This window comes from Vipera berus (assembly GCF_964194415.1).
Source record: "Vipera berus genome assembly, chromosome: 1".
Classification (NCBI taxonomy): Eukaryota; Metazoa; Chordata; class Lepidosauria; order Squamata; family Viperidae; genus Vipera; species Vipera berus.
Genome location: NC_138202.1, coordinates 12,937,683 through 13,041,906, shown reverse-complemented (window position 1 = coordinate 13,041,906; position 104,224 = coordinate 12,937,683). Strand labels below are relative to the sequence as shown.

The following is a 104,224-nucleotide window of genomic DNA, read 5'->3' as shown; positions in this document are numbered from 1 at the left end:
CCATAATCATCACAATTATGACAAATCACGGCTTGAACTATCTTGGTTTGCATGTAATGAGTCTATCTCATATATTAGTTTCCCCTTTTAAGTTGCATTACTGAAATAAATGAACTTTTGCATGATATTCTAATTTTTCGAGTTTCACCTGTATGTCATAATGTGATTTCTTTAATCTTAGCTTATATTTATTTATATCCCACCTTTATTACCTTTAATGTGTGAACTTGCCCAGTAAGGTTTGCAAATCTTGCTTTTTGTCATAAACTATAGGCCAAAAGTTTTGCGCAAGCAATTTATGACTTTTCATATGTGAGCCTAACCAACTGTAGTTTATCAAAAAAAAACATGGTGAAATGAATAATGGCTTAGGATAATACATTAATCCAGTTGAAAATGACTTGATGGCATATAAGATTATGTTTTCAAACCTTGGGAAGGAACTTAACATTATATTACATAACATACATGCTGGATTGCTTATCCAGCAATCAAGGTTCTTTTATGTGTGCCTTTGTATGTAAAGGTAAACATTTCTTTGAGTCAAGCTCAACAACTGGTGAATGCATGAAAACTGGATGTCAATTTAATTGTGTTAACACTAGTATATGAAGTCATCAATCATTCGTTTAGTCATTAATCAAACTTACAATGATACTGGAAAAAAGAGACGACTGGTTTTGCACTTGCGACCATCATAGCATCCCCATAGTCAAGTGGTCAGAATTTGGATGCTTGGCAACTGGCATGTATTTATCATGGTTGCAGCATCCCAGGGTCGCGTGATTGGCTTTTGCAACTTTCCTTGCTGGCATCCAACAAGCAAAGTCAATGGGGGAAGTTGGAATTACTTAATGATGTGATTCACTTAACCATGGCAAAAAAGGTCATAAAATTAGATGTGACTTCTTAACAACCACCTTGCTTAGCAATGGAAATTCTGGTTCCGATTGTGGTCATAAGTCGAGGACTACTGTATGGGATTGGTTTTCCATTGCCTTGTTCCAGAATCTTTTTTCAATTTTCACTCTGGTGATCTCTTTTTTTATTACTATTTTGTTTTACTACTTCTATTGATATTTAATACTCCTTGCCTTGGCTGTAATAAGATATGCCTAAGATTATGAATATATCATTTTGAGATAGAAACAAAACTAAATGATCCATTACTTGGATAAGTGATGAGGAAATAATTTGCCTTAGTAAATTTAACAATTGATGATATTGTGTACATATTTCCTCAATATTTGCTGTTCTTTAAGAAGATAGAACTGAATTTAAAGTAACTCAGATATACTTAACACCATTGGGATTTGTTTGTTTTGACAGCCTTTCCTGTTGAAACTGGAATTGCAATAATAACTAGTATGATGCAATTCTTTGTCTCTAATTCCCACAGTAGATTAATATAACAACACTGAAATTATATGAGAGTATTATATTATGTTGTTACTATAACAAAAACAGAAATTAAATGAGCTTAATATTTATCTTTCCAGGCAAAAGGCATGTTTATCTTAATGTTCACACATGCCACATTACTGCAACCAATTCTATAGGGTGGGAACAACTAAGATTTAGGCACATCAGAGCTGATGAATGGTTGGATGAATAAAAAAGATCAATATGGTGGAAGCATCCAGAAAAGAAAAAGTAGACTACAAAAAAGGAAAAATGTTTTGATCCAAAATGGAACATGGAAAAAATCCAACTATCTACTTTTCATCACAATGATGCTTCTTTTTGATGGAAAATTACACATTTTGTGTAAACTGGACCTAATCAAGCATTTACTGTATCACCTAAGGACTAAATAGAGTATATTTTTATTATTTACATTCTTATTTATAGGCCTACAGAATTCCTAAGGACTTTTGACAATGTACAGATAAGATACATACAACCAAATTGAATAAAATATAAATCGTAAGACCTATTGAATAGTTCAAAATGTATAAACTTGAACTACGCTTTCTCACACTATGTCTCTGTGGACTAGGAACACAGAACGTCTTTAGCATCTCAGAAAGATCCCCCCACCACCCTTATCCTGCTATCTGAAACAGTTTTAACTAGGGAGAAATCAATCACTTGTACGATGTTTTCCTGCCACTAGGTCCACATTTTCCTGTTAGGAAAGAAAGAATAAAACATTAGCAAATTGCCTGAAGCTGTCTCACAGTAGGGTTCTTTACATTTGATAAATTCACATTTGATGGTTTTGACACTCTATTTCTGCTGATGCATCCTAGGATTGCATTTGTGCATTTTTTACGGTTGCATCACATTGTTTGCTCGCATTCAGCTTGTTATTGACCAAGACTTTTTCATATATTAGTAATGAGTATGGTTTACTGGGGACGCGGTGGCTCAGTGGGTTAGGACACTGAGCTTGTCGATCGGAAGGTCGGCAGTTTGGCGGGTCGAATCCCGAGTGCCGCGTAACAGAGTGAGCGCCTGTTACTCGTCCCAGCTTCTGCCAACCTAGCAGTTCGAAAGCACGTAAAAATGCAAGTAGAAAAATAGGGACCACTACGGTGGGAAGGTAACAGCGTTCCGTGCGCCTTTGGCGTCTAGTCATGCCGGCCACATGACCACGGAGACGTCCTCGGACAAACGCTGGCTCTTCGGCTTTGAAACGGAGATGAGCACCGGCCCCTAGAGTCGGAAACGACTAGCACGCATGTGCGGGGGAACCTTTACCTTTACCTTATGGTTTACTAATGCATTTGATATTTCCTATTCAGATACAACCATTGGATTTTAGCTTTTGGAAATTCATTTTGTTTGACAAAACAGATTCCTATGAGAGCTTTGCAACAATTTCATTTATAAAAATATACTTTCCTTTTTTCTATATTATTCATTAGTATTAATTATATTCAATGGAACAGGAAGAAACTTGAAATAGATGGCTTTTTCTGTTTATTTTCACCTTATAAATTATGAATTGAGAAAGGAGATCCTGCTTCTTGAGGATTTTAAAAAATGAACTGTTTCTTTAAAAAAATAACTAAAATAATTTAAAATAAATTTAAATATTTTAAATTAAAAATAATGTAAATATAATTATGATTATCAGTTTTGGCTACCATGGTATATGTAAGGGCTTACAATGAGAACTGTGTCCTGGCTCCTGGGGACACTGAAGATTGGAAGGTTAGAGAATTTATATCTAAATTATTCCTTCAGGGGCTCAAGGCAGTATACACAGTGGACTGTTGAATGGGTCAGAGGGGGCAAATAGAAGAAAGGTGAGTTTTTATTGCATTCTATATTGCAAGTATTTTGTTCTCTGCCTTTTCTGCCACGGCGTCTGTCTTGCGTAACATTCTCCCCCACCCTTAAGTGAGGTCAGCTCCATCCCTTATTTTCCAGAAGTCCCTCAAAATCTGGCTTTCTCATCAGGCCTGGGCGACCAGTGGGATGTTGAGGGGCTCTGTTTATCGAATCTCGTGTGTGCTTTTTAAAAAAATAATTTTAATATAACTGTGTAAGACATTTTTATTGCTTTATACTTTTTTGGTGGGGGGGCTGTACTCCATGCAGGGTCACGTTTTGTGAGGTGGACGGCCATATAGATTTGATAAATATTTTTTTGCCATTTCGGGGGGGGAATTGAGAATAAACGGCCCCCTGAGGTTGCCCTGTTTTTAAGCTTCCGCCATTAAAGCCTTGACCGTGCGCAAATTCCTCAGTTAGCTTCTGTCCTCGCTTGTCGTCGTCTCCTTCGAGAAAGGCACCTTCCACAACCAATTGAATGCTAAACTCTACGTTCCTTAAGCCAATGAGAAAAGAAGACAACTTTCCAGTTGGACCCGCCTACTGTAGACTAACGAATACTGTACTACGGTGTGCGCCATTTTAACCAATGCTCTCCTCCCTTTTCTTCGTCTCGGCCCATCAGCCAATCAGAAACGCTTTCTTCCCCACTTGCACCGCCTCAAGGCGAGGAGGTCGGAAGAGAAAATACTGTTTACCTCAGAGAGACCGCACGACCGAACGGTGAAGCAGAGGGAGGGAGGGAAGGAAGGAGGCGTGGTCTTCTTCTTTTACGAAGCATTGGCGAGGGAGCGGATTCGAAGTGGGAGGGTGCAGCTCTCAACACCGGAAGTAGGCTGGGCTTTCGTTAAATACAAGTGGGCCGCGCTTACGCAAATCCACGCCACGGATGGGCGGGACTATCTCCGCCCACTGCCATATAAAGGCAGTTGGCCGTCCTCTGCCGCCCGCCATTTTGTGCTGCCGAAGAGAGGAGAAAGAAGGTAGTCGTTGCCAAGAGGTAGCCCAGAAGGAGGGGGCTGGAAGGAGGAGGAGAAAAGGGCAAAGACCCGACCGGGGGTTCGGCGACCAGGGGGCGGCCCGGATGGTGAAATCCTCCCTGCAGCGGATCCTCAACAGTCATTGCTTTGCCCGCGAGAAGGAAGGAAATAAAAAGACCAGTATCGCCACCATGCCCACCCTGCCCACCAACGCCGCTTTGAGGAGGTGAGGAGAGAAGAGAAAACGGCCCAAAGGAACGAGCCCGCTTTGCCTCACGCTCCGCGGCCTAGTCCCGCGGCCTCGCCCTACGAGCCCCGCCCAGGCACGCGGGAGGAGGGGCGGAGCCAGCGGGACCACGCCCCCTTTCTCCTAGCAACCTGGGGTAGGGGGAGAGGCTCGGAAATCGATGTCTCTCGCGTTGCGGGGCAGATGGTGTCGCTTCGAACTTCCGCCACTAGGAATCGATTTTCCCAACTCAGGCTCGGGAGGAGGAGGAGGGATGCGTGTCTCCTGCAAACCCCTTCCATATATATATATATTTCATTTAGTTTACAGGGCGCGGCTAATTGGGATTGCCGTCCCGACCCCTAGTTGTAAGAGCTTCCAGAACAGCTTGTGGGAACAGGGCAGGCCGAAAGCCTTCCGTCTTAGCAGCCGAAACTCTGACATATATAAAAAAGGGAAGAAAGAGTGCGCTTCTTAAGGTTCTCTATAGCAGCGTTTCCCAACCTTAGGAACTTGAAGATGCGTGGACTTCAACTCCCAGAATTCCCCAGCCAGCATAGCTGGCTGGGGAATTCTGGGAGTTGAAGTCCACGCATCTTCAAGTTCCTAAGGTTGGGAAACACTGCTCTATAGGAACTCCGTACTTCCTGCTAGCTGTATGCTTTTATTGGGTACTTTCCGACCAGAACGCTGCAGTAGTAAAAAAGGGGAAATGATTTTTTTTTTAAACACGTATCTTCTCCCTAGATACGGCCTAAGCTGGTGGATGCCTTATTACTGTACGTGTGCGGCTTCCAGTCCAGTCCCCTGTAAACTGCCTGGGCTAAGTCCCCGCAGTTTTCTTGGGAAGGTTTTTCAGAAGTGGTTTGCTATTGCTTCCTAAGGCTGAGAGAGAACTAGCCTTAGATCACCCTAAGTGGTTTTGTACTTAAGGTGAGACTAAAGTTCCTCATTTCTATCTTGGTTGCTACCTTACCCAGTACAGTAGATCAAACTGGCGCTCTGCCTAATTACTACTTGGGTTCAAAGGAGAAACGAAAATGAAAAATTCTGATTAGTCTCTAAATGAAAAGAATTATTCATTTCACCCCATTAAAAAGTACGTGTAATTCCATCAATACAGGGAGGATGAAGTAAAATTGTATTGAAGCCATAAGGCTTCATTCATTTTTGGGTTAACTTCTTTTTCCTCCACTTGCATAAAGTAGAGAAATTTTAGTTATATATTTCAGGAGAGAATTGGAAGATAGCAGGCCTTTATTGATAAAATTAGTTGCTTACTGGCTACTGCCTTATTCACAGTGTGTAGGAAAGATCCCCTGTAACCTATTCATACAATATCCATTGCAGGAAAAATTAGGTCCTATTTGAGGTGATGTCTATTAAATGAAAACCTGTGTGTTTACGTAAGATGTTACTGTTTTCTCAGTTCCAAGGTCTATCGGGTGCTGAGGACTAACATCTATGTTAGTGTAAAGTCCAACAATCAAGTAGTTATAGGAAAAGTATATTTTTTCAGGCAGGAAAGAACAAAGTTTAGTGTATGTGTGAGTGACAGAATCCACCTTATACATGAAATAAAAACTATTTTCATAGAAGGAAAAATCTCTCCCAGCTAATATGGTTTAATACTTATTTAGATATGCAGCACTAAGATGAAATGAAGGTATTCCTAAGTATACATTATAGACTAGCTTGTTTTCATATGGGTGTTTCCTGTTTCAGCTCTTGCCTTAAAAAAAATTTAGTTGATCCATTAGAAAGGGAGTTTTCTTTTTCTATATGAAAATCTGAACCTTCCCCTCCCCCAAAGGTGGGATTGTATGTCCTTCTATGCGTGCATCCAATCTGTTCCCCTCTGATGTGATAATGCCCCCCCCAATTAAGTGAATTGTGGGCACCATGATAGAACTGCTGAGGATTAACAGCTGAAAACAGTTGATTGGCAGACTTTTCTTACATTCAGATTTTCACATAGCAAATTTATGCTATAGAATAAAGTTTATTTAAAAGATACTGTGATTGGATGAGGGAGAAGTGTATAAGTTTTATTGTATGCTTTCCAAATCTGTCCACGCTTCCTTGGTAATAAGAATTGTAGATCAACTCAGAGGGTATCTGTGTAAGAGAAGCTGTTTGAATTTATAGCTAAAAGTATCCTGAAATGTTATAAGCAAGCAGTTTGTTTAAATTTAATTTTATCCTTAGCAGATGTTACTTAGCTTACAAAATGGTAATCATTAGGGCAATTTTGCAGTTACAAACTGAAACTAACAGTGGCCCCTGTCATAATCATGATTACAGGGAAAATGCTTTGGTTCCCCACCATTTTGAGGAAGGAAACAACACATCTTTGCTGTAATATGGACTATTTTTTAAAAAAAATCACTCTCCAGAAACACTCAAAGTAATTCCCACCCATCCCTGTATGCATATATGATGTGGCTTCACTTAGTTTACATCAGTTCTCCTGTGAAAAAAAAATTTGAGTTTGGCTTTGTGACACAGAATTTTTTCTTCAGTAATTGATCTGCTCTACAAGCTAAGAACTAATTCCCCCAGTTGTAGCTGAAATCTTTTTTTCTCCTGAATTTGGATTCATATATTCTAAGCAATCTTTATGGCTTGGTATGAACAGTGAACTCAGTTGGGATCACAATATTTCATTAGTGCCATGCAGTCTGAGGGGAAAAAAGCTGCTTCAGGGAAAACCCAGTGATTTGGAAATAGGGATCTCTCCTAATCAAGACAAAAGGTCGCTTGTGGTGGAGCTGAACCAGACCAGCTCTGAGACTGTAATCATTGGTTGAGATAATCTTAGATTTTTGCTTCGCACACCCTTTTTTTCCTGATACGAAGATCTTCATTGTAATAAAGAAATTCCTTTGATGAGCCAAGAAAGTTTTTGCATGAGGTGTAAAAAGGGATAGGCCTCTTGGCGTAATATCATGTGCAGACTTTTTCACCTTGGCCCCCAGAGAATTATGTATAATCCTCAGCCATCATGATCAATAATTGTGAATAATGGGAGATTATAGGCCATCATCCAGAGCTTCCTGTGGTTGGGAAATTGTTATATTAAGATAGAGCCCATTTCAACTTGATGCAGTTCATAAAATAATTTCCTTTCTGTTTTACTGTTATCATCTCAGTTGTATACTATGGAATAAGGGAAACATTGTGAAGGAAAGTTGTTTTCTTCCTTGGGGATGCTATGTAAGATGTGCTTTCCTGACCTAACGGGACAATTCTAACGTGAATTGTCTTTAGCAGATAGTTGAATTATACACTGTGATAAAAGTAAATAATTGAATTCCCGTCCCCAGTAGCTAGATCTGAATTGGTCTTTTTAAATTTGATCAAATCCCATTTAGTGTAGTTTCTGCCTGTTAGAGATGCAGTAGATGAATGATGCTGAGATTTCCCAAGAACTACCATACCTGGACCTTTATACTCTAGACCAGGCACTGGCAGCATTAATTAATACTGCTACACCTAAAATGATGGTGCCAACAGGCAGACTGAAATGAATGGCCAGTATAAGATTTCAGAGTGTCAGATTTTAGGGATTTGTTTAGCAAGCTTTAAAAGGGAAAAAAGTGTCTTATATGCTTCAGCAAGAACTGCCTGCCATTTCTCTATGTCCACTCTTGGTTAGATTTAAAGCAGGAGAGAACCATTTTTAAAAGTATGCAAAATAGGCTTTTTTACCCATAAACATTTCCCACATACATAAAGGAGAATGGGGCTGGAATACTTCATACCTTAGTTGAACAATGGTGTTGATGAGCAGTCCATTCAGCTTAGTTTTTGTGGAGTATAATGTCAATATCAGATGAAATGCCTAATGAAAGCATAACGTATGCCAGAAAAAGCTTTGATTCAGAGCTACTGGAGTGGCACAATACAGCTTTTGAGTAAGGAAGATAATGATTAGAAAACAGGATTGGACTGAATTTATCTTGCATAACAGCTCCCTTACCTGAATGTTTGCTTCACCCATGTACGTTAACACTTTGGAAACGAAAGAGTGAATTCAGGGTTTTTGAGAAATTAAGCCCTAATTTAACTGACATATAGCTGACATATTGAACAGCAATATTCAGCTAGTTCAGTGTGGGTATATGTACTACCCTTCAAAATAAATTCACAATTTAAAATTTAAAAGCAGTAGTCAAATACATACAAAGTAGGAAACCTTAAAGTATTATGAGTGAACCCTAAATCTTTTAATATTTACTCAAAATTTGCTTCCCAGTGTCATATAGCACATTAATCAAAAAATCTTGCACATAGCGCAAAGCTCAATTGTGTGTAAGAAAAGGGTTCTTGAATGGAAGATGAACCTGTCTGAAGAAGCAACGTAGTATTTTTAGGGGGAAATAATTATTTTGCATTTTCTTTGAAAAAAAAGCACCACATATGGCAGAAAAATCAGTCTGTTAAAGCATTCATTTTAGGAATGCTAATTTGATGCCTAGTGCTAAAAGATTTAAGGATTTTTAAAGGGTGTTCAAAATGGTGGATTTCTCCCCCCCCTCTGTTTTGCAAATGGCTGCTGGCAGGATGGTTGTGAGAATTTCCCCCAGGGGGACCTTGATCTGCTGCATCTGCTGTTATGACGCAACCCCAGTGAGCTTGCAGAATAAAGGATGGTGCAGAGGGAGGGGCTAGCAGGAACAGCAGTAGCTGTGGTTGGTGTTAAAGGAAAATAATTGCTTTCAGTTAAGTTGGGTGCTGGTGACACAAAATCACCTCTCTGCAAACAAATGCTGTAAGGGATTTGTTTCAACCTGACAAAACATTTTAAGTTGCATAATCGAATTACCATAACAAAATTCTTACAGAATATAATTGCAGCAGACCCACAGATTTTTTAAAATAACTTCATATATCTATTTAATTGAAAATTATGGGGACATCTAATAGGTGGCCAACCTATCTAAGAAAGAATGGAAGTTTTGTGTACTGTAGTAGCAATCAGGGTCCTAAAGGAAACGTCTGACTTTTCTAACTTCAGAGCTTCTGTATAAGTTTCTAAGAGTGTTTTGCTTCCTAGTAGCAGCGTTTCACCTACAACCTAAGAACAGCAGGCAAAAACTACTAGATGAAACCACTGGACGGGCTGTTACACATATTGTAACCATTCAGATGGGACTACATCTGGAATTATCTGCAGGAGGGTGTTCTTTTTAAAAATTTGGCATAGATGGATTGTGATCTGATTTTAATGCAAAATATATTTGCTAACAATATATATACTGGCCAGCTCAGATCATTTCAGGTTGTTTAAAATAATAAAATAGGGAACCAATTCAACAATAAAAACGACATAACATTTAAAAAAAAACCAGAACACGGTCACTAAGAAATCAGGACAGCACTGACCGTTTTCCAAAAAGCTTCATTAAATAGTACGGTCTTTATCCCTTGTGAAACGCCCCTAAGCACTGATACTTTCCATAATGGGGCAGCCTTAACAGGACCTATCTTTAGGTTCATGCCCGCTTGTTGCAAAATGGAACCCTGAACTCCTCCCTCTATATAAGCACTTAGTTTAGATAGATTCGACTTACATTCACTGGTCCCTGAAGTATCCTGGAGCCAAGCCACATGGAATGTTACAGCTCAAGCCCAGCATTTTGAATTGGATTCAGACTTGTCAGTAATCAACTGGAGAATAGATGTTGCATTGCAATGCTACTATTCCTGCTTGCCAGCGTCCCGGCTGCTACATTTCTACCAGTTGTGGTTTCTAGATCATTTCCAAAGGCAGGCTGTTAGAATGTGTTACTGTAATCTGTATGTAGGTTTACAGTTCTTTTTATCACAAGTCTCTGAATACAAAGCTTATGTAATGTAAAGGTTGCATTGCAACACACAAAGGTTCTGTGTTTGCTTATCAGATCTACCAAAGCTAAGAAGAGAAGTCTGCCCCATTCAGCGTGTGATTCTGGGGGCAGCTGTGCAATTCCTGGGAGTTACACGTTCCATGTAACTACTAGAAACACAGAGGTGGAATGATAGTGAGATAATCTCATCTCCCCATTTGCTGATGGGATTATCTAGACATCTCCCACCTCAGGCTTTCTAAATGCTGGTTTATAACTTTTTGCTGGCTGGGTGTAATGGTTATTTTTCACTATATTTGATTATGTGAAAATTTTTAGTCTGCCCTTGAATTTTGACCTCAATAAAAAGTCTTGCTTTCCGCTCAGTTCCAGGGTGTCCTTCAGTTGCTGTAGTAACCTGGGTCCAGGGCCTCGGTGGTGCTCCTGATGTCCCTCACCCACCCCTGAAGATCCCAGGTGGGCGAGGGAATAGTCGGAGGGATCACAATCTTTCAGCTAACTTATTTTATTCTGTAAGTACACGTCTTCTTTATAAATTGAGTTTGATACTGTTTGAATTGGGGGGGCTTGAGAAGCGTAAAGGAATTGGAAGAGGGTGGTTTCTGGATTAGCTATTAAGAGTACCTGATTTGTACCTAACTGAATATTGGGCCTGGCAAGTAAACCAGCACAGGAACTAATCTTGCGCTGTTGGAAAATTTGGGGTACAAGTCCATGCATTGTTTGGTCAATATGCTTATAGTTCAGGGGATCTATAAATAATCTAAATTCCGCCTTGCTTTCCTAGGATAATCGGCTGAATGTAACAGAGGAAATAACATCAAGTAACAGGACAAGAATCCTGAATATCCAATCCAGGCTGACGGATGCCAAACAAATCAGTTGGAGAACTGTGTTGAATAGCAGCAATTTGTATATCGAACTTCCCAATGGCTCTTTGCCGGAGGGGAGCAAAGACAGGTAGAGCAAAATAGTTGATTTTGAAATACGTTATGAAATAGTTCTTATTATCAGGTCAACAGCAAATTTCATAATCTCAAGTAATCATTGGTCCACAGCTGCAAACTATTTTCTCGTTTTATGCTTGCAGCTATTTTTCTTGACCTCTGTCACATGGTCTCTGTTTTCTTGTATTCAGTTCATACCTTTCCATGATTACTTTTCATGACTAGAAGATATTTGTGGAGGAGGTCAAACTCTAGATCTTGATAGATTTGAAAGTTAATTAGTGAAACTCACTGTTGGGTGATACTGTTATGTTGTATTTAGCTGAAACAGTATCAAGTAATTAGAGAGAAAATTATCAGTGCCCTGCAGTGTTCAGGAGCATGAGAAAATGATGGATTTTAATCCTTTAAACTATTTTTCACCAACTACATTGAAAGTGTGTTCTGCTGTTTTGGTATTTGAGCACGTGCTTTTTGGTTTGTAATCATGTGTGAAGCTAAAAGAGCATGAAGTTTAAAATGGCCACAAGATTATAGAGCGGAAAGCACATATACTTACGCATCAGTGGATAAGACAGCTCTCAAAAATTCAAGCAAACTACCGTGAGAAATGCATCACCCACATATAAGCCTACCCTCCCCTTTTAACTACAGCGACAGGCAGGAAACTGCAAACTGTTATTTATACAACTGCCCAATATTAAGGATATGATCTGAGCTCTGATTCACAGGTGAGCCAATGTTTTTTTCAGCTGTATTTTTGGAGCTTAAAATTCTTGGCTTATCTGTGAGTTTGTACAGTAGGTGGATAGTAGATTTCCTAATTGTGTTCTTTTTATCTTTGAACCTTTCTCCTATCGTGGATCTCCCGCTAAATCAAAATCATAGTTTTGAAATACCTCTGAGGGGGCGAGAAAGGGTCTCACTCTCTTCCTGTCTTTAGTTTTGCAGTTCTTCTTGAGTTTGCGGAAGAGCAGCTTCAAGTAGAGCATGTGTTCATTTGTTTCCACAAGAACAGAGATGACAGAGGTAAGGAAGCTGGGATGATACCATGTGAGCAGACTGCGTTTCTAAGGGGGTTGTGGAATGGGTGGTGCCTTTGCTTGTGTTAAGCCTTGTGTCCTTATATCTCAATGAATTGGTATTAAATCTCTGGTTTTCTCGTAGCTTCGCTGCTCCGTACCTTCAGCTTCTTGGGCTTTGAGATTGTGAGACCAGGGCATCCCCTTGTCCCCAAGAGACCTGACGCTTGCTTTATGGCGTACACATTTGAACGAGACTCTTCTGAAGAAGACTAGATTGCAGTGTTTGCCTTTTAGAGCTTGTTCCTTGTCAAAGATGAATCTGTAGGAATTTTGTCAACATCTTATGCATCAGCATACATGCACACACATAAAATGACTTGCTCTTTGTACGAATTATTGTGACAGCTGCTCTGGTGGTGGGAAAGATGTTGAAAATTTCCAACTTTTGTCATCTTTTTTTTTCCCTGGACTTGTCCGCATGTTGTAATTGTGCAAAAATAAATGCTCACTCCAAATTAGCAGTATATTTCTTGGAAGTTTAATATTGTGTGTTTGTGATACTGAAGTATTCGCTTTAATTCTAAATAAAAGTTTATATTTTACTTTACTGCTGGTTTTACTGTTTCAAAACCTTTTCTTTTTAGAAAGGTATTGGCACAAATTGCTCTGTAGAGTTATCCTTGGATTGTCTTTCATTTATACTAGAATCTAGTTACAGTACTCCTAACTTGCCTGGTCCATGGCCATGCTTAATATATCAGGAACCGTAAAACATACCTTTCTACCTACCAGCTTGGAGGATGATGCTATAGAGCAGGGGTGTCAAACTCAATTTCATTGAGGGCCGCATCAGCATTGCGGTTGCCCTCGGGGCCAGGTGGGTATGGACTGGGTGGGCGTGGCCTACTGGGTGGGTGTGGCTAGAGTGCGTATGGCCTACTGGGTGGGCATGGCCAACTCTACATCGTTTGCATCAAGGGTGCCTATGGGGGCCTGGGCAGGAGTGGGACAGATCTGAGGGTCTCTGGCAGAAGGAGGGTCTCAGCCAGGGCCAAGGCAGTGGGGGCTGTTCCCTCACTGTTTCCAGGATGGCTTCGCGGGCCACATGAAACCACTTTGCCCCCGGGCCTTGTGTTTGACATGTCTGCTATAGAGACAGGGAAGTTAGATGCACAGTTTTGGATGCAACAGTCCTCCCTCATTGGTTGAGTTCTTCCAATTAGACATTGCATTACTATTTTAAAATATATTAAACTTTTATTAGTCCACCATCTAAAAATACAAGGCTTGTGGAAGTGAAAAGCTTATACTTGTCTTTGAGCTCTGATCATATGAGTTACTTAACCTGGAAAAACCAGGCAATGGGAAAATAATTTTGTAAGGAAGTTAAGATGGGTTCATAGTCCCTCATCTTTATGCCTTTCTGCTGTCAAGGTCTCCCATCTCTCCCCTTTGCTGCCTTCCCATGTGAAAATAACGGGGCAATTTCAGATTTTGGCAGTAAATCTGTCACCGCTTCTGCCTTGGATCAATTATCCTAAAACAATGAGCAACTTGATCCTATAGTTATTTTTGTCAATTGCCTCTACTGCATTGCAAGAATAATATTTTGATGACTGGACTTCCAAAGCATTGAATGAATGAGCCCATGAAAGTAACTCCAGATTTCTATACATTGGTATTTTAAGTTGGGATGCAAAAATAATCTTGTCTCAAGCTGGATCTGGTGTTCGGGAAAAAATGAATAGATTACCGGTACTTTGTCTATCTCATCTGAATCAGGATTCATATGCCTTATCCTCTGCTTACTGATGTCTTCCTTCTTCAATATGAAGGAGTGCAGTTGTTTGCCTAGGCCAGTGATGGCGAACCTTTTAGAGACCGAGGGCCCAAACCGCAACCCAAAACCCACTTATGTATCGTCAGGTGCTGGGTGGGTGTGGCCCATTGGGTGGGCGTGGCTGCGGTGTAATGGCAGAGGGACTAAAAAGTTCGATCAACTCCAACTTTACGAGATCTTTTTTTTCCCCCACGAGAAGTTGAAATTGATTGAACCTTTTTTTTTTGCACACGGCAGTGGAGGCCTAAAGCGAAAAGGTTTTATAAAACCCAGCTGAAGGCCTAGGACTGGGGCAATGGGGCACGTGCCCACCTGTGGCATGTGTGCCATAGGTTCGCCACCACAGGCCTAGGCCCTAGAATCGTGTTCTAATAGAAAATTTAATCAAATACGCACATACTGAATTTCCAATGCTTTTTGTGAATTGTTCTCACACAACTACTAGGACCACCAGTTTTCATAATCAGGTCATCCTTTCAAGATAACCATAGATTCAGTCCCCAATATTTGTATTGTTTAGGATGAGGCTATCATGCCTCTTGTAGCTCAGGATTATGTTCCTGAGTTACATTTCAATGTAGCCGATAACCAACATGGTCCACGGTGAGGTATGCTGGGAGCTGCAACTTAACAGCTGAAGGGTGGTAGAACTTTTGTCCTTACCTGGAGGTAAAACAAGCAAGATAACCTACAAGTTTCTAGAAGTCCACCTCATGTTTTGCTAGTCCCTCTGGGTTTTCCTAACAAATGTGATGGCTAGTATTGGACAAAGGAGATTAAGGAACTTCAGGTTAAAGTCCTTCATCTAGAACTTCACAAGATGATTAGTAGGTTAGTCACTGTCAGCCCAAATTATTATACATGATTAGGGAATGTACACGGCTTCCCATTTCTGAAGGAAAAGCAGGATATAAATCTAACCATAACTAGACTGTTTTGATGCATCTCTGAAGTGGAATGAAGTATGACTGGTATTCATAGGGCTTTTTAGCTGTTAAGTTACTGATTTCAGTAAGGGTGGGGTTTTTTTTGCAAACAAGTCAGAAATGAATAGTTTCAGGTTTCCTGAGTTTATTGATTGCAGTTAAAATGGGGGGGCACTTTTTACTTGGGCCTGGAAGATCCCAAGTTCAATATTTTGGAACCATCCCCTTTTAGTTCACTGTGGGACCAAGATTTAAGAGAGATCCTTCTGCATGTATACCACCATAAGAAATATGGGCTACAAATCCAGTATTCTATACATACACATTGAATTTATTCTTCCAAGAGGCAACTTTTGAAAAAAACTACTAAATTCATGTGATGAAATTATGGAAAAGAAAGGCATTTAATAGAATTGCTTCAATTTTTAATACCAGTCCTATCAGTGACATTAAGCCAAATTATTCAATTCATCTTGATACCCTTTCATAAAACTAATTTTACCTGCCATCGTAATAAACAAGCTGTAACATTTAATAAGTGCCATATTGGGAAACCAAAGAAGACAAGTGAAATCCTTGTGTTTCAAAATTTGATATTTAATTATATATAATGCCCCCAACAAGATTGCATCAGGTGTCGAGCTCCACACGCAGACAGTACTGCTCGGCTAGTTGTTTAAAACATTTCTACATTCTCCAACACTTCTTAAATAGCATCTGAGCACCTTAAAAGATCGTACAAGTGGAGTAAAGTACTAGGGCGAGCTTTACGTCTTCTCTCTTGACCAAGTGAGGTTCTTAAACAAAAAGGTTGCTGTTTTGAAAAAAGCCATTGAGAAATATATCCAGGTAAGAGTATCTTTGTGCTTAGCACAATTTGCCTCCATGAAATGGCTAATTTACCCATTCTGATCTTGCCTCTTACTTCTGGTTCAGGCTGGTATATCTGTTCAGATCTTCTCTACATAATTCCCAGGAAAAAGTCCTTCTCGGCCATGGAAACGACCCTTCCACCATCCAGAGGGATCTATAAAATAATGACAACAAAAAGGTCGTAAAATGGGTCCCAACTCATTTAACAACCTCACTGCTTAATAACAGAAAATCTAGTCTCAATTGTGGTCGTAAGTCGAGGACTATCTGTACTTATAAAGTGCTTTCTATCAATGCCTGTGTACCTGTACAGAGAAATTGCGGCGTGCAAGCAGACATGAATCTGACAAAAGTATGTTGTGTCTCCGCATAATTTTTATCCTCCACAAATCTATGCACACATATTCACCCCACTAACTTTGCAAATAAAAGGTAATGGTAAAGGTTTCCCCAGTCGTGTCTTGACTCTAGGGCGCAAGGCTCATCTCCTTTTCTTAGCTGAGGGACCCAGCATTGTCCGAAGACCCTTTCCGTGGCCGTGTGGCCAGCATGTCTGTATGCACACAGAACACTGTTACCTTCCCACCAAAGTGGTACCTGTTTATCTATTTATTTATTTTTTTTATTTTAATCCCATTTATATCCCGCTCTTCTCCGAAGACTCAGAGCGGCTTACAAGCTTAGCAGTAGCCTTCATTCTATGTATATGCCTGCTTATTAGGGCTTTCACACACACCCCAAGCGGCATTATTACAAAGTCAGCTTAATTGCCCCCAACAATCTTGCGTTTGCCTGCTTCGGAACTGCTAGGTGAGCAGGAGCTGGGGCATGTAACAGGAGCTCAGCCCGTCGTGCAGTGGTTGGGTCTTAAACCTGGGCCGTCAGCTTTCCAGCTGACAAGTTCAGCATCTTTAACCACTGGGCCATCGCGCCCCACTAACTTTGCAAATACCCACCACACCTTAAATTATTCTCATTTTAAGCTTAAAGGCATGTTTACATCAGTCCTGGATTCCCACTTACAATAACTCCCCACAGCAAATCTGGGGATTTTCCATTTCCCAGCTCACAAAAAATGATGGGTAAGCTACAACAGCTGGGCCAGAGCCAAGTCCCCTTACCTTCCATCAAGAGATCTATGACATCGCCCACATTGAAGCTCAGCTCGTCCACATCCTGACTAAGATACCGGTACAAAGCCCGACAACGTGGTCCAGAAACCTTGGGTTGTGGCTTGGGTCTTCCTGCAGCAGGAGGTGGCCTTTGGCTAATGCTTCTTTTCCTTTGTGTCCTGATACATAGGAGAGAAAAGGGAGTAAGTTACCCACAGCTCATCCAAGCTTAGTTGGTGTATTGCTCTGTCTCAGACCAGCAAGGTTGGATCACAAGGTGGAACAACAACAACAACCGTGTGATTATTTTAAGGCTTTGTGGAGTCCTTGATGATCTCTCAGCTTGGTTGTTTGCTTGCAGACATTTCGCTACCTGACTAGCGAATATCATCAGTACAGTGATGGTATCACCTAATTGGGTAATGAAACATCTGCAAGCAAGCACCCAAGCTCAGAGCACCAATTACTCCCTAGTTCAGGGGTAGGCAACCTTGGCTCTTTTATGACTCGTGGACTTCAGCTCCCAGAATTCCTGAGCCATAGCTGGCTCAGGAATTCTGGGACCTGAAGTCCACGAGTCATAAAAGCCAAGGTTGCCTACCCCTGCCCTGGTTCAACTCTGAGCTAGCTATATTCTATTGGTATTTTAAGGTTTCCCCCCCCCCCCAAGGCAATATGAGAAAACAATATAATAAAATAACCTAAGACAGCAATAAAAGGATATTCAAGGACACTGGGAGCACTTTGGTGGGAAGGTAACAGTGTTCTGTGTGTCTCAGCATACAGTCATGTTGGCCATATGACCATGGAAGTGTCTTTGGACGATGCTGTTTCCTTCGGCCAGGAAACAGAGATGAGCAATGCCCCCTAGAGCCAGACACCACTAGACAGGGGAATTCTTTAGCTTTTTTAAAAAATAAAGCAGTACATACCCTGCCATGCCCTGGTCGGGGACACTGAGGAACTCCATGTTGTGATCTGGGGGTAACCTGGCCTTTGGCCGCCGTGCCATGCTTTGTTTCGGAAGTGCCGTGGCCGGCGGTCCTGGTCCAGGCCTTTGGGGACTGCAATAAGTCTGTTCTTGTTGCCTGGTGTTGTAAGGAAGTTGAGCAGCTCCATTCCTACAGATAACCGATTGATTTCCTCCTAGAAGTGGTGCAAACAGCAGTCTTACTAAACCATCCACTTTTTGCATACTAGTTGTTTGGCAGATACGCCCCCTTGCTCCTCGCTTGGACTCTGCAGTGTAGGAGATCTGAGACTTTTTTTTGTGAAATGTGCTTTTATAGGGGAGTTTATTCTTAAAAGTTTTAGAGGTCCCTCAAATTCTTAGAGAGCCTAAGGCCATGCAGGCTTAAAATTGTGAAAATATAGTTCAACGTATCTGGTGGATTCTAGATGCTAAACTCTCTAAATTAGCGTTTCTCAAACTTGGCAACTTTAAAATGTGTGACCTGCAATTTCCAGAATTCCCCAGCCAAGAAGAGAATTCTGGGAGTTGAAATCCACATATCCTAAAGTTGCCAAATTTAAAATCTGCAAGCTTCAATGTCAGGGGTCCCCAACCCTCGGGCTGTGGACCAGTACTGGGCTGCGGCATGCCAGCAACTGGTCCGCACAAAAAAGCAAGGCCCCATCCGCGAGATACTGGCAGCACACAAAACCACCCACTCTATAGTCTGCGGAAAAACCTCTCTTCACAGAACCAGTCTCTGATGCCCAAAAGGTTGGGGACCTCTGTTCTATGTGATGTATATCCCTAGAAGGAGATGATACTATTCTTTATATTTATTTTTTTAAAAAAAAATTCATAGAGGCTAATCACAAGCAAAAAAATCACACATCAGGTCTTTTCCCCCTTCAGACTTACTACCCATTCCAAAGGGGACATTGTCAACAGATTTATAGTGCCTTGGTACACTTAGGATAGTGCTGACTTTTCAACCCTGCCTTATCTACATTTCCTGGTAAAATACATGAGAATGTTTCATTAGGGAGCAAGGGTTAGGGTTAGATGTCCATGAATTTGGATAGCAAAATGGACTTGGCCAATGGATTTGTAGTGCATTGGTACACTTAGGAGGGCACTGATTTTTCGATCCCACCTTATCTATGTTTCCTGGTAAAACCCATGGAGAAAAACACCCATTTGGGGGCAAATCCACTTAGGGTTAGGCTCTCTATGAGTTCAGAGAGCAAAATGGAAATCTCCAACGGATTTTACCTTTTTTTGTGGCGCTTGTTATGCAAATCACCATGGTATTTTAGTGAGCCTGCAGTCATTAAATGAACACCAGGGTCTTTAAGTGGTGTTTTTGCAAAAAAAATTGGAAGTAAATGCTGTCTTTTGGCAAAAGCATTGTAAATCACAGTCATATGACTGCAGGACACTGCAAACAGGCATAAATGCAAGCCAGCTGCTAGTTGCCGAGTACCTGAAATGCAGTCATGTCATTGTGTGTGGGGTGGGTGTGGGTGGGGAAACAGCTGTCAGAACATCAGAACCGGGTTGAAAGTATCTTTTGAGGGGGAGTCTACCATAACTTGGGTTACCAAATAGCTGGCAGTAAATTGAAGATTACTGTATTATCTCTTGATTCTGCTAGCATATATTATATTTTATATATTCCTTTGTCAATACTCTCTGCATTCCTCTATCCCCAGCTGCTCGCTAAAATTTAGGATAAAGGGGAACACCCCCCCAATCAATCAATCAATCAATCAATCAATCAATAAAGTAATTTCAGTTGTGTGTATACCTCCACCATTTTTCCAGTTCTGAAGGGGGCTGAGAGCATAGCCATGACATCACAAAAAAAGAGACCAAGGCTGCATATTTTAGCTTCTATTATCTGTTCTTGGTATAGCCTGGTAGCTTGTTTGGTTTGCTTGTTTTCCTACTTAAATAATAGCTGTAGCAGATGAACCAGGCTGAGCCCGAGGGAGGAGTCAAACACGTGGTTGGCCACGAGTCCCTATGAACCCCCAAGAGATCTAAGTCCAGTCCATCTTGAATTCCTTCTATTCTTATCTCCTGCTAATTTCCCTGGGCCACTGGTAGTTCAGATTCTTGTAGGGAGCTTAAGCTCACAATAAGTCGTTATATACTTTTGAACTGGATCTGCTGATTTTTCTGGCACTTGACAGTAGATTCAAACACCTTTTTTTTTAAAAAAAATTATTTTCAACAACAGCAAAAAAGGAAGCCTACTACCATAAGTCAGTGATTTGCTTCTGTATATTAGTGAGGCCGCGTTCGGGACTTTGCAGGGGTCACTGCAAAGAGGCTGGGAGGCTGGATCCGTGGCCTGCGGCCACAGGTTTTCCATTCCTAGCTAGATCACATTTTCATTCGTTCCACAGCCAGGCCCTCAAAACATTCCCCTTTCTTCTCTCATTTCTAAGGCTCTCAGAATAGTCTTAGAAGCTGAGCACAGACTTCCTACCTCTTGAAATCCGTGGGGCAGCCCGGGAGGGTGGTGGATGCTTGGGAGGACGGCCTCTGCTTTGCTGGATCCCTTTCTTGGTGGGCTCTGTAGGATGAGAAAAAGCAGGAAGGAAGGGTTGAAGGTGGAAGTTCTCTGAGGGCACTTTTTTTTAAAAAAAACCTGGAGTTTATTTATTTTATTTATTTTATTTTTATTTTAATTCCATTTATATCCCGCCCTTCTCCGAAGACTCAGGGCGGCTTACAAGCTTAGCAGTAGCCTTCATTCTATGTATATGCCTGCTTATTAGGGCTTTCACACACACCCCCCAAGCGGCATTATTACAAAGTCAGCTTAATTGCCCCCAACAATCTGGGTCCCCATTTTACCTACCTCGGAAGGATGGAAGGCTGAGTCAACCTTGAGCCTGGTGGGATGCGAACCTGCACTAATTGCAGGCAGCTGGTGTTACTTAAGGAGGCATTAGCCCACTGCGCCACCAAGGCTCTATATTAACCTTTGAGTGCCCAGACAAATGCTGTCTCTGCAGAAGCACAGATTTCTTCTCCATGGGCCACCAGAGATTTGAGGCCAGCAGCGAAAAAACTTTTTCAAGTACGGGTAGTCCTCGATTTACAACAGTTCACTTAGTGACTGTTCAAAGTTACGATGTGGCTGGGAAAAGTGGCTTAGGACCATTTCTCACACTCACAATCGCTGCAGCCTCCCTGTGATCACGTGATCAAAATTCAAATGCCTGGCAACTGGTTCATATTTATGACGGCTGCAGTGTCCCGGGGCCACATGATTCCCTCTTGCAAACTTCTGACAAGCAGAGTCAATGGGGAAGCCAGATTCACTTAAGGGCCATGTTACTAACTTAACAATTTCGGAGCTTCACTTCCCAACTGTGGCAAGAAAAGTCGTAAAATGGGGCAAAACTCACTTAGGAAGTGTTTCACTTAGCGACGTTGGGCTCCATTGTGGTTGTAAGCCGAGGACTATCTGTTCTTTAGGTATCCAGACAATCCTCAACTGACAACCACAATTGGCAGCAGAATTTCCGCTGCTGAGCAAGGTGGTGTTTAAGCGAGTTGCACCGGATTTTAAGATCTTTTTTTTTTGCCATGGTTGTTAAGAGAATCCCTGCAACGACTAAGTAAAATCACACGTGGTTGTTAAGCAAATCTGGATTTTCCCCCACTGACTTTGCTTGTTGGAAGCTGGCTGGGATGGTCATGGCCCCCCACATGGCCTCGGGGGGGGGGCACTGCAACTGTCACAAATACATGTAAGCATATAATTTTGATCATGTGACCATGGGGAAGCTGCGACGGTTGTACAACGTGAAGACTGGTCGTAAGTCACTTTTTCAGTGCTGTTGTAACTTCGAATGGTCGCCAAATGACTGGTTGTAAGTTGAGTACTACCAGTATCTCTAAAGACATATGTAACCATAAGACCAGTCTATTTATGAGACCATCAGTCTGCAATTATTTCTGCTCACAACAAAACTGACAAGGACTGCACACTCTCTCCCCTTCATTACTCAGTTTCACCTTTTTGGATTTAATGTACAATAGTTAGCTGGATTGTTGGTTTAATTGTATTGTTTGAATAGTTGTACACTTCCCAGAAGCATTGTTTGAGGACGAGTGGTCACATAAGCCAACTACAGATAGTCCTCAACTTACGACCACAATTTAGTCCAACATTTCTGTTGTTAAGTGAGACATTTAAGTTGCCCCATTTGACGACCTTTCTTGCCACAATTGTTAAGTGAATCACTGCAGTTGTTAGTAACACAAGTTGTCAAGTGAATCTGGCTTCCCCATTGATTTTCCTTGTCACAAAAGGGGATCACATGACCCTGGGACACCGTCATAACTATGAACCACTTGCCAAGCATCTGAGTTTTGATTACGTGACCACAGGGATGCTTCAACGGTCGTAAGTGTGAAAAACGGTCATAAGTCTCTTTTTTCACTGTAACTTTGAACGGTCACTAAATGAATGGTTGTAAGTCGAGGACTGCCTGTACTCCAGTGAATTGATGACTTTGCTTGTCAGAAGTTTGCAAAAGGGACCTCCCCCACGGTCACCGCCACCATCATAAATGTGAGTCAGTTGCCAAGTGTCTAAATTTTGATCAGGCGACCATGGGGATGCTGCAATGGTCATGTGTAAAAAAACAGCCGTAAGTGCCCTTGCAACTTCGCATCATCACTAAATGAACTGTTGTAAGTCGAGGATAAATAAAAAATAAATATCAAAGGAGAGAAACCTCCTTTCTGCCTGGCAAAACAGAACAGAAGGAAGAAATGCTGCCCACTCTGAAGTCTGGCTAACATGAACACTGCCGTTGTTTTAATGCCAACTTAGAAAGCATTTATATATTTACCTTATACATAGGCATTTTAATGAGTAGATTTTCCCTGTGTAAAGCCTAAACTAGGATGGGAGAGATGTTATCAAAGCTAAATCAATATTTATCTATTTGCCCTTTTTGGACACATTTATGAGCCAAAACTAACTTATGCTTGTTTAGTTTTTATTTTGCAGGGTCTTTTCCCAACACAAAGAGCAACGTCCTTTCGAAAACTCTCTGCACAAAAGTGCCTTCCAACAATGTACCTAAAGAGAATTGATGACGGAAAAATCACTTGCCCAGATGGGCAAAGAAGGCAAAACCAAAATACATAACTCTGGTCTTTAGCTTCATGTAACCCTCTCCCTTCGGCACTTCAGCGCAAACCCTGTTCTTCTGTACTGCCAGTTTTATACAAAACCTTGAAATGCTCCAATTACCCAACTCCCGACTAGCAAAACAGGATCAACAGTATAAGCAATTTCTATTTCCCGACATCAAGCCTGAAATAACATAGAAGGTTGCCAGGATTTGTGTAGCGGCATGCAAAATCGGGCAAAGAATAATTAAGAGCAACTGAATCTGCCTGGCTGTGGACAGCCGGAAAAATCTGCAGCTTTGAAACCTCAGCCTCTCTTGCCTCACCTTCTCCTAGTCACCAGCAAGTCAAACCTAGACCTTATTGATGCTGGAAGAGTGCCAGAAAGGATTCAGCTGACCAGGTTCCTTCAACCTTTGACTTGGCCCCCTCCTGTTGGCCACTCAGACAAGACCCATAAGCCTGACACTTACTGGAATTCCTAGGCAACCCATTCCCGATGCTGACACAAAGATTTTTTCCGGACGATTTGAGAACAGCCACATTGCCTGGACCATTCATAAAAGTCACCGTCCGGGTGCCGCCTCCGCCCCAGCCTTCCTTCTTCACACGGAATTGTAGTCTGAAATGAAGAAAGAGGAAGACAATCCAGGTTATGACACTTAAGGTTTGCCTCGGTCTTAAAATGGGGTGGGGCCACCTCTAGCCTCAAACCCTTCAAATCCTATACTTGACTGAGATGCCTCTGGTGATTCATCCAGGGGAGCCAAAATGGACCAAAGCGCCATTGTGCCCATCGATAGGATGGACTTCAAGGCCAGCAAAAAAAAAAGACTTTATTATGCAAATCAGAATTAAGCCACTGTCACTAGAGATGGCGAGGGACACAAAAACACAGCTTTAAAAGGAGATTACAGACATTTATGGACGAGTTGGCCATAAGTGGTCAGCAGTCAAGATTATTTCTATACTATTGTTATATACTACAATTCCTATACCATTATTTATATATTATTTATTTAAGTCCTCAGCTTACAACCATTCATTTAAAGACCCTTTGAAGTTACAACCGTATTGAAAAAAGGGACTCATGACCATTGTTCACACTTATGACCACTGCAGCATCCCCTGTGTGCACATGATCAAAATCTGGAGGCTTGGCAGTTAGCCTATATTTATGATGGTTGCAGCGTCCCGGGGTCATCTTTTGTGACCTTCTGACAAACAAAGTCAGTGGGGAAGCCAGATTCACATAACAACTGGATCACTAACTTAACAACTGCAGTGATCTGCTTAACAAATGTAGCAAGGAAGGTCATAAAATGGGGGGAAACTCACTTAACAGCTCTCTTGTTTAATAATGGAAATTTTGGGCTAAATTGTGATTGTAGGTCAAAGACTACCCGTAATAATAATAATAATAATAATAATAATAATAATAATAATAATAATAATAATAATAATAATAATAATAATAATAATAATAATAATAATAATAATAATAATAGATTGGGATTGACCTTGGAGGTCTTCTAGTCCAACCCCCTGCTCAGGCAGGAAACTCTATAACATTTCAGACAAATGATTGTCCAGTCTCTTCTTAATAATCCAGTGTTGGAATATTCAGAAGTTCTACAGACACCTGTACTATTCTTCACAATCTGGATATTATATAGGTAAGTCCTTGACTTACAACCACAACTGACCTAAAAATTTCTACTCTTAAACAAGACAGTTGTCAACTGTGTTTCACCCCATTTTATGACCTTTCTTGCCACCATTGTTAAGTGAATCACTGCAGCTGTCAAGTTAGTAACTTGGTTGTTAAGTGAACCTGATTTCCCCATTGACTTTGCTTGTCAGTTGGTTGCCAAAGGTGATCAGGTGCCCCCTGGACCCTGCACCTGTCATAAGTACATGCCAGTTGCCAAGCCTCCAGATTTTGAACATGTGACCACGGGGTTGCTCCAATGGGCGTAAGCAGTGCTGGGATTCAGCCGGTTTGCACCAGTACAGCAGAACCGCTAGCTAATTTTTTGTTGCCCAGCCCCAGAATGGACTTCCGGAACTGGCATCCACACATATTTGAATCCCGCCACTGGGCGTAAGTGTGGAAAAATAAATCACATGTCTCTTTTTTCAATGCCATTGCAACTTTGAATGGTCACTGAACACCATAAATTGAGGACTACCTGTATGTGTGAGAGAAAGACGGTGAAGACAGCCCTTCCCTTAATAAGTCACAAAGTAAACTGCAGATGCAGATAAGTGGCCTCCGCAGTCTGGCAAGATTTTGTCTATAAGGCGTAAAAATAATGATGAATAAACACGTGTCGTTCTTGGTTTGGGGCCTGATACTCGGGGGTGGGGGGTTGGCTTTTTACTTCCAATCCAATTGCTATGATTTCTACGCATACAATTGTTGTTGTTGTTAGTTGCAAAGTCGTGTCCGACCCATCGCGACCCTATGGACAACATTCCTCCAGGCCTTCCTGTCCTCTACTATCTTCTGGAGTCCATTTAAGCTCACGCCTACTGCTTCAGTGACTCCATCCAGCCACCTCATTCTCTGTCGTCCCCTTCTTCTATTGCCCTCAACCTTTCCCAGCATTAGGCTCTTCTCCAGTGAGTCCTTCCTTCTCATTAGATGGCCAAAGTATTTGAGTTTTAGCTTCAGGATCTGGCCTTCTAAAGAGCAGTCAGGGATGATCTCCTCTAGGACTGACCGGTTTGATCGCCTTGCAGTCCAAGGGACTCGCAGGAGTCTTCTCCAGCACCATAGTTCAAAGGCTTCAATTCTTTGGCGCTCAGCCTTTCTTATGGTCCAGCTTTCACTGCCATACATTGCAACTGGGAAGACCATAGCCTTGACTATACGTACTTTTGTTGACAGGGTGATGTCTCTGCTTTTTAGTGTGCTGTCTAGATTTGCCATGGCTTTCCTCCCCAGGAGCAAGCGTCTTTTAATTTCTTGGCTACAGTCCCCATCTGCAGTGATCTTGGAGCCCAGGAAAATAAAATCTGTCAGTACCTCCATTTCTTCCCCATCTATTTGCCAGGAATTGAGAGGGCCAGATGCCATGATCTTGGTTTTCTTAATGTTTAGTTTCAACCCACATTTTGCACTCTCCTTCTTCACTCGCAACAAGAGGCTCTTTAGTTCCTCTTCACTTTCTGCCATTAGAGTGGTATCATCTGCATATCTTAGGTTGTTGATGTTTCTTCCGGCAATCTTAATTCCAACTTTTGATTCATCTAGCCCTGCCTTTCTCATGATGTGCTCTGCATATAAGTTAAATAGGCAAGGCGACAGTATGCAGCCTTGCCGGACTCCTTTCCCAATTTTGAACCAATCAGTGGTTCCGTGTCCAGTTCTAACTGTTGCTTCTTGGCCTACATATAGGTTTCTCAAGAGACAAATAAGATGGTCTGGTATGCCCATCTCTTTAAGAACTTGCCAGAGTTTGTTATGATCCACACAATCAAAGGCTTTAGCATAGTCAATGAAGCAGAAGTAGATGTTTTTCTGGAACTCTCTAGCTTTCTCCATGATCCAGCGTATGTTAGCAATTTGATCTCTAGTTCCTCTGCCTCTTCGAAATCCTGCCTGTACTTCTGGTAGTTCTCGATCCACATACTGCTGGAGTCTAGCTTGTAGAATTTTAAGCATAACTTTACTAGCATGAGAAATGAGTGCAATGGTGCGATAGTTTGAACATTCTTTGGCACTGCCTTTCTTTGGAATTGGAATGTAAACTGATCTTTTCCAATCCTGTGGCCACTGTTGAGTTTTCCAAATTTGCTGGCAAATTGAGTGTAGCACTTTTACTGCATCGTCTTTTAAGATTTTGAATAGCTCAGCTGGAATACTGTCACCTCCACTAGCTTTGTTGTTGCTCAGCTTTTCTAAGGCCCACTTCACTTCACATTCTAGGATGTCTGGCTCGAGGTCAGTGACCACCTCATTGTGATTATCAGGGACATTAAGCTCATTCTTGTATAGTTCTTCTGTGTAATTTTGCCACCTCTTCTTAATCTCTTCTGCCTCTGTTAGGTCCCTGCCATTTTGGTCCTTTATCATGCCCATTTTTGCATGGAACGTTCCCTTCATCTCTCCAATTTTCTTGAAAAGCTCTCTGGTCCTCCCTATTCTATTGTTTTTTTCTATTTCTTTGCATTGTTCATTTAAGAAGGCATTCTTATCTCTTCTAGCTATTCTTTGGAATTCTGCATTTAATTGGGCATATCTTTCTTTTTCTCCCTTGCCTTTCGCTTCCCTCCTTTCCTCAGCTATTTGCAAAGCTTCCTCAGACAGCCATTTTGCTTTCTTGCATTTCTTTTTCTTTGGGATGGTTTTGGTTGCTACCTCTTGTACAATGTTGCGAACCTCTGTCCATAGTTCTTCAGGCACTCTGTCTATCAGATCTAATTCCTTAAATCTATTTGTCACCTCTACTGTATATTCAACAGGGATATGATTTAATTCATACCTGACTGGCCTAGCGCTTTTCCCTACTTTCTTTAATTTAAGCCTAAACTTTGCAACAAGAAGCTCATGGTCTGAGCCACAGTCAGCTCCTGGTCTTGTTTTTACTGACTGTATAGAGCTTCTCCATCTTTGGCTGCAGAGCATATAGTCAATCTGATTTCTGTGTTGACCGTCTGGTGATGTCCATGTGTAAAGCCGTCTCTTGGGTTGTTGGAAAAGAGTGTTTGCTATGACCATCGTATTCTCTTGACAAAATTCTATCAGCCTGTGCCCTGCTTCATTTTGTACTCCAAGGCCAAACTTGCCTGTTATTCCAGTTATCTTTTGGCTTCCTACTTTAGCATTCCAATCTCCCATGATGATAAGGACATCATTTTTGGGTGTTAGTTCTATAAGGTGCTGTAAGGCTTCATAGAACCGGTCAATTTCATCCTCTTCAGCACTGGTGGTTGGGGCATAGACCTGGACTACTGTGATATTGAATGGTTTGCCTTGGATTCGAACTGAGATCATTCTGTCATTTTGAGGGTTGTATCCCAGTATTGCTTTTCCTACTTTTTTATTGACTATGAAGGCTACTCCATTTCTTCTGAGGGATTCTTGCCCGCAGTAGTATACCTGATGGTCATCTGAATTAAATTCACCCATTCCTGTCCATTTTAGTTCGCTGATACCTAAGATGTCGATGTTTAGTCTTGTCATCTCTTGTTTGACCACGTCCAGCTTTCCTTGATTCATGGATCTTACATTCCAGGTTCCTATGGAGAAAGAATCTTTACAGCATCGGACTTTCCTTTCACCACCAGACATATCCACAGCTGAGCGTCCTTTCGGCTTTGGCCCAGTCGCTTCATGCTTTCTGGCGCTACTAGTACTAGCCCTCTGCTCTTCCCCAGTAGCATATTGGACGCCTTCCGACCTGAGGGGCTCATCTTCCAGCGTCATATCGTTTTGCCTTTTGGTACTGTCCATAGGGTTTTCATGGCAAGATACTGGAGTGGGTTGCCATTTCCTTCTCCAGTGGATCACGTTTTGTCAGAACTCTCTGCTATGACCTGTCCGTCTTGGGTGGCCCTGCACGGCATAGCTCATAGCTTCATTGAATTACGCAAGCCCCTTCGCCACGACAAGGCAGTAATCCATGAAGGGGACGCATACAATGGTCTTCAGCAAAACCCCAAGTCCGATGAATCCGTAGCTAAGACAATGGCAGGGGGGAAAAAAAAGAAGGGGGTGGAGGGGACTACCAAGCACACTTCCGTGTCACGGTTGCTGTGGGAAACAGCGGCGACTGAGAAGCTGCGGGAGGTTTTAAATTGTTTCCCATTGTCAAGGCAGGGAACTGGTTTTGCTCTGAGCGGCCAATAAATGAGGTTTCCAACCAACTCCCTCACCCCACCCACCCTTGGTCTGCTCACGTGTCACTGAAGTGGAGTTGGAGTTTGCCTCGGGTGGCTTCCTCGAAGCGTTTGCACAGCAGGCTAATGACTTCTGTCTTGAAGATGGATTCCAGGAATGTATCTGCCTCAGCTTCGTGCAAGATGAAAAAATCGTCCTGTTTCGTGCTGGGGAGACCCAGAAAATAAAGAGCCAGGAGAAAGCGGGGCGGGGGGGGAGGGGAGGAGAAGGAAGGCATGTCAGTTCTCTGTAAAATAGGACCCATTCCTTCAGGAGCCCCAAATAACGCTTGTGCCAAAGAGGGACTTCAGCCAGAGTTTGTTTGGCTTGCAAGGACCAACAACAGCAAAAATCCCTTTTCTTCAAGCTCTTAAAACAAAGGTGTTTTTTTTTTAGTCTTCTGTCCCAATTGTGCATCGCTGTCAGCGGTGGGATTCAAATACGTGAACAACCGGTTCTCTGTGTGGATGCGGCTTGCGGAAGTCCATTCTGGGCCTGGGCAACAAAAATTAGCTACCGGTTCTGCCAAACTGGTGCGAACCGGCTGAATCCCACCACTGATGGCCGCTCTTAAGAGTCTCTGGAAGAAGCAGTCGAGCCTGTGAACTTGGCCGTAAGGAGGGGAAAACAACAACAAAAGAGCTGCAACAGGAAAGAAATTCCAATTTTGACCTTGCATGGGGGTGGCATTTCCCCATTCAAGGGTGAATGCAAGATGGTTTGTGTGTGTGTGTGTGTGTGTGTGTGTGTGTGATGTCTTCCTGCACTCAAGGCTCCTGTTCAATGAGCAGGGGACAGCTATGACCAGAAACAATTTTGTCCTGTTGTGCCAGTTGTGTCCTTACCTTCCCTACAGTATCCACAATTCCTTCACAGTTTAGGACCGTGCTTGTCAACCATGAGAGCTTGGAGATGTTTGGACTTCAACTCCCAGAATTCCCCAGCCCGCCAAGCTTGGCGGGCTGGGGAATTCTGGGAGTTGAAGTCCACACATCTTCAAGTTTTCAAGCTTGAGAAATACTGGTTTGGGAGATGAAGAAGAGGCTGGAGGGTTAGATGGATAGCTGTTTCTCCAACATAAGAATGGCGGGAACCTAGGGATGTCCATAGGGGCATTGTAAAAATCTAAATAGTGGCTGTGAACACATGACTCAAGCTTTTCCATATGTGTTACATGCAGGATTTCAACCACATGGCCTTTTTAAACATACCTGCTGGGGCTTCTTCAATCAATCAGAATAAAGCTGGAAGGGACTTTGGAGGTCTTCTAGTCCAACCCCCCCCCCCGCTCAAGCAGGAGACCCTATACCAGGGTGTCAAACTGCCAGCCCACAGGCTGGATGCGTAACACAAAAGCCACACCCACCCCAGCTCCAGCAAGGGAAAAAAAGTTGCGATAAGATGTGATGCAGTGAGTTTGACACCCCTGCCCGATACCATTTCAGACAAATGGTTGTCCTTCTCTTAAAAACCTCCAGTGATGAAGCACCTACAACTTCTGAAGGCAAGCTGTTCCACTGTTTAATTGTCCTCACTGTTAGGAAGTTTCTCCTTAATTGCTTCTCTCCTTGATTAGTTTCCATCCATTACTTCTTGTCTTGCCTTCTGGTGCTTTGGAAAATAAGTTGACCCCCCCTCTTCTTTGTGGCAGTTCCTCAAATACTGAAATACTGCTATCATGTCACCCCTAGTCCTTCTTTTCTGTAGACTGTTGTTGTTGTTGTTAGCTGCGAAGTCGTGTCCCACTCATCGCGACCCTATGGACAATGTTCCTCCAGGCCTTCCTGTCCTCTACCATCTTCTGGAGTCCATTTAAGCTCACGCCTGCTGCTTCAGTGACTCCATCCAGCCACCTCATTCTCTGTCGTCCCCTTCTTCTATTGCCCTCAATCTTTCCCAGCATGAGGCTCTTCTCCAGTGAGTCCTTCCTTCTCATTAGGTGGCCAAAGTATTTGAGTTTTAGCTTCAGGATCTGGCCTTCTAAAGAGCAGTCAGGGTTGATCTCCTCTAGGACTGACCGGTTTGATCGCCATGCAGTCCAAGGAACTCGCAGGAGTCTTCTCCAGCACCATAGTTCAAAGGCTTCAATTCTTTGGCGCTCAGCCTTTCTTATGGTCCAGCTTTCACTGCCATACATTGCAACTGGGAAGACCATAGCCTTGACTATACGCACTTTTGTTGGCAGGGTGATGTCTCTGCTTTTTAGTGCGCTGTCTAGATTTGCCATGGCTTTCCTCCCAAGGAGCAAGCGTCTTTTAATTTCTTGGCTACAGTCCCCATCTGCAGTGATCTTGGAGCCCAGGAAAATAAAATCTGTCACTACCTCCATTTCTTCCCCATCTATTTGCCAGGAATTGAGAGGGCCGGATGCCATGATCTTGGTTTTCTTAATGTTTAGTTTCAACCCAAGTTTTGCACTCTCCTTCTTCACCCGCAACAAGAGGCTCTTTAGTTCTTCTTCACTTTCTGCCATTAGAGTGGTATCATCTGCATATCTTAGGTTGTTGATGTTTCTTCCGGCAATCTTAATTCCAACTTTTGATTCATCTAGCCCTGCCTTTCTCATGATGTGCTCTGCATATAAGTTAATAGGCAAGGCGACAGTATACAGCCTTGCCGGACTCCTTTCCCAATTTTGAACCAATCAGTGGTTCCGTGTCCAGTTCTCACTGTTGCTTCTTGGCCCGCATATAGATTTCTCAAGAGACAAATAAGATGGTCTGGTATGCCCATCTCTTTAAGGACTTGCCAGAGTTTGTTATGATCCACACAATCAAAGGCTTTAGCATAGTCAATGAAGCAGAAGTAGATGTTTTTCTGGAACTCTCTAGCTTTCTCCATGATCCAGCGTATGTTAGCAATTTGATCTCTAGTTCCTCTGCCTCTTCGAAATCCTGCCTGTACTTCTGGTAGTTCTCGATCCACATACTGCTGGAGTTTAGCTTTCTGTAGACTGGTCATATCCAATTCCTGCAACCGTTCTTCATGTGTTTTTGTTTCCAGGCCCCTAATCATCTTAGTTGTTCTTCTTAGCACTTTTTCCGAAGTCTCAACTTCGTTTTTGTAATGTGGTGGCCAAAACTGGATGCTGCATTCCAGGTGGGGTCTTCCTAATGATTTATAAAGTGGTACTAATACTTCACGTGATTTTGATTCTATGCCTCTGTTTATGCAACCAAGCATTGTATTAACTTTTTTGGCTGCTGCAGCATACGGCTGGCTCATGCTTAAATGATCGTCCACTAGCACACTCCAAGGCCTTTCTCACAGTTACTGTTTTTGAGCCAGGTTTTGCCTCATCTGTACCTCGTACCTTTGGTTTTTTCTGCCTAAGTGTAAGACTTTGCTTTTCTCCACATTGGACTGCAAGGCTATCAAACCGGTCAGTCCTAGAGGAGATCAACCCTGACTGCTCTTTAGAAGGCCAGATCCTGAAGCTAAAACTCAAATACTTTGGCCACCTAATGAGAAGGAAGGACTCACTGGAGAAGAGCCTAATGCTGGGAAAGATTGAGGGCAAGAGAAGAAGGGGACGACAGAGAATGAGGTGGCTGGATGGAGTCACTGAAGCAGTAGGTGTGAGTTTAAATGGACTCCAGAAGATGGTAGAGGACAGGAAGGCCTGGAGGAACATTGTCCATGGGGTCGCGATGGGTCGGACACAACTTTCCAACTAACAACAAGTGTAAGACTTTGCTTTTTTCCACATTGAAACTCATTTTGTTGGATAGGGCCCATTGTTCAAGTCTGTTAAGATCTTTTTGGATCCTGAGCTTGTCTTTTAACAAAACCCACTTGATGCTGTGGCCTTGTTGCTTTTTACAGGATGGGAACACAGCTTACCTGAGAGACACTTGACTCACTCTTTGGACCTCCAGTTTCTTCTTCAGCACCTCCTGGATCTGCCCTTTCTCAGGACCCTTTTTCACCTTCTCTCGGCCAATCAGATACAGGTGTTTGGGTGTTAAGATTAAGTCCCGCTTGATGGGCTGAGCAGATGGAAAAATAAGAGGCAGATAGAAAGATGTGTGAACTCTTTACAAGTTGGCAATCTGCTGAAAAAAATCCCTTTCGTTTTTTGACGACTACCAAATTTCAGAAAAATATAAAATACAACAAACCAGAGAAAATGGTGTCAAGGGAAAAAGAGGGAAAGGAGGGAAAAAGCAAAGTTAGGGGGTACAGACAAGAAGGAAAAAGACAGTACAGGTAATCCTCAACTTACAACCATTCGTTTAGTGACAGTTCGAAGTTACAATGGCACTAAAGAAATTTGACTTATGACGGGTTTTCACACTTATGACCGTTGCAGCATCCCCAAGGTCATGATCAAAATTTGAACATTTGGCAACTGGCATGTATCTGTGACAGTTGCAGTGTCCTGAGGTCATGTGATCTGGCTTCCGACAAGCAAAGTCAATGGGGGAAGCCAGATTCCCTTAATGACTGCAGGATTCAGTCAACAACTGTAGTGATTTACTTAACTGTGGCAAAAAAGGTCATTAAAATGGGGGGGGGGGGAAACTCAACAAATAGCTTGCTTAAATGGAAATTTGAGGCTCAGTTGTGCTCATAAGCTGAGAACTGCCAGTATAGAAACAACATAGCTTCAGACTTTCTTCAGTACTAAGACAAGCATAAAATATAACAAGTAACCACTTGAACTTGAGTAAACCATACTGTCAGCCTGGCCCTCTTCGCTTCCCTTCAAGCTTGCTGCCAGCTGCCATGGAAACGGAGGGGGTGGGGAAGCAATGGCAGTAGTGGGATTCAGTCGGTTCGTGCCACTTCGGCAAAACCGGTAGCTAATTTTTTGTTGCCCAGGCCCAGAATGGACTTCTGGAAATGACATCCATACAGAGAACCGGTTGTTCACATATTTGAATCCCACCACTGATATTTGTGTGTGTGTGTGGGGGGGGGGAAGCATGCAGGAGGTGTGAGACTGGAATTTCTGAGAAGCGATGGGGAGGCCTGGGCTCAGCTTGGGTTGTTTAACATCTTCAAGGCCAACCATCCTGGGAAAGGCATGAACGAAGGAGGACCGGTGCACCTGGATTGGAGACGTTCCCAAAACATCTTCCTGCCCAACGATTGGACTCTGGTTGCCTGGCTATAGTGGGGTGGGCTCTGGGATTATTTTCAATTTGTCTTTTCGCTTGTGTTTACTTCGGACCTTGCCTGGTTTTTGCTGCAATCAGTTCTTTCCTAGTAAAAGTACCTTTTCTCTGACTCTATGGAGTCAAGGGTTTTCTTTCCTAGGGGCCAGCCCTGACACACACTCTCCAAAAAGTCTGTGAAGTGGTTTCAACATTTTAATAATAATAATAATAATAATAATAATAATAAGTTGGAAAGGACCTTGGAGGTCGTCTAGTCCAACCCCCTGCTCAGGCAGGAAACCCTATACCATTTCAGGCAAATGGCTGGCCAGTCTCTTCTTAAAAACTTCCAGTGTTGGAGCATTCACTGCTTCTGGAGGCAGGTTGTTCCACTGGTTAATTGTTCTAACTGTCAGGAAATTTCTCCTTAGTTCTAGATTGCTTCTCTCCTTGACTAGTTTCCATCCGTTGCTTCTTGTCCTGCTTTCAGGTGCTTTGGAGAATAGCTTGACTCCCTCTTCTTTGAGGCAGCCCCTGAGATGTTGGAACACTGCTATCATGTCACCCCTCGCCTTCTCTTCATTAAACTAGACATACCCAATTCCAGCAACCGTTCCCTATATGTTTTAGCCTCCAGTCCCCCAATCATCTTTGTTGCTCTTCTCTGTACCCTTTCTAGAGTTTCAACATCTTTTTTACATCATGTGACCAAAACTGGATGCAGTATTCCAGGTGTGGCCTTACCAAGGCATTGTAAAGTGGTATTAGTACTTCACGTGATCTTGATTCTATCCCTCTGTTAATGCAGCCTAGCACTGTGTTGGCTTTTTTGGCAGCTGCAGCACACTGCTGGCTCATATTTAAGTGATTGTCCACTAGGACTCCAAGATCTCTCTCACAGTTACTACTATTGAGCAAGGTACCACCTATACTATACCTGTGCATTTGATTTTAAAACTCTTTGGCAAACGGCAAGAATTCTTCCAGGTTTTGGAAAAAAAAGAGGTCACAGTTTTTGGTTCTTCACCTCATGGCGGAAGCTAAGCTCCATCTTACCTTAAACCGCCTGTCGTACTTGGTGACTGAGTCGGCAAAATCGATTCTCTCCCTTTTGCCCAAAAACTGGCGTAGTTCTGGTTTGTCTTCTATGCCCAGATAATCACCCACGAAATTCCGGTTGATGCTGTTCCGTCGTCTCTCTTTGAAGTTGTACAGGATATGGGATGCTTAATGAAGAAGGGATAACAGGGGAAGAGCAAAGAGTGAAGTGTAGTAGGCTTTGATAAGTCCTGTATATATCGTTATGACTGATAATAATATTGTTGATTATAAACATGAGGGATGTCAATGCTGCTAACAGTGGGTGTTATTGCTTTGACAAGAGATGGAAATGCATTCATTTTTCTCTTTCGCTTTTAGAGCTGATTGATGCTGGGAGTGGGGGGGGGGCGGGATGTGGACGAGAGTCCAGTTAGTCATAACAACAATTTCAAGTCGTGGGAATTCAAGGTTACTGAGCCTAGAGCTGATAACGATTTGGCAGGCTGGAGAGCCGTGGAGAGAGCCCGCGTTTCAAGCTAATTGGGGAATGTGACTTATGACTGTTAGTTGGAGGAGGGAATTGTGCTTTGATACTAGGTGCCCAGGGGAGGGGAATTCAGTTTTTGGCTTCAACTATGTAAGTGCCGATATTATGCTACTCGAATAAAAGATTTTTTGAGGTAAACAATGCCTCAAAGTTCTTTTGAAGAGTTTCATCTGTCAGAACCATGCAGTTCAAAAATGTGAAAAAGAAATAAATATTCGTTTTAAGCCGCTTTGGATCTCACTTGCAGTTACTATCCAACATAGAATCATAGGGCCGGAAGGGACTTGGAGGTCTTCTAGTCCAACCCCCTTACTCAAGGCAGGAGACCTTATACCAGTGATGGCGAACCTTTTAGAGACCGAGTGCCCAAACTGCAACCCAAAACCCACTTATGTATCATTGGGTGCTGGGTGGGTGTGGCCCATTGGGTGGGTATGGCCAATTGGGTGGATGTGGCCAAATGTGTGCATGTGGCCCATTGGGCGGGCATGTCTGTGGTGATAACGGCAGATTGGATGGGACTAAAAAGTTCAGTCAATTCCAACTTTGCGAGATCTTTTTTTTTCCCGCGAGAAGTTGAAATTGATTAATTGATTGAACCTTTTTTTTTGCACATGGCAGCGGAGGCCTAAAGCGAAAAGGTTTTATAAAACCCAGCTGAAGGCCTAGGACTGGGGTGAGGGTGCGCGTGCCCACAGAGAGGGCTGTGCGTGCCACCTGTGGCACGTGTGCCATAGGTTCGCCACCACAGCCTTATACCATCTTGGTCAAATGGTTGTCCAGTCTGTTTCTGAAAATCTCCAATGATGGAACACTGTCGGAAATTTCTGTTTACTTCTAGGTTGGATCTCAATTTTACAAGCTTCCACTCACTTCTTCTTATCCTGCCCTCTGGTACCTTAGAGAATAAGTCAATCCCCTCCTCTCTGTGATAGCCCCTCAAGTCTTGGAGACAGTTACCATGTCCCTGTAACCCTTATCTTCAATAGGCTGGACATGCCTAGCTCTCTCAACCGTTCATCGTACTATTTAACCTCCAGACTCTTCTTCATCTTTGTTGCTCTTCTCTGCACACTTCTAGGGATTCAGCATCTTTTTTTTGTAACACGGTCACCAGAATGGGATGCAGCATTCCAAGTGTGGCCTCACCAGTGGGGTACCATCGTGTCCTGAGAACAAGGGCCCTTCCTACCTTCTTCTCGCATCTGCTCATACTTCCTGACAGCGATGTGACGACGCCACGCTTTCTGGATGACCCGGGCGTAGCCATCAAACTTTCGTTCCCGTATTTCTTCAAGGAGGAAGAGCTGGCAGCAGAAAGAAAAATATCACGTGAAGGCGAGCGGAAGAGAAGGAGGGAACACACACACACACCCTGCACATTTAGGCTTTTAAAAAACTCCTATCAGCCCCACCGGGTAGGCCAGTCCAAGAGCACAACCCCACAGGAAGGCTAAAACTACTTTTACTGAAATGGCCATAATAATAGAATCTTACACCTTGAATTGTGCTACCCCGCTCCCCTTCACATGAGAGTTAGCGATCCCTTTCAAAATATTATCTGGTCTGTTGTGGACTTAGGATATGAGGGGGTCCTTGGTGCTCTCTGAGATTGGTTGTTTTCTTGAATATGTTTCATTACCTAAACTAGGTAACATCATCAGTGCCGAGCTACAAATACAGAGAGTCCTCGCGTTACAACACTTCATTTGGTGACCATTTGAAGTTACAACATCATTGAAAAAAGTGACTTAGGATCATTTTTCACACGACCGTTGTGAAATTCAGATGCTTGGCAGCTGCTTCATATTTATGACGGCTGCAGTGTCCTGGAGTCATGTGATCCCCTTTGGCGTCCTTCTGACAGGCAAAGTCAATGGGGAAGCCAGATTCACTTGACAACCGTGTTACTAACTCAACAACTGCAGTGATTCACTTAACAATTGTGGCAAGGAAGGTCATAAAATGGGGCAAGAGTCACTTAACAGCTATCTCACTTAGCAACATAAATGTTGGGCTCAACTGTGGTCATAAGTCGAGGACCACCTGTATTCCTCAACCCTGAATACAAATATTCTCCTTTATCGCTACTTAGGCTTTACCATTTGCCACTTTATTAATGAATCTTGCCAGTGGTGGAATTCAAATACCTGAACAACTGGTTCTCTTATTCAATAGAGGCCTGGGCCTCCGAGGCTTAGAACGGACTTCCGGAAGTGGCATCCATGCACTTCTGGCGGGCCGTTCTAGGCCTGGGAGGCCTAGCCTGGACTTCTGGAAGCCAGCCAGTTCTCCGAATGCAGCAAAATTTAGCTAACGGTTCTGCGGAACTGGCTGAATCCCACCACTGAATCTTGTGTATCTCCATCAAGGTCGCTTTCTTTACCCTCAGTCTTGTAATTCAGTTTTTAGATTATATTTTTTTACATGACATCAACAACATCATCAAAAGGACCTCGTTTTTTGACTTCCGCTGGCGGCGCGGCGCCGAAGACAGCCTCCCCTGGCTGCCCGCGGCTCAGCTGTTTGTTTTTTCGCCCGAAACAGCGCCGATCAGCTGTTCGGGCGAAATTGAAGCCCCCTCCTCGGGAGAAGAGGAGGGGGTGAGGCCCCAGGTAGGGGTAGAGTTCTCCGAGGCCGCCTGAGCTTTGAGCTTGGGCGGCTGAAGGATCGAACTCCCCCGAAGCCTGGGTTGCTCCCAGCTGGCCGTCGTCTCTGCTCCGAACTTCCTGGAGCAGAGCCAGGCGTCTGCGAACCATCCCTGCCTGAAGAAAGGACTATGATTTAAAGGAGCAGGCAGAGCGGTACAAGAGGAAAAGGTGAAGAGATGAAGAGGATTATTTTATTTTACTCTCAAGCTTGATGGACTATGCTTAAAACTTAAAGTGAAAGTGCGTCACAATTGTAAGTAAAAGATGGCGGCTAAACCTCCCCCTAGAACTTTTCGGAGTGCTGGAAATTCTCCGGTGCAACAACAATCATTACTGCAGGCGTTGCATTCTCCTGATGTATTGACATCGAAGGATCTTGAAAAACATACCCAGTTAATTTTGGAGTCAATGGGTGTTAAATTTGCACAGATGGAGGAGAAATTGGAGAAATTGGAGCAGAGAATGGAAGAAAGGATGGAGCAGAAACTTAGAGAGATGAAGGTAGACATTTTGTCCTCAGTGCATAAAGTAGCTAAATGTGTGGAGGTGCTGGATGATCAAGTGGAAGACTTGACTCAAAAGAATGCTATATTAGAAGCAAAAGTATTGGAAATTGAAGATTTAAAAGACAAAATGGATAGCGAACAGAGTTTGGCTCAATTTTACCAGATGCAGTTTGCTGTTAGAATTAGAGGCCTAAAAGAGAATATTAAGGAAGATTTAAAGCAGCTGGTTTCTGAGGCTTTTGAGGGGGTATTGAACCATCCAGCATCTGAAATAAAACAAGGCATGGACAAAGTGTTTCGTGTGAATTCCTGGATTGCTAAGCAGAGAAAGTTGCCTAGAGATGTGGTGGTTTATTTTGTAAAAAGGGAAATTAGAGATGAAGTTATACAAGCTGCCTATGATACTAAAGTTGTGATTGCTGGTCAAGAAGTTTTGGTTCTAAAAGAAATTCCTCCAAAGATTTTAAAGAGAAGGAAGGACTTTATATTTCTTGTGCAAGAGCTCAAGCAAAGAGATATAAGGTTCAGATGGGAGATCCCAGCTGGGTTGAGCTTCATGTATGATGGCAAAAGGTACTGTTTGGGTACTGTGAAGCAAGCGCATGATTTTTACAACAATGTTTTAAAAGCAACCCCATCAACACTTCTGGAAGCTGCAGAGGGATCTGGAGAAGGAGAACATCAAGAGGATGAAGATGGACAGATAGACGAGAAGGGTACAGGAGGAGATCAAGCTGCAACTCTTTTGGATGATCCTAGAGAACAGAGGGTGACGCGTGCTGCCTTAAAACGCTCAAAAAAGATTAAAAAATAAGACCAGTAGAAATCTATGGAACTTCCACAATATACTTATAGTCAAGTGGTAGCTGTGTTTTTAAGAGTTTTGGGATGATATCTATGGTAACAGAATGTTCAATTTGGAATTAATGGACAATTTACTACAGAGGAAGAGGAAGAAAATTTTGTGGGTTAATGCGGGTTAATTTGTGTAAGAACCATCTATTATAGCCTATTTTGGCTAGAGAGGTTAATAGGGATAGGTGCTTGTGATGTGTAAGTGAGAATATGTCTAGGTAATAGTGAATTGTGGAAGAACATAGATGGGAATGATGCTAGTTTTCTTTTATTTTAGTTCTTTATACATATTTAGTATTGTTAAGGATTGGTTTACTCTATATAAGCTAGAGAGTGATGGATTTTAGAGTTTATAATTGTTAGTATATGATTGTTTATGATTGCTTTTTAGATATATACCTTGTATTTTGCTCTGGGAAGTCGGGGGGGGGGGGGGAGGGGGGGAGGAGGGGAAGTAGAGGGGTGGGAGGCAGGGGAGGGAGGAGGGAGAGGGGGAGGGGGGGAGATAGGGGGGAGGTAGGGAGGGGAGGAGGGAGGGGGAAGGGGGGTTTTTCAAAGGAAAATTGTATTTTAAAACTTTTTAATAAAAAAAAAAAAAAAAAAAAAAAAAAGGACCTCGTTTTTCAAAAGAGGTAAGCTAAGGTGGCCTAGCTTACCGACTCTGGATTCTTGACAAAAACCTTTGTGCGGCCCATCTGGTACTGATCCACATCCATGTTGACAGTCCTTAACAAGTGCTGGACTCCTTGGCGTTCATCTCCTCGCCACCTTGGCCAAGTTTCTGGGGTCAGGATGGCATACCTTAAGAAAAGAAGCACACGCACATGCTCAGATAATAACTCCAAAGTGATGCTAACATCCAAGGAGTCCATGACTATAAACATAATCAGTTTTCTTGAGGGTCAGCAGGGCCCATTTCATTTTAGTGTGTGGGATCTGTGCAGATATGATGCTGAAAAAATGCTATTCCTTCCCCCATTCCACTTCCTCTCTTTCAGAAAATAATCTGGTTTTCTTCTCTTGTTTTCCCCCCAACCCAAGGATTTAAGTATCTCAGAAAAAGTGGAAACCTCCATTCCTGGCTATTGACAACAGTCAATTCTACATTATCCATTCCTGGCCATTGACCAAAATCCAAATTCCATAATCCATTCCTGCCATTCACAGAAATAATGATCTGGAGGGAAGGTGGGAATGGATTAGTTGCAGGAGGGTGTCCCCGCGGTTCCCCTGGGACAGGTGAAGAATTTGAGTTGATGAATGAGTCTCTTTTTCCTCCCAGCTAAGCCTGGCCAAAAGGTCGACTGTCAACACACACTATCCTAGAGGGATTAGCTCAAACATAGTAAGACTGTGTAACTCTTGGTTTTAGGGCTGCCTGCATCCAGTTATTTTCCCTCTTTAGTTCTGGATAGGGTTGTGCTATTACAGACAAAACTGGTGCATAATTCAGGGGTCCTCCTAGACTCACAGCTCCTGTTGAAGGAGCAGGTGGCAGCTGTGGCCAGGAGAACTTCTGCCCAACTTCATGTTGTGTGCCAGTTGTGTCTTATCTTAAACTAGGAGGCACTAAACATGGTGACTCATCCTTTGATCACCTCCCAAGTGGATTACTGCAATATTCTCTACATAGACCTACCCTTGGAGAATACACCCTGTTGTTACAATTATTTCAGAATGTAACAAACAATTATGGACATATGCTGACATACCCATGTTACATCTTTGCTATGTCAGCTGCACTGGCTCCTACTATGTTTCAGAGTGGAATTCATGGTGCTGGTCGTCACCTATAAAGACCTTCATGGCATTGAGCTAGGTTATTTGAGGAACTGCCTCTCTTCAATGATGTCTACCTGTCCCATCAGGTCCAGCAGAAGGGAGATGTTCTGGGCCCCACTGATTAGAGACTATAATCTTTTCCTTTCCACCCCGAACCAACTCAGTGATGCCCTCAACGTGATGTCCCATTGCCTGGAGGCGGTCCGGGTTTGGATGGGGAGAAACAGGCTTCGTCTTTACCCTGCCAAGACTGAGTGGCTGTACGTACCGGCATCTCGGGTTAACCAGTTTGTTCCATCATTAAGGATGGGGGGTGAGGTGTTACCCCCCCCCCATTGATAGGGCTCGCAACTTGGGCGTCCTCCTGGACTCACGGCTCAGCTTTGAAGATCATATAGGAGCCGTGACCAGGGGGGCTTTTGCCCAGGTTCGCCTGGTGCGCCAGTTGCAGCCCTATCTGGATCGAGATGCCCTACGCACAGTCACCCATGCGCTCATGACCTCCCGGTTAGACTACTGCAACGCTCTCTACATGGGGCTGTCCTTGAGGACCACTCGGAGGCTTCAACTGGTGCAGAATGCAGCCGTGCGAGTTGTGATGGGAGTTCCCCGATACTCCCGTGTAACACCTCTTCTCTGCGAGCTGCATTGGCTTCCGGTTACCTTCCGAGTGAGATTCAAGGTGCTGGTGATGACCTATAAAGCCCTAAATGGCTTGGGTCCGGGATATCTGAGGGAACACCTGCTGCTGGCATCAACTTCCCATCGTCCTGTGCGCTCCCACAGGGAGGGCCTTCTTAGGGTACCGCCGGTGAAGGATTGCCGACGGGTGACTCCCAGAGAGAGGGCCTTCTCTGTGGGTGCACCTGCCCTCTGGAACCAACTTCCGATGGAACTTAGGACTGCCTCCGACCTCCGCTCATTCCACTGGGACCTGAAAACTTGGCTCTCGGGCCTAGACTGAGTGGTTTTAATTGGGTTTTAATGTTTTAACTTTTTAAATTTGGGGCTCTAAATTTAATTAACTGTTTTAATTAACTGTTTTAATTTTTTTAACTTTTGTATGGTATGATTTTAATTGCCCTGTAAACCGCCCTGAGTCCTACGGGAATAGGGCGGTATATAAGTTAAAATAATAAATAATAAAAATAATAAATCTTGTGGGACCCAGGAAATGTGTGGCTGCATTAGCCCTTTGGAAGACCATTCTACCCAAGATTAAGTTGGTGCTTTGGAAAAGCCCTCAAGACCTGGCTGTTTTCTGAGCACGGGTAGTTAGTTGAATGCATGAAGTATTGGTTGGTTGATATTTTTTTTCAGGTATCATTTTATGCTTCTAGTTTTTGGTTGCTATATTTATTTTATTGATATTTTAAATTTGGTTAGCTGCCAAAGTCATATTGTGAAACGGAGGGGGGTGGGTGTATAAATCATCTCATCTCGTCATCATCATCATACTTGGAAGGGATCTTGGAGGTTGCTTTTCTCTTTGGTTAGTTTCCATCTATTGTTTCTTGTCTTGCCTTCTGGTGCTTCGGAGAATATGTTGACCCCCATCTTCTTTATGGAAGCCTCTTAAATATTGGAATCTCATCTCATTTCTAGCCACCTAGCCTAGCCTATCTATTCATCGTATCGTATCATATCATAGCATATTGTATCGTATCATATCTTCTCTCTCTCTCATCTATCTATCTATCTATCTATCTATCTATCTATCTATCTATCTATCTATCTATCTATCTATCTATCTATCTATCTATCTATCTATCTATCTATTTTTTTCTCTCTCAGTCTTTCAGGCAAGGAGCTACAGCACCAGAGTCATGATAACAGCAATCTAGCTTCTTACCTTTGCAGGAATTTATGAAAGACTCTGCGATATGCAAATCCAGCTCGACGGATTCGGATATTCTCCTTCAGTCCCAGGTACTCCACTTGGTGCTTCACCCTGCAAGATGTATGTGTAACGTAGGAGGGAGATGTACCTCTCAAGGACATTAGTCTTATGAAAATTGATAATGAGGAAAGTACAGGTAATCCTCAACTTATAACTTTTGTTTAGTGACTGTTCAAAGTTACAAAAGCACTGAAAAAACCAGTGGTGGGATTCTGCCGGTCGGCACCAGTTCGGCAGAACCGGTAGTAAATTTTTTGTTACCCAGGACCAGAATGGACTTCCGGAAGCAGCAGCCACACAGACAACCAGTTGTTCACATATTTGAATCCCACCACTGGAAAAAAACCTGATTTACAATTGAGCCTCATCCTATGGCCACTGCACTATCCCTATGGTCACGTGATCAAAATCTGGATGCTGGGCAAACCGCATGAATTTACAACGATTGCAGCATCCCAGGGTTATGTGATCACCATTTGTGATCTTCTCATCTGGCTTCTGACAAGCAAAGTAAATGGGAGAAGTCAGATTCACTTAACGACTACATGATTTACTTAACATCTGTAGTGATTTGTTTAACAACAGTTGCAAAATAAGGTTGTAAAATTAGGTGTGGCTCTCTTAACTACTATCTTGCTCAGCAATAGAAATTCTGGCCCCAGTAAGGCCATAAGTCAAAGATTACCTGTAACAGGATTGGTTAATATCTTAAATGCACTTTAAGAAGACTAACTTTTGCTTTTGGTTCATGGTTTTGATGGAGATTTTTGCACCATTGGTAATTCCTTCTCTCTTACCTACTCTCTTCCCAGTCTCGCGGCCTCTTCGTCTCATTGGGTTTAATGCAACGGATGTAATGAGGTGTACACTTCATCAGCGTGTTCACAAGATCATTGGCCTGTCTCTGGGGAGATTAAAGATTCTTGGTGTTGCCCAATCTGTTACTTAAAATTCCACCACGTTCTGTTCCAGAGCACCAAAAATAAAAACACTTTCCAAAGAAAAAAAGAGGCTTCCAGAATTCTCCCTGTCAAATCTTTGCACTGAAGTTTGAAATGTTGTTGTGACCTGATCTTTCCTTGAGCTGTAATGATAGTATTAGGACTCCCTTCTATTATTTATTTATTTACATACTTAAGTTTATCCTGCCTTTTTATTTTTGTAAATTAGTCAGGGCAGTGAACATACTCCTTCCTCTTCCTATTTTCCCATGACAACAAGCCTGCAAGGTGGGTTGGGTTAAGGAGGAATGATTCCCCCAAAGACACCCAGCTGGCTTTCAGACCTAAGGTGGGACTAGAACTCAGTCTCCCAGTTCCTAGCTTGATGATTTAACCCCTGATGCTTTAACGCTGGCTGAGGAATTCTGGAAGTTGAAGTCCACAAGTCATAAAAGGGCCAAGTTTGAAGACCCCTGCTTTAGCCACTAAACCTGATCATTGAAAAACTACAGAGACTGCTTTTATTGCCTGTAGCTGCTTCCTAATATCAGCTGTTGAGGAACAATTTTTTTTAAAAAAAGCTCTAACCCAATGGAAATGTACCTTAATTTTGGAGCCAGCTGTAGTGGGCCGTCCTTTTTTATCTGAATCAAGTTTTTCTGGGAAAAGCATCCGGATGAAAGCACTAAGAAAGGGAAAAGAAAGTAAGAAAAAACTAGAATTTTGGAAATGGACCTGTAAAAACCACTGATGCAGACTATAATTGTATTTATTTATTTATTTTATTTTATTTTATTTTATTAGTTTTATATACCGCCCTATTCCCGAAGGACTCAGGGCGGTTTACAGGGCAAAGTTAAAAGAGAAAATAAGAGTTAAAATAGAATTAAAACAGGGGTGTCAAACTCAATTTCATTGAGGGCCACATCAGCATTGCGGTTGCCCTCAGGGGGCCGGGTGGGCGTGGCCTGGGTGGGCATGGCCTACTGGGTGGGCGTGGCTAGAGTGCGTATGGCCTACTGGGTGGGCGTGGCCAGCTCTACATCGTTCGCATCAAGGGTGCCTATGGGGGCCTGGGCAGGAGTGGGACAGATCTGGGGGTCCCTGGCAGAAGGAGGGTCTCTGGGCCAGGGCCAAGGCAGTGGGGGCCGTTCTCTCACTGTTTCCAGGATGGCTTCGCGGGCCACATGAAACCACTTTGCGGGCCGGATCCGGCCCCCGGGCCTTGTGTTTGAAATGTCTGAATTAAAATAAGATTAAATAACAATTAGTAGCCCAAAGTTTAAAAATTTAAAAGTTTAAAAATTAAAAGCCCTCAGTCCAGGCCAGATAAATCAAATAACCAAGTTTTTAGGTCCCTGCGAAACAAAAGAAGGTCGGGGGCGGTCCGGAGTTCCACAGGCAGATCATTCCACAGGGAAGGCGTGCCCACAGAGAACGCCCTTCCCCTGGGGATCACCTGCCGGCACTCACTGACCGGCGGTACCCTAAGGAGCCCTCCCCGTGGGAGTGCACAGGACGATGGGAAATTGATGCTGGCAGCAGGTGCTCCCTAAGATAATCCGGACCCATGCCATTTAGGGCTTTATAGGTCATCACCAGCACCTTGAATCTCACAGAGGTATTCCCCTGTATCAAAGGGGCACAAAGGGATAAATTCTCCCCTGCTTTATATTCAGACTGACTCTGAATAAGTTAGTTTACTATTGATAGCCATACATTTATCTAAGATCTCTTGGTAAGAACAAAAAAGGTCTTGTTGCATAAGAACTCTTGTTGCTTCTGAAGGCTGAAAGAACATTGTACCACAAACTCCATCACCTCAGGGTTATGCATGATACACTTTGTTTTTAATTGATAGCTGTTCAGAGTCATGTATATGAGGTGGGCAGCCATATACATTTACTGAATAAATAAATAAATTGTGATACCCTAATACAGAGGTTCCCAACCTTCTGGCCACCAGGGACCGATTACATGGAGAGAGCTATTTCTGTGGACCAGAGGAGGCGTGGTTTGGTGCGCTGCCTGCATTCCGTGGACGGGGCTTTGCTTGTTTGTGTGGCCCGGTTGCTGGCTTGCCGCGGCCCAGTACCGGTCCACGGACCGGGGGTTGGGGACCCCTGCCCTAATAGACTGCTTTTGACAGTCTGACCAACACCACCTCTCCCCAGAAACACTGCTATTTGTCTATCTAGCCCAAATTTGGGGATTTTTTGCCTCTTTAAATCAGGATCACAAATTTGATTTGTGTCAGAACTACAGTTCCCAGAATTCCAAGCTAGCATGTCCTGCACACATCTCATGGCACCAGTTTAAGCAAGTCTGCTTTGAAAGTTGTTGGAATACAGTTCCATTCCTGACTCTTGGGCATATTATCTGATAGGAGCTGTAGTCCAAGTACACTCCAAACCCTTCCGTTTTCCTTCACTGTGCTTTTTTGGGTGGGTAACAAGATGCCTCCGTGAAGCTTATAACTCAGTACAAAAAATGAAAAATATGGCCAAGTGAGGTTTGGGGGAAGGAAAGCAGGGGAAACAGACTCACAATTCACTGCTTTGCATTAGTTCTATCAGGTCGGTGAAAAGCACATCCCGATTTCGTTCACAAAAGCTGTTTACGTCATAGGAGACCTGTGGTTAGGATAGGCCGATGGTTAGCATTTCTGCCATGTGTAATTCCTGTTACGTCCGGTAAGTGGGATCTGTGATCTCTCACTGCTTTCTTCAAATAAATCTATCCACTCCCAGTCAAGTACAGGGGTCCCCAACCTTGGCAACTTTAAGACTTGTGGACTTCAACTCCCAGAATTTCTCAGCCAGCTTGGCTGGCTGAGGAATTCTGGGAGTTGAAGTCCACAAGTCTTAAAGTTGCCAAGGTTGGGGACCTCTGGTCTAGTACCTTCTCTACCATACAGTGTCATCAGAATGTAGAAAGTGACTTACAACTGGTCCTCATACCGATGATCACCATAGCATCCTCACGGTCATGTGATCAAAATTTGATCTCCTGGCAACCAGCAGGTGGCAAAAAAGGCCATAAAACCAGGTGTGACAACAACCTCCTTGCTTAGCAATGGAAATGCTTGACCCAATTATGATTGTAGGTCAAGGAGTACTGCCTTTGCTCTTCTGGTGCATGTGTGCATGTGTATACACGCACACAGATAATCCTCCCTTAAGGGTCACTCCTTCAGTGACCATTCAAAGTCACAATGACTCCGAAAGATGAGAGTTATAACTAGTCCTCATTGCTGCAGCCGTTGCAGCATCCCATGGCTGCGTGGTCACTATTTGGGTGCTTTGCAACTGGGTCATAATCACTGGTGGGATTCAGCCAGTTTGCACCAGTTCGACAGAACCAGTAGCTAATTTTTTGTTGCCCAGGCTCAGAAAACTGGTTGGTCACATATTTGGATCCCACCACAGGTCATATTTGCAATGATTGCAGCATCCCACAATCACCATTTGTGGCCTTCCCTGCCAGCTTCTGCCAAGCACAGTCAATGGGGAAGCCTGCAGGAGATTGCAAATGCTGATCTCCCAACTGGGATTCACTTAGTGACAGCAGCTGGAACTGCTGCAGCTACGAAGTTGTCACACTTTATGATCATGTTGCTCAGCGATTAAGTTCCCAAATCCAATTAGCAAGCACTACCTGTATATACATACACATGCGTACGATCAATTTAAACATAATGTTAACTATTCTGAGTTCAGTTTATACACAAACACACATACAAAGAGTTGGAAGGAACCTTGGAGGTCTTCTAGTCCAACCCCCGTTCAAGCAGGAAACTTGATACCATTTCAGACAAATGGTTGTCCAATTGATTCTTAAAAGCCTCCAGTGATGGAGTACCCATGACTTCTGGAGGCAGGTTGTTCCACTTATTAATTGTTCTGTCAGGAAATTTCTCCTTAGTTCTAGGTTGCTTCTCTCCCTGATTAGTTTCCATCCATTGCTTCATGCCCTGTCTTCAAGTGTTTTGGAGAATAGCTTGACTCCCTCTTCTTTGTGGCAGCCCCTGAGATATTGGAACACTGTTATCATGTCACCCCTAGTCCTTCTTTTCATTCCTGCAACCATTCTTTATATGTTTTAGCCTCCAGTCCCCTAATCATCTTTGTTGCTCTTCTCTGCACTCTTCCTAGATTAGTCTCAACATCTTTTTTATATCATTGGTGACCAAAACTGGATGCAATATGAGTATGGGCAACTCACAGCACATCAGTAGATCAGAGTTAGCATTTTCAGCCTAGAAACCGGAGAAGCCAAACTGAAAGGAGTAAGGAAGGGAGGGCTAGGAAGAAAAGCGGGGAGTTCGGGAGACCTTGCCAGCATAGTGGTGGATGATGAATCCTGAACTGGAGCCGTTGAAATGCTCATGGGTCCCCACTCCGGATTGGAGCTTCTGCAGCAAGGTCTGGTCGGCCCCCTCGCCCTTTGCATACACAGTAGCGCAAACGTCATCTAAGATGCTCATAATTCCAGGAGGATTCTGGAAGACAAAGAGTGAAAGAGTGAAAATCTGGTCTCTCCATCCTGTTCAAGAGGGCAAAGCTGCTTGGGTCCAAACACGGCAAATTCAAACTGCCTTTAAACTGGTTGCAAAATGTGTTTTTAAGAAAAGGCCGAAATGGGCTTCTGTGTTGTCCCAAAGGTGCTTTTTTCAAGAAGTAACTGGATGTTCTTTGTTTTTCCTTGAAGACATTTCATTTCTCATCCAAGAAGCTTCTTCAGTTCTGACTGGATGGTAAGGAATGGAGGGATTTATATTCCTTGCAGTCATCTGGTTGTTAGCACTCTCTCTGAGAGTCATTGAGGCCAACTGGAGGCTTATCTGTGCCCTCTGGGTCACCTGAATAATGGAATTGCTGAAAGGACTGTTGTAAATAGGAGATAGGAGATGTCATATCTCTCCCTCTCTGTTGAGGGAGGCTGCATAATTTTAATGTAGATGGCCTCTTTCACCCCTCTTTCAAATGTCTTCAAGGCAAAAGAAGAAAGTCCAGTTGCCTTTTGAAAAAGCATTTTTGGGACAACCATGACCTGGATGACAGAATCTCCATAGTCATTTACCTGCGGGCTTCTGTTTTATAATGTTGTTTGTATGTATTTGTTGATCATTTTCAGATAGAGATGGCTTTATTTTCCCCAGCTGGTAGCAAAAATCTTCAAAGACTCCTTTTGGCAATTGTAATTTATTGGTCTTCTGTATCATTTAAAACCCCTTCATGGATTACTGCCTTGTCGTGGCGAAGGGGCTTGCGTAATTCAATGAAGCTATGAGCTATGCCGTGCAGGGCCACCCAGGACGGAAAGGTCATAGCAGAGAGTTCTGACAAAACGTGATCCACTGGAGAAGGAAATGGCAAACCACTCCAGTATCTTTGCCATGAAAACCCTATGGACAGTACTAAAAGGCAAAACGATATGACGCTGGAAGATGAGCCCCTCAGGTCGGAAGGCGTCCAATATGCTACTGGGGAAGAGCAGAGGGCTAGTACTAGTAGCGCCAGAAAGAATGAAGCGACTGGGCCAAAGCCGAAAGGACGCTCAGCTGTGGATATGTCTGGTGGTGAAAGGAAAGTCCGATGCTGTAAAGATTTTTTCTCCATAGGAACCTGGAATGTAAGATCCATGAATCAAGGAAAGCTGGACGTGGTCAAACAAGAGATGACAAGACTAAACATTGACATCTTAGGTATCAGCGAACTAAAATGGACAGGAATGGGTGAATTTAATTCAGATGACCATCAGGTATACTACTGCGGGCAAGAATCCCTCAGAAGAAATGGAGTAGCCTTCATAGTCAATAAAAAAATAGGAAAAGCAATACTGGGATACAATCCTCAAAATGACAGAATGATCTCAGTTCGAATCCAAGGCAAACCATTCAATATCACAGTAGTCCAAGTCTATGCCCCAACCACCAGTGCTGAAGAGGATGAAATTGACCGGTTCTATGAAGCCCTACAGCACCTTATAGAACTAACACCCAAAAATGATGTCCTTATCATCATGGGGGATTGGAATGCTAAAGTAGGAAGCCAAAAGATAACGGGAATAACAGGCAAGTTTGGCCTTGGAGTACAAAATGAAGCAGGGCACAGGCTGATAGAATTTTGTCAAGAGAATACGATGGTCATAGCAAACACTCTTTTCCAACAACCCAAGAGACGGCTTTACACATGGACATCACCAGACGGTCAACACAGAAATCAGATTGACTATATGCTCTGCAGCCAAAGATGGAGAAGCTCTATACAGTCAGTAAAAACAAGACCAGGAGCTGACTGTGGCTCAGACCATCAGCTTCTTGTTGCAAAGTTTAGGCTTAAATTAAAGAAAGTAGGGAAAAGCGCTAGGCCAGTCAGGTATGAATTAAATCATATCCCTGTTGAATATACAGTTGAGGTGACAAATAGATTTAAGGAATTGGATCTGATAGACAGAGTGCCTGAAGAACTATGGACAGAGGTTCGCAACATTGTACAACAGGTAGCAACCAAAACCATCCCAAAGAAAAAGAAATGCAAGAAAGCAAAATGGCTGTCTGAGGAAGCTTTGCAAATAGCTGAGGAAAGGAGGAAAGCGAAAGGCAAGGGAGAAAAAGAAAGATATGCCCAATTAAATGCAGAATTCCAAAGAATAGCTAGAAGAGATAAGAATGCCTTCTTAAATGAACAGTGCAAAGAAATAGAAGAAAACAATAGAATAGGGAGGACCAGAGATCTTTTCAAGAAAATTGGAGAGATGAAAGGAACGTTTCATGCAAAAATGGGCATGATAAAGGACCAAAATGGCAGGGACCTAACAGAGGCAGAAGAGATTAAGAAGAGGTGGCAAAATTACACAGAAGAACTATACAAGAACGAGCTTAACGTCCCTGATAATCACAATGAGGTGGTCACTGACCTCGAGCCAGACATCCTAGAATGTGAAGTGAAGTGGGCCTTAGAAAAGCTGAGCAACAACAAAGCTAGTGGAGGTGACAGTATTCCAGCTGAGCTATTCAAAATCTTAAAAGACGATGCAGTAAAAGTGCTACACTCAATTTGCCAGCAAATTTGGAAAACTCAACAGTGGCCACAGGATTGGAAAAGATCAGTTTACATTCCAATTCCAAAGAAAGGCAGTGCCAAAGAATGTTCAAACTATCGCACCATTGCACTCATTTCTCATGCTAGTAAAGTTATGCTTAAAATTCTACAAGCTAGACTCCAGCAGTATGTGGATCGAGAACTACCAGAAGTACAGGCAGGATTTCGAAGAGGAAGAGGAACTAGAGATCAAATTGCTAACTTACGCTGGATCATGGAGAAAGCTAGAGAGTTCCAGAAAAACATCTACTTCTGCTTCATTGACTATGCTAAAGCCTTTGATTGTGTGGATCATAACAAACTCTGGCAAGTCCTTAAAGAGATGGGCATACCAGACCATCTTATTTGTCTCTTGAGAAATCTATATGCGGGCCAAGAAGCAACAGTGAGAACTGGACACGGAACCACTGATTGGTTCAAAATTGGGAAAGGAGTCCGGCAAGGCTGTATACTGTCGCCTTGCCTGTTTAATTTATATGCAGAGCACATCATGAGAAAGGCAGGGCTAGATGAATCAAAAGTTGGAATTAAGATTGCCGGAAGAAACATCAACAACCTAAGATATGCAGATGATACCACTCTAATGGCAGAAAGTGAAGAAGAACTAAAGAGCCTCTTGTTGCGGGTGAAGAAGGAGAGTGCAAAACTTGGATTGAAATTAAACATTAAGAAAACCAAGATCATGGCATCTGGCCCTCTCAATTCCTGGCAAATAGATGGGGAAGAAATGGAGGTAGTGACAGATTTTATTTTCCTGGGCTCCAAGATCACTGCAGATGGGGACTGTAGCCAAGAAATTAAAAGACGCTTGCTCCTGGGGAGGAAAGCCATGGCAAATCTAGACAGCACACTAAAAAGCAGAGACATCACCCTGTCAACAAAAGTGCGTATAGTCAAGGCTATGGTCTTCCCAGTTGCAATGTATGGCACTGAAAGCTGGACCATAAGAAAGGCTGAGTGCCAAAGAATTGAAGCCTTTGAACTATGGTGCTGGAGAAGACTCCTGCGAGTTCCTTGGACTGCAAGGCGATCAAACCGGTCAGTCCTAGAGGAGATCAACCCTGACTGCTCTTTAGAAGGCCAGATCCTGAAGCTAAAACTCAAATTCTTTGGCCACCTAATGAGAAGGAAGGACTCACTGGAGAAGAGCCTAATGCTGGGAAAGATTGAGGGCAATAGAAGAAGGGGACGACAGAGAATGAGGTGGCTGGATGGAGTCACTGAAGCAGTAGGCGTGAGCTTAAATGGACTCCAGAAGATAGTAGAGGACAGGAAGGCCTGGAGGAACATTGTCCATAGGGTCGCGATGGGTCGGACACGACTTCGCAACTAACAACAACAACAACAATCATTTAAAATCATTCTGGGAGTTGAAGTCCAGGCAGCTTAAAGTTACTGAGGTTGAGATATGAAGGTCTGTCTGTCTATCTATCTATCTATCTATCTATCTATCTATCTATCTATCTATCTATCTATCTATCTATCTATCTATCTATCTATCTATCTATCTATCTATCTATCTATTGTATAGGTTGTCCATCTTACCTCAAGATAACTCAGAGATAAGAAATGTAATTCCAGCCAGGAAACAAAGCTAAATTTATGGTAAGGCCACCCAGAGTCAATTTGGATAGTGCAATAGATAGCATATAAATTTAATTAATAAATACAGTCTCCAAGGTTTATTTTTTTTACAGAATAATGGCTGCCATCTTCTTTCTAGAATGCTCCAGAACAACGTACCCATTTTAGGCGCAATTCTAATCAACAAAGTTTTAAATGAATTTTAGGGAAGAAAAAGGCATGGATGTTTCGTATTTTTATGTAAAAAAACAAGGCCTTTTAAGAATTTAATTCAACTGGAATGAAGTATTAATGCCATCCCCAGCTCAACCACCCACACCTCAGTGAATCTTTTCACATGATCTCCCCCTCAGCCCTTCTCTTACCACTTTGTTTTCAATGAGATCACACACAATTTTGTTGTTGAAATATTCAATTGGGGTCCACTTGATGCCTTCCTGGACATACTCTTCCTAGGGCAAGGGGAGAGATTGCTTTTAAAAAACAAAGAAGCCATTAATGCACATTCAAAGGACAGCTAAAACTGAGGACCTGCTTGAGAATACTATTTGTTATGTACTGGGCTTTTGGAATAGCACCACGTGCATTGCTTCTCCAGCAACCCAGACAGGATGTCTCCGGTCCTGCAATTGGTCAACTTTGGGCGGCAAGCATGGGTTCAATCTGATTGATTGCTACCAGAGGGTCTGGCTATATATTGTGGCAGGGTGACTCCAAATCCTCAGTACAGTTTCAGCTTAAATAAAGAATGAGTTTCTCTGTACTCAACTGCGTGTCTTCATTCCTGCTCATCAGAGCCCATGACATAATACTATTAGTTCTATCTGATCTGATCATCTGCAGCTCACAAATCAGAACAGAATAACAGAGTTGGAAGGGAATTTGGAGGCCTTCTAGTCCAACCCCCTGCTCAATTTCTTCTTAAAAACCTCCAGGGTTGGACCACTCTGGAGGCAAGTCGTTCTACTAATCAGGAAATTTCTCCTTACTTCTAGGTTGGTTTCCTCCTTGGTTAGTTTCCATCCGTTGCTTCTTGTTTTGCCTTCATGTATGTTAGAGGACAGGTTGACCCCCCCCCCTTCTTAGTGGCAGATATTGGAACACTGCTATCATGGCCTTCTCCAATTTGAAGAGACACTTGTGCGGCAGGCTGAGGCAAAGAGGCAGGGCCAGAACCAGCGAAATCTGGGGGCTGGACAGGGGACAGGTTGTATCTGCCCTCAGTGTGGAAGGGACTGCCACTGTCGAAATGGCCTTTTTAGCCACACCAGATGCTGCTTTAGGACCTCTTTCCAGAGCACGATACCATAGTCTCTTGAGACTGAAGGATGCCAATGATATCATGTCACCTTCTCTTCATTAAAGTAGACATACCCAATTCCTGCAACCGTTCTTCATGTGTTTTAACCTCCAGTCCCCTAATCATCTTTGTTGCTCTTCTCTGGACTCTTTCTAGAGTCTCAACATCTCTTTTTATGTCGCGGAGAGCAAAACTGAACCCAATATTTCAAGTGTGGCCTTACCAAAGCATTATAAAGTGATACTAACATTTCTCATGATCTTGATTCTGACCATCTGTTAATGCAGCCTAGGACTTTAGGGCAATTTTTCCGAACCTGATGCCTTCCTGATATGGTGGAATTAAAACTCCTGGAATTCCCAGTCAGCCTTCTGCTTAGGAATTCAAGGAGATGCCAAACATCCTAACCTGGAGATACAGTCCTATGTCCAGATTAGGATAGGTGGTCTCACAGTTGGAGACTGATCCACAGAATCCACAGTCTACCCTCAAAAGAATTTGTATCTTCTCCCACACTGGACTCACCTGCTCTGCTTTAAGTGTCAATTCAATGAAGATCTGTTGAAGTTTTTCATTCACAAAGTTAATGCAGAATTGTTCAAAGCCATTTCTCTGAAGATTGGGAAAACATGAGGCAAGGAAAGGAGAACAGTTTTGGAAAGGAGGTGGTTAGTTGACATTCCCATCAAATTCCAGACTTGGAGAAAAGAAATGGAGAACTGAGTGGAACTGGAAAGGATCACAGATTCCAAATCAGCATGACTCAAGCCAGCAAATTACATGGGAAGCTTCCCAGTGCTAAGAAATTATTCCTTCATAAGATAGAGCCAGCATGGCCTAGTGGTTAAGGCACCAGGCTAGAAAGCAGGAGACCTGAGTTCAAGTCCAGCCTTAGCCATGAAAGCCAGCTGGGTGACTTTGGTCAGTTATTCTTTCAGCCTAGCCCACCTCACAGGATTGTTGTTGTGGGGAAAATATGAGGAGGAAGGTTACTGGATATGTTCACCGCCTTTGGTTGTTTCTAAAAACAATAAACGTGGGATACAAATAAATAAATAAAAAATAAATGACCAACCATTGAAAATAACCAACAACCAAATTAAGGTGGTCCCAAAATTTTCAGAGCTTTTCTTTGTTTCTGCTTAAATATAACAAATGATTAATATTCTGTCAGAACCTCCTAGTTGAGGGATGTGTATAATATGCGGATTACACAAAATAGAATTTTGATTGGACTTGTGAGATGCTGAACAAAATGGGCCAAAACTTACCAATTATGTCCTTATTTTTATCAGAGAAATCTGTCATATATATGTGACTTGAGGCTAGTAAGGTCACCCAAACCCTTTTTACTGTATTAAAATCTATTGCTGATAGTCCTAGCTTAAAAATATTACTGGTAGTCCTCATTTAACGATCTTTCATTTAGTGACTGTTAAGAGTTATGATGGCACTGGGAAAAGTGACATATGACAGGTCCTCACAGCACTGTCTTGATCACATGATTATGATCCAGGTGCTTGGAAACTGACCTGGATTTCCAGCCATTGCAATGTCCTGTTGTCATTTATTTATGGCTCCTTAGATATTAAAATTAACAATGAATATTGTTGTCTTTTACTTTTGTTTACTAAACTGTTAAATAATATGACCAACTGGACAATGGTGTTTTTATGGTACAAAAACATTTCTGAGTTCAGAATTTTCTCAAAAGCCAAGATCACTGGTTTCTCTAAGACGGAGGTCCCCACGGCCCACTACTGGTCCGTGGCCTGGTGGCCAACAGGCTGTGTGAATGACTAGCCAGTGTGTGTGTGTGTGTGTGTGTGTGCGTGCACGCACTCAACTCCCTACGCTAGGATCACTCCGAGGATTGCGCAGGTGCTAGCATAGCCATGAGAGTTGCGGGTGCTAGCATCGCTGTCGGCATCGTGCATGCGCTCGAGGCCCCGTTTGCGTCACATGCTGCTTGTGGACCCATTTGAGTCACACACGTACTTGCAGCCACGTTTATGGTGCGTGCGTGTGGTCATGCGCATGTAGAGGCGCCCCTCCCTTTCCTTCTGGGCCACCAACCAAGAAAGATTGTGGATTTCTGCTCTAAGACACAGACCTACCTGGAATATTTCAAAACCATAAATGTCTAGGACACCAACACTGTATTCTTCATTTGGTTTCTGCACGGCTCTGTTGATGGACTGGAAGTGAAGAGAAAGGGATTACTAGCTGCAAAAAAGATAGAACTTTTATTATCAGAGGCCACATAACTTCAGTGTTGGCAACTGAGTGACAAAAAATATTGCCATCTGGTAGAGAAGACCCCAAATTCCCAATATAAGATACCTCTTTCTCAAACAAAACAAAGCAAAAAAAGCATATTTCCCTCAATTTCTAGCATTCAAAGAAATTTGGAGTGTTAAGCAGGCCACTGTTTTTCTGAGAAAATTTTAGTTCTTCTCCATCTGAGATTTTTAGTCTTTCTCATGTTAGGTAGCATTGTAATAAGTCCATCTTTCTGATTTGGTGTTCAACCCCCCCGCCCCACCCCACATAGAGTTGGAAATGACAAACCAGACACCATTGCATTCACCATTTTCCAGTTATTCCAGTTCTGTTTTGTGGCTGAAAATACCATAGAGTTGGAAGTGATAAACCGGGCACTATTCTTGTTCCACCCACTGCAGAAAGTCCATCCCTCTCAGTCATCAAAAACAGAAATGGAATGAGCCAACCAGTCATCAGTTTGTTCCCCTCCCCATCCCAAAGGTCCCCCCCACAGCACAGAACAAGGTTGCATACCTCAACGAGGAAGTCAAAGACCCGGGCATAAAGGCCTTTGGCTAGGGCATCACGAGTATAGGACGCTTGTTCTACATTAAGGGTTACGTTAATGGACTCTGACTGGCCACCCCATTTGCTGTCCATTTTCCGACTGGTGAGCTTCTCATCTAGGCGGTCCTTGTCAATTCCCAAAAGGTAGGCAGGAAAAGCTAGCACTGCAATGGGAAAATGGAAAAAAGACTCTTTTGGCATGTCTGGATAACAGGCTATGTCAGGGGTAGGCAATCTCAGCTCCTTTATGACTCATGGACTTCAACTCCCAGAATTCCTGAGTCAGCTATGCTATGCTGACTCAGGAATTCTGGGAGTTGAAGTCCATGAGTCATAAAAGAGCCGAGGTTGCCTACCTCTGGACTATGTCATAATATATGAACATTTGCTCATGTTCTGATGCCTTGAATTAGGGAGGTGCATAGGGAGGAAAGAAAATTACCTTGATGGAGATATACAGGATTTGCTGAAAGTCCAGAAGAGATAACATTTGGAAGTGGCTCAGGCAGCTATCTCCCCAATTCACTGGAGTACAGGTAATCCTTGACTTACAACCATTCATTTAGTAACCATTCAAAGTTGCAATGAAAAAAGAGACTTATGACTGTTTTTTACACACTTACAACCATTGCAGCATCCCCATGGTCATGTGATCAACATTTGGATGCTTGGCAATTGGCTCATATTTATGATGGTTGCAGTGTTCCAGGGTCACTGTCCCAGTTGCAGTGTCCCAGGGTCCCCTTTTGCGACCTTCTGACAAGCAAAGATAATGGGGAAGCCAGATCCACTTAACAAACAAACGTGCTACTAACTTAACAACGGCGGTAATGCAACTTAAGAACGGCGGCAAGAATGGCCGTAAAATGGGGCAAAACTCACTTAACGCTTGTCTCGCTTAGCAGCAGAAACTTTTGAGCTCAGCTGAGGCGGTAAATTGAGGATTACATACATGTATAAAAAGGGAGAAGAGGTCCTGCACAATCAGACTTGTATTTTGATTCTGTTTTTATAGCCAGCTTCAATGAAAGGAGTTTTAACATTCCTGTGGTCTGGGTCTTCCTAGTAGGGATGAAAGGCATCTGCTTGAGGCACTTCCAAATACTATCTTTTTCTTTTTTTAGGGCTTAAGTAACATTTCAACCTTTTCCCCCTAGATAATGGTTCTGCCAAGATTACCGGTATCTTCCTTACTCTGAGAAGAACAGATTAGGAGATTTTGTTTTCCTTATAGCAATCTTACAGAGGTGAACTTATTGTTGTTTTTTTGTATCCTATTCTTGGAGAATGCCTGGGAAAGGCCCTGCAGTTTCTTGGCAAGGCTTTTCAGAAATGGTTTGCCAATGCCTCCTTCCTAGGGCTGAGAGAAAGTGACTGGCCCAAGGGCACCCAGCTGGCTCTGTGCCTAATATGGGAGTAGATGGTTTTTGGGTTTCTAGACCGATGCCTTAACCACTTCCCCAAATTGGGTCTCCTAGGCTACGCTTTATAAGTGAGTGGGCTAAGGTGTATATTCCATTACACTCTGAACCGACTAGGTCAAGGTTTTTCAAACTGGGTTCAGCAGAATCCTAGTGTTCTATAAGATGCTGTTAGGATTTTCTAAGAGACTAAGGAGAAATAATAGTTCAATCATATGTAGCCTATCTTCTTTCTTGGTCTCTTGATCATGATTTCTTGATAATAGACATCATGAGAAATACTAGAACTCTACTTTATTGATGAAAACTCTAATAACACAATCAAAAAGCAGGGGCTGGACTAGAAGACCTCCAAGGTCCCTTCCAGCTCTATTCTATTCTATTCTATTCTATTCTATTCTATTCTATTCTATTCTATTCTATTCTATTCTATTCTATTCTATTCTATTCTATTCTATTCTATTCTATTCTATTCTATTCTATTCTATTCTATTCTATTCTATTCTATTCTATTCTATTCTATTCTAAAAAGCTGTATTCCTTCTTCCCTTCCTCTTATATTCTGGGAAGTTAAAGTTAAAGCAGAGCCTTTGAGGTTTTTTCCCTAAAGTTTTCTTCTTTTCCCAGTCTTAAAACATGTTTTTGTAACCATCAGCACATATTTTTTCCAGGGTAATCTTTATGGCTCTTCATATTACCAGTGACCATGTGAGAATTAATATTAACAGATTAATGAATATATCCCCATTAACTGGTAGCTACTCACAGTCTGAATTCTCCACTTGAGCATAATTCCCTTTCTCCTCGAAACTGATGTTCCCTAGATGGAGAATACCAGCTACAATCTGCAGGACAAGTTGCTTATCTTGGCCTGTGATGCCAATCACATCCATGGCATTCTGGAGAGGGGGGAGGGGAGAGGAGAGAGAGAGACAGAGAGAGAGAAAGGGATGTAGAGGAGAAAGAAGAAGAGGAGGAAGAAGGGAAGGGATAGGAAGGAAGGAAAAGAAAAACAAGGGAGAGAGGGAAGGGAAGAGAGATGTAAAAGAAAGAAAGAAATAATGAAAGAAAGAAAGAAAGAAAGAAAGAAAGAAAGAAAGAAAGAAAGAAAGAAAGAAAGAAAAAGAGTAAGGATGGAAGGAGGGAGGGAGGGAATGAAAGAAAGAAAGAAAGAAAGAAAGAAAGAAAGAAAGAAAGAAAGATTTATTTATTTATTATTTATTTATTTAATTAAATTTTTATACCGCCCTTCTCCCGAAGGACTCAGGGCGGTGAACAGGGCATATCTTAAAACTACAAAAGTACAAAAGTTAAAAAAGAATTAAATTATTGCCCACAATAAAAACAATAAAATATATATATAAATATTAAAACCCTAAGTAATTCCCCATCAGGCCAGGCCAGCTTGTTCAAATAAATGGGTCTTTAACCCGCGCCGGAAGGAGCGGAGATCCGGTGCCATCCGGAGCTCAACCGGCAGCTGATTCCACAAAGCCGGAGCGCCCACAGAGAAGGCCCTCCCCCTGGGGGCCACCAGTCGACATTCTCTGACTGGAGGCACCCTGAGGAGGCCCTCTCTGTGGGAACGCACGGGGCGGAGGGGAGTCGACGCCGGCAGCAGGTGGTCCCCGAGGTATTCCGGACCCATGCCATGTAAGGACTTGAAAACCATCACTAAGACCTTGAACCTCACCCGGAAGACAAGATTATTTGTGGGTTTCAAGTACAATGTTTAACATGACTGAAAATATTAGGATTTATTTAAATTTATTGGCTAAATGGACTCTGGGTGGCATTCAAAACTTGAAAAAACCTAATGTTGAGTCTTGTAAAATAATGGTCCCTTACCATGGTCTCATGGAATTCACACCGATCATCTGTGCCATCCACTTTGTAGGTCTCTGACTGGTTTAAATAACAATAATAATCTGGGCTCATAATGCCCAGGTTGTGTTTCTGATCTTGGGAAGCACCCTCGATAAGCTAAAGAAAGAAGTAGATAAAGACATGAGACTGATAGATTACCATTTTAAATTCTTTACCACCAGGGGACAAGATCAACAACTTTTCTTAAAGACTGCAATCTCTCCAAGGTCATTTCAGAGAGATTAGTGGGTTCAGAAACAAAAATGAATGGGATCCTTGTTCTACCTAGCCTGTCTTTTCCTTCCTCTTTCTGATTTTCTCCCTCTCCCCCCCACCCCAACCCCTTGCAGGAATGCACAGACAGTTCCCATTGGAAGTTTATCTAATGCAGAACATTTTGGAAACTGAGCAGATGGTCATCTCAAGTGATCTAAAAAAATCACATAGTGTGTGTCGACCCATAGCAATGTTTCAACAATTCAAGAGATGTTGTTCGGGCCAACTTTTTAATCTACTGGTAAGACCTCGACTTATGACCACAGTTGGGATCAGTTGCTAAGCAAAGCAGTTTTTAAGCGAGTCACATCCAATTTTGCAACCTTTCACCACAGCTGTAAAATGAACCATGAGGTTATTAAGTGAATCCAGCTTCTCTCATTAACTTTGCCTGTCAGAAGCAAAGTCACTAATGCTGCAACCATCAAAAATACATAATACATAGATGATTGGATAGTGTCATTGAACATGAATTTGGGCAGACTATGGGAGACAGTGGAGGACAGGGGGGTCTGGCGTGCTAAGGTCCACGTAGTCCCGAAGAGTCGGACACAACTTAAGTGACTGAACAACAGCAAGAAAAGGAAAGGAAGAGAGAAATAATTTCACTCTTGCTAGCTTGTTAATATAACCTTATAATAAAGATAAAGCCAGGACACCTGGTTGTGTTTCTTCTCTGGACTAACTTGAAGGGTTAACAAATCAATCAGAAGCCCAACATCATTTTTCTCCAAAATTTTACTTTACTAATTATAAGGGAAAAAATGGACAAAGCACTGAAATACATAAAAAATATACCGTGAACAATCTTTAAAATAAATAAACAACTCCCAAATGTATTGCTGGTCTTAAATCAGTAATACCAGCATAGGTCACCCCCCCCAACATACAGATTGGGTTGCACAAGTATTTTGTGCCAATGGCCATATATATCTATCTGTGATTTTTCCAATTACCTGATAATAAATGTGGAAGTTCCTTTCGCTCTCATTTTGGCTCACCACCCGGGATTTTTCCAGCAAGAAATTGGAGATCTTTCCTCCATCGGGCTCACCACCACGACTGAACTGGATCTCAAAGTATTTCCCCTGGTATGAGACAGTGGAGGTTGCAAATCCAATGGTGTTCTTCAGCATCTCATGACCTGCTGACCACAAGGGGGCAGCAGGATGTAGGTTCAAAGTTAAGGATTTCCTTGCTTTACCTGCTCTTTGTTTAAGACAGTGTTTCTCAAACTTGGCAACATGCTGGCTTGGGAATTCTGGGAGTTGAAGTCCAGATATCTTAAAGTTGCCATGGCTGAAAAACACTGGTCTAAGAGACTGGAAATCTGAAACCACTTCCTTTTACTTATTTTCTCCTGACACAGAGCACATCTAGTTACTAGGTATAGCCTAGCAGGGGTAGGCAACCTCTGCTTTTTTATGACTCATGGACTTCAACTCCCAGAATTCCTGAGTCAGCATAGCTGGGTCAGGAATTCTGGGAGTTGAAGTCCATGAGTCATAAAAGAGCCGAGGTTGCCTGCCCCTGGCCTATCCGTATTACATATTTCCTGTAAATAAATGTCCTCACTACTAGAGTTATACAACTTGTTTCTTGTCTTTGCTCAGGTCCGATTCCCACTCTCAAGAGTGTGCATGTGCATATAGAAAACATTTCAACCTCCACTGTGAGAGAGGGTATATTAGACAAACCCTAAACGGGAGGATCTAAAAATAAGCACCCCAAGATTTTTTAACAGAATAACAGAATTGCAAGGGGCCTAGAAGGCCTTCTAGTCCAACCCCCTGCTAAGGTAGGAAACTTTATATTGATATATTTGTTAATGAGATATTTTTTTTTAAAATCCGATTTATATCCCGCCCTTCTCCGAAGACTCAGGGCGGCTTACAATTTAAAGCACAAATCAATGTGCTTAGCAATAGCCTTCATTCTATGTATATGCCTGCTTATTAGGGCTTTCGCCCCCCCCCAGCGGCATTATTACAAAGTCAGCTTATTACCCCCAACAATCTGGGGGCAATGTTGGGGGTGAGCTATTTTGTTGGGGGTGAGCTATTTTGTCCCATTTTATGACCTTTCTTGTCACAGCTGTTAACTAATCACTGCAGTTATTAAGTTAGCAACACAGTTGTAAAGTGAACCTAACTTCCCTAATGACTTTGTCAGAAGGTCACAAAAGGTGATTACGTGGCCTTGGGACACTGTAACCGTCATAAGTATGAACCAGTTGCCAAATGTCTGAATTTTGATCACACAGCAGGAGGTTGGACTAGATCAGAGGTCTCCAACTTTTTGGGCACCAGGAACTGGTTCTGTGGCCTGGTTTTGTGTGCTGCCTGCATCCCATGGATGCGGCTTTGCTTGTTTGTGTGGGCCGGTTGCTGGTATGCCGTGGCCTGGTACTGGTCCACGGACTGGGGGTTGGGGACCTCTGGACTAGATGACCTCCAAGGTCCCTTCCAACTATTATTATTGTTGTTGTTGTTGTTGTTGTTAGGATGCTGCAACAGTTGTAAGTGTAAAAAACAGTCCTAAGTCACTTTTTTCAGGACTGTTTGTAACTTAGAATGAAGTTAGGTGAAGACTACCTGTATTGAAGAATATCACGTCGTGGGCACAATGATTGGGTATGCAGCATGCCCAATCTGCTGGATCGATGTGTGTTTTTATCCTGTAACCTGCCCAGTGTCACTTGTATGAAATGAGCAGTTATATATATCCCATAAATAAATAAATTTCCATTTGATAAAAACCCTGCATCCTCTTTCACCCTCTTTTTGAACACTATAAAGCAGCGTTTCTCAACCTCGGCAACTTTAAGATATGTGGACTTCAACTTCCAGAATTCTGTTGAATTATGTATTCTATACATAATTCATATGTATATATGTATTCTATACATATATACATTTTCTTTTGTTTTCTTTTTTGCCGTTTTTGCCTCAGCAACATACGTCACTCCCCATACACCAGCCTGCTATTTCCTATATCGATATCAGGAACGTCTCTTCGGCTCAAATAACTTGCTTCAAAGACTTACAAATCGACTGGAGTTATTATTTCTCACGGTCTTGGCGTTGCCAAAAGCTTCAAGTAATGGATTGGACTGGAGAATGATGTCTTTGACATGCTAAAAAAAGGCAAAGAAACATTGTGTGGAGGTCAGATAGAACCAGTAGGAACAGAATCATGGTTATCTAAAAGGGGGTTGGCCTCAGTGGTTGGTGCTGCAATGGTGCAATTGAAGCTCTCCCTGGGTGTTTTTTTTACGTGAGACATCTATGCTTTGATTGCATTGCCACAGTTGCTGTCTTTTTAATTGAAGGGTCCTGTAACTGGAACAAAAAGAAATTGGCCTAACCAGGACTTTTTTTCTCATAGAACGCTCAGAACAGAGTTCCGGCACCTGTTTTGGATGGAACCTTGTAAGGTAGGCAAGGCGGGTTGTATGACATGTGTGAGTTCCGGCACCTTTTTCTTTTACAAAAAAAGCACTGGGCCTAACTATTGCTATCTCGCTTTTGTAATCCGCGTTTGCATCAGGGATAAAATTCATGCAAGTGTGGGAAAACATGTACATGGATGGGATGTACTGAAGGAGGGAAAAAGGGAGTGTACAGGAATGATTGATGCCTTCCTTATAATGGCTCTGTTGTCTGATTTTCATTGGCTAACAAAGTTTATAAAGTAATGCTACTAATTTTCCAAGGTGTGGCACTTCTGGACATAACTCTGCCAGCGTTCCAGATTGTTTGTCACCCAGCTGTTTTACTTGATCAAATAAAGCACTCTTTCCTCAAGAAGCCTCCGTTTGAGTTGCCTGATTAGACTTTTAATGGTATCTCAAGTTTAATAAGGGCCATTTCAATACAGGTAGTCCTCGACTTATGACCGGTTACTTAATGACCATTCAAAATTACAAAAAAGTGATTCACAATCTGTCCTTGAAGTTGTGATTGCCATGCCATTCCACCACCTTTAAATGTCTGTGGAGTTTCTCAGTCACAACAGGTCACAGTTGTCCCAAAGGTGCTTTTTCAAGAGGCAACTGGACTTTCTTGTTTCTTTTTGAAGACATTTCGCTTCTCATCCAAGAAAATTCTTCAGCTCCGACTTGGATGGTGGGGAATGGAAGGAAAGTCTGCAAGGAATATAAATCCTTCCATTCCCCACCGTCCAGTCAGAGCTGAACAAGCTTCTTGGATGAGGAGCGAAACGTTTATGAACATTTATGAACAATTGCAGTACCCTGCTGGATCGTGGTTTGCAAAAAAAACAACAACTGGATGAGTCTGATCTGGACTTATGACAGCACGATTTGCTTCATGATTGTTATAAAACAGTAATAAAATTGAGTCCAGTGGCATGATGACTTGAATTACAAGAAAAATTGTGAGTTCAGTTGTGGTTGTAAGTCAAGGATTACCTGTATTTTGTGGACAGCCCAGTCTGAAAAGCACTACTGCAAAACTTTATGTAATAAAGAAATGTATAATAATAATAATAATAATAATAATAATAATAATAATAATAATAATAATAATAATAATAATAATAATAATAATAGTAAAGTTGGAAAGGACCTTGAAGGTCATCTAGCCCAACCCCTTGCTCAGGCAGGAAACCCTATACCATTTTGGACAAATGGCTGTCCAGTCTTTTTTTAAAAAACTTCCAGTGTTGAATAATAATAGAGCCAGTTTGATGTACTCAGTGCTTAAGGTAGTAGGCTAGAAAGCGGAAGATCGTAAGTTCAAGTCCTGCTTTAGTCATGAAAACCAGCTGGGTGACTTTGTGCCAGTCCCTCTCTCTCTGCCCAACCCACCTCACAGGGTTGTTGTTGTGGGGAAAATAGGAGGAAGAAGGTGTGTAGGATATGTTAGTCACCTTTGGTCCTTTGTAGCCCTTTATTATTTATAAAGGGATATAAATAGCGATAAACGATAAAATAAATATATATATATAAAGCATTTAAAAAACTGGCATAAACTTGCAGGGTTATAGGAAATTAATATCTACCAACAAAGCAAGACTATCTGAATCTGCAGGATGGTAGGTATGGCAACTGAAGGGACACAGTTTCAGTTGTGATGCCGTACCTGCCATCTTGTACATTTTCACCTCCCCTCCAGGTGGTCCTGCAAGGATGGAGGGACTCATTATCCTAAGACCCTTGTCCAGATCACCCCTCAGTCTTCCAGTCCTGGTCTTCCAAGTTCAATTGTTATGTTTCTAGGTTTGGAATTATAAATGTCCAATGGCTTGCCCTATACCAGCCTGATGTCTTTCCGATCTGTCGGTGACTCCCAGAATTCCTGGGTAGACTAGGAATTCTGGGAGTAACAGATCCAACCAGGGCTTTTTTTTCTCATAGAACACTCAGAACGGAGTTCCGGCACCTTTTTTGGATGGAACCTTGTAGGGTAGGCAAGGCGGGTTGTATGACATGTGTGAGTTCCGGCACCTTTTTCTTTTACAAAAAAAGCACTGGATCCAACACATCAGAGAGATTGGCGGCACTTGCAAATCTTGTTGTACATACGTGACTTCTGAAATAAAAAGAATCAGATTTTGTTCTTCCTGCACAATGAAGTGAAAGTGAAAAGTAAGATAACAACAACACAGAATTGGAAGAAGGAAGGGAGGAGAATGCAAGTCCATTGTTCTTGACACTTACCTGCACCTTTTTGCCTCCTCCCGACACCTTGGAAATGTATCCCATGATGTATTTTGCAGCCACTGTTTTCCCAGCGCCACTTTCACCACTAAAAATACACACACACATGCTGTAAAATGGTGAAACAGGATGAATTTAGAAAGCAGAGAGAACAGGAGCCTAAATGCCCCATTAGGTCTGGCAGAGAAGGGATGCTATGGGTACCCATCAGCTAGGGACCTTCCTTTGGTGCCTTCTCTGCTGTTGCTCCCACTTATGGAACATCCTTCTGCCTGAAATTAGATTAGCTCCACCTCTTTTGACATCCTGAAAGGTCCTCAAGACTCTGTTGCTTCCAAGAACATCTTTAGATCCTGCTGCTAAAATCCAAATAGCTGGTGGGACCTCCACCGTTTTTTGCATTAAAAGACCTCCAAAATAGACCTATTTGTGCTTAACCCACAACCTTTTCACACAAAATGAATGAAACACTCAACTGCATCATCAGGCATACCGCGGTGGCTTTGTAGATGGATGGTTGGAAGGAAGGAAGGAAGGAAGGAAGGAAGGAAGGAAGGAAGGAAGGAAGGAAGGAAGGAAGGAAGGAAGGAAGGAAGGAAGGAGTGGATAGGCAGGCAGGCAAGCTGCTTAACAGCAAGAAGAAATAATGGAATACAGGTAGTCCTCACCTTACAACTATTCATTTAACAACAGTTCAAAGTTACAACAGTCCTGAAAAAAGTGACATAACCTTTCCTCAGAGTTATGACTGTTGCACCCCTCCACTTAATCACATGACCACGATTTGGGCACTTGGCAACTACCTTGTCTTTGCAAGAGTTGCAGTGTCCTGCAGCCACATGACTGTGTTTTGTGACCTTCCCAATTTGTTTCTGCCAAGCCAAGTCAATGGGAAAAACTGGATTCGTTTAATGACTGTGTGCTTCATTTAATGATCACATGATTTGCTTAACAACCACGGTAAAAATGGTCATAAAATCAGATCCGGTCACGTGATGACTTGCTTTATAACTGTATCACTTAATGACCAAAATTCCTGTCCCAATTGTGGTCGTTAATCAAGGGCTGCCTGTATTTGGATCAATTTATTCAAGAAAACTTAAATAGTTTCTGATGCCTTCAGCACTGATTCAGATGGCTTTGTCGTTAAGCAGAACAAAACCCCTGCTTTAGGCAATGGGCTCCCTGCAATCCTAACCCACTGCTTGTCAAGTTTTCCAGAGCACTTGCTGCCCACCGGGACCCCATTTTGCTTAGAGGGAAGCCGGGGTGAAGCATTGGAAAGACAGTGGAGCCCACCTGGTTGGCCAAAAGGATGATGATAGATGCAGATGGGTGCAGGAAAAGTTTGCATTGAAGATACCAGTAGAGAGAGCACTTTTTTTTACTCCTGAATTTCCAAGAAAGGCTTCGCTTTGGGGCTCTTATTGCTAAGGACAATGCAAGGCTTATTTACAGAGCTTTGCAGTCTGCAGAGAGAGGAGAATTGCCCCATATCCTGCAATCACTCTTTTGCAATGATCTCATCATAATTGCAGTGGGGAAGATTACCGTAACTAAACAAAGGAGACAAGAGTTTGCACCCTGTGCTAAGGACAGCTTTTCTTTCACTGTCTAAAATCCAAAGCTTTATTTGTTTATCCAGTTTATTAGGTAATTTTTAATGGGCTAAAAGGTCCAGCATTTTTTTTTCTTTTTTGCATTTCCACCCGTAAAGCTTGTTTGGCATGTAATGAAACTACAGAATTTTGAATAGAGGGAAAAGCCCATCTAGATGACATTCATGCTGCTTCTGCTTAGTATTGTAATTGAATCTTTTAATCGTCTACCATGTTTTTTTAATTATATATATTTATAACTGAGAGAAAAGTCTCACAAAATCACAATAGATATCACTGCAATATTTTTCATGAAAAAAGGAGGGGGAAAAAAAGCCCCTTGCTTTCTGTAAAGTAAGTTAACCACAAAAAAGCACAAATTCCTGCAGGGTTTTGAGGTGGTTGTTTTAAAAAAAATTCTGAAGGACATTCTACTTATTGTGTAGTGGGTCCGACGCAAGGAAGAGACGCCAGCCGGAGTACGAGATCAGCTCTTTATTGGAAGGGGGGTAGCGTACTGAGGGATGAGGGTTACCTGGCCTCCTTAAACACCTAGCCAGGTAAGCGGACAGCCAATGGGGTTGGCCCTAGGTTTCCCGCCAAAATTGGGTTTCCCGCCAAAACCGTTCAGGCCAACGCCCCCTGGTGGCTGTTGCTATGCAGGTGCCTGCACACATAACACTACTGATTTTTTCCCCAATGTTGAGCAATATACACCCTTTTGCTGCTACTAATAAACTTCAGCTGGAGATCCTTGCAGCAGCAACCCTTGTAGACAGAGGATGTGGGGGAGCTGATTTGCAAGTAGCAGAAAGCAAACACTGAATTCTCCTAGTTCTTTTTTTTCCATTTTTATACAGTACAATGAAATTAAAGGGAAAGGATGGAAATTTCAGAGGCCTTGATCTCCTTTTGTTCAAAAGGCATTGCCAAACATTGTACTTATGACCACAACTGAGTCCAGAATTTCTGTTGCTAAGCAAGGCACTTGTTAAGCGAGTCACGTCCTACTTTGTGACCTTTTTGCCACAGTTCTTAAGCAAATCATGCGGTTTGTTAAGCAAATCTGGCTTCCTCCACTCACTTTTGCTTGTCAGAAGCCAGCTGGAAAGGGCACAAATGGAGATCACATGATCCTGGGACACTGCAACTATCACAAATGCATTCCAGTTGTGCCCAAATTTTGACCATGTGATCTTGGGGATGCTGCGAAGGTCATAAGTGCAAGGATTGCTTGCAAGACACTTTTTCAGTGCCATTGTCCCTTTGAACAGTCACTAATCAAAAGGTTGTAAGTTGAGGACTACCTGTATTCCTCCCTGAGTCACTTTTAGTGAGATGGACAGCTGTACCTACTACTAGATAAGATAGAAAAATGTGGGTTAGATAGCAGCACCACCAGATGGATTCATAACTGGCTGACAGGCCATACTCTGCATGTTGTTCTCAATGGAACTGCATCTACATGGAAGGAAGTGTGTAGTGGGGTGCCCCAGGGCTCTGTTCTGGGCCCAGTGCTCTTCAACATCTTCATCAACAATTTGGATGAGGGGATAGATGGGGAACTCATCAAATTTGCAGATGACACCAAGCTGGCAGGAATAGCCAATACTCCAGAAGGTAGGCTTAAGATACAGGAGGATCTGGACAGACTTGAACACTGGGTGCTATCTAACAAGATGAAATTCAATAGTGAAAAAAGTAAGGTTCTACATTTAGACAGGAAAAATCAAATGCACAGGTATAGTATAGGTCAGGGGTCGGCAACCTAAAAAAGGAAAAGAGCCACTGGGAACCGGTTCCATTACAAATTAAAAAAAGTGGGAGCCGCGTGCGTGTGTCCATGCACGCGCATGCGCAAAAAAAGTTTGCGCATGCGCAAAATGTTTTTTTGCGCATGCGCGGACGCACGCGGTTGCCATTTTTTTTAAAAAGTGAGATGGAACCGGTTCCTGGTTGCCCGACGGCGACGGCCCCTCTGCAAAGCTGCCGCTTTCAGCAGCTTTGCAGACGGGCCGCGGCAGCTTCCTCAAAGAGCAGCGCCCCTGCCCATTCTGAGAGGTGCGCGCGCACCTCTCCGAACGACCGGAGGTGCGCGCGCACCTCCCCAAACCTTTGGAGAGGTGCGCGCGTACCTCCGCGCGAACGGGCAGAGATGCCGCTCGTTGAGGAAGCTGTAGCGGCCCGTCTCCGAAGCTGCCGAAAGCAGCGCCCCTCTCAGAATGGGCAGGGGCGCTGCTCTTTGAGGAAGCTGTAGCGGCCCGTCTCCGAAGCTGCCGCTTTCGGCAGCTTCGGAGACGGGCCGCTACAGCTTCCTCAAAGAGCGGCATCTCTGCCCATTTGCGTGGAGGTATGCGCGCACCTCTCCAAAGGTTTGGGGAGGTGCGCGCGCACCTCCGGTCGTTCGGGGAGGTGTGCGCGCACCTCTCCAAACGGGCGGTGGCACTCTCCATTTGGAGAGGTGCGCGCGCACCACTGCCCGTTCAAAGAGGTCCGCGCGCACCGGGCGGCTGGGAGCCGCAGGGGACGGCTCAAAGAGCCGCATGTGGCTCCGGAGCCGCGGGTTGCCGACCCGTGGTATAAGTGGTACCTTGCTCAATAGTAGTAACTGTGAGAGGGATCTCGGAGTCCTAGTAGACAATCACTTCAATATGAGCCAGCAGTGTGCTGCAGCTGCCAAAAAAGCCAACACAGTGCTAGGCTGCATTAACAGAGGGATAGAATCCAGATCACGTGAAGTACTAATATCACTTGACAATGCCTTGGTAAGGCCACACCTGGAATACTGCATCCAGTTTTGGTCACCACAATGTAAAAAAGATGTGGAGACTCTAGAAAGAGTCCAGAGAAGAGCAACAAAGATGATTGGGGGACTGGAGGCTAAAACATATAGGGAACGGTTACTGGAATTGGGTATGTCTAGTTTAATGAAGAGAAGGGTGAGGGGTGACATGATAACAGTGTTCCAATATCTCAGGGGCTGCCACAAAGAAGAGGGAGTCAACCTATTCTCCAAAGCACCTGAAAGCAGGACAAGAAGCAACGGATGGAAACTAGTCAAAGAGAGAAGCAACCTAGAACTAAGGAGAAACTTCCTGACAATTAGAACAAACCAGTGGAACAACCTGCCTCCAGAAGCTGTGAATGCTTGAACACTGGAGGTTTTTAAGAAGAGACTGGACAGCCATTTGTCTGAAATGGTATAGGGTTTCCTGCCTGAGCAGGGGGTTGGACTAGATGACCTCCAAGGTCCCTTCCAACAACTTCTTCTTCTTCTTCTTCTTCTTCTTCTTCTTCTTCTTCTTCTTCTTCTTCTTCTTCTTCTTCTTCTTCTTCTTCTTCTTCTTCTTCTTCTTCTTCTTCTTCTTCTTCTTCTTCTTTTTTCTTCTTCTTCTTCTTCTTCTTCTTCTTCTTCTTCTTCTTCTTCTTTTTCTTCTTCTTCTTCTTCTTCTTCTTATTATTATTATTATTATTACTATCATCATCATCATCATCATCATCATCATCATCATCATCATCATCATTATTATTGTATAAATTTAATACATAAATAAAATAAAACTGGTTCCTTTAGCCAGCAATTTTCAGTGACAGCAGGGGTGGCGGCGGCTGTGTATTAAAGCAGGGCTTTTCAACCTTTTCACCTACTGTACCACTTTTAGGATATGGCAACATCCGAGTACCACCAGTCACCTAGCAAGGTGTCAAAAAACTGATGACCAAAAAAAAAAAAGGAAAAAAGTGATGTAGTACAGGTAGTCCTCAACTTACAACAGTTCGCTTAGTGACTGTTCGAAGTTACAGTGGCACTGAAAAAGTGCCCCCCCAAGCCACAGCCGAGCAAGATATCTGCCTGCCTGCCTGCCTGGCGGCGCTCTTCCTCCTGTCTGAGGTTTTCATTGTTGTGAGCATTTCTGTTGAGGATTGGCAGTGGGGTTGGGGTGGGGGTGTTTGGTTTTTATTTCCCCCCCCCCCTTTGCTGGGTGGTTGCAGCAGGTTTTGGTCACTTCACATGACCCTGGGACACTGTGACCATCATAAATATGAATCAGTTGCCAAGCATCTGAATGTAAATCACAAGACCCTGGAGATGCTGCAACATTCCATCTGATCGGTGCTTCTTCTGGGCTCAGCAGAAGTGCCAGGATCAGTGCCAAGCTCCAGCTGGAGCCTGGCGCTGATCCTGGTGCTTCCACTGAGCCCTGACAGCCCTGCAGCTCCAGCCATCTCTCGCTCAGGCTTGTGCGGTGCTGCCACCGGTTCAGCTCATTCCCCTCCCCCACTACCACTTTTCTAGGATTGTCGTGTACCACCTGCCAGGTGCCAATTTACCACAGGTGGTACCCGTACCACTGGTTGAAAAGCCCTGCCTTTAGCATCCTGATCTGCTGGTCAAGCAGACTGAGGTTCTTGCTTATAGATTCAAAAGTTTCAGGATCTTTCTACTTTAAGTGCAAAGATGGGATTGTCCAGGGGCATTTGCAGAGTGCAGTTCAAGAAGACCCACCATAGGGGCTTCAGTTGCACAGTTCTGATTGCCCTCTTGACTTTTTTGACCCCCAGTCATAGATGTGTCTGTTCCCCAGTCTAGACCTTCCTGGACACAGCATCCATCTTCCTAGCTGCTGGTCCCTGCAGTCTGAAGTTTGTGGGGTCCTTGGGGCTCTTTGAGTAGTGTGGGAACAATCCAGAGAAAAGAAATATTTTGGGGAATATTAAAAAAGGCAGAATATATTTCCCCAAAGGAATAAGGAAGAAGATCTTTTAAAAAAGCAGAAACTTCTCCACACTGTCCCTCCAGCCAGACAACTCAGGAGAAACTAGCTTTTAGAAATGCAGATGTAATAATCCATTCAGGAAGGTTGGAGCCCTCCAGCTAAAAGCTGAAGAGATCAGGAAGACAAAGACCCTTTAAATCTACATACCCCCACCCAAACTCTAAGACAGGACATAATATGATTAACCCACCACCATTAGAATACCAGAAAAGCACACTCAGACTCAAGTGAAAGTCATGACACAGGAACAACTCCAAACAAAAGGCCAGGAAGGTATAAAAACCCACTCCCTACTACAGGTGCTCTTTATTTTTTCTTCCAGAGCCATCTTTCTGCCTGGCTCTCTTCTTCAATAAACTACAACCTTCTTCCTAAAGCAGTTGCCATGTTATTTATTCCCGGCTTGGACTGGACCCTGATGAAGACTTTTCCTTCAACAGTAAGGTAAAAGTAAAGGTTCCCATGCACATGTGTGCTAGTCGTTTCCGACTCTAGGGGCCGGTGCTCATCTCCGTTTCAAAGCCGAAGAGCCAGCGCTTGTCCGAGGACGGCTCCGTGGTCATGTGGCTGGCATGACTAGACGCCAAAGGCGCATGGAACGCTGTTACCTTCCCACCGTAGTGGTCCCTATTTTTCTACTTGCATTTTTACGTGCTTTAGAACTGCTAGGTTGGCAGAAGCTGGGACGAGTAACAGGCGCTCACTCTGTTACGCAGCACTCAGGATTCGACCTGCCAAACTGCCGACCTTCTGATCGACAGGCTCAGCATCCTAACCCACTGAGCCACCGCGTCACTATTCCTTCAACAGTAGTGTTAGGCATATGGTGATAGCCTATCTAGTTGGGTTGAAAATATATAAACTATGATGTTGTGTCTTTAAGATGTTAATTGGCTGATGGGTGTGTAAGTGTTCTCATGGCCATAAGAGGGAGCTAGGAACGTAGCTTCTCTCTCTCTGCTCTCACTGTTTTTTCACTGTTAGTTACTCTGATACTGCTATTGTTGGTTTACTACTGTGTTAAACCTGAACAACTGTGTTTTTGACCTCTGGACAGGGAAGAAGACTTTGTATTTGGATTACTACTTGGACTGTTACTATTGTAACAGTTTATTTTTGACCATGCTTTGTTTTTCAACCTAAAAGTAAAATATTTTTCTGTTTATCACAACTCAGTGTCTCTTGTGGTTACTGTGTGACTATTACTGCTCTCAGTACCCTTCATTGTCTGTGCAACTTCTTGAACTACACACCTCTGCACACTTACTGACAAGTAGTATGCAGATATTGTTTATATCTCTCTTTATAGAGATAAACAACATCTACCTACCACTCAAAAGAGACAGTCAAAAATCCCAAGAGGAAACAAAAAGATCAATACACCTCTTCACCAGCAACCAACACCCACCCACGTGAGCAGAGATTAACATCGAGATTAAGATCAGACCAACAATCCAGAAGAAACAATATCCCAGTTCAAGGAATTACCAATGCAGATAAACAAGCTAACAGTAAATAACACCCTATTTAAGAAACCACCAAGAACATTCCCACCAACACTGACAGGGAAAGCCACCCTGCTGCCTTTGAGCACTGATGATGTTACCTAGTTTGGTAATGAAATGTCTGCAAGAAAACCACCAAGCTCAGATAGCGCTAAGGACCCCACATGAGCTCAACCATGAGCTACAAATATTCTCTTCTATCAGTTCGAAGTTTACCTGATGATGACACACTGGTTCTCTCCATCAATGAGCATATTGCGGTACATGTTGTCTGTGAGTGCATAAATGTGAGGTGGATTCTCATACTGAGCCTAGAATATAAGTCAGAGGTCCACAGTCAGGACTTAATATTTTCACCCATGGTCTTAGTTTTACTCTTCTAACATGTAAAAAAGGGGGCTTTACGCTTACAGTGTAGTCCATGATTTTTACTTTTTGACTCCTGCCTAATAACAAACAAAGGAGAAAATTCCTACCACACCACATGAACAATGGGTTTAATTAAACAGATTGTATGGTAATAAATAAACAGATTACATACATGGATTTGTACTGGTCTGTGATTGCAGTAATTTAATTTTAATTTTATTAGATTTATATACCGCCCTTTCCCGAAGGACTCAGGGCGGTTTACAGGGCATTTTAAAATCACACCAATACAAAATACAAAAGTTAAAAGACAATTAAAAAGATTAAATTATCCCTGAAAATAAAACCCCAGTTAAAATTCTCAGCCTGGGCCAGAGAGCTCAAAGAGCCAAGTCTTCAGGTCCCGGCAGAATGAACGCAGGTCAGGGGCAGTCCTGAGCTGAACTGATTGATTGATACATGAATTAATCTGAGCTCATGGATTTAAGGGGTCATAAAATAAAATAATAATAATAAAAAAGTCTGGGGTCAATTTAATATATCATCCTGATTTGCTAGATACTAGCTGGAACCTGATATAATGCAATAGTTTTTCTACATTTCTTGCTTCAGTGTGCAAAATCTTAGATTAGATCATTATTTTTACCAGCCTTCTTCAAAGGTTTTGGTAGAAAGAGTGATATCTTTATATAATCCATTTTATTGGGTGGATTAAAAATGTAACTGGATAACAAAATAGATTGTAAGAAATTCAAGGAATGGGATCGTTCAGATTCCTTGGCTCTTATATTGTTTTTTCTCATCAAATGGACTCACCGCTCCTTGGTAGAGTTCAATTTCTCGATCTGTAAAGTAGGGCATCTGCTTAAAGGGGTTGACAGATATAAGGACTGGTCCAATATAGGTCTGAGCAATTCTTATTAAGGTCCAGAAAGAGGGAAAAAATGGCCTATGATTTCTTGAGTAAGGGCTCATAAACCTGAAAAGATTTGCAGCCATCTTGGCTGATGTCTTGCAGGCCATATAATCTACACCTAAAAAGTGGAAATGCTTTCCCCCCCCACCACAAGAGTGGCTTCGTATGCTTTTTAAAACTGTGATAAAAATGCAAAGGATTATGAAATTTAACACATGCAATGATGCCTGCCTTGGAACCCTCTGGAGCAGGGGTCTTCAAACTTGGCCCTTTTATGGCTTGTGGACTTCAACTCCCAGAATTCCTCAGCCAGGCACACTGGCTGAGGAATTCTGGGAGTTGAAGTCCACAAGTCATAAAAGGGCCAAGTTTGAAGACCCCTGCTCTGGAGTGTCATTCTTCTTCCTCCTATGGTATCAACGCTAAGTCTGCAAGAAATCCACAGACTCTTTCCTAAATATAGACTTATATGTGGATATAAATTTACGTATGCTGGTAGTTTCTGTCACAGAGCAAAAAACCTAGCCCACATCTGTACAGGTAGTCCTTGACTTATGACCGGTTGCTTAGTGACTGTTTGAAGTTATGATGCCCCCCCCCAAAAAAAATTACTGAGTTCTGAAGTTCTAACAGCTGCCCCATCCCATGGTCTTATGATTGCATTTCAGTTGCTTGGCAACCAGCCCACATTTATGGCTGTTTACAGTGTTCCACAGTCATGTGCCCATTAATTATGAGGTTTTTGCTGAAAACTGACATTTACTTCCACTTTATAGCAAAAACGGCCACATTGAACAATGGTTTCACTTAACAACCATGGCATTTGCTTAGCAATAGTCATAAAAAAGGCAGGCTCCATTACAGTTGTAAATGGAGGACTATCTGTACTGGTCTAGCAATAGTTTAATTTGCAAAAAGGCTTTTTCTGATCAAAATATACTCAAGGTCCTTTCAATATCCCCCTTGTCATTGCCTCCCTTTTAAAATAAGGCTAAAAGGATACGAAAATATAATCATCCATGTAACGTTTCTTCAGATTTTCAACGATGGCATCTTCATTAATTTTGGAGAGCAAGACCATGTCATCCACCCCGCTCTGTTTGACATTGTGGCTTTGCCAATGAAAGCGTTCCTTGCTGCCCTTTAAGAGAGAAGACAAAAAAAGAAAGATTTTATCCATGAGAAAGTAACCCTGGATTAAACTAGTGATCAGTCACTTTTCTTTGCTCTGGCTAGAGTTGATGGAGTTATAGCCAACACACCTGGAGGGCACCTGGTTGAAGAAGAATTAGGTACAGGTAATCCACAATTTACAACCATTCGTTAAATGACCATTGAAATTACAACAGCACTAAAAAGTGACGTATGACCAGTTCTCACACTTATGACTGTTGCAGCATCCCCCACAGTCATGTGTTCAAATTTCAGGGGCTTGGCAAATGGTTACGATGGTTGCAGCATCCTGGGGTCCTGGGACTGTCACTTGGAACCTTCCTAGATAGCTTCTGTACAAGTAAAGTCAATGACTGCCTGATTCACTTAGCAACTGCAGTGATGCGCTTAACAACAATGCCAAAAAAGTCATAACGTGTGGCATGACTCACTGAGCAACTGCCTTGCTTAGCAATGGCAATTTTGGTCTCAATTGTGGTCATAAGGTGAGGATTACCTGTAAAATTTATCCCTTAGAGATTTTTTTTTCTTTTTAACCAAAATTGCATTTGTAGTAAAATTTCTCCACTTTTAACCACTAGCTGGAGACCTTTGTGAATCCTCAGACTTTGGAAATAGAGTTTTTATTTTGCATTTCCTGCATCAGATGAGGAGAGCACATATTTCTCCTTCTGTCCTGTCCACTTTTTATAGAGGCATGATTGAGAGCATTTTAACAAACTGCATCATTGTCTGGTTTTGTGGCAGCCGTGCCTCAGATAGAAAGTCCATAAAGAGATCGGTAAGGACAGCCGAGAAGATCATAGGAAGCTCACTTCCTGGTATTCAGGATGCTGCTTATGTGCTATGTGCTTAAAGCTCAAAGCATTGTTAGAGACCCCATGCACCCACTTTACGGTCTGTTTCTGTTGCTTCCCTCTGGGAGGAGGTTTTGAAGTATTTCTAGCAGGACTACCCGATTCTGTAATAGCTTTATTCCCTATGCCATCCGACTAGTAAATTCTCAAGATTCGCTTTTCTCGCCATGCACATGTATACATAACCCGAACTAGATTGTGTTGTTTCTCTGTGTCATATAATGTATGTGGGTATATGCATAATTCTGTATTTATTTATTTATTTATATTTATTTATTTTTGTCATATTTATGTAGTGTATATCGGAGGTGGTGACCCTTTGAGAGCTGTATGCAATGAAATTTCATTTTAACGTATGCCAGTTAGTGTACTTTCAAAGTGACAATAAAGTTATTCTATTCTATTCTATTCTATTCTATTCTTTTATTCCATATTCTATTCTATTCTATTCTATTCTATTCTATTCTATTCTATTCTATTCTATTCTATTCTATTCTATTCTATTCTATTCTATTCTATTCTATTCTATTCTATTCTATGCTATTCTATGCTATGCTATGCTATGCTATGCTATGCTATGCTATGCTATGCTATGCTATGCTATTCTTTGTTTTTCACGATTTATTCTAAATTGCTTTGCTTTTTTAACATTGGCCAGTTGAATGATTGAATAGGGACAGCTCATAGGAGTTTGCTTCTGGAGTCTGGTAGGAGAAAGAATGACCAGGGGTCATTCTGAAGGATTGTATGCTGTAATGTGAGGGGGTGAAAATGCCATTGCTTGAATAGCCGCTGATTATGAGGGGTGTGTCCTGAAAGATGTGATTTGCATACTGAATGGGGTTGGATGTTAGCTTCCAGCTCAGTAAGCAGTGACTATATGGGTAGACATGACTACAATTGGGACCAGAACTTTTATCGTTAGGTGATGTGGTCATTAAGTGAATTCCACCCATTTCTTTGCAGCATTTGTTAAGCAAATCACTGTGGTCATTAAATGAGTCATTATGTGAATCCAGCTTTCCACATTGACTTTGTTGTTGGAAGCCAGCTGGGAATGTTACAAATGGTGATTATGAGACCGCAGGATCTTGCAACTGCCATAAATACATGCCAGTTGCCAATCATTTGAATTCTGGTCATTTGCCATAACCATGGGAATGCTGTGATGTGAAGGACCAGTTTCATGTCACTTTTTTCAGTGCCATTGTAATTTCAAACTGTCACTAAGCAAATGGTCGTAACCTGAAGACTACTTGTGTTGCTACTGCTAAAGAATGCCTTAAATCTGGTTCACTCATCATGTTCCTCCAATTTTCTTGCTATCCCTATGGTTACATGACCATGGTCAGATTAGAATTGCCTGGATATGAGATGGGTGGCAAATAAATTTAATCAAAATAAATAAAATTAACAGTTTGGGAAGGGAGGAGTTAAAACGAAATCTCCCACTATTTTCTAAGTCAAGAGTGTCAGAATCCATTTATATCACATTCATAAATGTATGTTTAAAACATTATTCCCCCCCCCATATGGATTCTGCCATCTCCCGAGGAAGGAGGAGCATATGTGGATTCAGCCTGCCTTAGGTTATTTCAAAGACCAAGGGAACCTTTTGAACTGGGGGGAACAAAAGGGAGGGTTAGAGAAGGAGGTATCTGGCTTGTGTTTTCTTTTTATTCTGGAGAGGAAGAAGGCAATAACCATAAAGATTCGAAGTTCCTTTTTTGTTTCCCACGAAAGGGATGACACGAAGTAGAAGGATGGGGGCTGACCAAATGGGGTTGAGGGAAGGGGGGTTGAACTGGGTACCCTTTATAAAATTTCAATTTGTAAAACAATACTAAGTCCTGTCTTGTATTCCCACAACCAAGCATGTCCTAGTAAAGATTTCTTTTGGAATAGAACTGACTCCAAGAGTTTTTGTCTTCCTAAGACGTGGTTTGGGGTGGGTCCTGAGAGATGAGAATCGGAGACAAGAACAAGCCAACAAAAAATAAGGTTTCTGTTGATTATGTCTGAAGAAAAAAGAGGAAAAACATAGGGACAAGAATCTGAAACTGTGACACACATTGCTTGTGGCGTGTGTGAATTCCTTCTGAACTTGCAACATAGCCAAACTTGTTACAGTACTTGAAGAAAAACCAAAAGCTTTACAGTAGGTGACCATACTTTAGATGATTAAAAATGCCGAGGATTTATCAGTTCTAAGAAAGGAGGTTTTGCAACTGAAATAGCAAAAATATTGTTCATCCTCCAGGTTGTTGGTATCCTTTTCTTATTGCCTTTTTGTTCTTTAAATAAGAAATCCCATTATTTTTATTTAACATAGTTGCATAGGGCAGCACATTTGCTTAGGTATTACATTTATAGGACAACCCAACCCAACAACATCACTCTGACCAGTGTACAAAATTAACAACAGACACAAAGAAAAACAGCACCTAGCATGTGCATGTAGCAAGTCTTAAAATATACTGTAACTCAACCAATTGGACCTCTACTCATCTTGCCCCCCAAAACTTGGGGGAAACAGCCAGGCCTTGATTGCCTTCCTAAAGGCCTGAAGTTTTTAGTCAACCATGTTTTGAGGGAAGATTGTTTGAGAAGGTACGGGCCACCATTGAGAAGGCAATGGGTTAACAAAGAAATGAAATGAATGGAATTTTATTAACTAACTTTAAAAGTTATAAATGGGTTCTCTTGATTCCACAGTGTATATATATTTAATCAATACTACCTACCTGAGCACAAAATATAATTCTAACCCTATCCTGATAGGTGCAGGTCTTCTTAGCTAGGACTCTGAGCCTCTCTTAGGCACATCTGACCATCCATACCTCCATCCTACCCAGTTCTCTTCTTCTTCTAGAACATTGTTTCTCAACCTCAGCAATTTTAAAATGTGTGGACTTCAACTCTCAGAATTCTGTAAGTTAAAGTCCACACATTTTAAAGTTACTGAAGTTGAGAGAAACAGAACTAGAATAGAATAGAGGTGTCCTGCAATGTCATGGTGTGAATGGCAGTTCCACCCTGCCAACCTTACAAGGAGCAGCCCTCCAGGAAGAAAACAGAAACAATGGAGCAAGCTGCCAAAAAAGTCAGTGCAGTCCTAGGCTGCATCAACAAAGAGGTTGTCAGCCTGCCTACAACTTCGACCTCTAAATAGAAATGATCGTTAGCTCCATTTGTTGAGAAAGGTATGGCTTTATTAGAGATCAAGTGTATTGCAGTATTGCATAGCCAGAACAGAGAATCACGCGCCAAAATCCCTAAGTTCTACTTTTCCCTCCCTTTACTATCTTTTATTGCCCATCCCAGTGTGACCAATCAAGTTCATGCAAGATGCTTTCATAACATAACATAACAAGCACAATTTGGTATGTAGCTTCCTCTTTCTTCCAGCTGGGTGACCTTGAGGCAGCATCTCAAGAAAGTACAGCCTCTACTTTTTATTTCCCAAGCATCTCCCCCTCCACCTTCATTCCCCCTCCCCACAGTGCATGGCAATTTGTCACAGCAAGCACAGCAAGCATAAGGTGGCAGCTGACAGAGGTCATGCAAAGAGTTAGTACTGTTTTGGTAAGATCACACTTGGAATATTTTATCCAGTTTTGGTCACAGCAATACAAAACAGAGACTCTAGAAAGAGCAAACAGAAGAGTAAGTAAGGATGATTAGGGGGCCAGAGGCTAAAACATATGATGAATGGTTGCAGGATATGTCTAGTCTAATAAAGAGGAGTAGGGGATCACATGATAGCATCTTCCAATATTTGAGGCGCTGCCACAAAGGAGAGGGGTCAACCTATTTTCCAAAGCAGGACAAGAATCAACGGATGGAAATTTATCAAGGAATGATCTAATCTACAACTAAGGAGAAAATTCCTGACAATAAGTATAATTAATCAGTAGAACAGCTTGCCTACAAAAGTTGTGGGCCCTCCATCACTGAAGACTTTAAAGAAGAGATGGTTGGACAGCCATTTGTCCAGAACGATGTAAGATCAGCTCCTTGAGCAGGAAGTTGGACTAGAAGATTTCCAAGGTCCCTCCCAACTCTATTATTCTGTACGCTCAGCAGATGGAAATAACCACCAGAAGCAGGATACAGAGAAAATATTGTGCTCTGCTGGAACTCAAGAGTATTTAAAGGAAACAAAGTCAGACCAGGCAGAATGGGAGCTGGGAGGGTTGTTAGCCCTAAAAGGCATAGAGGATGCAGCTGGGCCCAATCAGAAGAAAAGAAAAGAGTCATGCTATTTGGTGACTCTGCCCTATGAAGAACTGAAACAAGCATACGTCAGCCAAGCCCATCGGCCTATGAAATGTGTGGTCTTTCAGGAAATTCCTGACGTCTCTTGCTTTTTCTTTTTCTTTAATTTAACAGCAAGACACAGAGCACTCACAAAAACCAACAAACAAAAAGATTGGATTTGATTAGAAAAAAGTGAAAAAAGATGTATTATAGTGATTAAAACAAATGCAATCAAAAAGAAAAAGAAAACTAATGGATAAAAGAGAGAAAGATCCATATAGGATGACTAAAGATTTAAAATGCATTCAATCTATAAGCTTACGAAGGTAGTCCTCGACTTACGACCACAATTCAGCCTAAAATTTCCATTGCTAAGCAACGTTGTTAAGTGAGTTTTGCTCCATTTTACATCTTTTCTTGCCACGTTGTTAAGTGAATCACTACAGTTGTTAAATGAATCATTCAGCGATTAAGCGAATCTGACTTCCCCCATTGATTTTGTTTGGCGGATGTCAGCTGGAAAGGTTACAAAGGGTGATCACATGACCCCAGGACAATGCAACTGTCATAAATATCAGTCAGTTGGCAAGCATCTGAATTTTGATCACATGACTATGGGAATGCTGCTACCGTCTAATTGTGAAAAATGGTCATAAGTCACTTTTTTCAGTGCCATTGTAACTTCGAATGGTTACTAAACGTATGATTGCAAGTCAAGGACTACCTGTAATTCAATCTTGACTGTGTGGAAACATATCTTTAGAGCCGTGGTGGCGCAGTGGTTAGAATGCAGCATTGCAGGCTAATTCTGCTGAGTGCTAGCAGTTTGATTCTCACCACCTCAAGGTCGACTCAGTCTTCCATCCTTCTGAGGTTGGCAAGATGAGGATACAGATTGTTGGGGGCAACATGCTGACTCTGTAAACTGCTTAGAGAAGGGCTGTAAAGCACTGTTAAGTGGTATATAAGTCTAAGTGCTATTGCTTTGCTTATTACTATCTTTAGAACACAGACTTCTCAAAAATAGGTAATAGACTCATATCCTGGAATAGTTCCTTAAAATTAGAAGGGTGTTTCCCTCACTTGTGTTGACAACTTTCTTCTTTCTGAGGATAAAAAAAGGCACCAGAAGATCAGCAATTCTTTTTTAAAATAATATTTTATTAGTTTTCCAATTCTACATTTGAGTATTAAAGCAACGTGGTGACTGAGTTAATCAATAATTCAATAACAAAATCTTTAGTGCAAATCTCAGGTTACAACATCAGATATTTCTTCTCTTTTCCCCTTAATATTTACTGTCTCATATTCAAGCTAGTACAGTTCTAATTATATCAACTCAATAAAAACCTCATTATTACATTTATCAATAATTTTTTGGCTTATAAATATCTTATTTACATTCAGCCTTCATAAGCAATCCATATCCTGTTAAATTTTTATTTTCTCATCAATATTCCAATTTAACCTTTAATATTTATAATTTTCAGACTTTGGGTAACCAACATTTCCCTTATCTCACTTCATAACAAAATATAATATCCAGAATACACATTTTATCTATTTGCATATAATCTTGTTCTATTTCCTAAAAGTTATCTATTTCCCACCATATTAAACTATTTACTTAATAATACAATATCCCCTTTAATAAATCAAAACCATTATATATATATTGCTTAGGTTAATCAATAAATCAAACATTCATAATAATTATTTTTTTTTCCTTTTTAGGTCTAATTTTTAAATATTAAACAAATAAAACCCTTATTTTCAACTGATTTCCAAGTATTTTAAATCTAATGACCAAAATTCCCCTTATCTCAACATCTCCCTTTAACCCTCTAATTGATACTATGAAATCCCCTGTAACAAGTCAAAACCCCAATTTTCTTCAACCTTATTCTGGCTTTCTTCCTTTGCCAACTAGGCTTCCATATCAGTGCTTTTAGATCATCAAATAGATCTCCCTCTATTATATATGTTATTTGAAATAAACGAGACCATTTGATTGCCAGTTTTCTGGAAGGACTAGCCCATTTGTATTCGTTAAATTGTCTCCCTATTATTCCAGTTCCCCATGCTTTCTCTGATATATTTGTCTTCAGTTCAATCTGTTCTTCTTCTTTCTCAAATTTCTTCTGTTTTATATAGAAAGGCATTTCCATTTTCAATGTTGTCATTTCCTTTTCTGGATTTTCCATCAGCTGTATTTGTTGGTCAATTGAGTCCTCTGTCTTAATATTTGATTGTTTCACTTCTGTTATCTTCTGCATTGTTGGTTCTTTGGTTGTAGTCAAAGTTTGGATTTGTATATCTACGCTGGTGTCTTGATCTTTTATTTTAGGTCTTATTTTATCACAGGCTGAAAGAATGGTTTCATCATTGCTTTCAGCATGGAAAGAATCTTTTCCTAGTCTTCATCCATCTCTTTCATGTATTTATAAATAGTCTTTCTAATTAAAGTTGTTTATCAAGCAAAAGTCAGTAAGGGTTTACATTCACAATTCAAGTAGGCCAATTATGCCGCCCAGCTGTTCTCTTACAGCTAAGTCTCTCACAGGTGGTGCCAAGGTCAGGATAGTCTTATCTAAGTCAGGGCTTCAAACCAAGTCTCTTTTAGGAAATAACAAATTGTAATGCCAAACTTCGCCACAAGATGTCACCGATGCCATTTAAGGTTTTTTAAGTCCAAAATTTTTCTAATCCTTTTTCCAATTTTATTTCGTTTTTGTAGATAAAAACAAGAGTCTCCAGTAAAAGTAGGAAAATTTTTGGTCCCCAAGTTTCAGGAACATATAAATCCAATTAGATTAAAATTGTTCTCTTTAATGCTTTGATTCCCTTGGGTAGTCAGACGCCGCTATTCTTAGAGGGTGGGATAGAAATTTCCTTCCCTCTCTCCTCACAGGGGGATAGCTATTTCAAGCAGCTTTTGCAGGAAAAGAAGGTACTTAGGGTAAAGAGGATCAAATCTTATCCAGTTTCATCCGCATTGCTTTCGAAGTGCTTGATAGTGAATTTGACTTCGGCTGTCTGCAGCCTAATGGTGGGCCATATTGCTATGGCTGGTCTTTCCTCCACCAGTTTGGAGAGCTGCCCCAGATCGAGCGGAAGGGCTGCTGCCTTCCTGCGATCAAGAAGGGCTGCCGCCTCCTTGCTCATTGCCCCTACAGGGTGATTTTCGACCCTTTCCAGGGTCCCCTAGGGAAGGGAAATCGGAAGTGGAAGATGGAGCTTGCCTTCCAAATGTCTGCGGCGGCCACGGCGGCGAACTGGAAGTCAAGATCAGAAATTCTTGACAGGCAGGACTTGGTTGAGGATGTGGGGATAGCAAGAAAATTGGAGGAATGCGGCCAGGTGAATGAGTGATGAGTGAGACTGATTTAAGGTATTCCTTAACCAGTAAGAATGCAGGTAGTCCTTGACTTATGACCATTTGTTTAGTGACTGAAGCTACAACGGCACTGAAAAAAGTGAACTTTTGTCCATTTTCACATTTACGACCATTGCTGCATTCCCATTGTGATACGATCAAAATTTGGTTGCTTGGCAACTGGCATGTATTTATGATGGTTGCAGAATCCTGGGGTCTCATAATCAGCATTTGAAACCTTCCCAGCCAGCTTACTTTGGAGAGAAGTCATGCAATGGCAGAGGCTTGAAACAAGGCAAGTATCAGTGAGACAAGAGACTTGCAGAGAGGGGACACTGAAATTCATGAGATGTATCTATTTACCAACAAGGATGGATAGAAAAGATTTCAGCTCAGCATCACCAGCAATGTTTCTCAGCATCTGATTTAACATAAAAGATAAATTTAAAGCAAGCACTTCCTCTTTGCAGCCCTTACTGTGAATTTATTTTGTTCAGGCTTATTCATCTCCTTTGCAAATGACTGGCCTGCATATTCAAAAGCCTGGGCTTCTTCATTGTTGCTGCAAACAATATAGGCTGAAGAGTTTATGCAGGATACTGAAAATAAAGATGCCACATCCTGTGTTGACCACCCAGTGCACTGACAAATAAGCTGGTTGGATTCACTCTTTCAGAGAGGAGCTAAGAAGGCAGTAAAAAAAATAATTGCTAAACTTTTCAAGTCACTGCCCAGAATACTTTTATCTTGCACAGTCTTGAGCCGTATGAGGATTAGATGCCAGCCAGGACCAAAACTAGGGAGAATTGACATCTGATTTTTAAAAATCTTTGTTCAGGATGAGGCATAAAAACAGCGATTTGTATCTCATCGCTTGTCTTGCATGATTTTACTAACTGGAGCACAATCCAGAGGCTGGTGGGAAAGAACTGGGAAAGCAGGACCTGGTGAGACTCTGGAAGTCCATGTAGGAGTGTATCTACAGGTAGTCCTCAACTTATGTCTGGTCGCATAGCGAGAGTTCAAAATTATGACCTACAGGGGACATAAGAAATAGAAGTTCTGATGGTTGTCCCCCCTGCGCCGCCCCCCCACCCCCCAATATTGACCATACTTTGGACACATTGCACCACAGCTGCATTACAGCCATTTGCAGGATCTCGTAGTCACATGACCATATTTTATGACAGTTTTGCTGAAAAGGGGCATTGACTTCCGTTTTGGGGCAACACTGTGTCATAGTGAACAATGGGTTCATTTAACAAGCGCATAAAAATGTCATAAAAACAGATTACTCTTGTGACCAACCCATTTTACCATTGTTACAACTTATGAAAAGAGCCTTGGTGGTGCAGTGGTTTGCCCATTGCCAGGAGTTTGATCCTGACAGGCTTAAGGTTGACTCAGCTTTCCATCATTCTGAGGTCAGTAAACTGAGAATTAAAATTATTGGGGGCAATATACTGACTGTGTAAACCTCTTATCAGGGGTGTCAAACTCGCAACATCACATGACATGTCGCAACATATCACGACTTTTTCCCAATTGCCAGCAATGGGGTGGGCGCAGTTTTGACATGATGCATCTGGCCCACGGGCCGCCAGTTTGACACCCCTGTCTTAGAGAGTGTTGTAAAGCACTATGAAACAGTATACACGTCTAAGTGCTATTGCTATTGCTATTTTGAACGTAATGGGCAGAGTCCATTATGGTCGTAACTCAACTTCCAGAAATGCCTTCAAATTCCCAGAATTCTCTAGAACAGAGTTGGGGGGGGTGAGGTGGAGAGGGAATGGTTCTATGTATCCCAACAGACAAACCACATAGCTTCATTTGCACAAATGAAGCGCACATGCAGGCGGTCGGCTGCTGCTTGTGGAAGTGGGGATGCGCACGCATTCAGCCGCCACTTCCTCAGCCCGGTTCTGAAAGGCTCAAGGCCTGGTAGTGGGCTGCAGCCCAGGGGTTGGGGACCCCTGCTCTAGAAGCATGGTTGCTGAGAATTCCGGAAGTCATAATCCAAACACCTGGAAGCTGATCAGGTAAAATAAACACTTGTCTAAATTCATTTGGTGATTGTGTCAGAGAATCACACCTTCTCTGAGGCCTGAAATCCAGATGAGAGCCACTCTCTCCTGTTCCTGAAGACCAGGTCATTGGGCATGAGGGTTGATGGGAAGAGTGAGACCCTTTGCTTCATTATGCCTTCCCCTTTTATCCTTATTCTTATTATATCGTTTTCCTTCTTAAATTATGTTAATATTATTTTTTTATTTGATTGAAGAACTCAAGAGTTGTTGAGAGTTGGGTGATTTACAGATTTAATAAATTATTATGATTATGGTTCGACACACAGTCAGCCAGATGTTCTGGCTGGATTTGGCATTTTTATCCACCTATCAAGTCTTCCTCAAGGACCCGGGATAGGCAGATATTGATGTTTTGATGGTGTTAGAAGTATTGTCGCAGGATGTAAGCTATTTTGTGTAAAGCTTCCTTTTGCAATTGACTGAGGGTGAATGTGTCAATGCTGATAGTGTTCAAATGGTGCTCCAATTGTTTTGGGATTGCACCCAAGGTGCCTGTTACTATTGCTACTATCTTTGCTTTCTTTTGCCACAGTCATTCTATTTCTATTTGCAGGTCTTTGTATTTTATGATTTTTTCCAGTTCTTGCTCTTTTATTCCATTGTCTCTAGATACTGCCATATCTACTATCTAGAATTTTTTTTGACTTTCTTATCAACATTTTTTAAATCTGGGGTGTTATGTGGCAGGTGCCTGTCTATTTGAATTCTAAAATCCCAGAATACTTTAATCTTCCTCTTCATTTACTATGATTTTCTCTATTTTATGGCCCCACTAGTTCTTGCTAGCAGAAAAACGGTATTTCTTACAAATCTTCTAATGCACCATTGTTGCTACTTTTTTGTGCTGTTGCTTGTAGTCAGTTTGTGCAATTAAATTATTATTATTATTTGATTTTAATAATCAACCTCCATAACAGCCATCGGAAAATTGGCATTCATTGTAACTCTTAATATTCTCTGATACTTTGGGCCTGTCACACTTGCTCAGATAAACCCACCTTACAGGGCTGTTGTTGAGGGGAAAATAGGAGGAGGAAGGTGTATTAGGTACATGGCGGCGCCTGGAATGGCTGCGGCTGCATTGGCTCTTGAAGGCAAATACTTTTGGGAGGGATAGTAAGGGCTATAGGCCACATGATCAGGAAATTTTAATGTGTTTGAGCAACATGGTGGAACTAAGGTAACATACGACATACGACCGACAATCTTTGCTGGCATGGTGAGTTTCCAGTTGTTTTGGAACTGTTGGTGAGACTGTTAAAAGTTGTTGGCACTGTTTGAATTTGTTCTACCAGCAGCAAGATCTGACTGCTGGCCCAGTGATGGATTGTATTGCAAATCAGGGCTGTTTCCAGAGGAGGCAGAGGAGGAGAGGACCTGGAGCTTATGGAGCAAAGGAACTGGATAAGGCTGTCGGCAGGCCCAGAGGAAGAGAGAGAGGCTTTTGGAGGAGCGTGCTCCAGGGGCGAAAAGAAGCAAGGCCTCTTTAAGGAAAAGGTGGAAGAGTCAGGATCAGAAAAAGGAAAGAAGGCGAGGTTGTCAGAATACAAGCGAATTTGAGGGCTAATCCACATGGAGCCCATTTTCATCTGTCCTGTGTGCCATCGTTCACTCCCTAGAGACTAAAATGGACAATGTGAAATTTGAGCGGGCCACGAACAAGAAGTATATATCGGAGGTGGTGACCCTTTGAGAGCTGTATGCAACGAAATTTCATTTTGATGTATGCCGATTGGTGTACATTCAAAGTGACAATAAAGTTATAAAGTAAAGTTACATTTGTTTAGTGACCATTCAAAGTTACAGTGGTGCTGAAACAAATGACAATGGGTCCTCACACCTATCACCATCACACCATCAACATTTGGGCCCTTGGCAATTGTCCTGTATTTATGATGGTTGCATTATCCTGGAGTTGTGTGATCCCTAGTTGCAACTTTCCTAGGTAGCTTCTGATAAGCAAAGTCAATGGGGGAAGCCAGATTCACTTAACAACATTTGAGTCACTTAATTACCTCACTGATTCACTTAACAACTGCCGTGAAACAGGTCATAGAATTGGGTACGACTCACTTAACAACCGCCTTGCTTAGCAACGATTGTCGTAAGTCGAGGACTGCCTGCATATCAAAGCTATGTATCCTTCTCAAATATAACACTTTGTTAGTACAAAGTTCTGAGTGCAAGATAATCCACTCTACCTCCAGACAACTCACCACAGCCAATTAAACTGGACTGCTGTAAAGGAGACTGAACGTGACTTCTATATATACAGTCATTTTTATGTTAAATTTGGATTGCCAACAAAGGGAGACTGGTATAGCTATTTCGAGATATTTAGCTCTCATCAGCCAGCCACACCCTTCTGAAATTCAAACCTGGGCTGCTTGCACGCTAGGCAGCTGTGTTGACCTCTAGGCCACAGGCTCTTTCTCACTTTGTCAGCTGATACAGGGAAAAGCTTTCTTCTTCCCATATTTGGGCCAACCTGGTGCATCAGTAAAGAAACACTTAAGACATATGTCCTCCCCTGGTCTTCTCCCACATGTGTGTGTCTATGTATGTGTGTGTATATACAGGGCTTTTTTCCTCATAGAACGCTCAGAACGGAGTTCCGGCACCTTTTTTGGATGGAACCTTGTAGGGTAGGCAAGGCGGTTTGTATGACATGAGTAAGTTCCGGCACCTTTTTCTTTTACAAAAAAGCACTGTGTATATATATGTATATGTGTGTGTACACAGACATAGACACACACACACACAAACACACACATTCTTTTTTTCCTATTTTCTTTTACCGTTTTCCCCCCTTTCCTGCACTTTTAGCTCTGTCTGATTTCTTTTCTTCTTCTTTTCTTTTCCTTACGATAAAAATGCACTAGACTTTATCTTCTTTCTTAAAATCTTTAGTACAGTTAATTATATTTAAAAAAGGAACTTGAGTTTGACTCTTCCATCAGTATTCTCCGTGACATCAGCATTACCTCCAAAGAGAGGAAGGAAGAAACCTCAGTCTGCATAAAATCTGCAGGTGATGCTAATATGGGAAATATCAGTCAAATGTAAATGGAATTCAGATTATCATGTCATCACGAGGAAGGAAAATCCTTGCTAAGATGCACCATGTTTTAACTTGGACAGTTCCAAGCTCTGTTCATTTTTATGGGTCTTAATCATGTCAAATACAGAATGTAAAAATAGGGGCCATGACTACACATGGTCCTCAATTTATAACCAGTCTCCTAGTGACTGTTCAAATTACAGCCTACCTTTAGAAAGAGATTTTTGACTCAGTTCTGAAGTTCTAATGATCATTCCCCCCCCCTCCCTGTAGTCATCTGACTGCACTTTGGGCAACCGGCCACATAGTCAAATTTATGGCTATTTGCAGCATCCTACGGTCATTTGATCACATTTAATGATGGTTTTGCTGAAAAGTAGAATTTACTTTTGGTTTTTTGACAAAACCACAACACAGCAGACAGAGGGTTTACTGAATGATTGTGGTGTGCCTTTTATGACTGCTGCGGAAAAAAAAAGAGAGAGCATAAAATCAGGTTGGTCATGTGATCAACCCATATGACTGTACAGGCAGTCCTTGACTTACAACAGTTTGTTGAGTGACCGTTCGAAATTACAATGACCTGGAAAAAGTGACTTATGACTGCTTTTCACACTGATAACCGTTGCAGCATCCCCCATGGTCACATGATCAAAATTCAGATGCTTGGCAACTGATTCATATAGTATTTATGATGGTTGTGGTGTCCCGGACTCATGTGATCACCTTTTGTGTCTTTCTGACAAACAATATCAATGGGGAAGCCAGATTCACTTAACAACTGTGTTACTAACTTAACTGCAGCGAACCATTTAACAACTGTGGCAAGGAAGGTTGTAAAATAGGCCAAACCTCCTTTAAAAAACTGTCTCACTTAGGAACAAAAATTTTGGGCTCAGCTGTGGTCGCAAGTTGAGAACTACCTGTAATGGGCAGGGTCCATTACTATCATATATCAAGGACTATTTGCATCCTTCACTTGCTTTTTCAACCCTCTGATATAGGCTGTCGTCTTCCAGCAATGCCCAAGGGCAGTACAAGGAGCATGATTAACACCGATGCCTCGTTGGCTGAGGAGCTGAATATCTTCTTCGCTCGCTATGAGGTAAAAAGACCAGACCCCGTAGCCTCTGCTGGCCGGCCTTCTGATTCTCAGCCACTCACCCTATGTGAACACCAAGTGAGAGCTGTATTGAAGGCTGTGAATCCCAGCAAAGACGCAGGCCCAGACGGGGTGCTGGGGATAGTGGTTAGGAATTGTGCCGATCAATTAGCTGGGGTCCTGACAAGGATTTTTAACATCTCCTTGCAAACGGCATGTGTACCATCATGCTTGAAAGCAGCTACCATTGTCCCAGTCCCCAAGAAAACTGCAGTTGAGTGCCTGAATGACTACAGACCTATTGCATTAACGTCTGTAGTCATGAAATGCTTCGAAAGATTGGTTCTCCAACATCTCAGGACATGCCTCCCACTGGATTTTGATAAACATCAATTTGCCTATAGGGGAAATAGGTCGACAGACAATGCCATAGCTACTGTTTTACACTCTGTAGCAAGTCATCTTGAGAAACCTGGAAGTTATGTCAGGATGCTTTTTGTTGACTACTGTATAGCTCGGCTTTCAACACCATTTTGCTGAGCATTCTCATCAAGAAGCTGACTGACTTGAAATTCTCCCCCGCCATCTGCGATTGGATTCAAGACTTTCTCAGGGACCGGTTACAAATAGTGAGGGTTGGGTCTGCCTTGTCCACCCCCCTGAAGCTTTGCACTAGCTCGCCACAGGGCTGTGTGCTTAGCCCCTACCTGTACTCTTTATACACATATGACTGTGTATCATCTGACCCATCCACTGCGATAATTAAGTTCTCAGATGACACAACTGTGGTGGGTCTCATTACAGGTGGGGATGAGACAGCATACAGGGCGGAGGTACAAAAACTATCCATATGGTGTAGTAACAACAACTTGTACCTGAACATCGGCAAGACGAAAGAGATGGTGCTAGACTTCCGGAGGAAAAAGGAGGAACCTGCCCCACTTTACACTGGGGAGGGCTATGTGGAGAGAGTTTCCTCCTTTAAATTTCTGGGAGTCTACTTCTGTGAAGATCTGACCTGGAAAGTTAATACAACCCAGGTGGCTAGAAAGGCCCAACAGAGGCTTCACTTTCTCAGGGTCTTGTGGAAGAACAGGGTAGAACAATGGCTAATGACCCTCTTTTACCGGTCTACTATAGAGAGCGTCCTCTCGTATGGTATTGTGGTCTGGTATGCTGGTTTGACAGCCATGGATAGGAAAGTATTACAGAGGGTGGTGAGTACAGCACAAGACATTGTGGGCTGTTCCCTGACACCGGATGACATCGCCAGGGCTCATTGCCTTGGAAGAGTGAGGAGAATTCTCAGGGACGACTCACACCCTGGACGGTATCTCTTTACTCTCCTACCATCGGGTAGGAGATATAGGAGTATAGCCAGCCGCACCAACAGGCTGAAAAACACCTTTTATCCGTGGGCTGTTAGGCTTTTGAATGAGAAATAACTTGTGTGAATTTTATGCAGAATTGACTTGGGAGGCCGGTGTGTGGTGTAGTTGGTTCACATGGTGTAGTAAGATGGAGGGTTTGTTGTCACTGTGTGTTGGGGGGTGGGAGCACAAAGGGAGGCTCAGCTAATCTCAATGTATACATAGTTGTACTTTGACAATAAAGATTTATTCTATTCTATTCTATTTTGTGCAAAATAAGCAGACCAAACTTTGCACAAAAGAATAGTTGACCACAAGTGTGAGATTCGGACTCAAAATAAGGACAAAGTAATGCCAAAGTATGAACATGAATTTGGGCAAACTCCAAGAGACAGTGGAGGATGGAAGCCTAGCATGCTATGGTCTATGACGGGTAGGGAGCATGGCTGACTCAGGATTTCTGCGAGTTGAAGTCTACAAGTCATAAAGGGGCTGTAGTTCCCCACCCCTGGTCTATGAAGTCGAAAAGAGTTAGACACAACTTAGCAACTGTACAACAACAACAATACCAAAGCTTTCGACCTCTCAGGACACCTATTGGCAGATCTATTTGGGACAAAAAAAGAAAATTTAACAGCATGATTAAGCATGAGATTGCTCAACTCCCACACATCAAAAGATTTCAGATCATCTCATAAAGTTCTGAAGAAATGCAATGAGCTTTTAAAACATCAATAAGGGACTTGTAATCTGTCTTCCTCTCTCTGCCCCTTTCCCCCCTCCTTATCTCAATTTAAATCCTACATCGGTTTAGCCACTCCATGCATTTGATGGTGAACTGTAGTTCATGAAAGCTTATGAAATCTGAAAGTTCAAAAGACTAATTAATAAGTTAGTTAAAGGTAAGTTAACAAGGTGCTACTAGGTCCCGATTTGTGACTACCCTTACAGTAGTCCTTGAGTTACGAGCAGGAGGAAGGTCCACAAGCATGGCAATAGTCCAATAAAAGAAATTTCAATAAGATAGTCCAGGGTAGAGTTCTTAGAGTCTTAGACTCTTCTCTTGTAGATAAAGGCAGGTAGAGGGGATGTACATTCAAAGTTGCAGGATACTGTATCATATAAATGTTAGTAGTATTCATAACTTTGGTCCCTAGTCTGGTGTACAGAATAGGGCTAATAGTAAGTAATTTAATTAATTAGGGGTCCTCAAACTGAACATGGTCTTCCAAATTGTTGCATGAAAATTTAAGAGGGGTTTGCAACATTGGGATAGAATAGAAGAGAATAGAACAGAACAGAACGGAATGGAACGGAGTGGAGTGGGATGGGATGGGATGGGAGAGAGGAAAAAAGAAGAGAGGAGAGAGGAGAGGAGAGGAGAGGAGAGGAGAGGAGAGGAGAGAAAAGAGAAGAGAAGAGAAGAGAAGAGAAGAGAAGAGAAGAGAAGAGAAGAGAAGAGAAGAGAAGAGAAGAGAAGAGAAGAGAAGAGAAGACAATATTTTATTTGGCCAAGTGTGATTAGACCCACAAGGCATTTGTCTCCAGTGCAGAAGCTCTCAGTCCACATGCAAAGCAACATAACAACAACAACAAGACGGGGTAGTAAAGAAGATGAGAAGGATAATAATAATACTACAGGTATACAACATGGGCAAATGTACTCAGACATAAGACAATACTGTAAGGATTAGGTGTTCAGCAGAGTGATAGCACCAGGGAAAAAAGTGTCCGTGTCTAGTTGTTTCTGTAGTAATGCCTTACAGCGGCATCCGGAGGGAAGGAGTTGAAATGATTTATGTCCAGGATGTGGGGGGGGTTATAAATATTTTCTCAGCCCTCTTTTCTGACCCACGCATTATACAGGTCTTCTATGGAAGGCAGGCTGGTTGCAGTTGTTTTTTCTGCAGTCCTAACTATTTGCTGGAGTCTGCATCTCTCCTCTTTGGTCCTGTCCTCTGTGTGTTGTGCATGCAAAGCAGGAATACTGTAAGAACTTGCTCTCATTCTGTCTAGACCAGGGCTTTTCAACCTTTTCACCCATTGTACCACTTTTAGGATATGGCAATATCTAAGTACTACCAGTCGCCTAGCAAGGTGTCAAAAACTTGATTACCAGGAAAAAAAGAAGGAAAAAGTGAAGAAGTACAGGTAGTCCTCAACTTACGACTGTTCGAAGTTACAATGGCACTGAAAAAAGTGCCCCCCAAGCCACAGCTGAGCAAGACCCCTGTCTGCCCACTCAGTGGCGCTCTTCTTCCTGTCCGAGTTTTTCATTGTGAGCATTTCTGTTGAGGATTGGCAGCGGGGGTGGGTGGGGGGTGTTTGGTTTTTATTCCTCCCATCTGCTGGGTGGTTGCAGCAGGTTTTGGTCACTTCAAGTGACCATCATAAATATGAATCAGTTGCCCAGCATCTGAATGTAAATCACAAGACCCTGGGGATGCTGCAACATTCCAGCTGATTGGTGCTTCTTCTGGGCTCAGAAGTGCCAGGATCAGTGCCGAGCTCCAGCTGGAGCCTGGCGCTGATCCTGGTGCTTCCACTGAGCCCTGACAGCCCTGCAGCTCCAGCCGTCTCTCGCTCAGGCTTGTGCGATGCTGCCATTCCCCTTCCCCACTACCACTTTTCTAGGATGGTTGCGTACCACCTGCCAGGTACCAATGTACCACAGGTGGTATCCGTACCACTGGCTGAAAAGCCCTGATCTAGACAAACCAGCAAGTTGGGAGCAAGTTGAAAACAGGTTCCAATATGGGGGTGCACATTCCCCTGAAGCTGAATTCACTCTTGTTTGGTTTGGGCAAGCTTATAGCAAAAATTAGGATTTTATACAGTTGCTGCTTTAAAAAGCAAATATCGATTCAAAATAACTGCAAGAAAGGTTTGATTCTGGGAATTGAGCTAAAGTAAACAAGTATTGCCATTAAAGTGTGAATTTTAAATTTGAATCTTTAGCTGCCCATTTCTAATGAGAATATTTCTTTTATAAAGTTCCAAAACTCCATTTTTGTTTTGTTTTAGAATTCCTGGCTTAATGCATTTATAGAATTAACAATATTATGAAGTACAGATTACCCTGTCCCATTAATGCACTGAAAAACAATGTCATCTGGTTCTCATTAGATCACACTGAATCATGATACAGTTTGTTTGGTTTTTATTTAATGGGAGCTGTACATCCCAATCCTGTGATTTGTAAACCATAGCTGATGGCCAGAGTGCACAGATTTATCTTGCCTGAAAGCCATGCTAGATTTCTGAATGGTGAATTAGAGGGATACAAGCTAAATTTTTGGGGGTGGGGCCAGGATAATAATTAATATATTTCATTTCATTTTCATTATGTGGGGTTTTGCAACTTTGGCAGCTTTAAGGCCTGTGAATTTCAACTCCCAGAATTCCCCAGCTAGCCTTGCTGGCTATATGAATTCTTGGAGTGAAGTCCACTCATTTTAAAATTGCCAAGATATGAAACACTGCATTATACTGTAATGTGGATTAAATGTAGTTAATGTGGACAATTGTCTGTGGAGTTAATGACCGCATGTGTCTCACATGATGCATCTGTTCCTTTATGATAGGAATCAGGCTACTATAGTTTGTTTTACAGCTATGGTTTAACAACACCAACTATGCGTAATGTGTGAATCTATTCTTAATGTTAATTATGAGAAAGGTTATGCAGAGAGCGAAATGAATTTGTTAAATGGTTTTTCATATATCTCTATTCATGTTCTGAAGATGAAAAGGTTTTCAATCACTTGGAAAATGTCTCATAAAACTAAAATTGTGTTGCTTTTTGTTTCAAGGCTGGGGGAGAGCCCAGTTAAGATAAGATGACCTTTATTGTCATTATTTTTTACTGTGGGTACACTGAACTGAGATCCATGTTTGTATCACCGGTGTGTTAAGATCTGGCACTGAGGAAAGATTATAGAAAAAGTAGCTGACCAATATGGAGGGGAACACTAAAGCAGAAGTCCCCAAACTTTTGGGCACCAGGGACCGGTGCCACGGAGAATGTTTTTTCCGTTCACCAGAGGGGGTATGGTTTTGAATACTGCCTGCATCCTGAGGATGGAGCTTTGCTTGTTTGTGCAGTCTGCTTGCTGGCATGCTGCTGTGGACCAGTGCCGGTCCACAGACCAGGGGTTGGGGACCCCTGCACTAGAGCAATTGTAGATCAACTGCAAATTTGAAAGATAGAAGTAGAGCGATAGAAACAGCCAAGAAACTGATGTCCCAGTTTAAGTGAAGAAACAATGTGGTTTGGGGACCAATGATGTCCCTACAGAGTGACCTTTCTTTCTTGTAGCAGCCAATCAGATACCTTGGAGGTGGCCACAGTCAGCAGATGGAAAGCAACCTCTCTCCTCAGCAAGTGGAATTTAGAGGCATGGTCTCCAATACTAGAGATAAAATCAAATCTTTAAGACCAGTGGGCTTCTGTAGACACTTCTCCCATACAATCACCACAAGTCAGACATGAATGAGTGGATATCATCATCACCACCACCATCATCACCATCCACTTCGCCACACATTAATTCCATCCCTTTTAAAAAACCATCCAAGTTTGTGGTCATCTCCAGTTTAGCAACAATGAGTTCCATACTATACGATGTTTTGTCATCCAACTAAGTACATAACATCATCAATGCTAGATGGGTTGCTTTCTGCTCAGGGTTGGTGGAAGTGTTGTTTTCTTCTTTAGATTCCTGATTAGTCTTTTGTTTACTGTTTGTCTGAGTTGGTAGTTCCTAGACTGGGGTATTGTTTACTGCTTACTTGTTGATCTGGTATTAATTTCTGAGTTAATCCCTGCTTATGTGAGTAGTGATTGCTAGTGAGGAGATGCTTTGGTCTTCTTCCTTCCTTTCTAGCTTTTTGATTGTCTCTTTTGAATGGTATGTATATGTTGTTTATCTCTACATGCCTATTGATGGTTAGCAGAGCACATTCAAGAACACCAAACAGCAGTCAGAAAACATGATGGAAACTCTTTAATGACACACTACATGGACATACTTAACCATAGTTTCAACTACAAAACTGTGAATATCCTAGACCAAGTGAAGTCCAAAAACACTAGAGTATACCTGGAATTCTGGCACTTAGACAAATAAGCCATCAACAGGCACATAAACAACATTCACACACCATTCTAAAGAGACAATCTCTTGGACTGTGTGTGGCTCTACTTTCTCTTTCTCTCAAGGATATTCCCATAGACCATTACATTGTCTTTGGACTTTGCCATCACAGTAAACCATTATTTAAGTATGATTTGTGCAATAAGTCATTTTCTAAATGTACTGAACATGCTAAGCCATATCATGGACTATCAAGCAAAGCACAAAAGACACTAAATCAAAAATAGCCATTAAAGCTTAGTATAGACAATGCATGACTCCCCCGGTCATCATTTCAGAGAAATTGCCTTATCTAAGCAGAAATCGAATAACCAAGTACAAAAAAGTTGTGGGAGTAGGAACAAGTGGCAATTTCCTTCTGACTTCCCCATTGACTTTGTTTGTGAGAAGCTGCCAGGAAGCATCATAAATCATGATCATGTGGGTATGGTGATTCAGAGATGCTTCAGCATCCACAACTTTGCCAATAAAGCTGATCTGAAGATCTTTGAAATGCAAATCTCATGGGTCCCAGATTTTGGACACATTCTTAAAGTTAGCCCACTTGAGGTACCTTGACTCAAAAATTCTTGCCCTATGATACCCTGCTTTGCTCAGTTGATGGCTATAAACAGACAAACAGACAAAAGAGTTTTAGAAGTACATAGATGAACCAAATTGACTTAGCTTGAGAACTCATCTCATTCTTATGAGCCTTGGCTTGCTATGAGCATAACGTTTGGCTTTCAGCAGCCTAGCAATATGGAATTAGAGGTAGGATGTACCCTGTAATCACCGTGTCATTTTGGTATTATTGAGCAGACACCACTAGTTGTAGTGTTGCCCACTTTGGAAGGCCTCTGAAACATAGCCTTTTTTTGTCCTAGGAAATTAAAGCTAAATCCCTAATGTGTCCAAAGGCATATCCTCTCCCCAAATTTTATTTGCTCAAGTTTCATTCAATGAAAAGATCCTTTAGTGATCTGGTGCCCCGACTTTAAACCACTGCAAAGAGTAAGACACTTTTTTCCTCATTATATCTGCCCAAACCCCACCAATGCAGCTCCCCCAATTTTCCCCGAGTTCACTCCAATAAAATAGTGATAACACCAGCCACACTCTCTTAGGCCTGAGAAGACAAACTGAAGGGTGGGTCCCATCTGCAACTAAATTTCCAACTCTTATACTTTTGTGAACAACATTTAGCTCCATTTGCCCTTAGCAAGCTAAATCATAAACAAGCAATCCACATTATGGCTTGGTGTGTTGTATGATCCTTGGCATAACACAATTCCATCGCAAGGAACCAGTCAGAACTAGAATTGCACACAAACATCTCCACCTTGATACTATCAAGACTGAGTATCTCCTCTGCCTCCAGGTAGGTTGAGCAACACTCATTTAAAATGAGCAGATTGCCTCATTTTAAAGAGAGAAAGAGCAACAAAGGTAATTAGGTGATTGGAGGCTAAAAAATATTAAGATTGGGTATGTCTAGGTCAGGCATGTCAAACTGCTGGCCCACAGGCCAGATGCGCCATGCCAAAACCGTGCCCACCCTATTGCCAGCAGTGGGGAAAAAGTCGTGATACATTGCGCGACATCACGTGACATCACGGGTTTGACATGCCTGGTCTAGGTTAATGAAAGGTAGAACTAGGGTGACATGGTAGCAGTGTACCAGTATCTAAGGGACTGCCACAAAGAAGCCACAACATATTCTCCAAAGCACCTGAAAGCAGGATAAGAAGCAACAGCTGGAAACCAGTCAAGGAGAGAAGCAACCTGGAACTAAGGAGAAATTTTCTGACAGAACAATTAATCAGTGGAACAACCTGCCTCCAGAAGTTGTGAATGCTCCAACACTGGAAGTTTTTAAGGAGAGATTCAACAATCCTTTGTCTGAAATGGTACAGGTTTTCCTGCTTGAGCAAGGGGTTGGACTAGAAACATCTCCAAGGTCCCTTCCAACTCCATTATTGTCATTCTGTTATGTCTATCTGAATAGCCCGCAAACCTTAAAATTACTGAATTGTACCTCTGGGTTAAATTTGGATAACAAAATGCTAGACACGGACAGACCAAAAGCCAAAAGGACCTTCCTGGATGCACTGGGACACTGAGAATGTTAGGCCTGCAGCTTGCAAAGCATCATTTATCACCTTCTTCTGAGTTTTGACACTTGTGGTTTGAAGAGCGTCAGTAAAAGGAAGGGAAAAAGGAGAACTGCTGGAAGGGGGAGGATGGAGTTTGCGAAAGTTGTGCTCTGCCATTTCCCAGGTCAGTTTCGAAAAGACTAAAAGCCAGCAAGAAACCAGCCTCAAGCAATCACATTTCTAAACTAGCAATGTTGTGTAAGGCATTAAAACATCAAAAAGGCACACCCGGCCTGCTCCAGGAAACTAGCTTGCAGAGCTGGCCTTAAAATGCAGCTCTGTATGAAGAGCGGATCCAAACTTTACTTCCTTCGATTTAAAAACAACAACAACCCTGATTCACTCCCTCATTCTCTTGAGGGATGTAGAACTTTTTGACATTGCATGTGAGCTTTGGGCATCATGTGTGGCATTTCATATGACTTTGTTATCCAATTGATTAAGGGTCTAGTTTTCACCAATGTGAAAAAACTGGGGTTGTGCTATTTCATTACAAAGGGGAGGAGGTAACGTGACTGAATCTACTGCCAATAACATTCCTGACTTAACAATTAATAAGAAAGACAAAAAAAGTCTGGATATTGGATGTGGCAGCGCTTGGAGACAGCAGAAGAGAAGAGAAAAAAACTGGAGAAAATCACAGATCATAGGGACCTGCAAATAGAAGTAGAACGACTGTGGCAAAAGAAAGCAAAGATATAATCCCGAAACATCTGGAACATCACTGGCATTGACAAAATCACCATCAGTCAATTGCAAAAGGCAGCTTTATTTGGAACAGCTGACATCCTGTGATGATATCTTTAATGCCATCAAACAACAATATCCACCTCCTCAGAGCCTTGGAAGAACTAAATAGATGGATAAAAATGCCAAATCTAACCTAAGCATCTGGCTTACGTTGCAACCCAACCATAATAATAAAGAAAAAAAATTCCAAGGACATAAGGTACAAAAGATGCACATGAGGGACAAGGATGACAAAATTATCTTAGTCTTAGCAGTTTATTTTCTTGGGATTTTTTTTTAAAATAAAAGCTTTCTTTTTAAACAAAGGATCATTTTTGGATCACCTTGTAAGCTCTTGTCTCAATTCAAATCCTCATGAACCCAAATATATAGTAGTTCAGCTACCTCAGTAAGGATTGGATTCACAGGAGAATGCTTGGAAACAATGGAATTTATCCCCCTTCATTCTCACCTTAAAATGGTGAGGCTCTTAGCAGGTATATTCTACCAGTGGCTGCTGTTAAATTTTGCAAAATAAAATTTGCAATTTTTTATGGTTGGAAATGCTTTTAGTTTGTGTAGGACTGTTTCCTCTGCGATTTCCAGAACGTTAGCCTAATCCACTCAGCAGGATCAATATTTAACATGGTGGAAGGATCCAAAAGTGACATTCTGGGAAAAGCTGTACTAGATGAAAGAACACAAGAATTTATCAGTTGTTTATAGTCCTTCTGATCTAGAATTCCAGCAGTGGAACATCAGCCTCCTTCACTTTGATGTCCTCTAGATATATTTGACTTTGAAAATCTTAATCTCCAGCTGATTGGCTGGAAAAATTTGAGACTCAGCTAAAAGGAGATTCCTGGCTGGAGAAATTCTTGACCAACATTATTATATACTTTAGGAAGCATCAGGCAAAGAATGGCCATCTCTTGAGTCTTAAGAGTGGTGCAACAGAGATCAACAGCATGATGCCTATGGTTTTTAAGACCCTCCACAGAACCCACTCACCGACCCCTTAATAAATAATTTATTTCATTTCTAAAGGCTGAAATCATATGGAATTGATCTCATGAGATTTCAGAATTATTGGATTAGTTATTGTGCAGAATTCTAGCCTTTAGGTGTGAACTTCTTGTGATAAGAGTCTCCCAAATCTTATAACATTTAACCAAATGTTTTGGTTTTGCAAAAATTGGAGTAACTGGAAAAAAACCCCAGAGGATCTATGAATATTCTATTATTTTATCCATCAAAATGTATCACAGAATTGAAAGACACACGATGTAAACTGAGGAATTGTACCCAGGATACAATTGTCTGTCACTAGGGAAAAAAGAAAGAAAGAAAGAAAGAAAGAAAGAAAGAAAGAAAGAAAGAAAGAAAGAAAGAAAGAAAGAAAGAAAGAAAGAAAGAAAAATATCTCAAGACAAGGAGAGGCAATTTCACCCAGTACCCCACATTTCTGAAAGCGAAATAATGTTATGGTTTACTCTAATAACTCCCATCCAAAATGAATGTTCAATTGATTTGGGTGGGATTTTCAAACAGGCCCTTCAAATCTCAGCCTGATATAATTTCCAGCTGGTGTTCAGTAGTCGTATAGATGTGAATATTTCTTTCAAATGTTTACAAGGGACTGGCAATATTAAATCTCAATGCATGTATGTTTGGGCTCATTTTTGCAGGAAACATACCCTCTTATCCTCGTCTTTTACTATCCAGGTGTGATGGGACATTAATGCCATTTTTTAAGTGGCTCAAATAGGATGTCAAGATTTTATACAATGCATTCCTCACCCTCCTGCTCTGCACCCAAGTTTTTTGGTCTGATGGGACTTACCATGGCCTTCTTCCTGTCTGCTCTCCAGCTTGGTGGCCAAGATTAACCTACCACCAAGATGGGCCAGTTACCGTCTTGATTCACCAAGTTTTCCCAGGGGACATGGCAGAGTTGCAAGCAAGCGAGCTTTGTGTCCTTCAACAACTCTTTGTGCAACAGAAAGAAAGACTGAAATGGAACCACAGTTGTAGACTTCCTCTATTCCCCATCCCCCACACCCTTTGCTTAATTCCCCTTCATTTCCGTATTTTGGGTAAGTAAAAAAAAAAGAGGTTGTGTCCTCGCTTGTCAAAATAAGATGAAATGAGTGTCTTGGAACACCTCTGCTAAAATCAATCCGGATGTATGAAAAAAACAACACACCCCAACACCCTTGTTGTTATCATCTTCACAGAAATGACTCATCAGATATGAAACTTTATCACCAAGGCGGTCCTTTAAAAGAAAATGAGGCTGTGCTAATTATCCAGTCCATTAAAAAGGAGTTATTCTCTGAGAAATAATAATAACAACAATAACAACAACAATAATAGAGTTGGAAGGGACCTTGGAGGTCTTCTAGTCCAACCCCTTGCTCAGGCAGGAGAACCTGTCCTATACCATTTCAGACAAATGGCTGTCCAGTCTTTTCTTAAAAACCTCCAGTGTTGGAGCATTCACAACTTCTGGAGGCAGGTTGTTCCACTGATTAATTCTTAGTTACTAATTAAATGCGGATGTTTTACTTAAATCCATCCCTTTAAGTAATTGAATAAAGCTTTTCCAAATATTTGGGAAAATCAGCAATTTTCAGTGACAGCAGGGGTGGCGGTGGCTGTGCATTAAAGCAGGGCTTTTCAACCTTTTCACCCATTGTACCACTTTTAGGATATGGCAACATCCGAGTACCACCAGTCACCTAGCAAGGTGACAAAAACTTGATGACCAAGAAAAAAAAGGAAAAAAGTGATGAAGTACAGGTAGTCCTCGACTTACAACAGTTCGCTTAGTGACTGTTCAAAGTTACAATGACACTGAAAAAAGTGCCCCCCAAGCCACAGCCGAGCAAGACACCTGCCTGCCCGCCCGGCAGCGCTCTTCCTCCTATCCGAGGTTTTCATTGTGAGCATTTCTGTTGAGTATTGGCAGCGGAGATGGGGTGGGGGGCGTTGAGTTTTTATTCCCCCCCTCTGCTGGGTGGTTGCAGCAGGTTTTGGTCACTTCACATGACCCTGGGACACTGTGACCGTCATAAATATGAATCAGTTGCCAAGCATCTGAATGTAAATTACAAGACCCTGGAGATGCTGCAACATTCCAGCTGATCGGCGCTTCTTCTGGGCTCAGAAGTGCCAGGATCAGCGCTGAGCTCCAGCTGGAGTCTGGCGCTGATCCTGGTGCTTCCGCTGAGCCCTGACAGCCCTGCAGCTCCAGCCGTCTCTCGCTCAGGCTTGTGCAGTGCTGCCACC

At 42.3% G+C, this 104,224-nt stretch overlaps 2 protein-coding genes across 2 annotated transcripts; one reads left to right on the top strand and one right to left on the bottom strand.

Annotated features, from left to right (window-relative positions):
• Nucleotides 1–4,213: 4,213 nt before the first annotated feature.
• On the top strand, nt 4,214–12,919 carry OAZ1 (ornithine decarboxylase antizyme 1). The gene is given in 6 exon segments (XM_081346785.1): nt 4,214–4,488; nt 10,707–10,764; nt 10,766–10,852; nt 11,128–11,300; nt 12,231–12,316; nt 12,455–12,919. Coding segments are annotated over 6 exon segments (657 nt in total). The 5' UTR covers nt 4,214–4,366; the 3' UTR covers nt 12,586–12,919.
• A 2,741-nt stretch (nt 12,920–15,660) lies between these two features.
• MYO1F (myosin IF) lies at nt 15,661–102,936 on the bottom strand. Its single transcript, XM_081312922.1, has 28 exons — nt 102,777–102,936; nt 76,628–76,765; nt 75,525–75,614; nt 74,556–74,650; nt 66,459–66,546; nt 63,822–63,911; nt 61,732–61,863; nt 60,482–60,616; nt 59,400–59,532; nt 57,180–57,376; nt 56,498–56,578; nt 54,906–54,992; nt 53,446–53,532; nt 48,724–48,891; nt 46,938–47,023; nt 44,994–45,075; nt 44,247–44,353; nt 43,402–43,500; nt 40,424–40,568; nt 36,948–37,062; nt 35,224–35,393; nt 32,909–33,054; nt 29,086–29,232; nt 23,652–23,800; nt 20,510–20,596; nt 17,996–18,209; nt 17,073–17,242; nt 15,661–16,105 (listed from the first exon to the last, which is right to left on the bottom strand). The coding sequence occupies exons 1-28, from the start codon at nt 102,777–102,779 to the stop codon at nt 16,029–16,031; spliced, it is 3,318 nt and encodes a 1,105-aa protein (XP_081169048.1). The 5' UTR covers nt 102,780–102,936; the 3' UTR covers nt 15,661–16,028.
• Between the last annotated feature and the right edge of the window lie 1,288 nt (nt 102,937–104,224).

Excerpts from the sequence above, each read along its gene's own strand:
- MYO1F (XM_081312922.1), bottom strand. Across the intron at positions 59,533-60,481 it reads GTGAATTCCATGAGACCATG|AATGCCATGGATGTGATTGG; the intron begins GTAAGGGACCAT and ends CCCCCTCTCCAG. Across the intron at positions 23,801-29,085 it reads CAACTCCACTTCAGTGACAC|ACTACAATTCCGTGTGAAGA; the intron begins GTGAGCAGACCA and ends TCTTCATTTCAG.